The following is a 123,848-nucleotide window of genomic DNA, read 5'->3' on the forward strand; positions in this document are numbered from 1 at the left end:
TTTACGTCGTCATCATATTGCAATAATTTTGATCTAACCCAAATTATGAAATAACTATACTAGAAAGATGGGGAGCAAAAAAGAATGCATCTGATGGGCTGGGGTGTAGGTATGAGAACTCTTTTAAAGAAAAATGATTATTTTCGAAAATGGGATATATTAACAGATAATGACTGAAACCAAAAAGTCAAGAATGGAAATATTGGCATATTATTTAGAAACATGAAGATCATATACCTAAGAGAAAAAAAAAAACAAAACAAATAAAAGAGTTGAAAGTGGTTGCTTCTAGGTAAAGAGAAATGGATGAGAGAGACTAAGGTTTTTTTACACCATCTTGTTATTTTATTGTCTAAACTTTGTGCACCTCTAACTTTGATTTTTTTTTTTTTTTTTTAAATTGAGGGGAAAAAAGGTAGAGGGAAAAATCCAAACTGGCTGTCCAGACGTTATATGAATGGCCACTTGTGTCTCATGTAGCATGATACACAAATTCCCTTCACTGTTGCCATCTCTTCTAAGCTTCCACTAGGTTTTCTGTTTTATGGCATGATTCCTGCCTCCAAATTCTTCCATTCAATTTCCCTATGGCCTCTCCCATGTTTCACTTGCCTGCATTTCTGACTTAGAGATATGAACCTAGTACTTCTAGATAGTTCTATATATTTCAACTGCATCTCTAATCACAACAAAATTCTCGAGAACTAGAAGTATGTCTTGTGCTTCTTTGAAAATCTAGCACCTGATTCAATTCTTGTAACAGTATGGACACACACAAATATTTCCTGGTGATAATTTATTGAACACATATTATGTGATATACTCACTTTATAAACTGACTACCATATAAAGTGATATAGTCACTTTATACATGTTATCTAATTTAATGCTAAAACAACTCTGCAAGGTGAATTCAATAATCACCATTTTATAGATGAAGTGGAAGAAAGAGAAAAGGCAGTGAAAATTTCACCATTAACTCTGGGTGTAAGAAATATCACATTTCCTTATTTTGTTTAAATCAAATTGAGCTGCTCAGAGCAGCAATCGGCTGGCAGGAAATTCCATTTCAGTCATTTCCAGGAGATACAAAGGTCAGGGGTGGGGAGATCTTCTGCAGTCCAAAATATTGAAAGGAAGGCTTATGGTCCCCACTGGTCCCCACTGATACGATCATTGTCCAGGCCACATGATCATGTCCCCGAGGCAAGCTGTACTCACAGATAAGCTTTAACAAGGGTCTCTGTCATCTCAATTCCTGAGACCATGGCTCCTAGAGTCCTTCCTCCAGAGCGTCCTGTTGCAATCCACCCAATTGGGAGTTCACAAGCAGGACCTGGGCTACCTTCCTTGGAAACCACCCAAACCACCCTCTAAAAGCCCTCATCTTTCTTCTCTTCCACTCTAGGTGATGTGGCATAATCCCCTCAACAGGTCTAGTCTTCTAAAACAAAACCCAAAAAAAGGAACGAAGCATCCTCTGGCAACATCTGCTTTCCATTTAGCAACCCAAAGCCCCTAGGGCAGAGGAACACAATGGCTTGGCTACTTTCTTGGAATGAAAAGGGGAAAAATCCCTTCAGCAGTGAAAACAAAGCAAAAATTTTTTTTTATAGAGCAATAAAAAAAAAATCCTGCCTCCAATATAAATACACATAAACATATATAATATAAACACGGAGAAGCAGGTATTTATATAATTATATTTATAACATACACAGTTGAATGAATGCCTGTGTGAAAAGAAAATTTTCACTGTAAAAGCAGTAACTTTCATTACGATGACCTACCTGTCTCACTCTCTAGTCTTCTATGATTGCAAATGAACCACATTCCAAACCCAGGGAAAAAACATGTTTATAAAACTGCAAAGGTGAAGGCCAGTAATGGAAATTGATTTTACATGCTCAGCAGAGTGTTTTTAAATCCATGGAACAGTCTAAGGGAAAAGAAATCTATGTAATTATTCGACAGTCTTTTGTAGTCCATTAAAAAGGCTCCACAACTGTCTACCTCTCCTGAACCAACTTAACATAAATCCCTCCCATTAAAGAAGCATTTCTTAGAAATTGCACAGAGTGCACCCTTCTGAAGAGGTGAAAACTCGAGGATGAACTCAAACTGAGAATAATGATTCCTACATGAAGACAAGCTGCTTCCTTTAAGTGTTTTTAATGAGGCAGAAATTTTCACTCGAAGCTCCTGCCCAATACCTGAGTAGCTGGTCCCTTTGAACTTGTATTTTTCTCCCTTCACTTTCTGTTTGATGAGATGATGGGGCAGAAATCAATAGCCTCTGCTTCAGAGGCAATTATGGGGCATTTCTGCCTTTATTCTTTTTGAATTTCAGTCTATCGTGGTCAACACTAAAAATATTTTTCCCACATTTCAAAGCAAATGCATGATAATTTGAAATATGATTTCACTGTTATGGACAATTGACTATTTTTTAAATTCTTACCATTTTAGATAGGAAATAAAGAAGAAGAAAACGGTACACAAATTAGATTTAAGGAGCTATATATCTGAATGGCTACTTGACTATACAAGTAAGGTGCTTACCTTGATAGGTCAGCGCTCAAATGAGTCTCCTGGGACAATTGTTCTCCAGCTAGGCGAGGTCAGACTGCAAGTTCTTCTAAATATCAATATGTTCATTAGATCATTAATTCAATTAATTCCATTTAATTGAAGTTCTTGAATAAGTGTGTTGTCAAGCACTATTGTTGGGAATTTTAGTAGTCTTTCTATATAAACCATAATTAATTAATTATGTATTAACGATACAGTATCTATTCTAGGAAAGTAACTTGGAAACCATGACAAATGGTTTGTACTACCACTATTAGTTTGAAACAAATTGTATTTCAGATTGATTTATAGAGCTCTCTCCCCTATACAGACAAGACTTCACTACACCATAACTGTTCTGTCAAGGTAGGTACTCATCTAAGGCTACTTCTACCTTCTTGTCTTAACTGAAATTTACCTTTCTTCTGATTCCTTCCCTTGCAGCCCATTCTAGCAATAGCTGCTTCCTTCTACTAGTCCTAAACGTGCAAGAGAGTTGCCATTTTTCTTCTTCCAGACTGTAGTTTCCAGCCTTTTTTTTAAAACCAACCTCAATAATTTCAATTGCTCTTTTGAAATTCATGTTATTTGCTTATATTAGCTAGACCCATCTCAGCCAATTACCCATGACTTTCCATAACATTTTGAATTACTAGGTCAGTTTTCTTCTCCGATAGGCTAATAAATGGGACCATGAAATATATCCATGCTCTAATCCCTGGAACCTGTAAATGCTATCTTATTTGGAAAAGACTTTGATATGATTAAATAAAGGATCTTGAAATGTGATTGTCCTGGATTATCTGCGTGGGCCCTAAATGCTGTCACATGTGTCCTTATAAGAGAGAGGCAGATAGAGATTTGACACCCATACAAAGGAGAAGGCGATGTGAAGACAGAACAGAGAGATCTTAAGATGCTGGCCTTAAGGTTAGAGTGACGCAGCCACAAGCCAAGGAATACCAGTTGCCATCAGAAGCTGGAAGAGAAAAGAAACCGATTCTCCCTTAGAACCTCCAGAGGAAGCACAGGCCTGCTGACACCTTGATTTTAGCCCAGGGGTACTGATTTTGGACTTCCAGCCTCCAGAAGTGAGAGAGAATAAACTCCTATTGTTTTAAGCCACCAAGTGTGTGGTATTACAGAGCCATAGAAAACTAATATACTTTCCTATTCTTGACTTTCATTCTCTAAGACTTCACCGTCTATATAGTGCCAAGAAGTCATATAGAAAACTAGTAGAGAAGGATTCATAAAAGCCCAGGAATAGTCTCAAGAATAAGGGAGCAATCAATATTTTTAAATATTACCAAAAGGTTGAGGTAAAGATTTTAAAATGCCTGTTGGATTAGGCAATTAGGAAGTCTTTAATAACCACCAGAAGAATAGTCTCAATATGGTGGCAGGGATGGCAGTCCATATCCAGTATTCAGTAGACTGAACAGTGAATGGGAAGTCAAAAAGATAAAACCAATAAGATAGACTTAATTTTCAACAATTTTGCCTGTACATAGAAAGAGAAATATAAGGTAATTATCTGGAGTGGAATATAGAGCCAAAGACAAATTTATTACTCTTCAGGGGGCGACCTGAGGATATTCATAAGCAAACAACCAGTGGAGGGAGAAGATTGAACACACAAGAGGAGAGACACTTGACAAAATGAGGTCTCTGACGAGGTGGGCAAAGCTAAGAACAAGCTGCTATGTAAAAAGATAAGCTATGAACAGATATAGGGACACTACTTCCTCTGAGATGAGAACAAAGAAAGTAAAAATGGGCGTAGAGGCAAACAATTTTGTGTTACCATGTGACAGAATGCATTTTCCATCCATATGCTCTTCAGCAATGTAACTGTGCCACTCCTCTATCAAAAGATGGAGTCATTCTCCTACCCTTGAATCTAGACTGTTCTTAGTGACTTGCTTGATCAACAGAATGCAGTAGAACTGACACTCTGGGATTTCCACGGCTTATGACCTAGTTTTGAAATCCTTGCTCTTAGGCCACTCCTTTTCAGACCCAACCACCATGCCATGAGCAGCCACATAGAAAGGCCAACCACATGTAGGTGTTCTGGTCGACAGCCTCAGCCCAGCTCCTAGCTTACAACCAGCATCAATTGCCAGCTATGTGGGAGAGACCTTTTGGGCATCCAGCTCAGTCAAATCTTCAACTGTCTATAGGCCAAACTCACTGTCTACAGGTCAAGCTGCAATCACTCAAGAGACCCCAAATGAAAACTGCCCAGCTGTGGCTGCCAACGCACAGACTCTTAAGAGAAAAATAATTTTTGTTTTAAGCCACTAAATCTTTGGATGTCTTGTTACCCAGCCAAGGCTAATCAGAACATAGAAGAATGGGGCGTTAAGAGAGTTCACACTTTATTTTCTCTTAGTTGAACAGAATGCTAAGTGATTTGAAATAGCTAATATGAGAAATGAAACAGATAATTGATTAGGGACAGGTAGAAAAATTGTTAAACAGTGTTGAGGACCCGATTCACATCATAGAACATAATCCGTGATGGCACCAAGCCCCTTTATGATTTTTCCATAGTGGAGCTCAAAAGATTCTTATAGGTTTCAGGCGTGGCAGTACAAATACACAGAAAAACAAGGGGCCAAGAGAGCAGAGGGTGGTGTTGAGAAAGTGGTTAAAGCAGTAACTAAGTGCCAAGGAGCAAGGCCAACTGACGCATGAGGTACAGAGCCCAGGGCCCATGAAAACGTTTTAATTTCTTTTAGAAGTGGAAGAAAAAGTAAACTTTTAGGCCAAAGAAAATGTTTTAATACATAGTAATACTTTTATATAAGTTCAATTGTAAAACATAATAATTATTTTTTTTATCTAGGGGCCTATGAAGGCAAAAATGCATAGGGCTCATGAAAGTCATTATGTGGTCCTGCCTAGGAGAGGCAGACAATATGAAAAAAAAGGGAGATGGTAAGCGTCAGAGGACTTGATGAAACTATTATGAATTTGTAGTCAAATTAAGAGAGCAAGAGACCTAGAAGGAGAAGAGATTGTGATGAGGGAGTGAAATGTGAGAGTTTTAAGTTTTTGGAAATGAAGAAGGGTCTCACAGGTGATGAGAAGCTCCAGGATGTGCTGGTGAAAGACGGGAAGGGAGGTGGCTTTTGGAGCAAAGGAGATCAAGGATCATGGTAGGTAGGAGGTTGAGAAAGTGATTAAGGGGGAAGTGATCCACGATGGTGGCAGGAGTTAGAAAGACTAGGATTCTAGTTGGACCAAAGATTTATGTGTAAAAATAAACACACAAAAATTGAAGTACTAGAAGAAACAAAGGAAATTTTTTTCTTAGTTGACATTTTTTTGACAAAACTCACATTAAGGGGAATTTTGAGAAGGTCTTTAATCAAATTTTATAATAAGGAAATATATTTTAAGTATTTCTTTTCTACCAAAACAACTGTAAATTTGTTTTTATTGAGGTATAATTGACATATAATATTAGTTTCAGGTGTACGACATAGTGATTCGATATTTGTATATATTGCAAAATGATCACCACAATGTCTAGTTAAAATCTGTCACCATGCATAGTTACAACACTTTTTCTTCTTGTGATGAGAGCTTTTAATATCCACTCTCCTAGCAACTTTTAAATATGCAATACAGTTTAATTGACTGTAGTTACCATGCTGTATGGAAATTTTTTAAATTATCTCAAAATAGGAAAAGTATTATATAAAACATAGACAGCAAAATGGAGAGATTGATAAACTGGACAATATGTAAATAAAATTGTTCTACATGACAAAACACCAAAACCAAAATGGCAATTCAACAAACTAGGAAAAAATATATTGCAACTCACATTTTAGTAGAGGTCTCTTTTCCTTATTATATAAAGACCTGCAACAAAACAATAAGAAAATAGGTAAAGGTTCTGCATCCAATTCCACCATGTGAGGGCTTTCCCCACACCACCAAGCAATTTTCTGACACTAGCTGGGTGTTCTACAACTTGACTCAATTCTGACACTATCTAACTAGAGATAGCATCAGATCCCATCGGTTAAGGGTTCAGTCCCACGATACTGCCCTCCACTTCAGATGCCAATCACCAGTTCAGGTTGTTACCTGAGCTTCTGACTGACTGGCTATAAATCAGAGGTTCCCACAACTCCCTCCCTGGGTTTGATTAGTTTGCTAGAGCAGCTCATAGAACTCAGGAAACCCATTGACTCACTACATTACCCGTTTATGACAAAGGATATTAAAGGATACAACAACAGCCAGATGAAGAGATACATAGGACAAGGTCTCAAACAAAGGAGCTTCTGTCCTCATGGAGTTTGGAGCCTGGCACGGCAGCACATGGAACAGTTCTGTTTCACCAACCTGAACACTCTCCAAATCCCCTCCTTTTGGGTTTTTATGGAGGCTTGATTACATAGGCATGAGTGAGTAAATCACTGCTCACTGGTGATTGATTCAACCTCCAGCCCTTCTCCCCTTCCTGGAGGTCAGGGGGGTAGGACTGAAAGTTCCAACTCTCTAATTACACGGTTCTCCTGGCAACTAGCTGCCATTCTCAGAGGTTGGACTAAAAGTCACCTCATTAACACAACAAAGGACACCTTTATCGCTCTCATCACTTAGGAAATTCTAAGGGTTTTAGGAGCTCTGTGCCAGAAATGATGAAGACTAAAATACACATTTCTCATTATAATCACGATATCACAATAGGCAAAAGAGATGGTCAATAATTCACAGAAAAGGAAATACAGTATTAAACATTTGAAAAGATGTGCACCCTCACTCAAAGTAGAATTGCAAATTAAAACTTCAATGAAGTATTTTTCAATTATCAAATCGGCAAAGGTAAAAAAATCAATAAAATATTGTGTTGGCAAAGGTAATGGGAAACTGACTCTTGCAAATATTTCTGATGGGTGTATAAATCAGCATACAGGGTATGGAGAACAATTTTGTCAATATCTACCACAACTTTAAAAAAGCAAATAACTTTTGACCCAGCAATCTCAATTCTAGGAGCTCATGCCACAAATAACTCACAAATATAAAAGATGACATAGGTAAAATGTTATTTATAGCAGCCTCACTTGTAATGGCAGAACACTTTTTTTAAAAAGGAAAATTTGTATGTACTGATAAGAAAAGTTATTTAAAATGTTTTGTTAAGCAAAATAAAGAAAGGTTTCAGAGCAGTGTATATAATATCCTACCATTTGTGTATTCCCGAGAAACAATTTATATATCTACATATACATGTATATGATTATATATGCCTAAAATACCTCTGGAAGGATATCTAAAAATTAGTGATAATAGCTGCCTCCAGAAAGGGGTACTGGGGGATTAGAAGACATGGGGGGAAGATAATTTTCATTTCACATTCTTTCTGATGAGGAACCACTTGTCATAGTCCTTAGTGATCGTGAAAGTGACCAGATTAGTTGAGGCAAGGTAGTGGGTGTTAGAATTGGGTGTCATACAACTCAAAGAAAGAGGGCTTTTTTGGATATGATTGGAGTTCCAAGGTTTGGAAGTGACAATGAAGGTCTAAGTGAACATTACCTCCTGGCCCAGAGATACAGATGAAGAAAGAATGGCCAGCATCTTTAAAGAAAGCTGCCTGAGAAGTGATGACATCAAGGAAAAGCCAAGTTTACATTAGGACAAGAACATAGTGAGTTCCGAGAAGAGACTGAGGATGTTGTAGAGAAAAGAATGATTGCCAGAGAGCAGGAGAAAGGGTTGTGAGAGAGGTCAGCAGTGGGAAGCAATGGGAAGATGACTCAGAAAAAAAAACACAGAGCAAGATGGAGAAGAAGATAAGAAAGAGATGCCTGAGGAGCCTGCATTCTAGACCTGAGGGTGACAGCCATAACACGCATGAAAAGAATTAACAGCTAACAAGGTTCTGTGGTTTCATCAACGTCATCTTGGGCTCGAGCCCCAACTTATCCAATGGTATTAGCTGGTGGCCCAGTCGTAAGTGCTGAGATTGGCACTGACTAGAATCCATGTGTTGTCAACATTTGACTATGGCATTTATTCTACAGACTCTTGCCACAATGTCTCTAATAGAAATTCAGTCAAAAATGATTTCTGTGCCACCACAAAATTCAACTCTAGTTAGTATTGACTACCCACATGGAGGGCTTTTCTCCCAACCTCATCACAACCTAAAATTTCACTTTCTGACCTATTTTTCCAACATTCCCAATCACTCACTATAACTGAACTTGCCTTCGCCTTTGTGGACATCTCTAGTATTTCACCATTATCGTTATTTGAGACTCTTAAATGAGTAGAAAAGAAAAGAAACTTGAGAGATCCTCTACCCTAGTGGTTCTCAAGTCTGGCTGCTCAATAGAAATCACCTGGTATTGCAATAACATGGATAGACCTTGAAGGCATTATGCTGAGTGAAATACGTCAGACAGAGAAAGGCAAATATTGTATGATCTCACTTATATGTGGAATCTACAAAAAAAAATTGAACTCATAGAAACAGAGTAAACTGATGGTAGACGAATGGGTGAAGGTGGTCAAAGGGTACAAACTTCCAGTTATAAGATGAATAAGTTCTGGGGATCTAATGTGCAGCATGGTGACCACAGTTAACAATACTGTACCGTATACTTGAAAGTGTTTAAGAGAGTAGATCTTAAAAAGTTCTCATCATACACACACAAAAAGTAACTATGTGAGATGATGGATGTGTTAACTAACGCTATTGTGGTAAGCATCTTACAATATTTACGTACATCAAACCATCACATTGTATACCTTAAACTTACATAATGTTATTATATGTCAATTATATCTCAATAAAGCTGGGGGGCGGGGGGAGAAATCACTTTGCATGCTTTAAAAAAACAAAAGCCAAAAAGCAGATATCTAGGTCACACCTCCCAATCTGATTTAACTGTTATAAGATAGGGACAAGGAATAACATTTTTTAAAACTTTCTCAGGCAGTTCTATGTAAAGCCAAGTTTGAGAGCTGATTTATTTCAACATTTTATTATAAAGATGAAGGAACTAAGGGAGCTTATCCAAGGTCAACCATCTAGGAAGCGGAGGTAGGGTTGGAACCAGGTCTCCTTGCTCTCAGTCTAGTACTAGTTCCTCTGAATCACACGGCTTTGACCCATAATTCTGTCCTCACCTGGCTTCACTTGGCTCTTTACCCAACTTTAAGGCAATAATCAAAAATACCAAAATGTGACCACCATGACCTTCAGGTGGACCCACATGTCCAGCTCCCAACACCTCTGTAAGCCCAAACATCTATGTCCATTCCAGTAGAGGCTGCGGTGTACTGCTTGAGAAAGTCGCTTAATGGCGCCAATTAGCATCACTACATATTCATGATCTCCAACCTCAGCATGTCCTCATTCTGGTTGGCCATCTTTATTTCACCCTTCTTTGTTCCTTGTCGTGTCACCCAGAGAGGCTGCTCCAAATCTTTTCTATGCTCCTTGAATCACCTGCCTTAGCTCCATACCCCCTCAGCAGATTTAACCATCTGAAATTAATGCCATCTACTGCCCTAGCCTCTCCTCTGCCTGAAATCATCTCCGTATCTTCACCTATCCTCTTTTCAAGTCTACCTTTTGCCTGTGATTGGACTTAACTTCTCTTTCTCTCTAGTACATGTTCTATCCGTCTGTTCACTCTTTCTTCTCCAGTCAGTCATTTCTTCTCTACTGCCTCATCTTTCTCAGCTTACAAACTGAGGAGTTTTTCCCATCCTAAAAGCAATCCTTCCTTTACAATTACCTCCCTATTAAGCTACTAACCACCACCCATCTCTTTTCTTTGCTGAATTTTTCCATCGGATGGTTTACAATCACTACCTCAGTTTTTCTACCTTCTATATGTAATCCGACCTCCCATGATCCATCGACTGAAACTATTCTCTTATTTATATATTTTGGCTTAACTGACAAAAATCAACAGTATTATTCATTGTCCCTGCACTAAGGAGCCCTCCTTTTTTAAAAACTTTCTTCTCCTTTTTTTCATTACATTGCATCATTGCATTCTCAATTTTAATTCTCTCTCTCTCTCTCTCTCAGTCTCTCTCCTCTCTCTCTCTCTCTCTCTCTGCACCTCAGTCTCCTCTGGCTCTGAATTTTCTAGCCATACCTCAGCACCTCAGGGTGGAGGGCCTTGCTACTCAATATGCCCATGGACTAGCAAAACTGCTGTGACCTGGGAGCTTGTCAGAAATACAGCATCTCGCGTGCCTACAGGAGACCTACTGAATTGGAATCTGCATTTTTATTTATTTATTTTTGTGAGGAAGATCAGCCCTGAGCTAACATCTGCCAATCCTCCTCCTTTTTTGCTGAGGAAGACTGGCCCTGGGCTAACATCCATGCCCATCTTCCTCCACTTTATATGGGACTCAGCCACAGCATGGCTTGCCAAGCGGTGTGTTGGCGCGCGCCCGGGATCCGAACCGGCGAACCCCGGGCCGCCGCAGCGGAGCCCGTGCAGTTAACTGCTGCGCCACCGGGCCAGCCCCTGTAATCTGCATTTTAATAACATGTCCAGGTGATTCATATATGCGGTAAAGATTGAGAGACACACTCTAAGGTCCTGCCCTTGGCCATTTTCTCTAAACTTTGTTCGCTCTATTGTTGATCTGATCCAAAACTCCAACTAACAATTCTAACCAAAAAGCCCCAAATCTATTCTTCTGACCATGAGCTCCTTCCATCCTTTATACCATGTCCCCATTTTCAACGAGCTTTTGAACATTTGCTATGGGTTTTTTTTGTGTGTGTGTGAGGAAGATCAGCCATGAGCTAACATCCATGCCAATCCTCCTCTTTTTGCTGAAGAAGACTGGCCCTGGGCTAACATCTGTGCCTATCTTCCTCCACTTTACGTGGGATGCTGCCACAGCACGGCCTGACAAGCAGTGCATCCGTGCGCGCCCGGGATCCAAACCTGGGCCAGCAGCAGAGTGGGTGCACTTAACTGCTACGCCATGGGGCGGGCCCCTTGCTATGGGTTTTTAATGGACAACATACCACGTTCAAAGGAAGTCTTAATCTCTTCTTTCTAAAAATTGTTCTTTCTTCCCTATCTCAATTAATGAACAGTCTCCCAGGCATCTGGGCTTATAATTTTTTTGTTAATTTTGATTCCTTCCTCTCTGCAAATGACCTTCACACAATAAAGGATATAATCTTAATTAGTTCTCTCCCTTAAATGTCTTTTGCATTCCTATTACTTAACAAACAAAGATAGATGATAAATAAATAAATAGCAAATATGATAGGTAGATAAGATAGATAACTAGATAAACAACACAGATAATTTAGATAACTAGATAGACAACATAGATAGAAAGACAGATAGTAAACATGATAGATAACACAGATAGACAGATAACATAGATAAACGACATAGATAACATAGATATATAGATAACATAGATAAGATAGATAGGCAACATGATAGATAGATAGAGAGAGAGAGAGAGAGAGAGAGAGATAATCACTTATTTATGGGTTATGAGCCAGGTATTCTTCCAAGAACTTTACAAATATAAACTCATTTAAACTTGCCCTTGTTAGACAACAGTATCTCATTATCTTGCCCTCTTTTAGACTCTGCTCACCTTTTACCTGGATCTCTCTACTGCCCAACTGATCTGGTTACCTGCTTGCTTCTACACTCTCCTCAATCAAGGACCATATGATGAAAATACTAACTTTTGTGTAGTTTTTTTTCTTTTCTTTTGAGGAAGATCAGCCTTGAGCTAACATCCATGCCAATCCTCCTCTTTTTGCTGAGGAAGACTGGCCTTGGGCTAACATCTGTGCCTATCTTCCTCCACTTTATATGGGGCGCCACCACAGCATGGCCTGACAAGCGGTGCCTCGGTGCGCGCCCGGGATCGGAACCCGGGCCACCAGCAGTGGAGCACGCGCACTTAACCGCTATGTCAAGGGGCCGGCACCTTGTGTAGTTCTTTATAGCTTGCAAAGTACTTTCACAAGGATCATCTTATTTAACCCTCACATATAAAAAAACTATAAGCGTAGTCTTATTTATATTTCCATTTTATAAATAAGTAAAACAGGACTCAAAGTATTTATATGACTTGTTCAAGACAACAGCTGATTTCTTACTTATCCTGTGCAGCCTTATCTTCCTAAAGCACAGATGGAGCCTCCTCTTAACAAAACTGTTGATGTCTTCTAATCATCTACAGAATGATGCAGCCTACCTTTCCAGTTTTAACACCCCCACACCCTATTCTGTATTACTCACTATTCCCAGAATGTACCAGTGCTTTCCCGATTCTGCTTCTGTTCACACTGTTCCCACTACCTGCAATGCCCTTCTTCCCATCATCATCCAGCAAAGCTGTATGCATCACTCAAGGCCCCACTCAAATGGCCTTACCTCCATGAAGCCCTTTCCCTATCAGCCACGACAGGCCGAATTAACACATGCTTTCTCTCTTTCACCAAATCATTTAGAGGATGGTGAATCAGAGCATTGTTTCTGGAGCCTGAGTGCCTGGGTTCCAGGCCTGGCTGTGTCATTTACTACCTATGGGCCTTGGGCTTCGGTTTCTATCAGTAAAATGGGAGTAACAATACGTAGCTCATTGGATTATGATGAAATGCCAAGCACAGTACTAGACACAGGTATACAGCAGAGACCAAACTGATGAGGTTTCTGCAGCTGTGAAGCTTCATTTCAGAGGGGGAAATAAACAAATAAGTAAAAATAAAAGTTGATCTATAGTATCTTAGCCAATCACCTATTTAAAAGCCCTCTGAGAGGTGAAGAATGGAGCAGGGGCCAGTCCATTCAATGTGTTGAAAGAAGAGAGCCCCACGTGGAGCAAACAGCATGTGCAAAGGACTGGAAGAAAAAAAGAAGCTGAAATGTTTGCAGAACTGACATGTCCTGTAGCAGAAGCACAGCCAGTGAAGGGGAGAAGAAAATAACAGGAAATTGGAGAGAAAAACCAGGCTCATGAACCATGGTAAAAAGATTTTATTGTATCTGAGTTATAACGGGAAGAATTGAAACATTGTAAGTCGACAAACAACATGGTCCAGTTTTTGTTTTTAAAAGAATGCTCTGGGAAGGGTGGGAGGGATGGAGGCAGGAAGGAAGGGAGGGAGGAAAGGAAGGAACGGGGGAAGGAAAAAGGATGCTTTGGCTGATGTTTGCGGAAGTGAAATGGTGATCATGTTCAGACATCAGCGCAGGGGCAGGTAAGCACTTACTGGCAGATTCTATCTTCCAAAGGTGCCAGCACCAATATACCCCATCCCACATGCTCTTCTTTTATGGGTTTTTTTTGTGTGTGTGTGAGGAAGATGGGCCCTGAGCTAACATCTGTGCCAATCTTCCTCTACTTGTTTATGTGGGTCACCGCCACAGTATGGTTTGATGAGTGGTGTATGTCAGTATCTGGGATCCAAATCCACAAACTCTGTGCCGCGGAAGCGAGAGTGCCAAACTAAACCACTATGCCACCGGGCTGACCCACACACGCTCTTCTTGCAATGTGAAGATACTAGTCCCGAAATTGAGGTGGGCCTATGACTACAGCAGTAGTGATACCATGTGACTTCCAGGCTAAGGCATAAAAGGCAATACAGCTTTGTCATTAGAACTCAGCCACCATGCCGTGAGGAAGCCAAGCAACTACACAGAAGAGCCACATGAAGGTGTTCCAGCCACTGTCCAGTGGAGGTACCAGGTAACAACCAGAATCAACCACCAGACATGTGAGTGAGTGAGTGAGCCTTCAGATCATTCTAGCTTGAAAGCTAGCTTGAAAGCTAGAGTGGCCTTGAGCCACTCCAACTGATGCACAGTAGAGCAGAGAGAACCTTGCCAAAGCCTGCGAAGATGCAGATTTGTGAGCAATTAAATGTTGTCGTCGTGAGGCCACCCCGTGGCGTAGCGGTTAAGTGCACGCGCTGCTCCGCTGCTGGCGACCCAGGTTCAGATCCCTGGCGTGCACCGACACACCCCTTGTCAGGCCATGCTGTGGCGGCGTCCCATATAAAGTGGAGGAAGTTCGGCACAGATATTAGCCCAGGGCCAGTCTTCCTCAGCAAAAAGAGAAGGATTGGCATGGATGTTAGCTCAGGGCTGATCTTCCTCAAAAAGAAATAAAAAAATAAATGTTGTCATCGTTCTATGTCACTAGATTTTGGGGTGATTGGTTGCACAGCATTGGATAAATGGAGCAGTAAGTGTTAGTATTAATATCATGTCTGCTAATTGCCTATTTATTTGATAGCCTCTCTCCCTTCCCTCTTAAAAGAAGAAGCCCACTTTTCTTCGGAGCAGCAAAATAACCAGTTATAAAAACCTATTTCCATAGATACCTTGCCGCTAGGGGTTGACACGTGAATCATTTCCGGCTAATGAAATGTAAGTGGACGTTGACTATTCAGAGCTTCCAAGAAAGCTACTGCATTCCTAACAAAAAGGGACAGACTCAGTGAGTAGATGTCTTATGCCTCCACCTTTCCCATCTTAGTGCCCAGAACTTGACTACAATATCTGGAGCCATTTTGCAACAATGAAGATAAAGGTGCAGCTTCACGGTTGTGCAACCCATGCAGTCGCACAGGGCCCTGTGCTGTGGTTTAATGCTCTGCTGTCACCATCTTAATTCTTAATGTTTGAACAGGGGGCTTCCCTATTTTCATTTTGCGCTGGGCCCCACAAATTACATAGCCAGTCCTGGTGCCACTAACCAGAGCTGGAAGTTAGAAGGAACCAGTGTCCTTGAGCACTCACTGAAAGAGCAGCTGCACCAGCCCCAGATTTCTGCCCTCGGTGCTTCCTGTTATGTGAAAAACAACCCCTTTTCTTGTTGAAAATGCAGCAGAACTCAACGTTGACGAGACCCTTTCTCTAGCACTCACCCCTGCTTTTTTCAGATCAGACATAACTATACATCAACATTTCCCCTGTTAGACTGCAGTAATCTACAGAAGGGCTAAGACATTTCTCACTGGTCTGTGTGTTCTCCCTGGACTTCAGAACGGAGCTTTCATTCACGAGTCTATTAAGTCCAGGCACCATATTAAAGACAGGACTCTACCGCAGACACATAAAGAGGTTGCTCCACACAATGCATTAATTAAAATGACATAGCTAACACAGCCTTTAGGGAGCCCGGACGAAGGAAGTGAGTCAATAAATGCTTGATAAATGTAACTGTTGAACGATCGATTACTCACTGTCCCCTTACTCACTGCCATCAGCCCAAGAATGGCATCTTGGTATGTGGTTTTGTCCAGCAGTTTTATTATATCTCTCTATAGCTTGATTAGGAAACCAGATCTATGCATGCTTATTCTTTTTCCATGTTTGGGAACAGTATTTGCACTTGCCTTATTAATTTTTTGTTTTCTTCTGAACTCATAATTTAAAAAAAAACTATAACTATGGAGGCAGTAAAAAGATCAGAGATTGCCAGAGGCTAGAGGGTAAAGAAGGATGAATGGGCAGAGCACAGAGGATTTTTAGGGCAGTGAAACTACTCTGCGTGATGCTATAGAGATAGACACCTCATTATATCTTATCAAAACCTATAGAATGTAAAACACCAAGAGTGAACCCTAACGTAAATCATGGACTTTGAGTGATAATGATGTGTCACTGTAGGTTCATTGACTGTCCCAAATGTACCACTCTGGTGGGGGATGTTGATAGTGGAGGAGGCTGTGGGGGGGTGGCAAGAGGCATACAGGAAATATCTGTACTTTCTACCCAATTTTGCTGTGAACCTAAAACTTCTCTAAAAAATAAAGTCTATTTAAAAAAATAAAGTCGGCTGGCCCCGTGGCTTAGTGGTTAAGTGTGCGCGCTCTGCCGTTGGCGGCCCAGGTTCGGATCCCGGGCATGCACCGACGCACCGCATCTCTGGCCATGCTGAGGCTGCGTCCCACGTACAGCAACTAGAAGGATGTGCATCTATGACATACAACTATCTACTGGGGCTTTGGGGGAAAAAAATAAATAAAAATAAAAAAAATTTAAAAATAAATAAATAAAAAATAAAAAAATAAAGTCTATTAAAAAGAAAAACTATTAAAAGATATTTTCTATAATCATAATGTATCACCTTTAAATATATCTTACAAATATATTTCTTTCCCTTTGGGGGTTCTCTTGCTAGATTTGACTATCATGTTCTTTTATTTCTTGAGCATGGACAAATAACGTATTATCTGGCATGGGCCGGCCCCATGGCTTAGTGGTTAAGTGCGCGTGCCCCGCTGCTGGTGGCCCGGGTTCAGATCCCAGGCACGTACCGACGTACTGCTTCTTTGGCCATGCTGAGGCCGCGTCCCACATACAGCAACTAGAAGGCTGTGCAACTATGACATACAACTATCTACTGGGGCTTTGGGGGAAAAATAAATAAATAAAAATTAAACATATTATCTGGCAGTGAGTTAATTGAGAGGGTTTAATTGCTTGGCCTTCAAAGTCGGACAACCTGGCCATGTGAGTTTGAGTCTGTGTGACACCTCTGAATCTCAGTTTCCTCGTTTGGAAAATTGCAACAACAGTTCCTGTGTTATAGGGTTGTTTTGAGGAGGAATAAATGAGGAGATTTAAGGTGTCTTGTACATATCGTGTGCTGAATAAATATTAGTACAGTGGACTGTTATTGATTCTGGCTAGTCATAATCCACTCCCTCTAAGTTTGGTAGCCATATCCCTATTTCCCTTCAGGGCAATACCTCTGCCACTCTCAGACTGTGTGGTTTTGTTGGCTCTGGCCTCACTTCAAGTCCAGGTGGTACACTAGACACAGGCCTGAGCCAATCAACTCATCACACTCCCCAGGCCAGATTAATTCATTTAGGGATGGTAAGCAACCCAACCCAGGCCAAAGATGCAGCAAGACTTGCTGAGACTTCCAGGACAGAAGCAGACATTCTTTTCTGGTGGCCTTAAGGCTGAGAAAATCTAAGGTCTGGAACCAATATAGCCATTTTTACCATCACAAGAAGAGAGAATGTCTAAGAATGGTGCCAGAAAGGATAACAGCAGAGATCCTGGGAGAGAGAAACGGGCCCTAACAGCATAAGTCCCTGATGGCATCAAAGTATGACTTTCTATTATATGAGCAAATAATCTCCCCTTTTTACGTCACCCAATGTGGTTTCTTCTATCCAAAGCAAGATAAGAGTTCTAACTGACTCAGCTATTATTATTGATGAGCATTTTTTTGAAAAGATAACATACATCGAGACTGAAAAACATAATTGAGATATAATATTTTAATTACTCAAAATTATATCAAGCTGACAATTACTTTTGCAGTTTGCATATTACCTCAGAAAAACATGAATAGAAAGGCACTTCCTCAAACTGATAAGAGGCATATATGAAATTCCTATAGCTAGTGTCATATTAATGGTGAAAGACTCAACACAACCCTCCTAAAACAGAAAACGAGGCAAAGTTGTCCACTTCCACCATTTCTATTCAACATCCACTGGAGGTTCTAACACTATAATAAGGCGAGAGAAAGAAAGAAAAGCAAACAGATCAGGGGCTGGCCTGGTGGCGCAAGCAGTTAATTGTGCACACTCTGCTGCAGTGGCCCGGGGCTCGCCGGTTTGGATCCCGGGCCTACACCGACGCACCGCTTGTAGAGCCATGCTGTGGGGGCATCCCATATAAAAGTAGAGGAAGATGGGCACAGATGTTAGCTCAGGGCCAATCTTCCTCAGCAAAAAGAGGAGGATTGGCATCAGATGTTAGCTCAGGGCTGATCTTCCTCACAAAAAAAAAAAAAAAAGCAAACAGATCAGAAAGGAAGACATGAACCTCTGTTTATTCACAAATGATGTGATCATCTATGTAAAAATCCTAAAGAATCTGCAAATAAGCTACCAGAACTAAAACTGAGTTTAGTAAGATGGCAAAGTTCAAAGTCAATATACAAAAACCAACTGTATTTCTATATATTAGCAATGAACAATCAGAAATTGAAATTAAAATTTACCATTCGCAATAGCATGAAAAATACAAAATACTTAAACATATATTTGACAAAAGATGTTTATGACTCATACACTAAAAACTATAAAACATTGCTGAGAAAAATTAAAGAAGACCTAAATAAATGGAGAGCTATATCATGTTCACAGATTAGAAGACTCAATATTGTTAAGATGTCAGTTCTCTTCAAAATTATCTATAGATTCAAGGCATCCTAGTCAAAGTCTTAGCAGGCTACTTTGTAGAAGTCGCAAGCTGATTTTAAAATTTATATAAAAATGCAAAATATCCAGAATAGCCAAAACAACTTAAGGAATGAAGAACAAATTTGGAGGATATCTTAGGTTTTTAAAAGTATTTTTCTAGAAAGTCATTTCTAGGAGTATAATTATCGGATAAAAGGCTAGAAATATCTTTAAGAAAAAACTATCTTATTAAGGTAAATTTTACAGCTCAAATCATTTTAGATTTGAAATATTTTAGAAGTAAATTAGTAGTTGTCATGAGCTTGAGAAATGCCTGAGTGACTCCATTCTTCAGATACCAGGTGAGAATGAAATGGGATGGGGTGAGGGCGTGGCAGGGGATTACCTGCTAGTGAAGTATATGATGAACAGAAAGAAAAAAATCTAATTTACTAAATAAATTAATATAGTGGTAAATTTAGTAATAAACAAAAAGAAAAATATCCTATTATACAGAAGATACTTTATAAGTATTTGATGCTTATAATTATGCTTTAATAGAGCAAAGAGTAATAACATCAATTTTCAGAAGCTCCAGAAAATGCACTGAACTGAGAATCTGCAGACCTAAAACTTTTAGTACTGGGTCTGTCACTAACCAGCCTTTGGGCAGGTAACTTTATCTCTCCAGCTCTTAGCCTTGACATTTTCAAAAGGAGATTATTGAAGGAAATAATTTCTAAGGGCCCCTTCCAGATCTATACTAAAAATTCTATTTAGGCCTTCCTGTGTTTGTTTTTTTTCAAGTGTTACTACATTTTGAGATAACTTCTATTCATTTCTTCTCTGTAGAATCCAACTCCTTGTAATTTACATATCTTCATTAGAGAACATTACTATGGGATTGTTGTGGTTGTGTTCAAGGAGTCAAGGGCTATAAAATGGTGTTCCCTTCCACCATCCAGGACCAGTAAAGAAGGCATTTATCATTGTCTCTACCACTGATTATGGATACTTCTAATTTTTCTTCTTTCTGCAGTCCTCCAAAATATAATCTTTGACATATCACTCGCATGAAATACCACCGTTATTTCTGTCTACTGATTTCCAGAGCAAGCTAGAGTACTAGAGGATAAATAAGTAAACTAAAAAAGGTTCAGCATTCTAAATGGAAATAACTAGTTCAAGGTCACCAACTGACCTTTCTCTACCTACATCTGAAAACCTCCCTCCAATATTTTTGTAAGTCTGATTGCTGACTTACTGGAAGAGCTACTGTGCTTATAAGGATCTTAGTCTAAAAAGAGCCTTTTTTAGGATCTCTTTTTAGGGCATAAAGCCAGAATTCAAAAAGACAGGCAACACGAATGAAATTTTTCAAAGTCTTAAAAAGTACTTTGTCTTTTAGCTACAACAGAATGAGGTACTCCTACCTTATTCTGCCCTGTGGCAGGTCCCACATGGCAGATCCTCCCATATACGGTTCCACTATTACGTAGAGTTTAAGAGAGAGAAAATCTCTCCTCTGAAGATCATACTCCAGGGTTCTTGACCTTTTGAAATTTTCTTTCCTCTTCTCTTCACTTTATTCCAGAACACATCATTGGTCCAAAAGACCTGCTAATCTTTACTAGTGTGTGTGAGGCCATTCTGAGATATAAGCTTCATACAGTTAAAGAAAATTCCAGGTGTGAACCTCACGTTATGCAATTACCTTAGCACAGATTTAAAGAATTACACTTAAATCTTGGGACCATCTTGACCATAGCTCTAGCCAGAATCTAAGCTCCCTCCTTCAAATCCTTCATACATACAGACACAGGCTTTGACCCAACTCTATTTCCTTTAGTTTTAAGCAGAATTTATACCACTAATGACCACCTGAATTGCCTACTTGGCTTGTGTCTCCTAAATGTCACCCTTTGGAAATCTGAGCAGTTTGTCCTAATCCCCCTTTAGTTGAGCCTCCACATCAATATGCAACTCTGTTATTCTGTGTGTGCTTTTCTTATCTGTTCTTTTTATAGTTCTTCCCATCCTTGATCTTTCCTAAGGCTATTAACTCACATTGTATTCTCTTAAATTTCCCTCTGAACTCTTAAACTTTGTATTTCACAGACTTTTTAACTCGGGCCCCAATCTTAACCTACAGACTGTAAAATCCTTCACTCTTGGAGAGAAGTGTGAATTTTGTCAACTTCAAATGATCCACTCTGAATCTTTCACTATGTGGTACTGAAACTGGAAATAAATAAGTAAATAGGTTATTTCTACCCAAATTCTCAATCATGTTTGCTGCTTCCTGTTGAAATTTCCCAAATTCAGACATTTTTGAAGTAGTGTGAAAGAAATCTCATCTTCCCTTCACTGTCACCAGAATCAAGTGGTGTCTAGTCTACCAAACTTGGGGGTGGCTAGGCAGCACAAACAAATGTCTTTAGCTTACAATCTGTCTTAGACAGCAGTAATGTGGAGAAATGTGTAAAATGACAATCTGTAGAGAAATGCATAAACTGAAAAGGATATCAAGAGGGAATTTTTTTAAAAAAGCGAAAATCATTGATATTGTTATGTTGATCTCATCAGATCTCTATGAGAATGAATATTTGATTATCTGAGGTGTTGCTGGAGTCTGCACTGATTACTGTACACTAAATTTTCAAAGGTAATTCTGGCAATGTTTTAGTGTATTTGAAATTCATAAAAATTATTTCATTAAAAAAGAATACAAGCTGACAACTGTGAGCGCTACCTCACACTTAAGTAAAAACAAAGTCAGCTCTGCCTGGCTGCCGCAGTACTTCATGTGACACTTTCAAGTACTTGGCTTAAAATGAACTAGTGTGCTGGCCAACAAAAAGCAAAAAAGCATGGAAAGCAGTGGGGCGATGAAATTGGGTAAGAGCATGACATTTTCAGTTCAACTGTTTTATTTTATAGTCTAGACTATAAAAGCAACAAACTGTAAAACTATACTAAACCATTTACCACTGAATTCTACATGCTTCTATAATAAGTGTCATAATCTACCCTCTCCTCAAGAAAAATGTGTCAGTTCTATATTTCAGCTAAAGAACCTACAATGCCAATGTAACAATAATCTATTTAGCGGGTTTAATACATTTTACTATTCAGATTTCCATCATCTTCTTAATATAATACTGACTTTTCTGGAATTATCATAAAGCCTACATTTGCTGTCTCTATTTTCTTAAATTTGGTTTGCTTGCTTTGGTAGGTGTGAGGGAGCTGGGGAGAGGCCTTACGATTCTCCACATCATCTCTCTTTCTCTCCATTTCTGCTTCCTTTGTGTTCTTGATCTATGCCATGCATTTCATCTTCTGCACTTGGCATTCCCTTTTCCACAATCCACCATCCTCCTGTGGGAAGCATCTCCCCAATTATTTTGCTCGCATAAGAACTCCAGTTCTTAAAACGCCTTCTCCCTTACTCTTAGCCAGTCCAAATTCTCTCAAGAAATAGTGGAGAAAGCACTAGGTCTAGAATTAGGAAACCTTGGTTCTAGTCTTTTCCAATACCACCATATTGTGTGACTGCGGCAATTGAGTCAAATCACTTCTCTGGAACTCAGTTTCCTTATCTGTATGATAAAGAAGAAAGATAAGAGGATTCTAAGTTCTTTTTCAGTTAAAAAAATATTATGGTTTCTTCATCTTTCAGCACAGCTCTGTCATTAATTCAACAAACAGTTCCTGAGTCTCTCTTATGAGCAATGAACACCTGCTCTATAAAGCCAACCTGAACACTGCCCACCTCACCACTAACTGCTGGACTTGCTGACTCAAGTGCACTTATTGTCCACACCATTCATTTCAAATATATTATTTTTACACCTCATCATCTTAAATATAGTATTAGCTCCTTAAGAGCCAGGACTTATGCTTCTCTATGACAGATGAAGTTCTCAAACTTTGAAGAGTATAACCTGAGAAACTTGTTAAAAATGCTGATTCCCAAGGCTCCCATCCACCTCCTTCCAATTCTGATTCAGTAACTGGTAACCTACATTGTAATAAGTACCCCCGTCCCTGCCCCATGATACTAATTCAGGTGGTCCAGGGACCACACTGAGAAAAAAACTGCTGTATCTAGCACATTTTCTTGCTTGCACTTAGCATGGGCTCAAAAAAAATTTTTTTTAATCTGTTTTAATTCAGAAGAATAGGTATATTTGCATTGACAAAGATCTAAAATAGAAAATGGTTCAGGAGAAATGAGTAACTCTAAAATATTCTGCCCATAATATCAAAAATAATACCCAGGAGGAAAGAAAAGGGGAAAATGCATAGGCACCCAAGAGATGGATAAGCTACAAATAAAAAAGACATTGGCTCAAATCCTTACCAGTGGTGAAGGGAAGGCTAAATGTCTGGATGAGCTGACACTGCGCAAGGGGCTGTTTAACTAGGTTCAGAGAAAGTATTCAGATCCCTGCTCAGCACAGATGGAGAAAGAAAACAAAATCTTCAAAATCTCATTTTGCGTTCATTCTCTGCTCCAAGCAAAGCAACCTTAAACAAGAAAGAACAAAATAAACATCGTATGGAGAGGATTAAAGAAAAAAAAGGAATCGTAACTTTGAGGGGACTAACATCTTTGATTTGAGTCACTTACAGATTTAGGGTGCACTGTCAATAATCTTTGAGTAAATATTTAAAATAAGAGACATATCAAGAATTTTCAAATTAGATATATTCTGATTTTGAAAGAAGGAAAAAAGTGAATTCTAAACTACAGAGTTGAGCTCTTCCAGATTTTAGAACAGATTATGAAAAAGCTAGTTAGCACTTAGAGATGGAAGAGATGAGACCTTTGAGCTAGTTCAGGTATGCCGAGGACAGGAATACAAACTTCTTGTTTTCTTTTATGATAGATGGGAGATGCTACAGAAGTCGCAACTAATGACTTCAGCAAGGCATTTGACAAACTAATAATATGAATAAGATTTTTTAAAAAGTTGTTCTATTAGGTTAATTCAGAGTTAGCTGACTCATTTTTCTCAGATATAATTAATAGAGTGAGGCCTCTGGGGGTTTTTGGTGATTTATATTCATTCAACAAATAGTTATTGAACATTTTACCATGTGCCAGGAACTGCTGTAGATAGTGGGAATCCAACGATGAATAAATCGAAGTCCCTGATCTCAAGGGACTTAGTCTAGGGAGACAGATAATAGAAAAGTAAACAAATATAATCTATGTCAGGTAACAGTGAACGAAAAAAACAAAGACAAAAACAGATTAAAGGGAAATAAAGAGTAATGGGGGGGCCGTTTCTTTTAAAGACTGGTCAGAGAGGCTGATAGACCTGATGACAGCAGAAGAGACCTGAAGGCAGTGATGGAATGAGTTGCGTAATTATCCAGGGAAGAATATTCCAGGTAGCAGGACAGCAAGCACATGGGCCCTGAGATGGAAGCATGCTTGGCGAAGAGGCCCCATGATAAGCAGAACAATGGTCTCCCAAAGATGTCTACGTCCTAATTCCCGGAACTTTTGAATTTGCCATATTAGATGGCAAAGGAATTTTGCAAATGGAATTAAAATTCCAGACCTTAAGATAAAGAGATAATCCCGGATTATCCAGGTGGATTCCCTCTAATCACATGAATCCTTAAAGGCAGAGAACTTTCTCTGGCTGCATCAAGAGAGATTCTGCAGAAGGGGAAGTCAGAGAGATTCCAAGTGTGAGAAGAATATCATGGACTTTTGATGGCTCTGAGATGTAGGGTCCCTTGAGCAAGGACCTGAAGGAGGCCTCTGGGAGCTAAGGGCAGCCCCTAGCCAAAAGCCAGCAAGGAAACAGGGACCTCAATGCTACAAACAGAAGGCACGGGATTCTGCAAACAGCCAGAAGAAACAGCCAAGCCAATCCAACTTCTGACCTACAGAACCGTGAGATAATAAATTTGTATTGTTTTAAGCTGCTAAATTTGTGGTCACTTGTTGTGGCAGCAATAGAAAACTAATAGAGACCATGACACTGGATTGAAATGAGAGGTGGAGTGTAATAGGAGATGAAACGAGAGGCAGGGAGGATGGACTGGAGGAAGAAGGTAAACGAGAGGGCAGCTCCCGTGGGGCCTTGTAGACCATTGTAAGGCCTTTGTCTTTCACTGTGGGTGCAATAGGGAGCCAATGGGATTTTGGAGCAGGCATAATATAATCAAACTTACACTATAAAAGGATCACTCTAAACTACCCTGTATAGAATCCAGTTAGATGTTGCAATAGTTCACACAACAGCGTAAACTAGAGAAATTGTGAGGGAGATAAGATGGTCAGATTCTGGATACATTAGGTTGAACCAAATAAAATTGCAATTTTTTTTTTTTTTTTTGTGAGGAGGATCAGCCCTGAGCTAACATCTGCCAATCCTCCTCTTTTTGCTGAGGAAGACCGGCCCTGGGCTAACATCCGTGCCCATCTTCCTCCACTTTATATGGGACGCCGCCACAGCATGGCTTGCCAAGCGGTGCATCAGTGAGCGCCCGGGATCCGAACTGGTGAACCCCGGGCCGCCACAGCGGAGTGCGCACTTAACCGCTTGCGCCACCGGGCCGGCCCCTAAAATTGCAATTTGAGTGGGTCAAAAAGAGTTGAAAAATTAAAGGATGAATCAAGAGGATTTGCTCACAGGCGGTCTATGGGGTATTGGGGAGAAAGGAGTCATTGTTGACTCCAAAATCGTTGTCCCAAGCCGAGGGTCAAAGAGTTGTGGGATAACAAATGATGCAGGAGAAACAAGTTTAGTGGGGTCAAAGGGCAGGAGCAAAGAAGGGTTCGTCTTGGGACACATTATATATGAAATGCCCATCAGACATCCAAGTGGAGATGTTCATTAAGCTGTTAGATACACAAGTCTAGAGTTCAGAGGATTGTCTGGAGCTGGAACTATTAATTAAGGAGTCCTCACACATCAGCAGTGTTCAAAGCCATGAGATGCTGAGTGCAAACACCAAGGAAATGAGTGTAAAGAGAGAAGAGTGGTGCCTCCTGGCTTATCCCTTTTGAAAGTCTCTCCTCGATGATATTATTCTCCTGATTTGTAAATAAAAATATATAAATAATACCACAAACCAAAATATTTCTTAAATATTTAGTTATGTATTTAATAAATCACCTGCATTAAAAACAATAAAACAATAAAATCCGTACTATCACACAAAATCCAAAATGAGGAGTCATCACTTAATTTTAGGTCTTCCAAATTAAACACTGATCATATAGTTGAAAAAGCCCAGGGAAATTTGCATAGGCTACACTCATATCAAGAGACTAGTGAACTATATTCCTCCAATAGCTGTTGTTCCGAGACATTTTAATGTCCTAGAATTGTGTACATTTTTATATAACATTTATGCTGATCATCTGGTGAGGTGTATTATTCTCTCAATTCATTTCGGTTCCTCAACACTATGAAAATTCAGTATTTACATGTCTGCAATTAAAAACAAAAGCAAAACAAAACAGAAAATTACCAACCAAACAACTTTGTTCTACTCTCGTTTCCTTCCACGCATACTGCCCTGTGTTTCAGTTGTTGCTATGATATAGGTCATAGCTCGTTTATTACTCTCACTAACTTTCCTTCTGAAACAAAATGTATTTGTGAGCACTTTAGGCTAGTATAAACACACACACACAATCTGTCATAAATCTTTCTCTCTGTGTCATAAATCTCTTCCTCTCTCTCTTTCTCATTCCTTCTCTCAAAGAAATATATATGCATAACCACACAAAGAGTAAAAGAGTTGTTGAAACCTTACCTGCTGCAATTATCTCTCTAAAGCACTTTATAGGCACAATCACAAAATATTTTTGCCAACCACATCACAAACAATTATTAATGTACTAACTTTAGTTCCATTTTTTGAGCTTCTCTTGGGCTGGGTGTGGGGTGGGAACACGCTCTTTATGGTAACATCTCATTGGATCATCTGCTGACAGGGCAGCTTTTTAAAGCTTACCCACAATCACCCTAATTAGGCCATCAAATGTCAGGACTTGCTATGTGAATTTGATTCTTCTAGCCATCTCTGTGGGGCAACCGACATTGTCCGCATCAAAGGAGTGGCTCTGCCTTGGAAGCAATTTCCTTGTGCTCATGGCCTCTCCTCCTCCACCTGCCTCTATCGAAAAAGTAGTAAGGAAGGTTTGCAATGCTGCCCTCAGAAGTCTGTGAAGCTTCCTTTCAGCTGGGAGCTCCATCACATCCAAACCTTTTTATATACCTACAACACTGTTGCCTTTATACCTTTTTGTGGCACTTTAATTTATAATACAACTTGTAATATGTAAAGCAGATTGTTCACATGTCTCTGTCTTCTACTAGACTGTGAGCAGTTTATTTATCTTTTGATCCTCTCTAAGAGACACACTGTCCCCAGTGCACAAATATTTGACATGATTATGCAAAGGGGGCCCCTGAAAACCGACATCCAGTCCTTCCCTACCCCATCCCCCAAACCATACAACTGACTGAAAAGAGCAAAGAAAAGTAAAAACAAGAGGATAGCATGTTTTATGTCATTCACTAAGGGATTTATTTATTTATTTTTGGTGAGGAAGATCAGCCCTGAGCTAACACCTGTTGCCAATCCTCCTCTTTTTGCTTGAGGAAGATTGGCCTTAAGCTAACATCTGTGCCCATCTTCTCCTATTTTGTATGTGGGTTGCCGCCACAGCATGGCTTCATGAGTAGTATAGGTCCATGCCCAGGATCTGAACCCTTGAAACTGGGCCACCAAGTAGAGCATGCTGAACTTCACCACTACGCCACTGGGCTGGCCCCACGGATTTATATTTTAAACCTACTTATCAACGTGCCTTTGAGGAAATACTATTGAATGAAGGTTGTCGTGAAGGTTAATTTTATGTGTCAAGTTGGCTAGGCCATGGTGCCAAGTTGTTTGGCCAAACGCTAGATGTTGCTGTGATGGGTATCCTGTAGATGTGATTAACAGTTACAATCAGTGGACTTTAAGTAAAGAGATTACCCTCACTGATGTGGGTGAGCCTCCACCCGTTGAAGGCTTTACCAGCAAAAACTGAGGTTTCCCAGAGTAGAATGAATACTACTTCCTCAAAACCAGAACAGAACAAGATTGCAACTTCAGCTTGAGTTTCCAGCCTGCCAGCCTCCCCTACAGATTTTGGACTTGCCAGCTCCCATGATCAGATGAGCCAATTCCTTAAAATAAATCTCTCTCTCTCCATATATGCTGTTTCTCTGTGGAACCCTAACTAACGGTTGTATTTCAAAGCAATTCTTTCTTTTATAATATTTCTGAACCTTTCCCTAATTCAATATACCTATATTCTTAATTTTGTTACATGGAATAAGGGTAGGAGTCTGTACAGTAATAATACAAGTCAGTTTCTCTGCTGGTATGGAGAACAAGAGAGTACTGTCAAAGGAACCTGACAACAGTGGCACCTCTCCTGCCAAGCAGGGCAATTTTACACCAAGGGTTTCCAATATGAAGCTCTACTTGAGCCCAGAGCGGGCAGCCCACCTAAGTATTATAGCCTATACATTTTCCTAACCTAGTTCACACGTACTAACAAGTCCTAACCGATTACCAATAAAGAATCCGAGAAGCTGGATCAAAACATTTTCTTCTGAAAAAGATGTTTGGGGCATGGCTGGGGCAGGAGGAGGGTTCCACCAGCTAATGCAACTCAAAACAGGAGGCTGGTGTGTCCAGTTTCCATTGCCTCATTCATCAAGAGAGTTTGTGTTGTGACTTTTGGAAGTCAGTTTTATTGCATGATGTAATGGAGAAAATAATGAAGATTATAAATTATCTTTATGCTTATGTTTTTTTAACCACTGCCAGTTTATGGATATTTAAGAAGTTGAAGTTAAGATACTATATTTAGTTTATTTTAATTTAGCCAAATGGTTAAGTTCTGGAAAATTTTGAAGAAATATATTGAATTTTTAGTTTTTAGAATTAAAAAGTCTAAGATCCCACTTGCTAGACCTCCAATAGCCCCCAAAGGCTGAAAATTTTTCCCTGATATTATATAACAGAACTCTCTACATCCACTATAAAAGTGACGGCTTGGGGCTGGCCCTGTGGCCTAGTAGTTAAGTTCCACGTTAGTGGCCCGGGTTTGCAGGTTTGGATCCCAGGCACAGACCCACATCACTTGTCAGCCATGCTGTGGCAGCAACCCACATACAAAATAGAGGAAGACTGGCACAGATGTTAGCTCAGGGCTAATCTTCCTCAAGCAAAAAAAAGAGGAAAACTGGCAACAGATGCCAGCTCAGGAGGAATCTTCCTCAGCAAAAAAAAAAAATAATAATGGCTTTGTATTCAGATTCATACTTGACACATGGATTGAGAAGATGATACCTGAAACTGTTCTGTTTTCAATGCTGAACTTCTCTGAGCTCAAAGGCATAACAGATTTTAAAGAGTTATTTAGTGGAAAATAAGTCTCGATTTTGAAAGCTATTTACAGATTTTGGTGATTGCGTGTGAGTCGCGTTCTCTGTGACTTCTGGATACAAGCACAGGATATGTGTGATTATAAAGCCACTGCCCTGTTAAGGTGACTCATTTTCAAAAGAAACCACTGTGCTAAAAGCCAACTATACCTATTAACACACAATCTTAGTGAACATTTAGAGTTCACTGTGAAAAGGAATCAGTTGTGAAAGGAAAAAGACATATTAATGTGTAATTGTCTATATCAACTCTGCTCCCCTCTTCCAGCCTCCTAAAGAGGAGGATTCTACTTTGCTAGACTAATTATTTTGGGCTTTTGTGATTCTGACTCAGGAGGAAAGAGAGCTGGGGGGAAACTCTGAAGAACACAGCCAGGGCTGGAGAAGACTAGGGCAAGTTTTGAAAGACAGAGGCACACAAGCAGCTACCTTGTGTGAGAACAGTGGATGAGAGAGAAAAGAAAAGTGTTTAAGATATGCTGTTTGTTATTTATTTGCTTTACGGTGTTCAGGCTGTGAGAATTTTGTGTGAGTGTGTGAGGAAGATTAGCCCTGAGCTAACATTTATTGCCAATCTTCCTCTTTTTGCCGAGGAGGATTGGCTGTGGGCTAACACCCGTGCCCATCTTCCTCTACTCTATATGTGGGATGCCTGCTACAGCATGGCATGATAAGTGGTGCATAGGTCTGCACCCAGGACCCAAACCCGTAAACCCTGGGCTGCCAAGGAGGATCGTGGGAACCTAACCACTTTGCCACCGGGCAGGCAGGCTATGAGAATTTTTTTAAAGTTATTTTGAAATAAGGTTTCAAGTTCATGCCTGTGTTTTTTCAATACAGTACTGCTCTAAGACTGGACCATGTGGATCACAGATTTATAAACATTACACAAAATACCACTCTTGAGCTATAGAAATTTCTAAACAAAACTTAAGTAATGTTTGTGGCTATGTAGCTATCTTACGAAATTGCAGAGATAAAAACCTTCATCAGTAAAACAATCCCAATCAGACTAAGATTTTAGAATGAAAACATCCTCACATCTCCTAGAAGAGTCCAAAGTATAAATATCAGTATCCTCTTTAAACTGACCAGTACATAACCCTACACAGAAGAGTATAAATTTTACAAATAAAGTTTATTGTACCGGTCTTGGGATTGCATATTTTATTACTGCTAAAAAATAATCCTTTTGAATTGCTAATAGGCTATAATCACTAACATCAGTAATAAAAATTTAAAGTCTTCATAAAACTGAGCTGAAAACATGCATCCAGGCCGAGGGGGCCGTGAGGAATCTGGTCAACCTATAACTTGAACAATCAGTTCTTGAGTAATTTACAACATGTTTTAGTCAGAACGAATGAAAACTTGCTCTTTTAATAATAAAAAAAAAATTAGAAATATCTTGTATTTTCCTAACCTGTCTGATGTATATTAAAGTGCTTTCACAAAACTAATACCATGGTGCCAATCGAATATAAAAGATTGGAAAGTTGGTCCTCCTTTTCCTCAGAAAGTTAAAGCACCTTTTCCACATTTGTATTTGCTCAAAGATTAAGCTTTGCATCTTGAAGAGAAGCGGCTCAGAAATAGAAAGCCCGGACTCGCAGGGTCTCGTTCATTCGGCGAACCCCCCTGGGGCCCCTCCTTTGCGCAAGCCACTGTGCTCAGCGCCAGGCCGGGACACACCGGGCAACAGGAGGTAGTCTCCGCTCTGAGGGAGCCACCCGCCCGGCCAGGGAAGGGGCCAACTAGGACTTCCAAACAAACAACCTAACATTTAACAGGCTAGCTGCACGGCTGACGTGCCTGCAATTACTACAGCAAGAAGGACGGGGATCAGTCCATAAATGCAAGTCTCCCTTCCATGTGGTCTGTGTCGCCCCCAGGAGCCTTGGATCTAGAGAACCGAAGCTCTACAGAGCTGGGTCTAGAACTCGCCCTCCCGGCCGGAGGGTGTCAGGGCGCAGAGCGGCCAGGAGAGACCAGAGGGGAAGAGAGGCCCAGGCAGCCGAGGGGACGCGGCCCGCGCGACCCCCAAAGGCGCTGCAGCAGGTAGGGCGGGCAGCAAGGGTCCGCTCGGCCCTCAGCGCGGGTCTTCCCCGGGGAAGGCAGCTCGCGGCGCTGGGGCCTCGCCGTCGGACCGGAGGGTCTGCGCCCGGCTGCGCGGAGGATGCTCCCCGAGGCGCGCCGCGCGGCCCGGGTCTCGGAGGCGGGCCCTTGGCTAAGCCCCGCCCCCGGCTCCTCCCCCCCAGGGCGCGAGCCGGTCCCGCGCGGCGCCAACCCTTTCCCGGGTCATCGCCCCTCCCCTCTTCCGGGCCGCGAGCCCCCCGCGCGCCGCCTCAAGGCCGCGTTCACTCGCTCGCGCGCGCTCGGCCGCCAGCCCGCCTTCAGCGCGCGCTCGGCCGCCCGACGACGCGGGAGCCGCACGCGCCGGACGAGACTCGCCGCGCTCCCTGCCGCCGAGCGCCGGCCGGCTGAGGCGGCGCCCTCGGTTCCCGCTCGGAGACGGTCGGGGCCACCCAATCTGCGGCCCCAGAGCGGCGGCGGCGGCTGCGGTGAGGAGACCGGGCGGGGGGGAGGCGGCCATGGCGAGGCTGCGGGCAGCGGCGGGATGGTGGTCCGGGCGGCCCTGCGGCCACGTCGAAGGTTCGCGGGCGGGCGGCGCGCGGGAACGGGAGGAGTGCGGGATCGCGCCGGGTTGCTTGGGCTCCGGCTCGGCGCGAAGGAAGTGCTGGGGGCCGGGGGACGGCCCGCGAGGGCTTCCGCGGGACCCTCGGCGGGATCGGGACGGGGAGACGCCGCCTCGAGGCTCCTGCCACGTTTCCGGGGCGCGTTACCTTCCGCTCGGGGTGGGCGACAGCCCTGCGCCTCCACACCCCTGCCGCGTCCGTGCGTTTTCTGGAGCCGGGACAGGCTTGCTGTCCGAGGGGAGCCGCGTCCTCGAACCCAGGGCCCCCCAGAGACTGGCGCCTGCGTGCGGGCGGCGGCCCCCACGAGGCTGCTGGGGGAGGAGGGGCCTGGGGCTCGGGCCCTCCTCCTAACTCCGGGAAACCCGCGATTGCAAAAGTTGGACGCGCTTCCAGGCCGTTCCTTCCAGAGGGGGAGAGATGTTTGATGCCTTCAAAAGTCCACCTCCCGGCCCCGGCGACATCCCGTCCCTCCTCCCCATCCCGCTTTGTCACACCGCCGAGGCTGCTCGGGGGCTCCTCACCCTCACCCCCGGGATCCCCGCTCCCTCCACGTTGGGAACGTCAGCAGGAGAAATACTTGTTTCTAGAAACGATCGCGATTATCTTTTCGTGACCAGGGAGGGAACAGTACAAAGTTACCAGACCCTGGAAGGCAGGGCTTGGTTCTCCTCTGGTTTTATGCATCCTGGGAGCAGAGGAACCCGTGGAACAAAGTAGAACTTGAGGAGCCGCCGCGTTGAAGACATCCCAGGATGACGTCACCGTGCGATGTTTAAAATGGGAGCTTTTTGCTCCAAGCGTGGGTGGAGGGATTGCGGCTACTCTCTCTAGACGCCGAAGGTCTTAGTGGCCCTGCTTGCTTCTGGCTTCTCCCTCCCTGGCTTTAGAACTCTCCCTTTTCTAGCTTTTGATACTCCTAGAATGCTGACTAGTGGGGGTGGATTCATTTTTCAGCTATTTCAGGCGTCATTCCTTCAAACAAACAAAAAGTGATTCCATATGACTCATCTGTGTTACAACCAAGAGCAACCACTAAGTGGTTCTTTCCTTCCTTTCTTCCTTTTCTTTTTTGATAAGAAACAGAGCAACAGCAACAAAAAAAGAAAACCAAACCCAGAAGTGAGATATGTAGAACGTAGTTGGCAAATTTAATGAATGAGGAGAATGATCTAGTTAAGGATTCAGTACATTTGTTGAGTGTGCTTCCTGGTTTTCTTTGGTGAGGGGGAGGCTAATGTAGTTCCATCAGCAACTTTCATCCCAAACCATAAATTAAATTGCAGTGGGTTTTCTTTTCCATCATAACTCATAAGGTAGTGGGATGTAAATATAGCTTCATAAAATGAAAATGGCTTACATGTTTTCAGGAGGAGGCTGCAGAGCAGTTGTGGAGGGCTGGGGTTGTGTGTGCCTGCACACTCTTGTTTGCAGCCCAGTGCCTGGTGCCTGGTAGCTGGCTGTAGAAGGTGGATTTGGCATTCTAGGGTTCCAGGATGAAGGTTTGGGTGTCTTCCCATCCAGGATCAGAGTGGCTATAGCTGCCAGCACACCTCTCAGGTAACTAAATAGAATTTGTTTCACAGTGAGATCCCTTGTTGGAGTTTGCACAGGGCGTAAAGGAACTGTATTATGAAGAGAGACTTTAAGAGCAGATTTGAGAAAAGAAAAATGAAGCTAACAGAATCAGCTTTATTTTTTTGAATGTGTGAGAACACAGACTATCAGCTAGGTTGGTCTGTTGTTATACCAAACGTAGCAGAGGCTGTATGTCTTTGGCTCCAAAAAAGGTGATGTTGCTTAGTAAATGCAGCATCTCAATAACTCCAAGTTACTTACAGCAGCCAAGTGAATGAGCTCATTGAGTAAAGACAGAATATACATTGAAACAATCCCAGGATAAGGTTTTTCCCTTTATGGATTAATCAGTGATAAATCAGATCTGCCATTTAAAGAGAGTTCTTCTTGAGGCAATTCCAAAATGCAGCTAAATCTCTGATTATGTCTTTTAGTTTGATTTTCTGTGGATGACCCTGAATTTCCACTCTCTTAAATATTGTTTGATAGAGCTACTATTTTTTGTCATATCTTTTAGGTAAATGTATCTCTATTCCTGCAAGAATGCGTACAGAAACTTAATACTGTATTTTTTTTTCTGTATAACAGCTTTATTAAGATATAATTCACATACCATACAATTCACACATTTAAAATGTACAGTTGGTTGGTTTTAGTATATTCATAGAGTTGTACAACCATCACCACAGTCAATTTTAGGACATTTTCATCATGACAAAGGGAAACCCTGTACTCATTGACATCACTCCTCCTTTCTCCCATTCCTCCTAGGCCACTAATTTCCTTTCTGTCTATACAGATTTGCCTCTTCTGGACATTTCATATAAATGGAACCATACAATATTTGGTCTTTTGTGACTAGTTCTTTTCCTTAGCATAATATATTCAAGGTTCACCCATGTTGTAGTGTGTATCAATACTTCATTCCTTTTTGTTGCTGAATAATATTCCATGTAGGGGTTTCCCCCACTAACCAAAAGTAGTGTTCCTGTGAAACCTTTCTAAAGCCAAAATGGCATAAACTGAAGATTTCCCATTAATTTATATGGGAAAAATTTTCCAACATTCCCAGACACAAAAAATAACCACCAAATCATACCAAATAACACATAAAACCTAAAAGAACACTAACATATAGTAAAAGCAGGAGTTATATGATAAATATACAGCCTACATAAAGTAGAAATAATGGTATGTACAGTGTAGTTTCACTTACCAGAATCTGACAGACAGCCAGCACACTGGAAGGCTGAGAGGTGGTGGTGGTGGTGGTGATGATGATGTGCTAGGCTGAGTCATCGGTTGGGGTGGTAGAGAGTACAGGTAAGGGGTGCAGGAGAGAGAGGATCATCTATTAACTTCACATCATCGACTGAATCTATCAGGGCAGGCAGGTCACTAACGTCTACACCACCTTCTGTGTCTGCCTGCCTGGCTGTCGAAGGTTTGAGAAGTTTGTTGTTTGCTGAGGCTGATGTGAAAGGCTTGAAACACAACAGTATGCTTGACTGCTTAGCCTCTGTATGGCTTGCTGCAAAACAAACGCTGAACGCTATTTTCGGTTTTTGCCTCTTTTCATAAAAGCGAAAATCCTCTTTAGATTTCTTTGGTTAGCAAACCAGGTACTAATCCAGACCTTTTGTAAAAGTGAAGTGGCATAAAGTGAACTTTCAGATATTGGAGGAAACCTGTATATACCACACTTTATTGGTCCGTTCATCAGTTAATGGACATTTGGGTGGTTTCCACTTTGGGGCTATTATGAATAATGCTACTATGGACATTTGCGTACAAGTGTTTGTGTGGGCATATATTTTCATTTTTCTTGGGTATACTGCTAGGAGTAGAAATACTGGGTCATATAATTGTCTTTTTAGGAACTGCCAAACTATTTTCTATAATGGCTCTACAATACTGGGTTTTAAAGTGGACTTTTTATGTTTTAAAGTTCAAATTATTTTACAGAATTTTAAATTTAAATTATTGTGGCTAAGTATTGACACATTTAGTAAAACCTTTATTGTGATGTTTTTGTAGTGCTTCTCTTTGAGTGATATCTCTAATTTTATATTAGCCAACAGGAGCAGTTGGTGTGCTCTCTTTACTGAACTTCTTCATAAAGCTAAGTGTTAAGGTTCTTAAACAGTATTTTATAATAAGGTCTTTATGGCATAAATTAATGATTGTTTTTTCCCTACTCCAGATATGAGCCAATGAAACACAAGAGAAAATCAGAATGAGGCAGGGGAACTGTCAAGGAGAGATATTTTGCAGAGCTTTATCGTCCAGTTTTTATATTTTGGATTTTTGAGAAAAACTGTTTTATCTTTGCAGGGAAAGATGAAGAACGAAATTGCTGCCGTTGTCTTCTTTTTCACAAGGCTAGTTCGAAAACATGACAAGTTGAAGAAAGAGGCAGTTGAGAGGTTTGCTGAGAAATTGACTCTAATACTTCAAGAAAAATATAAAAATCACTGGTATCCGGAAAAACCATCAAAAGGACAGGCCTACAGGTAAAGGGTTAGGTTGGACAGTTGGATTGACTAAGTGAAGAGGCTGATCAACTCCTGAGATGAGTGCAAGGCCAGAGGACTGAAGTGTGTCCGGCCCGTGCCTATCACAGTTTATCTGCAAAATACAGAACTCTGAATTGTCGCAGCGTTTTTTCCTTACTCACTGTAAAATACAAGTGTTTGTTGTTGGAGTCCTACTGCCTGGACTTGGGAGGCCGATACTGTAGGCTCCTAGGAGTTAGTCGTCCTGTGGTTATAGTTTGGCTCCTGACTGAGTGCATTTCTCTATGTATCACAGGTACTTGGGGGTTTTCACAATTCTTGAGGACCCCTAAAACTATCACCCATAAATGGACTTGGTAGGAGTTGACTAAAGTGAGTGTCCTTGTATCTAAAAGTAAATTACATGTTACATGTTTTTTGAAAAAATGAAAGTTTGATAGCGAACGGGAACTAAGATTATTAGACACCTAATATGTTCTTGACACAAGAATAATTTCATTTATATTGTGCATAAATTCTTTATGGTAGAAGCCAGTGTAACTATTTTATAGGTGAAGATAACTTACATATGATCCACAACTGGTAAACATTAGCTCTGGAATTTGAAGTCAGGTCTAACTGACCCTAAATTCTTATGGGCTTTCCGCACACCACAATGCAGCCACTGCCTTGGCTCTGAGAGGGAAAGTAATTCTCACTTGCAGCTGTTTTTTGCAGTCTGATTTATAAGTTACATTTACAGCTTAAAGTAAAGAGCGGGCTCCTGTAGAACATGTCCTGGCATGCTCACTCCCTAGTATTTATGTGACCACTTGGGAACCTGGGTTGAGAATGTTCTGCTAAACTTATCTGTCAAACCTTGCCCATTTGTGGATGTGGCCACAAAAAATAAAAGTGGAATAGTTGTAGCTATCAGACTACAGAAATGCTTTTATTTACGCGGATCGCTGCCCCCAAAGTTTCCTCCACAAAATAGCACTTACGAGCTTTGATGTAATGGACTTCCTTTCCAGCACTGAGCTCTGGCAAGTGCGAGACTATTCCAGTAGTCTACAAGGGAGGTGAAAATATGATTTGTTTATTTCTCATTTGCTAAAAGCCAGGTGAGCATGTGTGGCTATTGAAAAGAAGTGAATTAAAGTCGTTGGTGTATTTTCTCCTTCATTTTTATCCAGAGAGGTTCCCTAGTTAATTGGAAAATGTGGTGAATTAAAGTAGGAATGTAGATGTTCTATATAAAGCAGACTCAAGTTATTATTCTTTATCTTCTCACTTGATTTTCTTAATTTTTTTCTGCACATCTTCATTTCTGATAGAGTGAACAGCTTTCGTGAGTTAGATTGAACGTTGAGGCTTTTTATACTGATATAATTGACATTGGACGAAGGCTTTTGGAAGTGCCAAGCCACTGTACTATTAGTGAAAAAGGAGACACTGTCAAGTAAATACTTAAAGGTCAGACAGTGTACAGTTTCATTTCCCTTAATTATAAAAACTTGAAAAAAAGTTAGCCAAACAGGATTAAACTGGCTTTTCATCAGAAGTATCATTATTGAGTCATTTTCTGTCAATTGAGTCATTATTGAGTCACTTTCTTCAAGCTGTCTTTGAAGTAGAAAACTATTAGACTTAATGGTGGGTCGTTACTATTATAAAAATGAATAGAATACAGGATTAACCAGAGTTAGTAGACTCTTCAATTCCATAGGGTAGGTTGGGAGTGTTCTGTTTCTTCTAAAGTGTTTATAAATTAAAATGATTTCTCCACGGTATATACAAATAACCTGCTTTTGGAGGGCAATTTAGCAGTGCTATCAAGATCTGTAACAATATTCATACTCTCTAAATAGTAAGTCTCCTAAAAATCTATTCTAGAAGCATAATCAAATACAGACAAATATATATGAATATGGATGTTTCTTACACTTTATAATTGCAAAAAATTGGAAAGAACACTAAATTGTCAACATTAAGTAAATGATAGATTATTTTTATGCAATGTTTAAAATCTTATTTTTGAAGAGTGGTTAATGGATGTCGTCGAAGTATATAGAGTGAAAAAACATCATAAAATATGCAAATTTTGTTGAAGCAGAGTTCCTATTTAAGCATCTATATTTACGTATACATTTTTTAAAATTAGAGCCGACATCACCCTCATTGTAGATAACAAAAACATCTAAGATCTGTCTCCTTACCCTTAACTGCTTTTGATCCTGGAGCAAATGGGACTTTTGCGTCAACCTACACAACATTAGAATCGTGACATAAGACCATCTTATTGAAAGGAACAGACAGCATCTTACATGCCGTAAAATAACTTTTTTCACTCCGAATTTGCTGAATTGTTAATGGTGGTGTTAAGATAGGTGCAGACGGAATAGAGTATTGTTTAGTAAAATAAACTTTGGAGTCTGGTGGTCTGGATTTGAACCCTGGATTCACCACTTTCTGGCTGTGTGATGTTGGACAAGTTACTCAAACTCTCTCTGCCTCCTGTCTTTCTTACAATGGGGAAAGTAGTATGTAACTTACAGGATAGTTGTGAAAATGAAAAGCATTAATACATACAAAGCATTTCAGAAACCATTGCATAGTAAGACTTCGAAAAGAGTTGTTATTATTTAAAAATATGTATTAGCTGTTACCTGAAGAGAACTTAGATAACAGAGAATAGAGAACCATCTCCACTGTTTTAAATGAAAATTGAAATCATCTAATAAAATGATTTAACTTGAAATAACAAATTATTCTACTGATGTCATTGTATTTAATTAAGGTATAATTACTATTTGTCAATTAACTTGTATTTTCCATACTTTAGAGCTTTAGATCTGAGGAAGGGGTGAAATGACTTAATCTAAATTCACCCAATAAATAAGTACTAGAACTAGTACTAAAACCTGAGTTCCCTTGATTGAGTTCTTAGTTGTAGGCAGTAAATACTTTCATTGTGGCTACCATTACTCTGAGTAAGCAGAATGTTTATTTTAACATGTATTTTTACATTCATACTAGGAGCTATCTTGGAACATTCTGTTAGGTAGATGTGATATTTCTTGGGTTAAAAAAATGGAAGAGAGGATCTATTGGTTTAGAAATTGTTTTCACTTATTTTGACGACTATTTAAAAAATAAAAAGAAAATCCTTGGGTAACAGAAGTTAAATAAGGCAGTAACACTTGGATATTTGAATCTTAAGTGTGTGATATGAATGGTCGTCTGTCCTTGATTAATTCTGTATTTATAGAGCAGTTATAAGTAAGGCAAAGGACATCCTTAACATTTATTTTTATTATCTGGGATGTGTAAGTAAGGTAATAATGACAGATCAAAACTTGTCACAAGAATTTTCTAATATTATTTGAAACATTGGAGGTCTTTTGTTAGTTGAGGATTTTATTATGTAGGAACTTGGCCTGTTAGAACTTTTACTTTCAGAGCTCTTAGTAATTTCACACAACTTTCATACTCCTGGCTCATTTCATGTACATGTGAGGTTGAGTAGTTTCTGGGTAAAATGAGGAAGAGCCAGTTCCGCTGATTTCCCTCTGTTCACGCCAGATGCCCTTTTCTTTCCACCAGACTGGGTAGTCTTGTTGATGCTGCCTCTTTGCCTTTAGTTTACGTTTATTATCTATTTAGGATAGATATGCTCCTGCGTTCTCTGCCAGGGTATTTTTTTTAATTCACTTTGGCAAATACATATAATGAGGTTTTTGATTAAGATTCAATTAAAGCTGTTAACATTACTCCACTTTGTTGTAGATGCATTCGTGTTAATAAATTTCAAAGAGTTGATCCTGATGTCCTGAAGGCTTGTGAGAACAGCTGCATCTTGTACAGCGACCTGGGCTTGCCAAAGGAACTCACTCTGTGGGTGGATCCATGTGAGGTGTGCTGTCGGTGAGTTCTTAAGTTTAGCCCCTGAACTGATTACCATGCTGGAACTGATCTTCTGAAGTTCTCTCAGGGACTGCCTGCCTATGTATCTTTATGGCCAGGAGCTGGTTGTTTGACTTTCTCAGATGTGAATTTTGTAAAGTGCTCTTCTGGAGGTGATAGTGAAGGACTGGTTACATTCCTGTTTTACAGCTAAAGAAACTCAAAAACTGATTTGGGCAGGGTTTTTCTAGAGCTTTGCCAAGAAGTTTATTGTAGACCAAGAAGTAGAATTTAGACACCTAGATTCCTCAAGGTCAATTATTGTCTTCTTTTGTTGGTAGTGTACTTGTCTTTCCCCTTTGCAAATTAGGACAGAAGCAAATCCCAGATAATTCTGGACAAGAACTTTTGGTTGTCTCTGTTTCTGTTTGTTTCTGCTCTTGCCTCCCTCCTCCTTTTTGGTTTTTAAGTGACTGAGTGATATTTTCTTGGTTTTGTTTTCATAGTAGAAATTATTTCTCGTCTTCTAATGAGCAGATTTGTAAAAGGCAAGTGTTAGGTATGGTATCTAATTGAACTTCATTCATTCTGAAAAACATTTGTTGTGGACCAGGCATTCTTAGTTGTGAGATTTTAAAAAATGAAAGTGACGTTGTGCTTTCGAGTAATTCAAAGTGTAATGAGGGAGAAGAAAGAATAAGCAGGTTACAACAGAGTGCGATTTGTGCTATAATAGAAATATGTACAAAATGCAGTGGCTGGTGGCACAAAGGAGAAAGTTACTGCTTCTGCCGGAAGTCAGGAAAGACTGAGTAGGTGATACTTGAGCTAATGGGGAAGGAAGAGTTGCAGTTGACTAGATGATAAGGTGGGAAGGACATTTCTAGGCGGGAGGAACAGGATGAACAGATGCATGGAACCCTCTGTGAGTGATTTCCTACAGCTATTTTAGGGTATTTCTCTGTGGTTTTGAGGGACAATTCACCTGTTGACCTTAGTATCAGTGCTTTTTGATACAACCCTAATACGTTCCAAAGGTGGTCATAGCCTTTGACCTGATCCCCACAATGAAAGTGGGGGTGAAGACATGTCATGCCAAAAATACATGGTTATTCTTCCACTGAATTTTTCTGGACCACCTTGGAGCAGCTTGGCATAAGCTGTTGGTATAACCTTATTGCTTTGGGAAACCGGCTTTAGGCAGTAGATTCTCCAACACTTCTTTCTTAGTTAGAAAAAGAAAGAGCAAGACATCCAAGTTTTGGTCTAAGAAGGTCCAACATTTTTAGATTCTGGGACTAATTAATGACTCACCTTAGGCCAGGGTCAGACTTTGCAGACTTCAGCCACTGAACCCTTGTGGAAGACCTCAGTAAAAAGAAATAGCTATCACGAAGTTACTATATTGAATTGTTTATTTTGTTATTAGGCCCGTACTTAGATCCTGATTGACTCTTGTGTAACACGCAGTTCTGTAAGTTGTGTAGTTTCTCAGCCTGTAAAAATTTTTTTTTTTTTTTTTTTGTGAGGAAGACCAGCCCTGAGCTAACATCTATTGCCAATCCTCCTCCCTTTTTTTTCCGCCAAAGCCCCAGTAGATAGTTGTATGTGATAGTTGCACATCCTTCTAGTTGCTGCATGTGGGACGCGGCCTCAGCATGGCCGGAGAAGCGGTGCGTCGGTGCGCGCCTGGGATCCGAACCCGGGCCGCCAGTAGCGGAGTGCGCGCACTTAACCGCTAAGCCACCGGGCTGGCCCAAGCCTGTAAAAATTCTAAGCAGTGTTTGAAAGGTGGTTGTTCATAGTAGGCATTAATGCTACAAAAAAATGTGATATAGTCTGACAGAGGCAGGAGTGAAAAAGCTAAAGAGCTGGCACAAATGTATCATCACACAGTCAAATAATGAATATTCAATACAATGATCTTAAATCATTAGGAAAAAATTTCTATTTCCAAGGATGTTTAAGAAGTCAGGTAATTGTATAAATTTGAAATGCATAAGCTAAATCTTGACATGTGAAGATACAAGCTTTAGTTATGTGGACATTCTACTTAAGTGGATGCTTCCTTACTTGATAATGCCAGATAATGAAAAATTACTGTGCTTTTATCTTGTTAATATAAGAAAATCTTTGTATTCAGTAGCCTTCTGATGATTTTGTATATAATTAAAGTTTTGTCAAAAATTGGCTGTGATGTGATATTTTTTCACAGCTAATAGAAGTCTTCTTCAGAAAGTGGGAGGGGCCGGCCCCATGGCTTAGCTGTTGGATGCCTGCGGTCTGCTACTGGTGGCCCGGGGTTTGGATCTCGGGCGCGCACCAGTGCACCGCTTGTCGGGCCATGCTGAGGCGGCATCCCACATACAGCAACTAGAAGGATGTGCAACTATCACGTACAACTATCTACTGGGGCTTTGGAGAGAAAAAGGGAAAAAGAAAAGGAGGATTGGCAATAGATGTTAGCTCAGGGCCCGTCTTCCTCACAAAAAAAAAAAAAAAAAGAATGTGGGGTATTCATTCAGTGATAACCCAAAAAAGAAAGACATGTTAAGTGATTGAGTCAAGATGATTGCTATAAGTTCGTATAGGAGATTGAGATACTGGTTAGTGCTTTTGGACCAAAACTGGAAAGATGAATATTCTGAAAAGTAAAACAAAGCTGATCTAGCAGTTACATAATTGAATAAATATCTGAGTCATTAAAAATAATAACTCATTGGTATACTAGAGACTAAGGGTATCAAAATATTGAAATGCACTCAAAGAACATTCTTCATCATCTGAGTTATTTCATCAGAATAAAATATTGGAAGGATGCAGAGTGTTATATAGTTAGAAAGGTTATCACTTAGTGAAATATTTAAAAGGATACAGAATAGTTAACACATCTTTCCTATAAGGAGAAGGCCAGAGAATAGCTGGCAGCTTTATTATCTACTCAACATATTCTACACCTTGCTTTTCTTCTTGTAATTTCCATAATTCTTTTCCTAATAAAGAGCATTAGATACTATTGATTTGTTTCAAATTAACTAAATTGGCCTTAACGTTTTAGCAGTGTGTCATTGAAAAATGGAAAGTTTAAAAATTGTCCATTACTGATTCTAAGGAATTAACTGCACATTCTAATGTTACAGTAATATAGTAAACAATTTTGCTTACCATGAAGAGAACCTTCATATCAAAACACTACAAAGGGAAAGATACAGAACACAATTGAACTTGCTGGTCAAAGAAATCTGAGTTAATAAAGCTGATCCTTCAGTCATTAAATGTCTGCTCTTGATTTAGGTTTCTGTTTCTACAAAGGCAGGGATTTTTCTCAAATTTCCTGCCTTTCTATTTTGGTTGAATTTTGACTTCAGTAAGGGCAAAACTGAAGGGAGGCCTAAGCCCATTGTTAATATTGCTTGTATTAACATACAAATTAACCTTTTGTTTGCATTGAAATTTGTTGAGTCTTTAAACCCTAGAGAGGACAGAGGGACAAATTTCCATTGCTAAAACCCTATGCTAAGTAAACTTGAAATTATAGTACATGAATTCTGTGCTGTGAGGAACTCACCCAACTGTTTAGTCATCTTGTATTAGGAAGAATCACCAGCTAAAGACCAACCAGTATCCAGCCAGCTCCAGCTTCCTCACCCAGCAAATAGAGGACTGAGGTCTGGAGAGATTAAATGACTTGCGCCTGGTCTCAGAGCTAGTTAATGGCAGAGCCAGAACAGAAATTTGTCCAGTGCTCTTTCCACCATCATGTAGCAACTCCTTTTATGAGTAAACTGAAAAAGAATAGGAAAGGGAGTTATGCACCATATTTAGGTAGTATTTATGGCCCCTTTCAGCCTATGAGAAGGGAAGACAGCACAGCTACATAAAGAAATAGAACTCCTCACCTATGAGACTGCTTGATTGCCATATAAACTGTCAAAGGCTTTATTGCAGTTAGGCCTTTTGCTTTATTGTAGATATCCTGATTCAGAAATAATTTGAGACAAGAGTTATCTCGGAATGAAATTAATTGACTTCATTGTCAATTATAGTTAACCCTACTTTTCTATTGAAGTTGTTTTTGTTTTTTAAGCTTAGAATCACTTTGTCTTTCTAACTTGAATTACATGTTGTGTAAGAACTGCTTAATTCATTTCTTTTGTCCTAATGCTTACTAGAAATTGTTTCAGTATTTATGTTGTGCAATCTATTTAAATAGATCTGTGGGTTTCTCCTTTTCGTTACGCTATTTTCCCTCATTGCAGAATTTATTCTCCCTTTTTTGTAGTAACCAACAGCCAAAGTACATATTCTAACAGTTATTTTTCTTAGTCAAGGCTTTAAAAGTGTCTTGGAATGGTAAAAAAGGCTTGCTCATTTTACTTTTTTAAAAAAATTAACATGAGAGTTGAGCAGTTATCCTAGGAATCTCTACGATTCCTAGTATAATTTAAGCAGTATAATTTAAGCAAACCCCTTTATTTTCCTCAAAATAGTTTTTTTTTTCCTTTAACTTCAACAGTTGCCTCAATTCTCCTTTTTTTTTGGTGTAGATATAGGAAACACAGGCACCTTTTTAATTTAATCGTGGTAAAAGTAAATCTCATAGGAAAGGTGTAATTATTTGTGACTTGAATACTAGAATCTACATTACAGGGGTCAGTTAAAAATACATTAGAAAATTTTACTGTACAGCCAATTTCAATGGTATGTACAAAAATGTAATTAAAACACTGAATTTCTCTTTGATGTTTTAAACAACTGTTTTTGTTAGAAAGCGGTAGAAAAGAAAATTGGGAAAGAGAATGGGGTCACTTTTATTTGTACTTACATAGACCAGAGCTAGACAGTTGTGGCCTGCCTGTTAGCATGGAGCTGGGTTAGAATACTATATATGTAGGATCGAGTTCTGGGAGGGGTCCTTCTTTGCCTTGGACTGATGGCATGTCCAGACCTGTTTACTTGTTTTTATGGACATTTCTTGTTTGTTGATGTGACTTCAAAGTTCATAAGTGTTTTTGTTTTTGTTTTTGTTTTTTTAGGTATGGAGAGAAAAACAATGCATTCATTGTTGCCAGCTTTGAAAATGAGGATGAGAACAAGGATGAGATCTCTAAGAAAGTTACCAGGGCTCTTGATAAAGTTACCTCTGATTATCATTCGGGATCCTCTTCTTCAGATGAAGAAACAAGTAAGGAAGTAGACGTGAAACCCAGTTCAGTGACTGCAACCCCAAGCCCCGTGTACCAGGTAACCATGAAACAGCTCTGTGTTGAAGGTCATGAGCAGGGCTTGCCAGGTCATTCCAGGTAGTCCTGCTCACGTTGCCCAAGGTTTCTAATTTGAGATTCTGGATCACAGTTCTTGCCTTTCCACACTAATGGGAAGCTGCTCCTCTGAGAGGTAAATAAGCATCCTGAGTCACTTTATCAAAGGTCTGCTGTACTACTCAATAAGTGGGGTAAATATATTTCAAAAAGTGAGGCAAAGAATAGAAAAAAATTATGGTGATAAAACATTCCTGATGTTTTAAAAATTCTTGTTGTATTCAAAAATAGTCACTCATTTTTTTGTAGTCTTCAACACTTCCAATTCATACCTTTCAGTTTAACTTTCTTTTTTTTTAATTTTTATTTATTTATTTTTTTCCCCCAAAGCCCCAGTAGATAGTTGTATGTCATAGTTGCACAGCCTTCTAGTTGCTGTATGGGGGACGCGGCCTCAGCATGGCCAGACAAGCGGTGCGTCAGTGCGCACCCAGGATCTGAACCCGGGCCACCAGCAGCGGAGCACGCGCACTTAACCGCTAAGCCACGGGGCCAGCCCTCGGTTTAACTTTCTTGTTCTTCTCTCCCTTTCCATAATTAAAGAGAAACCTCGCTAAATTATATTTCAGTTAATTTTTTATTCAAGCCACAACAATATCTCCTTTGCTTTAACAGTTGAAGAGTCATATAGCAACCATGCGTGCACTTATAGATTTTTTCACTTATTTATTATGTATATCCCACATACTAAATAACATTTAATATACATTAAAAAGGGCCGGCCCTGTGGCTTTGCAGAAAAGGTATTTTAAAGTCAAAAAAATTCAAAGAAATCTTCAGAGTTAAGCCTTATTCTGTACATGTATTTTTTTTTCTAATTTTGAGTGTATTTTAAAGTGTACCTATTTTGATTAATTTGGCCTTAGTTAGATATAATGAAACATACCAGATCTATGGTAGGGTTGGATTTGGACTAAAATGAGAATTTAGAGCTTACTGAGTAAGAAATCAGAGTTTTGAATATGAGAAACTAAACCTTTAAATTCAGCATATATTTGTATAATGAACATCCTTTCAGTATAACGTAATTTTTTGATTTATTTTTTTTTTTTTTTTCAGTTTTTGAATTATCCTTCCTAGGCTTGAGAGGGAGGTTAGTTCTGAAGATTATCATATTTTTAGGGATATATGTATATGTGTGTTGTTATAAGATAACATGCACCTACTTTAAAAAACAACTTCAAACAGTATATGAGAGTATAATAGTGATAAGCCCTCCCTTTCCCCCAACCACCAGTCCTGTGCCCTTCCATGGAAGTATTCATTACAAGTTACTTTTGTATTCTTCCCAAGAGATTCCCTATATAGATAAATAAACATAATATTTGTGTTTCAGGGATCATTTTTAAGACCTTTGCCATAAATACTTGGGGCATTTTTTTCTCTGCATGATGTATTATAATACTGCAAATTCCCGTTGTTAAATTGCCGGGAATTTATTCAGATGTGGCAGTTTTATTTCAGAATTTTATTTATTGTTACTCAACAAAGCAAAAATATAAGTCCCAAAATGTACTGATTACTGCTAATTTTTTACAAGTAAATTGACCTTTAATTTTTAGCTTTTCTTTTTAAATTAAATTGTATTTATGTTTTCCCATGTTGGAAGACTGTTGGGATAAAATTATAACAGAAAGGCATGAACATTGAAGTGTCTTTTATGTGCTTTTTAAATATAACATTTCTTTTTTGTGTGAGGAAGATCAGCCCTGAGCTAACATCTGCCAATCCTCCTCTTTTTGCTAAGGAAGACTAGCTCTGTGCCATCTTCCTCCACTTTATATGGGACGCCGCCACAGCATGGCTTGACAACCGGTGCGTCAGTGCGCACCCGGGATCCGAACCCCAGGCCGCCGCAGCAGAGCACGCACACTTAACTGTTGCGCCACCAGGCTGGCCTCAATAAAACATTTCTCGTTGACGTTATGTTCACTAACAAAACATTTCATGACAGAGAAGCATGGCTATTACAGGCCATTCTGTAGAAAGCTGGTGCAAGTGGCCCACTGTAAGCTTTTCTTCCTATCCACTTTTTCATCTTGAACCTGGCATTGCCGAGAGCTTTAATAAAGGGGTTATCTAAGTAAGGACAAAGAATTCCTAGGTTAGGTTCTTTGTTCTCTGAGAGGTCTATGTGTTTTCTGAAATGTACCCCCAGAAATAACTCTGCACTAATTAAGAAGTGAAGAGTATGTCATTTCTTCTCAAATTGATCTATAGATTCAATTCAGTATCAATCAAAATTCCAAAAGGCTTTTTCTAGAAAGTGAAAAATTGATTCTAAAATTTTAAAAAAGGAAAATCAAGTTGGAGGCTTCATACTAATATAAAGCCATTATGGTAGATCAAGACAGGGTGGTAATGGGTTTAAAGATAAATATATTAATGGAACAGAATAGAGTGTCTAGAAATGGACCTACATATATGTACAGTCTTTTTTTTTTTTTTTTTTTTAAATAAAAGTGCCAGCACAACTCAGTAGGGAAAGTCTTCAAGAACTGTTGCTGAGGGGCCAGCCCCGTGGCCTAGCGGTTAAGTGCACGTGCTCTGCTACTGGCAACCCGGGTTCGGATCCCGGGCGTGCACCGACACACCGCTTGTCTGGCCATGCTGAGGCCGCGTCCCACATACGGCAACTAGAAGGATGTGCAGCTATGACATACAACTATCTACTGGGGCTTTGGGGAGAAAAAGGAGGAGGATTGGCAATAGATGTTAGCTCAGAGCCGGTCTTCCTCAGCAAAAAGAGGAGGTTGGCATGGATGTTAGGTCAGGGCTGATCTTCCTTGGGGAAAAAAAAAAAAAAGAACTGGTGCTGTAACAATTGGATAATCTAATTGGAAAAAAAGAAAAGAACCTAACTGCTACCTGACACCATACACAAAAAAATTAATTTGAGATGGGTCCTGCTGCCAGCTCTGCCTGACCACCTCACATGGATCTCAAGGAAAGTCAGCTCAAAGGGAGGAAGACCATAGGAGGCCCAGAGAGAAGAAAGAGGGTTTTAGGTCATGGCTTCAGTCCCCTTGCCATCTGGCACCCAGCCAGGTACAAGGGAAAGACTGTGGGATTTGCAGTTGAACAGACTCAAGATTAGACCTAAACATAACAGCTAACTCTTTGACACTTTTGGAAGAAAACGTAAGGAGATACCTTTATTATTTGGGATAAGGCAAAGATTTTTTCCTGGGACAAAAAACACAAGAAAAAAAGTGGATAAATTTGACTTCATCGAAATTAAAAATCTTTGCTTATCAAAAGAAACCATTAAGAAAATGAATAGTCAAAGCGTAGACTGGGACAAAATATTCTCAATACATAAATCTGTCAAAGGACTTGTTTCAAGAATATGCTTTAAAAATGACTCCTATAAATCAATAATAAAAGACAAATGACCCAATTAAAAATAATGGGCAAAAGATGTGAATAAACACTGTACAAAAGAAGTTTATAAATGGCTAGTAAGCACATGAGAAAAAATGCTGAGCCTCATTTGTCATCAGAGAAGTGCAAATTAAAACCACGATGAAACACTGCTTCTTCCAGAATGGCTAAAATTAAAAAATCTGACAACACTAAATATTGGCAAGGATGTGAAGCAGCTGGATTCATAAACTGTTGGTGGGAGTGTAAAATGATGCACACCCACTTTGGAAAACTATTTGGCACTTATAAAGTTAAGTATGCATCTACTCTGTTACCCAGAAGTTCTACTCATGAGTATTTAACAAGAGAAATGAAAATAAATATCCACAAAGCCTTGTATTAGAATGTTCATAGCAAGTTTTTTCATGTTGTAAAAAAAACCCTGAAAACAACCCAAATGTCCATTAAGAAGTGAAGAGGGGGATTATGATGTATTCATACAGGAAAATAATAGCAATAAAACAAAACATTAATAATAGACATGATATGGAAGGACCTCAAAACATTTGATTGAGTAAAAGAATTTTGCCAGACACAAAAAAATACATGCTGGATGATTCTATTTATATGAAGTTCACAGAGAAAGCTCAGTCTGGTGGTAGAAATCACAAGAGTAGTTGCCTCTGGGGTGTGAGAATTAACTGGAAAGGGGTAATGTAAGCTCCAGAATTTTGTCTGCTTTCTGGCAGTTTTAAAAGCATATCAGCACCCCAATGTAGAAAGAAATGAAAATATTCCATTTTGCTCCTGGTTTGTAGTACAGGTCAATTATTTGAACTCTGAGTTCTTCCCTATTTTCCCATTATTGTAGATAATTAAGAGTTAACTATACTGAGGTTATTCACTGCAGCATTGTTTTGTTGTTGTGTATTGTTTTTTAATAGTAAAAGACTGAAAGCAGCCTAAATGTCTCATTAATAGGACACCAGTTAATTGAGTTATGGCATAGTCATTGCATTACTATCTAGCTGTAAAATAACAAAAAAGGTCTTTATGTGTTGATATGAATGTCTCTGAGATGTATTAAGTGCAAAAAGCACTATTAAAAATTGTACGAGTGTTTTTTTAATGTGTATAGATGTACACACAAGTATGTGCATAGAATATCTCTAAAGGTGTACACAAAAAATCGATATAGTGTCAGTTGCCTCTGAGAGGATAATTGGGTCGATGGTAATCAGAAAGAGACTTTTCACTGGATACACTTTTGTACTTTTTGAATTTACTATCATATGAATGCAATGCTATATAGAATATAAATTTTAAAATACCTATACTAAGAAGAGAAAATTAGAAACCAGAGAATTCTGAAACTCATAGTCACAGAGTATAGATAGCATTCTGAGCAGAGAGGTCCAAAACTGCTGAGAACATTTTGAATAATGGGAACTTGATGTCCCACGTGACTTAGGGGGTAATCTAAGACTGTTGCAAAACACTAAACTGGCTCCATCAGAATCACCTGCAGAGTGTGGTCAATATACCTTGGCCTCTATTCCCAAGATTTTGTTATTGTTCAGTAGACCAAGGCTGGGGCCTGAATGTTTTGTGTTTAAAATCTTCTTAGGTGACTCCTTTAACCAGCCAGCTCTGGAAACCACTGGTCTAAAATATGTGTCCTTACAATCTTCCATTCATTCTATGTTTTGATCTTTTCTGGTTGTTTTAGAGTGCTGTGTTTGAGTTTATTCATTTTCATTCATTCAGAAAACATGGATTGATCACCTATTGTATATGAGGTTTTTAACATATTTAGACTTGACCTTAGGAATGTCACTTTAGAACTACTCTTAGGGTTACGGGTGAGTGATTTTATTTTTCTTCAGTGAGGAATCTGGAAGGTCACCTAGTTTTTATGTAACACACGACTAATTTTTCCTTTGAATTAATTTATTGGTTTCTCTTCCCTACAGATTTCAGAACTGATATTTCCGCCTCTTCCAGTGTGGCATCCTTTGCCAAGAAAAAAGCCAGGAATATACCGAGGGAATGGCCATCAGAATCACTACCCTCCTCCTGTTCCATTTGGTTATCCAAATCAGGGAAGGAAGAATAAACCATATCGCCCAATTCCAGTAACATGGGTACCTCCTCCTGGAATGCATTGTGACCGGAATCACTGGCTTAATCCTCACATGTTAGCACCTCACTAGCTGCTTTTGATTCTGTTGGTGTCATGTTGAGAGAAGGTAGAATAAGCCTGACTACATATTAAAAGTTAAAAGTTCATACTCATAGTAGTAAAGTTAGATGGGCCAAACCATCAAACTTATTTTTATAGAGAAGTTATTGAGAATAATGTTTCTTAAAAAATATATATGCACTTTAGATATATTGATATAGTTTGAGAAACTTTATTAGTCAAGTGCCTGAGTTTTTAATACTGGACTTGAGTATTTATATATTGTGCATCAACTCTGTTGGATACAAGAACACTGTAGGAGAGGACGATCTGTTCTAGCACCTTTGTGCATTTACTTTATGGAGAGTATGTAAGTTATTTATACACATGGAAGTCTATTTTATGTCATTTTTGTTTAGAAGAATTGCGTGAAATCATGTAGTTGCAAATAAAAAGTAGTTTGAGGCATGACAATGTGTGCTTCTGTTCTGTGCATAAGAAAGAAGGGAGAAAGAGCAAAAGTGATATCTCACTTCAGTGTTTAAATATTTAGCAAAGAAAAAAGCAATGTAAGAATTCAAACTTTCTGTTAAAAAAATCAACTTTTTATTAACTATACCTTTCCCAATGGCTACAGTACCAAAATATGCATATAAAAAGTCTAAAATTTATTAGTAGTAGCTAATTGGAAATATAAATATAATAAAACATCTTTCAACCATCAGAGTCACTATACGTAGAATTTTCTTGACCAAGAATCTGGCCTGTACTAATTTTGATATGACATCTGACTTATATGCCTAATGCTTTGCATAAAGCAGAAATGTTCTTAACAGGCGCTCTAATCTCTTGACTGGTGCTTTTTTCCAACATGTCTTTACTAGAGGTCTAAAATAAAGCCAAATAGTACAGTGCTTCAGATTCTTCAGTAGTGCTTCATATTTATACCACTGTAACGCCATCAGTCTTGTGAGCATGCTTCAACTACAAAAAGAGAAAAAGAGATAGAAGAATTTGGAATTTTTTCAAAGTTAATTTTTAAAAAAGTAAGATCAGTACACTTTTTCCCATCACTCACATCTTTAGATTTCTAGTCTTAAATTATTTGACTTATCAGAAAAATCACAACTTGCTAATAAATCATGAGATGTCTTTGGCTATTCTAAATAATCCTGTTGTCATTTTTTATTGAAGTATAGAATACCAGAAAAGTGCACAAATAAGGATACATATAGCTCCAAGGTTTGTAGAATTTAAAGTATTTGCAACATCAACAGAAAACGTATTTCTAAACCTTAGAGACTTTCCTAGTTTTAATCTTCTACTCTTTGATAAGCCATACATGACTTTTAACATATTTCTAAACCATATTAATATCTACTTTTTTTCCTGGAATATATAGTGAATGCCTATTCACACTTGAGTGTATTTTCCTAGGGGTAACTGGCATCACAAGGGAGGTTAGTTTTATTTATTTAAGTTGGAACTTTTTTTATCTGTTACTGTTCCCTTACAGGTCCTAGAGAGTTTTGTGTGATAATGGCAGATTTGTGGGCAGTTGTAAAGGTGTCAAGTTTCAAGTATTTGTATCATGGAGTTAGCAGATAGCATTAGTTCTATTAATTTGCTCGTGTCATAGTTATAAGCTTGTTGGGAAAATCAGAAGCATGATAGCCATAGTGTCAAGAAGGGAAGTGTCTTTGGCACAGACCTCATAACCAGACCTTTCTTTCCACATTAGATTACTATAAAATCGCCTAAATCCCTTATTCATTCATGCTGACAACTAAATGGCAAGAGTGCCATGGAGAAAATGCTAATATTGAAGTTGACTGCATATTAGACGTACTACTTGTAGAAGATTCTGCCCTTTATTGACTATCCACCCCCTAATTTTATTCCAAAATTTCTTTAAAGCAAAAGAAAATACTCGTCAATATGGCTTTTCTAATCCATTCCTAGTAAAATAAAGCCATCTGTCTCTCAGCAGCTGGTCTTAAATTCAGTCTGGTAAGAATGGGGTCGAAGAGTTTGTCAAACTTTTTAATGGTAAGTAGGACTCGAGGAGTTGTAACATCTCTAAGTCTGTCTCCCTCAGATGGCTCCAGGACTGCTCTAATGAGGACAAGCATAGCCGTCTCATTTCAGCTTGAAAGCCTTATCAGTCTTTCTAGCAGGAGTGGTTTGTGACTGAATGTTGATAATTTGTCTTAATTCTCCATTTTATTTTACATTTGTAGGCATAACTGCAAAGCTCTAAATTTAGAGGTTAAACTTGGACATGGAAATTTTAAAAAGAAAAGAATATAAATTACTTTGGTAAGTTCTATTATATCAATACTAAAGTGCTTGTTTCTGTTTTTTTATTGTACTATTTATCTCAAAATATTTAACTTCTCAGCAAACTTCTATGATTTCAAGCTAAGATAAAACATTTATGTTGACTTCTACTCAGCTATCACTGTTAAAGTGATTTCTTATTTGATGATCAGGAAGAGGGGAAAAAAGCCTACAAACACCTATCGTGCACTTACCTTGCCAGAGTAGCCATTCTATCCATTTTACAGACAATAGTAAACAGTAAGTTTTTAAAATTTTTATTGCTGTGTGCCAACAACTTGTTTATTCCTCATAATAACCCCATGTGGTAAGTACTGTTATTATCCCAGTTTAGACAAGGACTCTCAGAGAAGTTAAAAGTGCTCAAGATCATAGAAAGCTAAGTGATGAAGCCCTGACTTTAAAAACAAGCTGGGCTTTGTAAAGCCCGTACTCCATGGTGCATTGGTTCAGTTTGTTACCTGTAAAATCTACCAACTCTTGAAACTTAGGAGAAGGTTTGGTATCAAGCAAAGATTTGAAAAAAAGGAACAGATGCAAAGGAACAGATGCAAAGATTAGATTGAGCGAGGGAGAATACAAGACATTAAAGTATCTACTGATTAATGACTAATAAAGCCTTGACAAAGTTCTTTTTTACAAACTCTTCAGATATTTCTGAAAGGGGGCAGGCTAATAACTTGATAGGCATTTGCTTGAACTCTAAGTCAAATTGCAATATAAAATACAGCCCAATCAACTGAGGGTTGAGATGACAAACCAACTGTACCAATGATTGGTCAAGGGGAAAGGTCACACAGAGAATTAGTGATATTAGTAAGGCCCAAGTTTATCACAGGCTTTAACTTTTTTTCCTTAGTCATCAAATATTTGTTGATTGAACACAGCTCACAATGTTATTATCTATTGTCTGGAGTTTGTATTCCAGTTGTGAGGCAGTAACACTCTGAGGCTCTAAGGGAGACATCACAGTATCCCTGCATTACAGATGGAGCTTTATGGCATCAGCTCATCCTGAGAAGTTGTCACACAAGCACTAGTTATAGAGAAGGCTCATGCAATTCTCCTTTAAAACGTGCACACCTTATTCTCTGCAGAAAGCATCCCTTGCCTCCCAATTTAATAGCACTAGGTACCGTCCAGGTTCGTTTGTTCTTTCACATATAATGTAAAGGATAACATAAGGAACAAAATGGAAACACATCTAACCGTTATTGAAGCAAATTCTCCCTTAGGACTTGTAGCAGATATACCACTGCAATTAGGGTGGTTTGATGTTTATTTCTTAAAGCACATGATCAGCACAAATAAAAGTACTGAATTTTATTGTTTCTACCTTCAAAAACGAAATAGCTTGCTACAGCGATGACCTGGAACTTAACACTCATGGGAGCCTTGCTTAAATTTTATAGGACTTGAAAATACCAAGTATTATGATATAGACATCCATAGATTGGCTTAAAAACTCTACCATTTTTTTAAATATATTTTAATATGTATAATATATATTAAATCTATAGGAAATATAGGTAGTAAGCATTTCTACCCAGGCTAGAGGTTTAATGGATAACTTCTGTACACAAATTTCAGTGTCATAACTGATAAATGTATGACCTTCACTAGTAATTAAAGCAGTTTATTTTGGCAGTCATAAGGTTTAAAATGCCCAATGTTGGTGAGCGTGTGGGGAAGCAGTCAGTCTTCATATAGTGTTAGTACAGGTTTAAAGGAATATTACCTTTTTGAAGGGCAATTAAAAATGTAAAGATGCATATCCTTTGATCAAGCAACTGTACTTACTTCTAGAAATTTATCTATAGAAATAAACAAGGGGGCCATTATCTATGTGAAAATGTTCATTGCAAAATTGTTGTGAATGGCAAAAATAACAAAAACTCAAGTAGCTACCAATAGATAAACAGTTAAATAAAATTTGAACATCTATTCAAAAAATACTATGGAAAACACTACACACACAAAAAGTGCATCAGTTTCTAATGATGTGGAATTAAATATTGCAAGTTGGGGAAATAGTGCAAGTGGAGAAAGAAAAATAATATATCTAGGATGGTGCCAGTATTGTGTGGAAAAATAAATACCAAACCGTTAACAGTAGTGTTCTCAGAGGCAGGGGAAGGGGCACAGATACAGAGAACTTTATTTTTCTAAATTGTACATTTCAGTCTTTAGAATTTCATACTGAGCATTATTCTTGGTAACTGGAGGGGTAAAAAGACAAACTTTTTTAGAATCGCTTAAGACAAGTTTGGCAGATTTATTTTTAGCAAATACAGATACTGTACATCACTGATAACCAGATTACATATATGTTTCATGGGCACTCTGTTACATTTCTAAATTAAATGATTGCAATGTGGTTACAAAATTTTTTTGTTGATCATATGGTGTCTAGAAGGAAATATTCCAAAATAATAAATGCTTTTAATAGAGTGGTAGTATTACATACTTTTCCTCCAGTGTTCCCAATTATATAAAATATAATATTAATTTCACGAGAAAAATTTAAAATATACTTTGTGGGAGAAAAATCCCTATTGTTAAGAAAGTATTAAATACCTGGAAATAAACTTTAACAATAACAGAAAGAAGTGAGTCCTATAGAGGAGAAAAATTTATAAAAATTTGCCTCAAGACACAAATAAAGAACTGACTAGAAGGATATACCATATTTCTAAATTGACTCAATGTTATAAAAACTTTTCAAATTAATATGTAAAATCAATATAAATCATAATTAAAATCCCAATGAAAAAAAATTTTTTTTTTTTTTTTGGTGAGGAAGATTAGCCCTGAGCTAACGTCTGTTGGCAATCCTCCTCTTTTTGCTGAGGAAGATTGGCCCTGGGTTAACACCTGTGCCTGTCTTCCTTTACTTTATATGTGGGACGCCTGCCACAGCATGGCTTGATAAGCGGTGCGTAGGTCCTTGCCTGGGATCCAAACATGTGGACGCTGGGCCGTCGAAGCGGAGCAGGTGTACTTAATTGCTATGCCACCAGGTCGGCCCCCCAATGAAATTTTAATGGAACTTGAAAACCTGATTTTAAGTTTACCATGGAAGAAGAATACTCAAGAATAACCAAGAATTTTCTTTAAAAGGACCATGGACAGGGATGTTCTTCCTTTTACGTGATTTATCAATACATACTCTAAAGTATAACATATGAGTGAACTAATACACCAATGAAACAGAATTACAAGTGTAGAACCAGAATCATTTATATACAAACATTTAATCTACAGTGAATGTGGTTTTCCAGATTGGAAATAATTCACCAATAAAAAATTAAGAGTGAACTGTTTGGCTATGCACTTTGTTTTTTTGTGTGTGTGTGTGTGAGGAGATCAGCCCTGTGCTAACATCTGCCAATCCTTCTCTTTTTTTTTGCTGAGGAAGACTGGCCCTGGGCTAACATCCGTGCCCATCTTCCTCCACTTTATATGGGACACCGCCACAGCATGGCTTGCCAAGCAGTGCGTCGGTGTGCGCTCGGGATCTGAACCGGCGAACCCCGGGCCGCAGCAGCAGAGCACGTGCACTTAACTGCCTGTGCCACCGTGCCAGCCCTTGGCTATGCATTTTTTAAGAGTTAAATTCGTACTTAAACTATAAAAATAAATTACAGATGGATTAAAGATAAAATGTAAATTATGAAAGTACTGAGAGGAAAAAAGGGAAGGAGATAATTACAAACCTTAGCTTAGGAAAATTTTCCTCATGATGACAGGAAGATTGGCAGTTTGGAATGGAAAAAAAAGTTTAAAACGCATATCAAAAGGTATCATAAAGTTAAAAGACTCCAAAGAGGGAGAAAATTTCCACAAAATGTTTAAAAGAAAGTGAATTAATATTCTTAATATACCAAAAGCTTCTACATATAATTAAATTATTTAGCAGAGCCAAATAAATATAAAGAAATACAAATGGCTAAAAACAAAAGATGTGCTAATGGGACACTAATGATAAGGGATGTATATAAGTTGAAACCATGAAATACCATTTTTCACCTAACAAATAGACAGACATTGACAAGATTGTGGTTTGCATTCTTTGTGGAAGACAATTTGATAATGTCAAAAAATTTTTTTAATATGTGTATTCTCTTACCCAGCAATTCAAATTCTATGTATCTAGAGGATAACTTATAAAAATACTTTGTATAAAAATTGATGTACAATTGATGCAGCATTATTTCCCACAATAAAAGATTACAATTCATTCATACTGTGTAAGATCATGAGGCCAATAAAATGATCTGTGTCTACTGATGTGGAAAGATGTCCACCATATTGTGAGGGGTGAAAATGGGTGCAAAAAGTGAGGACAATAATACAGCTTAATAGGTTTATCATAGAATGAAATAGATGATTAATGAAAAACACTCCAGTACCTGGCAAATATCAAATGCTCAATAAATTTTGTTATGTTTACATAAGGTGTACGAAGGGTGAAAACAGAAACAAAACATGAGAATAATAGAACCTACCCAGATTTATCACAGGATAATGTTAACCATTATAGTTCATATGTATGCATACATGTATAAAGCATTTTATTTAGCAAAATGGAATTTCGTTTGACAGGTACTATAAGTAAGTGCTTTGCTTTCTATGATAAACCTATGTATGTTTTGGTATTCTCATCTTACACATGAGGAAACCGAGTCTCAGAGTATTCTAGTAAGTTGCCCCAGGTGACGTAAACTAGCAGGGCTTCAAACTCAGGCAATATGACTCCAGGACACAAGATTTTAGGGCCTAGATAGAGGGTTGGAAACATAGACTAAACTGTTTAATAATAGTGTGTGAGCATTATTTTTTGTCATTTAGAAAGCAATAGAGATATTTTGGTATTATTCTCTTGGTTTAGACTGCATTTCAATGAAAAGGAATCAATCACCTTGCAAAATTACTGGCCACAAGAGGGCATTAGATATTCTTTTCCAACTTCCAAGCTAAAAAATGTATTTGCAAATAATCATTTCCCTTCTCCATGAAAAGCATTAGTGGTTATAGTTTAAATCACTGCTTCTTCTATAGAGCTACATGTAGAAATTGCCAGTAGTAATCAAGAATTTTAATTATGATGTCATAGTTATTATACACAACAAAACATTTCTTTATTAGATTTACTTTTCTGTTAATAAAAGTAATATTGTTCATTTAGGGGAAAAAATACCTAAAAGCACAGAGAAGGATCATTAAAATCACCTATAATCTCTATAGCAGAGATAAGCATTATTAATATTTTAGTGGATGGGGGATGTTTAAAAGAGGGAGCTTTTAGGGGACAGCCCTGTGGCTTATCGGTTAAGTGCTCGCGCTCCGCTACTGGTGGCCCGGGTTCGGATCCTGGGCTCGCACTGACGCACCGCTTGTCAGGCCATGCTGAGGGGGCTTCCCACATACAGCAACTAGAAGGATGTGGAACTATAATATACAACTATCTCCTGGGGCTTTGGGGGGAAAAAAGGAGGAGAATTGGCAATAGATGTTAGCTCAGGGCCGGTCTTCCTCAGCAAAAGGAGGATTGGCATGGATGTTAGGTCAGGACTGATCTTCCTGGAAAAAAGGAACAATACTCCTGTACCGTTGTGTTATGATATGAAATATATTCATTTTATAGTCATACAATTTGAAAACGTGGAACATTTCCTTATATCATTGATTTTTTTTTTCCTAAAACAAAATTTTTAGTAGTTTCATGGTATTCATATGTATGTGCCTTAATCGATCTTTATCATTTGATATTAAGCTACAGATCTCTTTTGGAAAACGTCTTTTAAGTTGTATATCTAAATATAAACCACCTTGGTTGGGGTGGGGGGATGAGACTATTCCTTTCAAATCCAGAAATAGACAAGTTGATCTTGTAACAGAACTGCCAACTTTTTAAATTCACACATAGAAAATATATATATAGACGATAAATTTTGGGGAGTTATATTAATAAGTAAAGCTGTAAAATTCAACAGAAAAACAGCCAGTGTGGTTAACTGGCTGTTTTACTAAACTCAATGGAAAAAAACACATTGTTTTTGCATCTTACAGATATCCATCAAACATTTCTAAAGAAGTGAAATAAAATTTATTGATTAAAATGAAAGTGTATTTAAAATTTTTGAACTTTGTCTAAAGTGGCTGGAACATGAAAAATGTAAAATTTCAGTTTTGTCATCTGAGTTATTACTAAGTGAAATCTGACGATTTCATGTTTCCTGATGTTGCCCAGTGATAAGACAGGCCGTATATAAAACCTGATATTGACAGTTAGCAAGATCCTTTGGTAAATAATTTTGAAAATACCATTTGCTTGATACTGTGAAATCCAGAAAGGAATACACAAAAAGTTAAAATACAGGATCTGACATAGGGATTTGGCATGCAGGTCTACAGTAAAATCCCTCTTCTGTGACACAATTAGGAGTGCCAATCAAAAAAGTTTAGGTGAGAAGCCATTTATCAATTCTAATTTAAAGTTTGGTTTCTTGCAGTCGAGTGAAACCAATATATTTGTGAAGCAGTGTGCCAACAGAATCATTTCCTCAGATACGTTGTTTTCACCGTATCTAGTACAGTTGATATGTACAATTTACTTAAATTATGTAATCAGCAATATAACAAGCATAAACAGGCTTAGTACCAAACAAAGCGGACACTTGTCAGTCATACACCTGCTGGGGCCACCATGGGCATCGAGAGAGTGCAGCTGTGGATGCTCAGCATGCCTTGGGCATCGGTGACCACGTTTAGGAGAGGGAACAGGGCACTGGTCAGGCCAGTCTGCCCTCCTTTCACTCGCCTTCTCCCTGGCTGATGTTGCTGGGAGGGGAGAAAGAGATGAGCGAGCCACACACTCTGACTCTTCCCTTCTTTCCTTTTATATACGTAGTTCTCTCAGCTGCGAATGCCAGGGACACAAGGTTCCTAGCAAAATACTAGAGCAGGAATCGGGAGACCTGGATTTTGTTCCTAACTATGTGGCCATTAAATCAAAACCTTTCTGGATCTTGATTTTTCCATAAAATGATATTGAACTAGATAACATAGCCTATGCATATTTTGCAGGGTTTTTTTGTTTTGTTTTTACAAAATTTGAACTGCTACATAAACTCCTCACTTAACTATATCACAAATCTTTTGCCCCTAATATCACAAAAAGTTTAAATCAAACCTACATAAACATGTTCATAAAGCCCTGTTGGCTACTATACAGTGCATATTTACCTTGTCCTAGACATAGCAGATAATATCTTTTAGTTGTCAGGGCAGAGATTACATTTCCTTTCATGTAATTATTTCATTTTGCTTTGTGTTCTGTTGTTTCTGTAAACACATAAAATGTCCCCTCCTTGTCAGTAGAGCAAAAGACTGGTGGAGGCTGAATGTTGGAGGACTGATTTTCCAACAAGTTCCAAGTCGCAGTCATTAGTATTTTCTCTATCACACTTTCTCCTCTCAGAACTGCAAGGTCATTCTACTGTTCCCTGGAAATGTTCTCACCGTTGACAGTTCTGGGACTACGTGAGAGGAAAAACGTCCTGCTTAGCAATACTAAAAGAGCACAGTGCCAGCAGCCAACATTCAACTTGGAATAGTGTGTGACAGCTGACCTAACATGTGACCTAGACACATCTTCTTTTCAAGTGCAAGATAACTCATTTTCTTCATTAGTTTAGTTTGTGCTGATTCCATAAAACTGCTCTGAGCAAAAACTCGAGAAACTTGAAGAAACCAAAGATAAATTAAGAAGAAACACTGTGATGGGGATACATGTGGCAATGCCTTGATATGAACATAGCCAGAGCTGCTACAATTATCATCAACAAAGAGTACTGAGAATCGATGTGCGTTGAGCACTTAGATGTAAAGATGCTCTGCCTTTGAGAAGTCCAACATCTGCTTAGGGAGAGGAGACAAACACGTGAAGACAGGTGACCCCCAGCTTCCTCTGAAGGTACAGTTTCAAGGAGCGAGAAGTGAGGTTGAACCAGGACAGTTTCAGAAGGATTAGGACTACATGGGCAGAGAAAAGTAAGACCATAAACAGAGTCAAAGAAAAAGGATAACCTGGCAAAAAACGTTGCATTTCATATCACAAAGGGCTAATTTTATTAATATTTATAAGCTCCTCCAAATGAGCAGAATAGTAATACAAAAGAAAAATGGGTTGGGCTGTCCCCGTGGCGCAGTGGTTAAGTGCACGCGCTCCGCTGTGGCGGCCTGGGGTTCGCAGGTTCGAATCCTGGGCGCACACCGACGCACTGCTTGGCAAACCATGCTGTGGCGGCATCCCATATAAAGTAGAGGAAGGTGGACACGGATGTTAGCCCAGGGCCAATCTTCCTCAGCAAAAAAGAGGAGGATTGGCATCAGATGTTAGCTGAGGGCTGATCTTCCTCACAAAAAAAAAAAAAAGAAAAATGGGCAACGCTATGAACACAATTCTCAAAAATACAAATGGTTTTTAAACATAGGAAAAGATGCTCAACTGAACAAATAGAATTTAAACCATGAGATAATTTTCTTCTCAGAGATTGGGAAAGATCAAAAAGTTGGATCAGTATTGGTGGGGATTTCAGGGGAGATAAGCACTCTCATCCACTGCCAGCAGGAGCTGCTACACCTTCTTAAGAAGGTATTTAATCATAGCTATCAAAATACTCTTTACTCAGCACCTCCCTTCTAGAAATTTACCTTAAAGATACATTTACCCATATGCAAAATGATGTATATGCAAACATACTGCTTGTCATTTTACTCATTATATCAATAAGATGAGATCAATTTAAATGGCCATCAACTGGACACTGGTTAAATGTAAGTTATACGGCGTCACTTTGATGTAGTTATATATACAGTTTTGAAAACAAATAAGGTTGTTTTAGATAGACCAATGCATAGATGATACATAATGGATACATAGATACAGAATGGTCTTAGAGGATTTATTTAATTTAAAAGTGTGTATAAAACCTTATTTTTTTGAAAAAAAATATACATGTATATGCAAGTGTAAGTAAGCTTAGAGTAAGTATGGTAGGTGGAGGGCCAGTTGTGAAAGTCTAAAGCCAGGCTCGAGTTTGGACTTTGTTAGAAATTGTCCAGGAAAGTTCTTCAGCAAGAGAGTGAACATAAGTGTTTTAAGAAAATTAACCTGGAAGTGGAGACCTTTAATCAACTCTTGCCTAGAAAATAGGTAATTGTAGAGCAATGGCCATCTATTTGCTTCCATAATCAGATGGATTCTTATTTCTTTCTAATGTGGTCTGTCACCTCTTCAGGGCTTCCTGAGGTTAGATGCTTCCAAGACTTCTATAAGCAGTAGTAAATGAATGGGAAAGGTTGTTTCCTTTTATAAAAGCAATAGAAATGAAACAAATCATAAATTCATACAAACACGCTTTTATTGAGCACTTATTCTTAGTTGCAGTACCAGACCCTAAACAGGCCCGGCGTAACACATTCATGGTCCAAACTTCATCTGCACTCTCAGGACCATTCAGTCGCTTTTCTGTGCGCTTAGCCTCTTCTCTCTCCCATTCTTCACCTGAAATTTCCTAAATGTCACCTCTTCCCTCAGTCCTCTTACCACCTAGCTACCCACCCCCAACTTCATGGAGAAAAGTCAGATCATCTGATTACATCCCATCCACACAGCCATGAACCTATTAAATCTGCTCCCAACTTCACTCACTTTCCCACCTCAGTCTCTGGAGAAAATGCTCTCCTTGCCCTCTTCTTCAAGTTTATCCCACCACATCCCCTTTTGGCTCCTTCCTTCTTTCCAGGCCCCTTCTCCACAGCTTACATTAATTATGCTCAAGTGTCTCCCATCCTCACAAGCTAACCTTTGCCAGACTCTAATTACTGTGCCCCTTGGCTTTCTCCTTCCCTTCATGGCCAAGAACACTGAAAGAATAGTCTAATATAGCTTTCAAATTGGGTCTTATGAACCAGACGTCTCAGGAGCCAGTGGGGATCTGGTGGAGGCGGGAGGTGGAGAGACAAGCAATAACCACTTCATCGTTTATATAATTTGGACTCTGTAGACGACTTTTATCTGAGCCAGCTGCCGTTTTAAATGCTACCTGTATTTCTACTCCCTTAGACCTCATTCATGCTTCAATACACTGAAGTAAGGGTTGGCCCTACCATTCCACCAGAACTGGTCTGTCAGCGTGAATGACTTCATTCCCCAAATTGTTTCTTTTTTGGTCTTTTGTGCCCCAGGGGACTGACCCCCGGGTCCTCTTCTCATTCTACACACTACCTGAGTGATCTCACCCTGTTTTGTAGAATTAACCTACATATGCCTTTGGCTTAAAAAGGCCAGAACTTCACTTTTTCCCCTTACCAGGTTCCTCAAGTTGTAGTCTAGAAATCACTGCATCCTCAAAAAACAGCTTGTGAAATGATCTGGTGTGTAAGAAACAACAGTGGTTTCACTTAAATCCCACAACTTAATTTGTCCTAACAACCCATTGTTTTAATATCTGTGCTCTAAATTCTTCAAAAGAATGGGAAAAAAATTCTAGGAATGCAATATTACATATAACAGAATATTGGAAATATACTCTAGATCCAAAAATAAGAAAATAATGAATCATGGAACATCAACTTAATGAAACCATGCAACTATTAAAATGGATATATATAAATACTTCTAACAACAGGTAAGATGTGTACCTTGATACAATATCAAGTAGGAAAAAAGAAACCAATGGAGTACATATACTTTAAAAATAATATATATACTTAAATACACTAGAAGAGAAATAGAACAGAAAAGTTTTGGTAGTGGTATCATTTGGGTGAAATATTTTTAAATTCATTTATTGTTGTTACAATGCTGTCCTAACAAGGAAACAGTTTTTTTCAAAATATTCCACCATTGAGGCAGATGAAAATCAAATTTTGAATATGCAATGAGTTATAAACACATCCTGGCTTATAGAGATGGAAATTTCTTCACTGTTTCCCATTACTGGTAAGTTATTTCTAAATAACTCATGGAACGATCCCACACATTACAGTTGTAGTGGTGCATGTTCTAGACTTTTGGGGACAATCTAAACATAAAGGAAATTTAATTATATGTAAATTTAAAATATAACTATATTAGTGCTGCTTGTGATTCAACAGTGACAGAGGCGAGTAGGGCCATTTCCTTTTTTCATGCTGAGTAACATATCACCAAGACTCTCCTTCCAAACTTCTCTACAAACCCCAAAGGTAGGGTAAGCATAGATCTTATTGGCCAATCTGAGACATTTTTGAGAGCTAAAGGTTTATTGCTGTTAGTAATTACAGTGAGATAACAGGCATAGGAGAGAACTGTCTTGGGAAAACTGGGATATAGTTACCTTATCCTATATTAATAAGAAATGAGGCAAATATTACTATTATAATACAACGATGATGATGAGAGCAACCAACGCTTACAGAGCACTCACCAGGTGCCAGCCCAACTGCTTGACATGTATTAACTTATCAATCCCAGAACAATTCTACGAGGTAGGTACTATTATCCCCATTTTATTGGTAAGAAAAAGGAGTCTAGAGGTTGAGTGGTGTGTTTAAGGTCATCCAAATAGAACCTGGCAGGCTATCTCCCAAAATCATTTTATGGTGTTACCCTGTCGGGAGTACTGATGAAGGGTGCCCCCACACTACACTTATTGCATTTAATATCAAAATAAAATTTGTTCAATCAACGGATCCCTGATGGGCATTTTTCTCCTCTCCCAAAGCAGCAATCCCCTACAAAATAAAAATCCAAATTTGAGAAATAGGAACTCTTCAAAATACTAGAAAAACTTCCAACAGGAGGAGTAGCAGATGGAGTCAAGCAGCTCTTCCAAAGTTTCCAGGAATACTCGCTCCACTGGCTGGCAGCATTGGACCCCCACAACATCAACCATGTATATAAATATATTTCCCCCCCTTCATTTTCCTACTTCCTATTTAAGTGAAGTGCCCAGAGTTTGGTGACTTGTCTTTAATAATCTTTAACATTTACATGCTCTTGACTCCCAACCTTCAATCTCCAGCCCAGCCCTCTCTCACACGCTAGGTGCATATATCCATGTATCTGTTCAACATCTCCCTTTAGGTATCTCATAAACTTCCCAAATTCCACATGTTCAAAACTGAACCCCAACATTCAAAGAATCAGGGCTCCCACTTCCACCTTTATTTCTCGCTGCATTCTCTGCCATGATTTCATCTATTCTTATCTTTAAAATCTATTTTTGTGCTTATGATGGCCAAATTTTTATCTCCAGCCCAGAGTTTTCTACTTAGGTCCGGGTTTGTGATTCACCTGCCTGCTATCATCTTGCCTAGATTCTAATAGAAACAGACACTCTACTTTCAAGTTAGCTTCTCCCTCCATCTTTCCCAGTCCAACATCATAATTTTTCAGTTGCTCCAATCAAAAACTTAATATTCCCTCACCCTCCATGACCAATCCATTCACTGTCAACTTTTCAGTATAAATATCCAGGATAAACTCATACACATACAAGTGCCTGTATATGTCTAGAGCATTTCTAGAAGGATAAATAAGAAACTGATCATACTTCTCACTATATACTCTTATACCTTATGAATTTTGTGCCCTGTGAATAGATTACCCATTCAAAAAACTAACAAAATTTAAAACACAGCTATGCCTCTTGAAGAGAACTGGGGACAGAAATTGAGAAACATGATTGTGATTTACATTTTACTCTATATCATGCATTATATTTGAAATATTAAAAAAAACATTCAGATCCATAAAAACTATAAGTAACTTAAAATACAGAACTTATTTTAAAACTATTTCCCTGGAAAAATATAGTTTCATCTTGTCAGCAAGATTCATAAGACAAATCCATAACCATTTCATCAACTACTTCTTTTTCACTTGAGAAGCACATGTGAGGTTAACAGTGTATTATGGTCACACATATTTGAAATAAAGATAGTACACTCCTGGGGGTGGGGATGGGGGAGACTGAGAACCATGAAATAACTACGTTGGCATAGTTATTTAGGTGCTGATATTTTTATTATACCACTAAAAGTTAAACAAAAATTTCTGGGCATCACATGCTCCACATCAACTTTCACTATTAGTCTTTTTTCATAATTTCCAATCATCATTATGGCTATGGGTTGAATTCTGTGCCCCAAAATTCCTATGTTGCAGTCATAATCCCCAGTAGCTCAGAATGTGACCTTTTTCGGAAAAAGGTCATTGAAGTTACAGTTAGTTAAAATGAGGTCATTAGCGTGGGCCCTAATCCAATATGACTGGTGTCCTCATAAAAAGAGAAAATTAGGACACAAGGACAGACACACAGAGAGGGAAGGTGATGTGAAGAGACACACAGAGCAGACTGCCATCCACAAACCAAGGAATAAGACCTGGAGCAGATCCTTCCCTCACAGCCCTCAGAAGGAACCAACTCTGCGAACACCTTGATCTCAGACTTCTACCCTCCAGTACTGTGAGACAGTAAATTTTTGTCGTTTAAGCCACCCAGTCTGTAGCACTTTGTTATGGCAGCCCTAGCAAACTAATGCAATTACACATAGAAATGAATTGTAAATGCCTAGTCATTTCTGAACACTAATCATGTAAGACAAAAATAACTCACATAATACTGTTCGTTTCTTTAATTCACCCCAACCTACTCAGTTAGCATCTCTGAGGAAGGTTTTAGAAATTTATTTCTAAAAGGCTTCTCCACTTCTCCAGGTTTTTATAATAATTAGGTTTGTTTTGTGTTGGCTCCTATTGAGTCAGGTCTTCTCATTCTGTATTTGTACAAGTTAACTTTCTAAGCCGTGGGCAGACTTTCCCCTCACCTCATGCACACACTCACCCTTTTTCTGTTGACACTGCCTTTTTAGAAGAGACGAGGCCAGTTGTCTTGCAGAACACCTGACCCGTACTTAAAGAATGCATACTTGCCCTTAGTGCCCGTAGTTTCCATTCTAAAAATTCATTCAGCATCATGCAAGTCCGAGTTAGACACTGAGGATAAGGGCGAATAAATCAGCTTCAAACTTGTAACGAGGGCATGTTAAATAGAATGAAAAAGGTTTTGGGCCACAAAAAACCTATACTGGCAACGTTGAGGGCCCAGACACACCCTCAATTTAGCTTGTCAATAAAGGGCAGGGGTGTGAATCAGGAAAAATGACTCAAAGGAAATAGTGTTTGTAGTTACACTTGGCAGGGCATGTAAACAAGGAGGGCCTGTTCTCTGGTTGAGGAAACTGCCTGTTCACAAAGGTATGGAACCACAGCCTCCTGCTGTCACATAAAGGTGTACCTGGAGGTGTGGAGAAAATAAACCTCAGATAAAGGAATGGACCATGAGAGACCTTTTCTACCAGATTAAGATGATCTGGTTTTTAATATGATCATATTCACATTTTAAGACAACCAATCCACTAGAACTGGGGACAACGACTTAGGAAGAGAGAAGTCAAGATCCTGATGGCGTGTTGTACTTTGTCGGCGACTGACATCAGGCTTTACCTCGGTAATTTCCTGTATCTCCTCCCACCTCCCTCATTCTCCATTAGAGCTCGAATTTTCACAGCTCAGCAGTGAAACGAGAAGCAAACTGATCAAGGACCTAGTCCTTGGTTAACTAGATGGAAATTTACTTCTTGGATCTTCATTAACTCGAGAAATTCTTCTTTTTCTGCAGTTACCATTAGGACAACTTTTTTTTGTACAGTTATCAAACTTTAAAAAATCATTTAAGTAACAAAACAACCAATCACATTTGATTTATACCTCAGAAACATGGGGCAAGAAAAACTAAGCTGAGTTCCCAGGACTGGCTTCCTGATCTTTTCACTGTTGCCTTTATTGCATTTAGAAATTACATTTGATTGTGCCTTAGACTTAAAACTAGACCATTTTGATTTAATACGAATTACTTTATATTCAATTGTCTCAATTTCATCAGTGTTGCCATTTGGTATTTAATTAACCAGAAATATGATCCAGCCTTTAGAGCCACAAGATTAAAATATGGTCTAAATTAAAGGCATTAAATTATACTCAGCAGTTTCACTTAGCATATTTTATTATAATCTTGATTCTTTGAAAATCTGTGTATCACTCTCAGCATCCCAGCTACCGGGGACAAATGAAAAGAATTTTCATTACTATATCAATTCTGTTTCTTTAAAACCTTCCAACATCCCCTGTGATGTGGATATTTTTATCCCCATTTTAAGTACCAGGAAACTAAAGCTAAGGAAAGCATCTAGTAATAAGTGGTATTCAAACATGTCTGACTCCAAGGCCTACGCTCCTCTCCTTTCAACCTGAGTAGAAAATTTCACATTAGTATAAAACAAAGGTTCTCAATGGGGGCGATTTTGCCCCCACCCCAATGTTTGGAGACGTTTCTGGTTGTCACATCTGGGGCAGGGAGGGAAAGTGCTACTGGCCAGAGAAGCTACTAAACATCTACAATGCACAGGAGGGTCCCCATGACAAAGGATTATCCAGCCGGAAAGTGCCAAGGTTGAGGAATTATCGTATAAACAAAACATTCCTCAAAATGTCTTCTTACAGAAGCATTATTACCCCATCCTGTTTTTTTCTGAAATCAATGTTTAGAGTCAATGAAAATAGCTTTAAACCATAACTAGATGCGTATGTATTTAATACATATATGCGTGCACATTTTTAATGCATCTGAAAAACTCTTTGAGTTTGTACTGGAAATTGTGAAATGATCACAGGACTTTGGAGGTTTCAACCCCAAATATTATGTTATATACTGTCATATAAATGCACAGGAGTGGGGAAATATATATGTATGTCTGACATGTTTTCACTGATGTGTAATCGATCTTCATTCTGTGTAACAAAAGATGCGAGGAGGAGGGAAAGGAAACCCTGACTCAGGAAAGCAGGGAGGAACAGCCGAGTGAAGCCTTATAAAGGAGACACTTTTTAAAAAGGCACAATGAAGCCACACCATGAGGCAGGAAACTGCTTTCTTGATTTTATTTTAAAAGTACACAAGGTCACAAAACTAGAGCAAGTTTTTGTTTTTTTAAACAAATTTTGTTCTTACAAACTTAAAAATCTGCACCATTGGATACCTAAGCCAGAAACTTTAAATACAAAATCATTTTTGAAACTGACACTATCAGTTCTCTACTTGTATATGTGAAGTGTCAAAATATTTTTTCTCAGTAGTACAAGTGTATTTATCACAAAAATTCACAGTTAGGGACGAGAATAAGTGAATCAATGAGCTGTGGTTCTCTTAACACATGTGTCAATAAATAAGTTAGCAGAAATCAGAGAGTTCTTCCTGGATTAAAGCTTTTAGTCTTCATGACCAAAACCAAACCCAACTGATATTCACCATGCTCTTAAATTACAAAACAGAGTATTTTGTAAAATTTGATTTTAATTAATAGTAAGAGGCTAGATGAAGCAAATTATTTGCTGGTGTTACCATCCATAAGATAAACAGAACCACAATTCATAGATTTATTTATTATTCTTCCCTGCTTCTATAATATTTATGAGTAAAACTTGTGCTCAGTTATGAACCATTTTAGTGTCAAAATAGGCAAACAAGTAAAAAATCCAACCGCAGAACATGTTGCCTTTATTGCAAGAATATCCAAAGGCATTTGAAATATTAAAACTTGCCCAGAACATTTACACTACTAAACACAGGAATATTATAAAGATATATGTACATATATATAATATGTAATGTCACAAGCCACTAAGAAGTTAAAATTGTGCCAACATTTTCTACAAACTACTCCTTACATGACACATCAAAGCATTAACCACATAAAATATGGACTTTTTCTGTTCACGCTAGAGTAAGGCATGTGAAAGCCCTAAACACTGTGGAGATGAAGAGAGATTAGAAAAAAACTTTAAACATTCACATAACTTCAAATTTACATGCTGCACACACATAAAAAGACAGAGAATAGTTATTTCAAGAAGCCATGCATTACAGAATTTGATATCCAACTTCATGCAATGGGTTCTCTTTATATTTAATCAAAATGTTTACTGCCCCCTTCACTTTCTTTGAATTTCCAGAACTCAATCTTAAAAATTATCTTTGTAATGAAAATCAGGTATTTCTTCATATCCATAATCTAATTGTGTTTCTTGAATTAACCTCCCCTAAGACACACTCAGGCTGTGTTTCCACTGTAACAACTCCACGGCAGATAACCCAAATTTAAAGGAAGTTATTTGCCCTGGAATAACTGGTCAGTGTAATCAATAAAGAGATTTTTTTTTTGGCCTTCTAACGGGAATATTAGTAAGACTGCTAATAAGAAAAAGAACACCTATAAACTACTATATTCAAAGCAGAGAACTACATCCTCTACAGCATTTCTTTTCAAGTTATCTTGCATAACTCAAAAAGACGGTGTCAAGTCTCACAGGTGTAAAGTGGAATCAAATGGTTTTGCTTCGAAGATGCAGTTCCATCCTTGACTGATGCTGTTCGGCTTGCTAAGGGAAATGCCTGAATAACAATTTTTTGTTGAATTGTTTGATCGTTACCAATAGTAATTCTAGTACAAATATTTGATCTCTGGCTCAACTGAAATGATGACTGAGAATTACTGGGGAAGTTAGTACTATCTGACCTTTGGATTAACTGAAGCTTACAATGGAGTCACAAGAAAAATAGGCCTAAAATTGAATTCTGTCCTCTAAACTCAATCACACCCTGTAGGTCTCCGAAGGTCACATAACCCATTCTAACAATCTCCCATCTCAGGCTGTGGTTGGTATGGACCTGAACTCAAAGTGCTTCTAGGAGAGATTCTGATTTACTTATAGCCAACCTAGACTAGAAAATCTCACGGATGTCCACCTTTTCTAGTAATTCCTACTTAGACTGATAGCATAATCTTCATTTTATGGAAATCAGGAATAGGCAAGACCAAAAATTTTTTATCATTAAAGTTTGTGATCTGTTATTTACTCTTATAATATCTTATAAATGTTATTCATATAAAACAGGCCAGACATCCAGCATTCAAAAACAGCTACTGTTATAAAATCAGAAACACAAAGAGTGTCGGGGATGTTGAAATTTTAAAATCTTTATGAAGACCACAAACAGTTAAGTTGCATCCAAAAAGAACAGAGAAGAGGAGGCAAGACTGGAAGTGTGAGGACAGAAGGGAGTCACAGTGATGCGTTGTCAGGAACAGTACCTTCACCTCTAAGCACCTTTCAGGCGATAGCTAGCTCATAGGCACCAGAACTTCGTAATACAAACTAAATTATCCAAAAGGCACAGATGAAAATGTTAACACAGTAGAAAAGCAATATTATGTAAGGTTAAAACTTACTTTAAAAAATGCTTCCAAATATGTAAAACGATACACTAATCCATTACACATTCAGCTTAAATTTACCATTAGAAGTGCACACAATACTCTGCCTAGTCATAAATTCATGCCAACATTACTTTATAATGTAGCATTTACCACCACAGCACCCAAAAAGATCAAGAGAAACCAAGTCCCTACTAAAATCTAGGGAAAAGGTTTTAGAGCTACTAAAATATTTATTGCAGACCTCATTTACTATAAAGAAACTGTTGGCTCATTCTACTATATCCACACTCCCTCAGTCTTAAGGGAAACACAATAAACTCACTTTCTTCCACTAAAACAGTATTTAACACATTTGGCAGTTAGGAGTATTCCTTTAACTCCATTTGCTTTCATTTCTTTCTTTTTATTTTTAAAGAATAAATCACTTTCACAAAACTAAGACTCAAACTTCTCAAAGCTCAACTTGATTTTCTGCAACTATACAAAGACATGTTGGCCATACAACAGCAACTGCACATCCTCCCAAGTCTGAAATACAGAAGCAATGGAGGACACTTACTAGTTTAAACTCTGTTTCATCATTCTGAGTCTATGAAGAAAACATCCTCCAGGAACTGCATTCAGGAGAGTAAATTTAGGAACTACGTTTTGAGAATACATAATTTGCAACACTATCCAAAAAAAAAAAAAAAAAAAACATTTAAAATTTGGAATCAATAATTAGGGAATTTCCATCTGTAATTGTCAAATAATAAATGAGTTATAATTTTTTCTTATTAGAAAAATATCACCTAAAGTGGAGGGGCAGTATTTAGCTGGGAACTGTACAATACTCTATATTTGATCTGGCGGGTCATGGTTCGGAAGACCACCAGAGGCCCCGAGGCATCAGCTCACTTATCAACAAAATCCACCCTCGCTACCTCACCACTAGTGTCATCACTGGAGGTAGCTGATAGCAAACTTTCTAAATAAATCTGATAGATGCTCATTTATTTTAGCATATAAAAGAGCTATGTCCCTGTTGCCTGTAGCAGTCTATCAATTAAATACTTAAATCATTTCATAGACAAGGTTTATGAATGACTCCGAAGTAAAACTAATAATTTCTAGAACACTGTAGTGTTTTCTATGTTATTAGAGCTATTCTCAACACATTTAGAGTTTTCAAAGAAGCTATAAAAACAAGAACAAACATAAATGTATATAAGTATTTTGCCATGAATGTTTCTGTGCCAGTTTTGGGGGGACTACCGGGTCATAAATTAATTGACAAAGGCATCCTAAAAATAACGGCAGAAATTATAAAGTACCACTTTCAGATGCTTCAAGTATCAACTTGGTGTGCATGTGAGTTCACCAATTTCCTCACCTATGATTTCATATTCAAAGTGCTACATCTTACTTAAGTATTGATATTTAGAAACCTATAAAATTGACCTCTTAAAGGAAATCTTTTTCAGATGGTGAATTTCTCTTTAGTAACTTTAATGCCTTTACTATTCAATATAACCAAACAAAACTTCTGAAGTATAGTTCTTACAGTTTCTGCTTAACGTCTTTTTGATACATTATGAGGCTGGTAACAAAATTTAGAACAGAACAGGTTTTCATGTTTCAAGAGAAGAGAGGAAACTCGGAGAGCAGAGATGAAAGGTGCAGAGGCTCTATACTATAGACCCGTCCTTGCTCTGTGCTGGAATCATCACCGGCACCGCTCCCATCCTACTCAGATTAGGGGCAGCTACCTTAGCAGGTGGGAGAGTTGGACTCTGAGGAGCGCGTTCAAAGTCTTCGCTTGGTACTTGGTTGTATTGAGTCTTGGAATATCCTTCCATGTTGGAAGGGGACATGGACCCCAGGGATGAGTGATTGCTGCCGATGTAGCTCCTGGCAGTGGACGTACGGCTCTTTGGCGGCGGCACGTCTTCCCTAGAAAGCAAAGATCCCAATACAAATTTAAAGAACAAGTTTCTTTTTTTTTTTTGGTGAGGAAGATTAGCCCTGAGCTAATATCCATGCTAATCCTCCTCTTTTTGCTGAGGAAGACCGAGTCTGAGCTAACACCTATTGCCAATCCTCCTCCTTTTTTTTCCCCAAAGCCCCAGTAGATAGTTGTATGTCATAATTGCACATCCTTCTAGTCGCTGTATGTGGGACATGGCCTCAGCATGGCTGGAGAAGCGGTGCCTTGGTGCGCGCCCGGGATCCGAACCCAGGCTGCCAGTAGTGGAGTGCGCGCACTTAACCACTAAGCCACGGGGCTGGCCCCCAAAGAACAAGTTTCTAAAAACCTACAATCATCTAAGCTATGAATCATGGGTGGCAGTGAGGGAAGATCCTCTATTTAAGCATTAAGTACATAAAAGTGTGTGTGACAAAAAAAGCAAGCACGATAAAGCACAATATCGTGAACTGTGTATCTGTCCCAAATTTATCACTTATAGAGTGTGTATCTTCACACATGATGAATGTGGTTTTCACAAAAATTTGTGATTCTATAAATGTCTTACAAGGAATAAATCTCAAATATCTTCATATTCTAGTATCACTGATCAGGATAATCTAGTTATAGTCATGTAACACCTTATAGTTGATAAAGCGTTAACACCTACAGATATATTTCCACCAAAAAAAAAAAAAGAAAGAAAAAGAAAAAAATCTTTTTTGTTATGAAAGTTACTTATCTAAGACCTTAGCTGAAAACTTAGCCGATTTAAGTTTGCAAAAACTGGGAATTTTGGCATAAGAATTTTCACACCAAGCATTAACAAAAAATATATATCTCAGTTACCTTTGGTGGATTTTAAAAATACAAGTGCCCAGATCCCATCTTAGATCTACCAAATGTCAATTTCCTGGGTGTTATTTAAGTCATTTGTTATTATTTTTGAAAGTTCTATAATCCAATGTACAATTCTAGTTAAGATATACTGGTTTAGAAAATTCTAAAAAATAAAATCACATTACCAATAGTTCCATCAACTACCTATGTCACTTAAAACAATCAGGTCTTTTATTTTAAACCTTAACATCTGCTCCATTTTTTGAAAACTTCATGCCTGGACTTTATTGGGACAAGGCATAGTCCTGAGATAAGCATTTTGCAGTGGTTTTCAAAATGGGGTGCAAAATGGCGTGGCGGGGGGAGGGCATGATGGAGGTTGGCTGGATCTGCACACTTGAAATTGAAAGTAGAAGCTTTCAAACGTCTTGAGAAGAGCTATAGCCTTATCCAGTTCTCATGGGGGTAAATGCTGCAGATGGTTAAGAGATTAATGCTCTAGAGACATAACAAATTTAGTATACATCAGTCAACTCTTATGTCACTTAGTTACCTGATATCATGCTGAACTTCCTTTTCATATTTTTCTTCTCTGCGCTTTTTGTGACAGCAAAACATGATAAGACCAATGAGCACTAGAGCAAGCAAAGTTCCTATAACAGCCCCAGCAATTGTTCCAGCTCTGTTTGAAGCTAGAATAAGATGTTAATAAGAAAATAATTAATAGTAAAAAAAATTCTGTATTTACTCATATTGAAGGTAAGGACACACATTGACAAGACTGATTTCATTGCATATATTAACTTTAAGAGACAAATTAACTAGCTTTTTTTGGTTCAGGGGAAAATCCACTAAAAGAACTTTCTTCTGAACTTCGTAATTTCAAGCATAAAAATGATAAAACCAGACTAAAAAATTTTAACATTCACAGCCATCTTGGTTGGCCTATAAGAATGTTCTAAACAGCTTGTACTTATAATGGCTAAATATGGTGCAAGAGTTGATTTGATAACTCTCACCTTCTTAATGTTGCTAGAATAATAAAGAAGGTTTTATGAATAAAATGTAGTGTTCTTTTCCTTTCCATGACTTATGCAAGCTAATAACCAAGCCACAGAGCGCTCTGCTCAAAGTTAGCATCCCCTTCCCTCAACATGCACTTGCTGCCTGAACCAAAGGAGGTTGTACAAAAGCAAGGAAAACAACAGGATCATAATAGACAGACAGAAGACACTTACGAGGCACGACGTCCAGGCGCAGCAGGCACTGATCAGAGCCCACTCTGTTTTGGACTGTACAGCTGTATGTCCCAGAATACTCAGTACTGGCATTTTTTACAGTTATAACAGGTGAAGTCATTTCTATGGGAAGAAAAGGAGGGGAAAGAGCAAAGCCCAGTTTTACAGTATTGTATTGCTGGGTTTTTAGTTAAGGCAAACCCTACTAAGTTTGACAATCCAGGTAAAAGTGAGACAGAATGAAGCTGGGTGCAGAACAAACTGCCAGGGAGACACATGCGTGTCTCCAGAAGGCAAACAACTGTGCCTCCAGTTCATCTGTATCCATGCGAAAGTAACCATGGCTGCCTTAGTCAGGCAGGGTCTCAGCCGAAGCAGAGCCACAGTGATCACGGACAATATCCCATGCCACAAATGCTCTTTGGTGCAGCAGGAAGACTTGTAAAACCTATTTCATCCCCCCAGATGGAAGAAACATACAAAAGCAAGTCAGAAGGGGTTATATAGCCTGGCCTCTTAGTATAAAAAAAGAAAGAGAAGTGGAGAGAAATCCTACTTAAGACCTGGGTAGGCAGCGTGGAGCTTGGTAATCAGTTTGAATAACAAGACAATTATAACAAAAGGTAAGTGATCAGATTTAACCAATGTGTAACTTTCTAGTTAGTGTCACACAGGTGTTTTTTTGTTTTACAGACACACCATGGGTAAATCACCAAATCTTCAACATGAATCTCAGCAAAGCACTCAAGATCCAGCTGTTGGTATAACTTAGCCACTACTAATTTATGATCATGAACATTTTCCATCAGTATTATCATAAATTAAAAAGTATATACCAGGGCCAGCCCCGGTGGCCTAGTGGTTAAGTTCAGCTCGTTCCGCTTTGGGGGCCCAGGTTCGGTTCCCAGGCACAGATCTACACCACTCGTCTGTCAGTGGCCAAGCTCTGGTGGCGGCTCACGAACAAAAACCAGAAGATTGGCAGTGGATGTTAGCTCAGGGCGAACCTTCCTCAGCAAAAATACCAAAGAAACAAATTATAATATCCTAAACAGTGACATCGTTATAAAAATATCTCTTCATGTATACTACATGACACTAAGTTGTCATTATAAAATGCTGAATAATTCCCATGGAATCCTGACTGTTCTGTATAAAAAAGGGAAGGTATTTGGGAATTAAATACATGTACATACACACAACCCTACTAGATTTAACCCCAAATCAACAGCACATGGTACAAATTGTATAATCAGCAGTACCTGGTAACCACGAGGTGGGCAGCTTCCGTGAGTCAGACAGTTTTTGCCATTCATAGCGTAATGGAAGTGAACCTTCTTTGGATTCACATTTTAGTTTAAAGTCACTTCCAATTTCTTCTGATCCATCAATGTAACATTTTGTGCTCGAAGGCTTAACTGAGAAAAGAAAATAAATTATAACGTTATAAAGAGAATAGAATTTGTTTACGATGATTACTGAAACACACAGCATGCTGCACTTGGGTCCAGAGTTGACAAGACTGAAAGACTACAATAGGTTGCCAAAACCAGTTGACTCAGCTTTATCCAACACAAAACAGGCAAGAATAAGCTCAGGCAAGCAGCCATTCATAAGGAGGTCTGGCAGCATCTCAGGTGCAGCTCTGTGCCCCTCCACTCCAAGGAAAAGAGAGGATGATGCAGGCTGGGCCACTTCAGACTCAAGGAAGCTTTCCTCCCTCCATTCATTACCTATCCTTCTCAGTGCTTGACATGAAGCCCTCTGGGAGTATGTGCGATGTCACATCCCTCTGGGTGCTGTAACCCTGCCAATCAGGCGGTTTATAATAAATAATGCTGATAACAGGGACAATTTGCTTACTGCAGCAAGGACCAATTAACCTTCTGCATTTACATTAACCCAAAACCATCCACAGAGCACTGTTATAAAAAGGTCAATCTAAGGTTATATTCTAGGTTCCTGTGGGGAACTATTTAGAGCAGCTGCTAACCCCATTACTTGCAACTCACCCCAACAATGGATTAACACCATGGCGTTTCATACTCTTCTGCTGAACTTCATTAAGGCATAATATACATACAATTAACATATTTTAATCGAAGGTTGATCATTTTAACAAATGTGTATATACACACACTCGGTGAGCACCACTCCAATCTTCTCCCAAGCAAGTCCCCTAAGGGGATGTGGTCATCTGAGGCCACAACCCTGGCCCCATGCAGCCACTGATCAGATTTCTATCACTATAGAATAGTTCTGCTTCCTAAAGTCATATAAATCGATTAATATAGTATGTACTTTTTTGTCTTGCTTCTTTTATTCATTGTAAGGCTTCTGAGATGGGTCCATGTTGTTGGATAGATCAATAGTTCATTCTTTTTTATTGCTGAATTGTAGTCCATGGACTGACTATAACATAAACTTGCTTATCCATTCATCTGTTGATGAACACTGTTTCCAGTTTTTGGGCTACTGTTAAAGCCTAATTAGCTAAACTGAACAGGAGCAAGTGTGGAGTCTGTCAAAATCAGACTGACTGAGCAGTGAGGAAGACACTGTGAGGAGCTGTGGAATGGCACTGGACAAGAGAGTAGGGATTCTGAAGGATTCTTTTTTTTTAAATTATTTTATTGAGGTCATATTGGTTTACAACATTGTGTAATTTCAGATATACATTGTTATATATCAGTCTTTGTATAGACTGCATCATGTTTATCACCAGGTCTAGTTTTTATCCATCACCACACATATGTGCCCCTTTCCCCCTCCCCCACCCCCTTCCTCTCTGGTAACCACTAATCTGTTCTGCTTATCCATGTGTTTGATTATCTTCCACATATGAGTGAAATCATATGGTATTTGTCTTTCTCTGTTTGGCTTATTTCGCTTAGCATAATACCCTCAAGGTCCATCCATGTTGCAAATGGCACAATTTTGTTGTTTTTATGGCTGAGTAGTATTCCATTGTGTATATATACCACATCTTCTTCATCCATTCATCCATTGATGGGCACTTGGGCTGCTTCCACATCTTGGCTATTGTGAATAATGCGATGAACACATGGATGCAGAAATCTCTCTGAATTGTTGATTTCATGTTGAAGGATTCTGAGGAGAGTCTAAGAGAAACGGAGACCAGTTCTGAATTGGATGCTGTTTCTGAGGCAGGACTAGGAGAAGCAAGGATTAAACTGGAGCTGAGGGCCGTTTAGCAACTGAGTCTCCTCTGCAAAGGAGAGTAACGCAGAGTGGGGGCAACACTGGGGAGACAGCAGCAGTCTCTAGTTCCTGCTGCTCCAGGACCTTGGGAGAAGCAGCGCTTCCTGTAAACCCTGCAGCTGGCTTCATATCATATGTCCTCTCAGCCTGAGAAACAGCAGGACTCCTTTTTTCTTTTTTAGTCTGAGCTGATTTTCATTCTTTCAGTCCTGGATGGGCTTTTATTCTTTCACTACTACAAATACATGTGAATGGATTTTACAGTTTTGTGTTATTATGAACAGCACTGCTTGAACACTCATGTAAACTGGTATATGTTTTCCTTTTGCGTGGTAATTGCTGGGTCATACATGATTAAGTGTACATTTACCTCTATAAAAAACTGTCAAACTGTTTTCCTAAATTGGCCAACAGGATCTGTGATATCCAGGGGCCATCTTTAACTAAGGTTGTCAATCATGATTTCACTTCTTCACACGTTTCTTGATAATACTAAAGATTGATTGTATTTCTCCCCTTCATCTGTTACTACTTGTGCTTTTTAGTAAGAATCAACAGATGCATTTAAATGCATTGTTTATTTTCCTAAGTGAACCTGTTTCTTTTTCAGATTGATCGACTGCCCCAGAGACTACAGCAATTGGACTTGTAAATCAGTTTTGCAAATTATTTCATCCTGTCAGTCTTCAACAAAATGAGGCTGTTCTTCATTTCTTCAAACTACCAACAAATCTTTTATTACATCAATTAGCACTAAGTGAGATAGTAAAGCAGTGCTTTGTACATCAAACATCTACTGAACACTGTATTCTAATGCTCATCTTTTCTACTGAAAATGTCCCCTTCCCATATTCCAAACATATCTAATAATGGGCACTTACTTAAAGTGGCTACTCAGGAAATTCAGGGCCCCACTGAGTTTGAGATCTCAACATACTCCATCCACCCACAATAGAACAAGATTTTACCAACACTGGTTTCTTAGTGTCACTTTGGAGTGGCCTTCTACCAGGAGAAGAAAATGCAAGTCTTTTACATGCCAACCCCCAACCATTATACCACAGGAAGAGTAACTCTTAATCCATGGCACTCTTGCTGGTTTGAAAGAAAGATAAAACCACAAAGGGAACACAGATAAAGTCTTGTCCTCTACTGTTTCTCTGGTCTGAGGTTCCAGGATACTTGGCCACTGTCCTCGGAACATTTACCTCCATGATCATTAACAAGTCAACAGTCCTTCCCAGGTAAGGTACATGACCATCAACTTGTACTTGGCCAACGCCCCAACATTTAGTAATGCTGTGCTCCATTCACGTATTGCATCATCATCCCTCCATGCTAGTAGCCTACCTCAGTCTATAGGAAACACACTCTAAATCCCTATTTGGGACAGGATATACTTTTATCATCATGTCATCCATTAAGGAATGCTATTTCTACTTGGTTCAAAATACCCTGACTCCAGGCAAAATCCATCCATAGATGCTAAAAATCAATGGGCAAAAGTTTGAGGAGACACAAAATATTTGCATAGTCTCAAAGTGGCTCCCCCAAGACATTTTTTAATTACAGAAAGAAAAATTGTAATTTTATAGGGGAAAAACCCATCAAATAAAACTTAAACCAAGTGATCATGATTCACAATGAGACATGACATCATGTGCCCCTTGACACGACTGGAGGAAACCACGGAGATGTAAATGCACTGTGGATCTTAGACTAGATCCTAGCACAAAAGGACATTAGTGGAAAATTGTGCAATTCGAAATAGGTCTATAGTTTAGTTAATAGTATTGCCCAACACTAATTTCTTGGTTTTGATAACTGTACTATGATTTTGTAAAATGTTAACAATATTACAAAGTTGATGATGTGTATACTCTCGGGAACTCTCTAGTATTTTTGCACCTTTTCTGTAAAACTAAAATTATTTCAAAATAAAAAGTGAAAAAGAAAAAGGAAAAGCTCTGCTCTGTACCAACGGCTTGCAAATCCTTCAGGCCCCGAGCTGAGTGAGCGATCACACATGCTGCTCCCACCATGTTCTAGTGGTATGGGTGAACTGTGAGTGCACCACATCATCCAGGAAACTTTTAATGGTGCTTGTGCAACTCTTCAAGACAACCCGGTCTGTTTATACCAAAAGGTCTCAATAATAGGCCCTTTCAGAGTTCCGGGGGAAGGGGCTGGTGATAGGTGGCCACCATATTAACCCTCTATCAATTCCCTTTGTTAGCATCCCTTGCTTTCAGCTTCTTTATTGAGCTGCATCCACATGCACTTTGGGTGCATCTGATGGAATGGGGCAGGTGCCGGCAATGCGGCAAGCTATGGTATCACATCACCCCTCACACCCAGGCAACTAACAGCGTCATCCCAGTTCATGTCCACACAGCACAAGGGGCTCAATGAATGAACTCTCACTACTCTATGAACACCATGCTGGCATCTTCTCCAGATTTCCCACCAACAAATCAAGGTATTAGGCAGGCAGAGCCTCTAAGAGTGAACCAAGTGAGAGCTCCACTGGACCATCACTCATTCGGGTCCCTAAAGGGCACTTCATTACATCTTTCCTACAGATTCTCCAAGCAGAATTTTCAGACAAAGCTAACAGATACACTTCCATCCAACACTCACTTTCAAGAGAAAATTCTAGTGGTTTCTCCCAGCAGCAGTCATGACTCATCCGAAAACAGGGAAGAAAGAGCTACAAGAAATTCTCCTCTGGCTCTGAGACAGCCTTGCCGATTAGAGTATTAGTCATCCCCACTTCCCTTCAGCAATCACTTCCCCCTTTCTCCTCCTACTCCCTATTAAGGCCCTCGCTCTCTCCCTGGTTTGAATTCACAGCTAGCTTGGCCATGGTGATCCCCCACAGAGCTAACAAAAGGAGTTACTGTGTCAGTACTTCTCACTCCTCAATCCTGAGCAATGAGAAGTTGGGGTTGTGAGGTTTAATGTCAAAGGGACATTCCTCCCACCTGGCAGTCATGGCTTCTGCCATGAGTGTGCTTAGCCACATTATGTGCCAACACTACTGGCCAACTCAAGTTCCTTCTGGGATATATGCTGCTGTTTGCTATAATGCTCCCTTCAGTCAGGACCTGCAAATTCAATCCAGAACCTGGTCCTATGGGATCACTCACTCACTCACTCACACACACACTCTCAAAGTGTGCTTGTCTACACCTCTTCTGGGAATACACACCAACTGCATTCTTCCCAGCATACCTGCCCCCATCAGGGATTTCACAACAAATAATTCTGATAACCAGGTATAATCTGGTTGGTACCTCACTTCACTCAATGCTTACTGGAGTGCAGTGTTAAAAGAAGATATATAGGCAGAGTTATAATTCCAGGTATGCCTGAGTCTGGGATAAGAGTTCAGACAAGTTATTAAACTTTTGCCTGTGCTGGGGCCCAGGACAGGCCGCCTCAAGACGTCCCACAATGGCATATTGACTATTTTGAGTTCAAGTTACTTAAAAAGCAAAAAGGGCTTTCTGACCCTCCTGTCTCTGTTCCCCCTGAAAGCAGGAAATAAATCTCCCATGCGAAAGGTGCTCTCCCTGCCTCTGTATTGCCAGAGCTAGGGAATTCAAGGCTAAGAAGCCTGCATAGACAAACCTTGATAATTACGTACCCCAGACCTAAGTTTCCTTGTCCTGTCAATTCTTCACAAATTTATTGTTTCCCTGTGTCAAAGATATATACACTGCCTGTTCTGTTCACTCTCGGAGCATCATTTCTTTATGGGCTCCAATGCGTACGTATTAAACTGGGTTTTTTTCTCCTGTTAATCTGGTCTTGTGTCAATTTTACTATTAGTCCAGCCACAGGAACACAAGGGAAGGGGATTTCCCTCACCCCGACAGTTTTGGCGAGCCAGCCAGGAGACCCACCGGCTGGAAAACTGCTTTCTCCCTGAGGCTGCTGCAGCTCAGAGATCCTGGGACATCGACACAGAAGCCGGTGAGAAGGTGAGCTTTCTTACCACACCAGCCTGCCAGATCTCTGTCTGCAGAGTCCAATGGGTACAAAAGTGGTGCAAGTTTCTTTTTCTCTCTCTAAATTTAGATTAGCAGGAGAAAATATTTGTGAAACTAGTTTCTTGGACTTTAGCAACTTTGGCATTTGGTAAAGGAGTACTCTTGGTTTTGTTGATCCCTTCCTCCCAGAGGAGGTCTTTGTTTTCCTTTGTCTCCATCTGTTGTGTCGTTTGTCATAAGGAGGAAGAAGCAGAGGGCAGGACAGCAGCTACAGGCCCTTGATAAGCCTGCTGTTGGAGCCAGCCTCACAGACTGGGCAGTTTTACGGTTCTCACCAGGCCGGCATCTATCTCCCCTCTGCAAAAACCGGATAAGGTTTTTCCTGCCGCCTTGTTCTGTGTCCTGAGAGCTTGGCTTTGTGACCAATGAAAATGTTTTCTCTGGTCTCCGCCATCGGAAGGTGTATTTACTGAGGTACACCTGGCTGCCAGTCGAAAGACTGGGGTTCCAAGACATGCGGTCACAAGCAGCACTCTCTTCGTCTGGCTGTGCCAGCTCTCAGGGCAGTCTGTCATCAAGGGTCCATAAGGGCTCTTGTCGTCTCAAACTTCGTTGCTTGTGAATGCTGGAAAAATCCCATTCCTGCCTGGTGTCACAGATTAGCAGGTCTGTGACTGGAGGCGTCCCACGCTCTCGTGGGAGACCGGAGACACCGTTTACACTACACGATCGTTACTGCCTATGCGACGAAGGTCTTTCCTTTCCAGACTATTTTTGGGAGTGAACTTTTGGATCTTGTGAGGACTGTATCCTTTTGCACTCTCTTTTGGGGATGCCCCTTGCACCCATCTGTTAAGCCACAAAAAGGCTTATTGGTTTGAGTCACTATTAAGATCCCACTCATCAATGGCCAGACAATGGATCCTTTAAATTGGAAAAACTTCTAAACTGAAAAAAAATTTTTTTAAAGAGCTCTCATATTAGTATAACAGCTAGCCATTAAAGACTCCCTTAATAAGATGAAAAGACAGAAAGTAGAACAAAAATCAAGTCCACTCAGACTCCTTCTTATTTGCCTTCAGACATTCGCAGATATTATTTAAAAAAGAAAATCAGGACATTGGAAGTACAATTGTCTGGCACTTAAGAAGGAAAAGGTTAGGGGTTCCCTAATAAGACAAGAGAACAAAAATTTAGACTTAACACTAAGATCCAATGTAAACCCCGTTTTTAAAATCTGGCTCCATCTGCCTGTTTTAGCTTCCTTTTCCTACAAGATTTAAAGAGAACACTCCAGCCTAATCTCTAAGAGTATACAGGCTACTCACGTAAATGTTGAAAGCTTAAAGATAAAGCGGCACCTGGGACAGGCAATGAAGCTCGCTCTGCTGGGCTGTATAATCAGGCTCTGCCAATTCCAGGCCTTCCTATGCAATATCCTTTGCAGATTTATCCTAGAACCCCCTTCCCAGGGAATTTAGTCCCCTGGACAACAGCTCTTTTACCTCTAGTCAATGGCCATTCCATAACACTGGGTCAAAAAAATTGTTTTTTCATATTGTCCCTTCCTTTCCAAATCCAGACCCACTGATTATTGACCCTTTCTCTCCCAGGGACAGCTATTAACCTTCTTACTTGCCTCGCTTAGTGCCCTAAGGGCTTGGCTTAACTTTCTGCCTGCCTGTCACTTCCTTCTTTTGTCTATCTTTGGGAATGACTCTGGATCTTGGGAAGATAATAATCTTTGAGGACACCTCTTGGGTCCACAGAGTTGTTTAATACTGCCAAAAATATTTACTGTTTGTCTCAGCTGAAAACTGACAAGATATTTAGAAGGATTTGTTTAGTAGCTCTATGGTCAAAGCTTGGCCAAATTAAAAACTGATATTCAGGCCTTGATAAGAATTTTTTTTAATAGGCCTTCTTCCCTAAGTTAAAATAAACTATGCACCCAGGGAAAAGAAGCAAACTAAGAATAATAGAATTGGACAGGTAAATCAACCTATAATGTCATTTAAGTTACAACTCAATTTCTAAGAAATTAAGAGAAACTGTCCTTACCTTACCAATCTTTGCAAAACTAAAAATGCAGCTCTAAAGACAGTTCAGATTCTACCCATTCCTTTTTTTTTTTTTGAGGAAGATCAGCCCTGAGCTAACATCCATGCTAATCCTCCTCTTTTTGCTGAAGAAGACCGACTCTGAGCTAACATCTATTGCCAATCCTCCTCCTTTTTTTTCCCCAAAGCCCCAGTAGACAGTTGTATGTCATAGTTGCACATCCTTCTAGTTGCTGTATGTGGGACGCGGCCTCAGCATGGCCGGAGAAGCGGTGCATCGGTGCGCGCCTGAGATCCGAACCGGGCTGCCAGTAGCGGAGCGTGCACATTTAACCGCTAAGCCACGGGGCCGGCCCTCTACCCATTCCCTTTCACCAGTCCCAAAACCTCCCCTATTTTTCTCAAAAGACATGTAACCTCTCCTTATTTAGATCATTCCCAATTCCTAAGACTGCAGGAAAATTTTAAATCACAATTATCCTGAAACTCCTATAAAAAAACTTGCATTTTGCTCTCTGTCACTACAAGTTATAAATTTTACCATGTCTTTAAAATGTAAACACCCCAAAAGATAACAGCCCATAATTGCCTGAGACTAAACCTGGCTAACTCAATCAGTAAAGCCTAAGATTAAAAAAAAAAGTTTTGTTTTAAATACAGGCTGCTGAAGAGACTCTGTTGCCCCAAATCTAATTTACGGCTTCCTTGTCTAAGGCAAACATATCTTAAAAGTCTTCCCCCAAACTATTAACAACAACAAAAAAACTTTTAAGTAGGTAATCTTAACTTGTCCCATCTTGTAGTGACACAATTATTTATAAATTAGTTTTATATTATACCTGATTCATGGCTGAAATTTTTAAAATAAAAGCTGTAAGATCTCTGTTTGTGTCTGTCTATGTATACGTATGTATATTATAGATGTTTTCTACCTGCAGATGGTATTAACAAAATTCATTTCAGTAGAGCTCTATTTAACAAACTAAGCACTTACATAAATTATTGCTAAATATAATAAAAACCAATCCAAATGTTTTTCAAGTTAATAAAATAGAACATCATCTTTGATAAATAAAAGCTTGTGTAAGTTTGTTGGCTTAATTGAAACAGGCATGCCTTCAGAGTTATCAACGTTGGATATAATGCAAACATGCAACTTTTGTTCTACCTGGGTTATTAATCAAATAAACTCACGTTATCTCTGCTATAAAATTGGTTAGCAAAAAAATAGTAATAATAAAATAATGGCTAACTGCTTTAATGTCTTATAAAATTTTCATACATAATCTAAGTATAATTGTTAAGAACAAATAAATTATACAGATGTTAATAAAATAAAGATTTTTTGGTACAATAACTGTGTTTTATGGTGTATGTACTTAAAAATAACTTCCCCCAGTCTTTTTGATGGCTTAAAATGTTAAAGTTTTACTAGGTAAGGTTAAATAATAAAATGTTCATTAAATATCTATATCATGTCCAGATAAGATAAATTAATAAAATATTAATTACTGTACAGGGGTTTATCTACTTTTGGCTCCTTATTATAGAAAAATTAAAAGATAACTTTGAGTCTATTAATAAACATGTTTTGTGCTTTGTTACAAAATTACACTACGAAAAAATTTTTCTAAAAATTATAAAACATCTTCATAAATTTGCCAATCTGAAGAATATGGATATAACATACAGTTCACAATTGCTTCCTTCTTAGTTTTCACTAGCAATTAAGGTTTCTAAGGGTTAAAAATTCTAATGAATGTATACCTAAACTACTAAAATTAATAAGGGAGAAATCTCTGTCTAAAAAAAGATGTATGTTTTTCATAAAAGGTATAAAAAATGAAAATACATTTTGTTAAAAAATAATAATTTTGTCTGAAAATAAAACTGGTTATTTCTGGAAAAAAAAGAGGTAGCAAGTGAGAGAAGAAAATCTTATGTTGTGTGATCAAGCTAGCAAAATTTTAAAAATTTTTAAAATAAGCTTTAGTATCAATAGTATATTTATATAAAACTGGAACTTAATTTTCGTCTCTTAAAAGAACAAAATTTTCTTGGAATATTGGTCTGCTCCTGATAACAGATTATGAAAGATTTTGCCTTACTTTTTTGTGTTTTATCAGAACTACTTCCTGTGCCTTATGTTAAAAGCTGAGTCTTTTCTATTAAAAGAGCTACGATTTTGCAACTATGTCACCTTATTTGTCTTTAAAATATTTTTGTCACTTTGGTTAAAGAGATAATTAAATATTGTTTCATAATGATCTGTGATCATATTTAGGCAAGCGTTTTAAAACCTCTGATACTTTTGATAAACTTCCCAAAATCAAATTCTAGATGAAGTCATTTTGACCTCTAGCTAACTTTGGGATTTTTCAGACGATCCCTGAAACATCTCAAAGGATTTGTTCGCTCTCTTTATAAAAAGAGGGATATTAAACTAATTAGACTTATTTGATATGTTAAATTACATGGAAAACATTATCAAATAAGAAATAACATTAAGTCTTCTTGACGTTGTATCTATATAATTATTGTATGTTAGAAGAGATCCAGAAATTATGTGAAATTCCTGGAAGTCCAATGTGTCCTGGTATAAAATGTTGTCTGTCATCAAAAGTGGGGCTCACACTAGATATCAGGAAAACGTTTGAGCTGACTTGCATGCAAAGGCAGCAATAACAGAATCTGTAAGGGTTATGACACAAGTGGATGAAGTCCATTCTGCTTCTGCCAAAGGAAAAAACTGACCCCTCGTTGCCAGACTTTTGCCATCCTGATGTCCTTGTAATATGGCAACCGTCTGCTCCTGAATCAGAGAAATTAAGATGGGTAAACAATGCCTATAAATTAAACAAACAGCCAGGGCTATGGGAAACCCAAGACAGTCGATTGGTTCTTCTCAGCTCCCCGGCAAACTCCATTTGTCAGTTTTCACATTCCTTCATCCAACAGGAAAAACTATTTCTGTCCCCAGAAGCCTCAGAACTCCTCCCTCTGGCTCCTTTGAGCACCTCCAGTTGGACTTCATTCAACTGCCACTTAGGATGGGTTGTCAACATGTTCTTGTTATTATATGTATGTTTTCTGGACGGCTTAAAGCCTTCCTTTGCCACAAGACTGATGCCCTCACAGTGGCAATTAAAACTGTTAGAAAATTGTTTCTCACTTGCCGTATAGCTTCCACAATCTTCAGTGACTGAGGCACCTACTTCACTGGGCAAATTATATAAGCTATAACAAAAAACACAAACTTCTTGGAATTATCACTGTTCCTCTCACCCTCAATCATCAGACAAAGTTGAGAGAACTAATAGAAAAACCGAATTCAAGCAGAACAAGAATTAATTACACGGGACTGAATGAACTGATGAGGATGATTATAATTTTTTATGACTTTTTGTCTAAAATATTACTGTTTTTTTTTAATCTTTCATTTTTCCAGATTTAAGGAAACCTTTTTGTCCTTTTCTCCTATCTATGACTTACAACAATTTGGTGAATTATGCTTTTATAGACAGAATTAAAATATTTATCTTTTTCTAACTGATCCCTCCAGAATTTGGAAACTCTTAGTAAGTGAATATTATCTCATGGCAATGTATTTATTTGCATAAGTTCAATAAGAATCTGTTCTCCTTATAACAGGACACAATTGGAAACACTGGTTACATTACCAAAGCTTTGGCTGGAACGTCATATTTGAGAAAAACATACAAACTCAGATATGACCAGACAGCTTTTGAGAGACAAAGATTGGACTTTATGGAATAGAGCCACTTGGAAATAATGGCCTGGTACCTTGTTTATAGCATACCAACAACCTTACTGAGTAAGTAAGGAAGGTCACTTATCTGGCAGGTGCCTGGAACCTCAATATTTTGTGGAACTTCAAAAAAGAGAAGAATTCACCCAAATCTGTAGATATTACAGGCTTTGTCTGATCAGTCCTTGGCTTTCCTGGCCTTGAGAAGCCTTTAAAGTTCAATCTGAGATTCGGTATAAAAAGTTCCAGCTAGGCAGGTTTAAAAGAGCCTATATGATCAATTGCTATTCTTGCTGTACTTATGTAAATAATTGGGCCAAATTTATTTATAAATTTACTTATTTATTTACCTACTTTGCTTATTTACCTTTACTTACTTATTTATGGTGAGGAAGATTAGCCCTGAGCTAACATCTGTTGCCAATCCTCCTCTTTTTGCTGAGGAAGACTGGCCCTGGGCTAACATCCGTGCCCATCTTCCTCCACTTTATATGTGGGATGCCTGCCACAACATGGCTTGATGAGCAGTGCATAGGTCCGCACCCGGGATCTGAACCTGCAAACCCCGGGCCGAAGAAGCAGAGTGTGCAAACTCAACCACTATGCCACTGGGCCTGCCCCGGGCCAAATTTATTAAAACTAGACTTAGTTTACAAACCAGTTAGTCTTAATTTACAAACCAGTTAGTCTTAATTTGGCTATCTTTGGTAAAAGTAAGGGTGGTTTTAGAGAGAAAAATTGTTTCAGTAAAAACTATAATACACACTTGTAAATATTAAATTTTAGTGCTGTTAATTTTCCTTGAAGTTTGTTATTCACCTAAAAACTGGACTAGATCTTAAATGCTTCTAATTTCCTCAAATATTTGGCTATAAATCTCCAAACTAATGTTTTCAATTTTTTCCATCATTTATATTCGGAATCATTGAAAACTGAACCTGCCCTTTTCCTAAAGCCCTGCAACCTAAAGCTGGACAACTTGATATAAACTTAAGAGAGATTCACATCTGCTGCTGTGTAAGCCACTCAGAAAGATACCTGAACACCTGATGACATCATCAGAGACATTTCAAACCGCAAAAGACACTCTGATTCTGACATCCAGAGACCTTTTTGACTGGCTGCCCCCTTGGCTCAGAAACTGGTTTATAATTTGCTCTAACCAGTAACCACTGTTTTCCTTTGTTTCTGTAGAAATGCCTCTTATTAAATACCTGATTGCTTGCACCGCAGACCTAACTTTGGGAGCCCACCTGCATCACTGCCTCCTGAAATGAAACATAACTGTTTAACTGAACTGACCTATTTTCAAGACTAAAAGATTAATTCAATGAAAAAATGAAACAATCTACCAGTTCAACCTTTACTATGTGACACTTCCAGGGAAGTTTCAGAGGAGGGAACTGTTGGGGCCCAGGACAGGCCACCTCGAGATGTTCCACAATGGCATACTGACTATTTTGAGTTCAAGTTCCTTAAAAAGCAAAAAGTGCCTTCTGACCCTCCTGTCTGTGTTCCCCCTGAAAGCAGGAAATAAATCTCCTCTGTGAAAGGTGCTCTCCTTGCATCCTTATCACCAGAGCTAGGGAATTCAAGGCCGAGAAATCTTTTTTTTTTTTTCATTTTTTGTTTATTGCAGTAACATTGGTTTATAACATTGTATAAGTTTCAGGTGTATATCATTATACTTCTATTTCTGCATAGATTACACCATGTTCACCACCCGAATACTAACTACAACCCATCACCACACACTTGTGTCGAATTATCCCTTTTGCCCTCCTCCCTCCCCCCTTCCCCTCTGGTAACCACCAATCCAATCTCTGTCTCTATGTGTGTGTTTGTTGTTGTTATTATCTACTACTTAATGAGGGAAATCATACAGTATTTGACCTTCTCCCTCTGATTTATTTCACTTTGCACAATACCCTCAATGTCCATCCATGTTGTCACAAATGGCTGGATTTCATCGTTTCTTATGGCTGAGTAGTATTCCATTGTGTATATATACCATTGTGTATATATTCCATTGTGTATATATATATATATATATATATATATATATATATCTTCTTTATCCATTCATCCCTTGATGGGCACTTAGGTTGCTTCCAAGTCTTGGCTATTGTGAATAACGCTGCAACGAACACAGAGGTGCACGTATCTTTACGCATTGGTGTTTTCAAGTTCTTTGGATAAATACCCAGCAGTGGAATACCTGGATCATATGGTAGTTCTATCCTTGATTTTTTGAGGAATCTCCATACTGTTTTCCACAGTGGCTGCACCAGTTTGCACTCCCACCAGCAGGGTATGAGAGTTCCCTTCTCTCCACATCCTCTCCAACACGTGTCGTTTCCTGTGTTGTTAATTATAGCCATTCTGACGGGCGTGAGGTGATATCTCATTGCAGTTTTGATTTGCATTTCCCTGATAGTTAATGATTTTGAACATCTTTTCATGTGTCTGTTGGCCATCTATATATCTTCTTTGGAGAAATGTCTGTTCAGGTCTTTTGCCCATTTTTTAATTGGGTTGTTAGTTTTTTGTTGTTGAGATGCATGAGTTCTTTATATATTTTGGAGATTAACCCCTTATCCGATGTATGGTTTGCAAATATCTTCTCCCAACTGTTAGGTTGTCTTTTCGTTTTGTTGATGGTTTCCTTTGCTGTGCAGAAGCTTTTTAGTTTGATGTAGTCCCACTTGTTTATTTTTTCTATTGTTTCTCTAGCCCCATCAGACATCGTGCTTGAAAAGATGTTGCTTCGACCGATGTCGAAGAGCGTACTTCCTATGTTTTCTTCTAGAAGTTTCATAGTTTCAGGTCTTACATTCAAGTCTTTAATCCATTTTGAGTTAATTTTTGTGTATGGTGTAAGGTAAGGGTCTACTTTCATTTGTTTGCATGTGGCTGTCCAGTTTTCCCAACACCATTTGTTGAAGAGACTTTCTTTTCTCCATTGTATGTTCTTGAAGGCCGAGAAATCTGAATAGGCAAACCTTGATAATTACGTACCCCAGACCTAAGTTTCCTTGTCCTGTCAATTCTTCACAAATTTATTGTTTGCTTGTGTCAAAGATATATATACTGCCTGTTCTGTTCGCTCTCGGAGCATCATTTCTTTCTGGTCTCCAATGCGTATGTATTAAACTGGGTTTTTCTCCTGTTAACCTTGGTCTTGTGTCAATTTTACTATCAATCCAGCCACAAGAACACAAGAAGGGAAGAAGGGGATTTTCCCCACCCCGACACCTGCTTTCATATTTATAAAAAAGAAAGGTAACTCCATGTTTACTGAACGCAGACACAGAAAGCTAGAATTCCCAACATGATGATATTCCTTTTCTTGATGCCTTGCTCAGGTTCACTTGCTTTTATACCATAGGAAACATTCTGAACTAGTGCCATTTAGAAATGGAGTGCCTTTTACCAGGACTCTCTTGTGAGCCCACTCAACAACGCTGCCAGTGGAAGACTGCCTTACCAACCAAGACAACCCCTGAAGTTGCCATTGGGATGCACAAAAATCCACACTCTTGTTCCTAGTCTATACCTGCTGTGATATTCATTCTTTAGAAAAGAGTGATGTTCAAAATGAGTCTGGAAACCAACACATTTAATTACTTCTCCATCCTCCCCTTCTAAACCAAAAGGAATGAGGTAGAAGTTGATGTGGGGGAGACCTGCCTTGATTAGTTATTTCCAGGGGTACAGGCAGTACTAGCAATCTGAATTTCCTACACAAAGTGGGTCCCCAAATGTCCCCCAAAACAGGAGACCTTAAGTCACAAAACAGGGGAATTTCTTATCATAAAACAGAGCCAGATAGTTGTTTTTTTCTACATGGCAGCCATTTCTGTGTAACATCTACCACAATAAGATTTAAAAGTATATTTATGAACAATGACCTTTCAGAGTTTCCTGCTTTGAAGCGGTTAAGACTGCTTGTGCACGACCACAGAATCTCGAGAAGGATAATGAACTTTTCGGTCTTTGACAGCTTACAAAGCCATTTACACTTATCTCCTTCTTAATTACCATAGAGAGAGCAAGACAATATCCCAGTGACCATCTGTCTAATCCCCTCAACTTTAAGGACGAAAAACAGTGAAGCTCAGGGAAGGATTACCTGACATTTCATGGCCTTATCCCAATTCAACATCCCTTCTACCATATTCCATCTTCTCTGTTCCAAATACTCCAATCATTCATCATAGAAACCTCATTTACTCTGAGTAACACAGTTTGAAAAAGCTTGAAGCGCCCATAACAAACAACTTTGAACTGAATGAGATCAGGTAGAGATTTAACGATAATTAAATCTTTTTATGTTTCAAAAAGATAGGCTGAGGCCCAGGAAATGAAGAGGTTCTACTGAATTCTCAGGGCAAATCTACAGACAATGCAAAAAACCTGGATCTCCTAACTCCTGGCCTAGGGTTCTTCTCCCATATCACAAAACTCCTTCGTTTACCTTCAAATTCTTTTATGAATTTCACAAAGCAGCTGGTCACTTCTTATTTTTTAAAAAAGTGTGCCAGCTTTCTGTTTTATGTTGTTTGAGGATGTTAAAATTACTTCAAATGTTTAAAATTAGTACTCTAAAACACTAAGCTTAGTCTCATATAAATGCCGCTACTGTAGTACTATGACTAATCACCCAATAATAAGCAACATTAATACAAATAACTTACCAAGAACTGTCAGCTGAATCTTCTTATTTGCCACACCAGGAGCTTTTTTCACTTTGCACTGATATGTGCCAATATCCGACAACTGTAAATTGGTGACATTTATTGACGCATCACCAGCCTGGAGATCACTACTTGTAAAATGTACTCGTCCTTTCAGATCTTGGTAGTAGTCATCATAAATTTTGTCTCCAGAATATAAAATAATCTAAAAGAAAACCAAAATGAGGCAGGGAAAAAACAGACAAACAAGTGAACCCTCTGTCTCATTCAAGGAGCTCTGGATATTCCACGGTACTGTGGGATCCAAAAAAAGAGTTAAGAACACAGTATTATGAGAAAACCTACAGTTATTCAAATCACAGATTAAGAAAACGGAAAGAGATCAATATGATCCTTGGTTATGGTCATACATTCTCATTTTAAATGGACAAACAAGACCCAAGATGATTAAGTAATATAGCACTATATTAGACAGTGAGTGAGTGAGACTGGACAACAACACAGATTTGTGAATTCCTATACACTCTGTTATGCCAATCAAATGTATAAAATCATTTTATACATTTGTACATACCACCACCACCACTCCCCCAAAAAGGCCTATGATAACTTACCTGTGGAATCTAACAAAAAAGACAACATTTTTGTCTTAATACTAACTTGGAGGCACTTTCGAGTTCTACACTCTAATACAGTCATGTGTCAATTAACGATGGGGATATAGTCTGAGAAATGCATCGTTAAGGTGATTTGGTTGTTATGTGAACATCATAGAGTGTACTTACACAAACCTAGACGGTATAGCCTACTACACACCTAGGCTCTACGGTACTAATCTTATGGGACCACTGTCATATGTGCACTCTAATGCTGACCGAAACGCTGCTATGCAGTGCATGACTGTAGATAAAATAAACCTCTTAAGATACATGTGCCCAGGTTAACATAACCTTTCAATTAATTTTCTGTGACTAAGAGTAAAGACCTCTTCCTAATTCCACTAAGTTTTCTGAGCCACTGTTACAGGCTTTGATGGAAATAATTAAAGGCTAGATTTAGAGAGAAAATAAATTCTGTGTTAAACTTGACTTGGAAGAGAATTATAGTAGTCATCTCTATCACTAAAATAATTGAACATATTTCATAATTTTTCACATTTGCTAATGAAATCCTTCATTCTGGTCATCTGAGACCCAGAGGCCAAAGAGAAGTGGTGCCAAACTCAAATAATAATCAGAAAACACGACTAGAATCTAAATCCTGCAGGTAATTATCTATCTGTGATGTTAATTATGGACAGCAAATCAGAATAAGTGTGTCATCTGCAGGAATTTCTCGACAGCAGAGACTTGGGTTCTTTTCTGTGTTATCACCTCTCCTTCCATGCTGACCCCACTCCTAATCCACTAAACACTTTTTATTTATACAGTAAACGTCTGCCTCTAGGATGCACTCAATATAAGTTTGCTAAGTAAATAAAAGAAGCAGTTGAAGGTCCACAGCTGACTTACTCTGTAAACACAAGCCATTACTTTATTTGCTACATCTTCTTGCCACACCCACTTGTCAACAGCAACACTGAGAACTCCTCAAATGAGGCTGCCATATCTTCCTCTGCATTTAACTACTGACTCCCTTGTTGCGAAAAGCCAAAAAAATGAAACATGGAGGCAGTACAGGAGAGTGCAAAAGATAATCAAGTGCAGGAGGGCAGTCAGAGAGCCCTGGGTTCAAACCCCAGCTGTGTGACCCCGGGCATGTTTCTTCAAATCTCTGGGCCTCCATTTCCTCTTCTTCACGTGTATAATAATTCTCAAGTTAAGGTGTTGTTTTAAGGCTTAAATAAGCATATATAATTAAAGTATATAAAACACTGCCCAGCACATAGAAAGTATGTAGTATATTGTAACTGTTTGCTGACTAAACAGATCACAGAGAATAAGGATGGAAATTTCTCCAGCCAGCTGGAGACCACACCAGCTGCTAGCTTAAATATATTAAAATAAGGGCTCAGCTAACATAGAATGTAGCTGAAATTCTATACAAGCATCCTCTTCTGACCAATTTCTCTCTAACACTTCTTTCTTTTGGTCTGATTTTACTGTGTGTTAAGTCAGAGGCTAGGTTTTTAATCCAGAAATGGACACTTCACCCAGTCCCTGCTTTCACACTTGTCTCACAAGTCCTGGAGGCAGCAAGGCTGTGCCTCTCACTCAGCACAGAAGACTCTGGGCCCTCTTCCATGAACAGACACACAAGGCTACAGCACACGCTGTGCTTCTTGGTCTCCAGACGCACCTTGTCACAGGGCTTCACTCACGAGTCTAAGGCAGAAGCATTTAAGACCCGTGCTCTCCATTCATTCATCTCAACCATGGGAGCAGAGTCCTGGACTCTGAGGGGAGAGGGCAGTGCACTGGCAGGGGCATGAGGGGTATGCAGGACTCAGGCAGAGCCGTGTTCAGGGTGCCAGCACTGCCATGGAGAGAGAGGGGGAAGGAGAGCAGGGCATGGAGGGAACGGGGTATCTGGGCTGAGCAAACAGAATGAGTCAGGCTCAATTTATCCGGCTTAGGGAGACAGAACCAAGTTCCAGTAGCAGAATCAGGGCAGTGGCATGTCCTTGGAGGGGGTGGCCTTAGTCATTCAACTTGGGAAAGCACCTTAGTTATTTCCTTTAACAGATATATCATGGGAAAACTGCCCAGATTTAGCAAAAATAGTAATTACCTAACTGCAATGATTCAGCCATTAACCCCTTCTTTTATATGGACCATAAGTAAAATTAAAATTTCTCTTCCTAATATATATATTACCATATTCTTCTAAATATTTGGACTTTTCTTTCTCTGGTCTAATATAATTTATTAACATTGATTTTTTAAAAATTAAATGTGTCAGATGAAGCTAGTATGCAACACTGTAAATTAAGCGAAATATTCTGGTACCATTAAAAGGCAAAGTGTAATATATGTATTTAGAGATGAGATTACCGGGCAACTTTTCTTCTTCGTGCTACTTTTGGCTTTCTAGTTTTCTACATTAGGCTCTTATTATTTTGTAATTAGAAAAAAATCTTATAACAATATTTCGATAATTTTTTAAAATTTAAGATTGAACGTTTTATAAATTGTTGTTTTGCTATAAAGACTGTTTTGCTTTTTAAGAAATTCACTGTACAAGATATTTAACTTGAAGAAATATGGAAAATAGACTCTAATAATATGTACCCACGTTACATTATGTTACACTTGATGACCTTTACACTGATAACAGAATCCTTGGTTGTGTAAAACTTAAAAATTCAATTCGATCTAACTTTTCACCAAGTCAACTCACCATCCCCTAACACACTGTACACATTCCTGTCACACAACCGTGCCTGCTCCACATACCCCTCCACTACTCCCTGTCTTGAATATACTTCCAAATCCAGATTTTCGGAACGTTCACAAGTTCTTCCTCCTTGCAGCCTTCTCTAAGTCTAGTGACCTTCTCTTCCTCTGAAATCTTAGGTCACTTATTATCCATTTCATTCCATTACACATGTGTCCTCACTTTCCACCAGAGCGACTGCCTCCCTCACCTAGACCATAAGCTGGAGGAGTCTGCGGCTTTCTTCACAGCTCCCTCTGCTCCCCCAGCAGTGTGATCAGCACAGGGACGGACACCTAAGACAGGTTCCACAGACACTTGCTGAGTGAGCAAGTACTTAGCAAACTTACCACTTGATCCACCTTCTGATTATCAGCTGGGGATAGTAGCCACTCGATGTCCAGCGGTCCCTGGTCTTCTGAACCAACAGTAAATTTGCACGGCAAATAGGCAGTTTCCCCTTTGGCCTTCTCAATCATCTGGTCAGGAGTAGTAATACTCAAACTTCTGGTGAAATCTGGAGAAAGAAACATGTACACGGACTGAGCATCTGCTGTTAGGGTGCAGCACGGTCAGCGCATCCAGCCATTCAGAGAAGGTGCACAGGATGCAATGGAAACAGGATGTGATTTGGGACCAAGGTAATGCAGTTCCAACTCAATCATGCCCAGTTTTTAGTTTGTGCTCTGTAAAAATGGAATAACAATATTAATATCTATCTTATTTGATACAATTTCCTTTAAGAGCACTGTGAACCTCCCAACTTTATGTAAGTTTCTATTAGCAGAGGGTGTTTTTATATCCAAGCAGATGTTTAAAAGTGAATTTAGCTTGGGGCCGGCCCCATGGTGTAGCGGTTAAGTGCGCATGCTCCGCTGCTGGCGGCCCGGGTTCGGCTCCTGGGCGCTTACCAATGCACCGCTTGTCAGGCCATGCTGTGGCGGCGTCCCACGTAAAGTGGAGGAAGATGGGCACAGATGTTAGCCCAGCGCCAGTCTTCTTCAGCAAAAAGAGGAAGGATTGGCATGGATGTTAGCTCAGGGCTGATCTTACACACACACACACACACACACAAAACTGAATTTAGCTAGAGTCTCTGTAAGGTCAGCTGGCATACTAGTTCAAGGCTATATTAATTCATGCTTGCCACGGTGCCACAAACACAGGGGGAATTCTTTGTCGCTGGGGCACATGCTGATGAATTCTGACACGTTTTCTGCCAAAACTTCCTCAATTCTAAATCTTTATTAAAAATCTGATTCTGGGAGTTTCATTGAATGCTTAAAAATATTTCTAAGCTAAGAAAGTACATCCAAAGAGTTCTCATCACAAGGGAAAACAATTTTTTTTCTTTTTCTTTTGTGCCCATATGAGATAATGGATGTTAACTAAACTTATGGTGGTGATTATTTCACAATATATGTAAGTCAAATCATTACGCTGTTCACCCGAAACTTTATACAGTGCTGTATGTCAATTATATCTCAGTAAAACTGGGGGGAAAAAGAAGAAATTGTTTAAAAAAATATTTCTAAGCAATAAATTTTGATGACAATTCAAAAACAAAGGCAACTCTGTCAATTCATATATTTTTAAATTTATCAAATAGTTACCTCAATAGTATCTTTAAGACATTTCTTACTATTCATCCCATCCTATTTCCCTTCTGAAAAAGTCAGTCATATTTATTATTTTTAAAAGACATCTTAAAATTCCATAACTTATTCTCAAATTCATATTCTATAAAACTTCCATTTATATCACACTTAAAGAGAGAATTAATGCTGAATGGCAATATTTGAAAAATACGTAAAAGCCAAAATAAGATGTCCTAAGCCCCAAACAAACAAAATTCCAAGAGACTCTTCGGATGGAGTTTGTTAACGAGAGGTGGCTTAAACCCACTACAACTCTATAAGAACTGAAAAAAAGTCTCCTCTTTGCTGCTAATGGTTTACACAAAACTATTATCTTTTATATGCATAAAAGGTGGAAATAAACTATGAGCAAAATGGCATGATTTCTTGATCTATATAAAGAGAAAAAATACCAAGTTTAGTCAATTCACATCTTGTTTTTCTTTAAAAAAAAAAAAAGCAATTTTATTCATTTCAATTCACATATAAAATAGATCTGTTCACTACGTATGTCTTATAATAAGATTGAAGTTTGAACAAGCCAGTTAATTACTCAATAGAAAATGCAAATTTAGTCTGCAAATGAACCATCACACAAAACTTAATTTTTTTACTATTTACACTATAAAAGTTTGCAAGGCACTAGTTTGTCACATCTATGTTTTCCTTATGACAACCCAACATTTTCTTACATACAAATTCAAATACCTAACGTATGCAGAACCCCAGTTTCAAATAAACAGCAAATTTCAGCAGCTCTACCACTTGGACCTCTACATCACCCAACACTGACTTGCAGGGCTGGAGGATGATCCGGCAGAGGCCCTGAGCACGAAGATTATGGTACATGGGGCCTGCTTCCCTCCCCTTCCCTGCCCCTGCTTCCACCATAAAAACAAACACACTAGGGCAAAATTAAGAGTCAGTAAATCCAAGTCCTAATTCTCCATAATGACTACTTTGATGCTGTTTTTCCTATAATACATTCCAACAGAACAAAACAAAACAAAGAATTAATTATCAGCCATCCCATGACCCTTTCCAGGAACCCTAAAACAAGTTTACACACATGGACTATCATTTGTCATAAAATGTTAACCAAGTTGAAGCCAACAATCGAGAAGGAAAGAAAAGCCAGATTACATTCAAGACCATTGATATTCAGGCACCATCCTGAGCTTTTATCACATTTAAGTGCACTCCTCAAACAGCAAATTAAAACTGGACACGGGTTCTCTGCACCTCTCCCCTTAAAAGTGAGACTGTCCCTGCCTTAACAAGAGAATGTAGCACGAGTGCTGCCGCGCGAGTTCCGAGGTCAGGCCTCAAGGGGCCTTGCTGCTCCCTCGCTCCCTCTCACCCTCTCCAACCCCTGCCACCTGCCACCATGTGGACAAACGACATAAGAGAGAACTGAGGTGTATGACCCACAGCTGCAACTGCCCAGCATGCAGCCACCCTAGAACACCCGCCCCAGTCCAGACCAGCGGTCTGCAGCCCCATGAGTGAGCCAAGAACTTCCCACCTCCGCCTGGCCCAAAGTGACAACCCACAGGATCATGAACTAACACATGATTTTTGTTTAACACCTCTAAAGTTTCGGTTGGTTTGTTACACAGCAAAGATTTATGATCCACCATGCAAACCCACTGATCCAGCCGAAACAGATCACTTAAACTCCCCAAAAAAGTCCATACTACTCCAGTCTCCATTTCATGTCCACATTTCTATTTAAAATTATATGATTTGATATTTATGTGTACAATCTCAAGTGCTTCTCCTGAATTAACAGTCAATCCTCCAAATAAACACTCGCTCTCATTTCTAATAAACTCAGGCCCATTCCTACCTCATTCCCTGAGGCATTCTTCTACCTCTCTAGCCTGCAGGGACTTTGCTTTCCATCCTCCCAGGAATGCTGACAGTACTTCACTGTCTGCTATCCCTATCAGCATTTGGCACTTAGCATATACTAGCTTGGGTCTTTTTTCCTTCATAAACTTTACTGGGAAGTTACTTAGGCAGGCTCCATGGTTTTGTCATGTCTTCTAGATGTTGACAAGCTTACTTCCCTACTACCTTGTATTTTTAAGTGAATTTTTAAACTACATGTCCTGATTTCCCATTCTATTGTTACCACCACCAGGGCTGCGAGAAATTGTCGGTCCCTCTATCTCCTGTTGTGGTTCCTTGCACAGTAGTAGAAAAGAACTGGTGACTGGATTATAACTTTGATCAATTTTAGAAATGTTGAGAAAGAGCATTCATCTGCCAGAAGAAGTTCCTGCTACTTAAAGATCTCCTTTCTATAGCTACTACAATTTGTTGCCTGCATTTAATTTGTTTGGGTATTAATACTTTATGTATGAAGTAAGATAAGAACAATCTAAGCACACTCCAGAATGAAAATTTCACTTCAAAATGAATCAAGACACAGCACCAAAATATGGAGGCAAGAATATATAAGTGAGAGGAAAAATTTGTCATAAAAAACAGTTAAAACTTCCTGGATGCTCTGTGCTTCTAGAATTTTTATTTTATAAAAATCAAATAAAAATGTTAAATGACATCCATTAGATATCTAAATGGGTAGAAATTCAAATCCTCCTAATTCATGCTCTCAGTACTTATACTACACAAACTCAGAATAAAACGCAACTTAGTCTTTATGAGAGTATCCTTCATTCTTTCTTGTTTGATATATAAAAATTACTTTTCTCTTAAAAGAGTACCATAGAAAACATTTAAATGTGTATAAAATCTGGAAAGTTATATATCAAATTGTTAGCAGTTATTTTTAAGAACTGAGATTTTAAGAAAGGTGATTGCCCATTTCTGCTTTATACTGAGATTTTCTTAATACGTATACTAAAGAAATTTTAAACAGACTTTTAAATGGCTGTCAGTATTTCTCTTCCAAAAAGTGTTTAAAACATTCAACTGCTCTTCATTGTGTTGCACTAGAAATGAATTAAAATCTCAAGATCACACAAAACAGTTACTGGGTTTCCTAGCAACACGGAAGGGGCCTCTTTTGCAGAGACATAGTTTTTCAAGTGTTGATGTGTGCAACAGTCACAAATTGCAGAAGACAAAAGGCAGACACGTGGTCTCATGCAGTGTCTCAGGATTCTTTCCTAACACTGCCCAATTCTGTTTATGCAGCAAATCGAGTGATAATTGAACTTGCAAACTACTTGCAAGTTCAAACATGGTCTCAAAACTAAAGCAAATAACAAATCTTATAATAATTTTATTCAAACTTATATCCAAAGTGTAATGAAATACGTGGCACAAGTATATGCAGAGTCCAATGAATACTCACTCAGCACTGAATTAGATAAACAAACTGAATCACGTCCCATTTTAGCAGTGACTGCAATAACACCTCTCAGTTTTCTGCTTGCCTTTTTTAACCCCCAAATTCCAAATCACCTGGATCTTTATGGTGCTCCTCTTCTGCCCAGTCTGACTTCTATCTGAGCATCAAAACGACATGAGTTCACCAGAGCATTTTTTAGCCCTTGATGGATGTTGTTCTCTCCTACTAAGGCCTTAGATCTGTTCCTACCCTAAGAATGGGGCAGAACTAGAGACGAAGGAAGGAGCTACTCCTCTAGAAGGAAGGCAACCTTTGGAACTGATGACCTGCCTTGACTTAATTTTTTTTTCAAGTTTAAGCTACACATTAACCTGGATGGTCTTCAGCTCTCCTTTTTTTCCTTCTGGCAATCTTCAAGTCATAGGAAGATGGAAGGTGCTCATGAAACTTTATGGTTGGTTAAAAAAAAAAAGAGAGAGAAGTAAACATGTGAGAATTTTTAACAGTGTCTTGAGTGTGGAAAGCCTTAGAGAAAAACAGAGAAGAAACACAAAAGCTATGAAGAGAAAGACAATTTAACTAGATTAAATATTTTAGGTTAGAAAATCATCAGCTAGCATTCAATAAACACTTGCTGAATGAAGGAAGGTTTTCTGTTGTTCTATCACTGAGGAAACAAAACAAAAGGCACGGTTAGAAACATTTTCCATGAATTTACCTATACTAGTAAGACAGTAAATGTGAAGTCTGTCCAGGGATGGCATAAGCACAGCGATTTTAAAGATCATGTCTGAGGCAGAATTCAAGCAGTGACAGGTGAGGTCTTTTCACCTGGGTGCAGAGAAAGGGGTATGAATTACGAAACAGGCAACTACATAAACTGTCTAGAGATCTAAGCCATCAGCAAAGAGCTTCATCACAACAGAATAAAGCAGCAGTCAAGAATTCTGGACGCCTAGAGGTAAGCCGGTCACAATTCTGGGATACGCTGAGGGAAGAGGAGGCCAAGCAAAGCTCACAGGCACAAGTACCCTTGCGTGAGAACGGAACCAGAAAAGGCCAAGCGTGGCCAAAGTGCTGAAGACTGATGATGGCCTACATGGAGAGTAACTGAGCAAAACTTACTGTCCACACAACAGCAGGCCTGTGAAACATAAACGTGCAACCACAAGAGGAGACTTGTGAAATATAAGTGTGAAAATCCACTTCTGGGAATTGCAGCTGAACTCACAAGAGCTACTATGTGCAAGAATACTATTCACTGAAGTGCTGTGTGATACAAAAACATCTGAAAACAACCTAAATGCCCAACAACAGGTAGCATCTGAGAACAACCTAAATTCTTTAATAACAGGCAGGAAAATTAGGGTAAGAAATCCAAGCTCATCTACATGAGACAAAGAGCTAGGACAAATACACAAAGCTAGAACCAGTCCCCCAGCAAAAAGACCTTACTAAAATATGGCTCTGGGGTGGTAAAATCGACTTCCATTCATATTAATAGACGTTTGACTAAATATTGCCGCCTCCAGGTTTAATTCCATTTACCTGATAGCAAAGATAATCATCTAATCATTAGATCTTTCAAAAAGACCATGACTTTAAATATATGTTTAATAATAAATATACAAATATAATACTACTGTTCTTTGGACTGTGCTACAGACTAAATTGTGTCCCACCAAAATTCATGTTGAAGCCCTAACCTGCCCCTTTCCCCCATGTGACTGTATTGGAGATACAGCCCATTACAGAGGTGATTACAGTTAAATGAAGTCATAAAGGTGGAGCCTTAATCCAAGACAACTGCTGTCTCTTAATATATCTGCAATATGATGATTTATAATAAGAAATATATATCTGTTCTTAGTCCCAGTTCCTGGCACAGAGCTCCTAAGAGCGATAAAGGTGTCTTTTGTTATGTTAATGAGGTGACTTTTGGAAAACCCCTAGGTAACCTAAGGATGGGCTGGTTGCCAGGGGAACCAACCCTGTGAGTAGAGGATAGGAACTTTCAGTACCACCCCACCTCCCACCTCTGGGAAGGGAGAGGGGATGGAGGTTGAGCTCCAGTGAGGTCAACTGAGATTGGCTCAATCACCAATGGCCAATATTTAATCAATCATGCCCATGTGATGAAACCTCTATAAAACCCAAAAGGACAGTGTCCAGAGAGCTTCCGGGTTGGTGAACACGTGAGGACGCAGGGAAATTGGCGTGCTCGGCATAAGCGGGAAAGCTCTGCACCCCCTCCCCATACCTTGCCCTATGCGTCTCTGCCACCTGGCTGTTCAAGTTACATCCTTTTATAATAAACGGGTGATCTAGTAAGCAAAATTTTTCTCTGAGTTCTGTGAGCCACTCTAGCAAATTAATTGAACCCAAGAAGTGGGTTATGGGAACCTTAGATCTGTAGCCAGTAGGTCGGAAAGAGAGGTGACAACCTGGACTTGCAATTGGCATCTGAAGTGTGTGTGGGGAGGGGGCAGTCTTGTGGGACCGAGGTCTCCCTTAACCTGTGGGATCTGATGCTACTTCCAGGCAGACAGTGTCAGAATCAGGTTGAATTGTAGGACACCCAGCTGGTATTGGAGAATTGCTTGGTGGTGTGGGGAAAAAACGCACATCAGAAATGGTGTCAGATTCAGAATACCCCAAATCCAACCATTTCTATCTAAGCTCAGGCCACTATTATCTCACAGTTTGATAACTGGCTCCCTTGCACCATCCACTCTTCCCCATTCTAACCCATCTCCATATTTCACCCAGAGTGTTCTCTACACAATTGTTTTTTAAATTACGTCACTGCCATGTGTGAAAACCTCTGGTGGCTCCACATTGATTCAGACACCTTAATTCCCCTACAAGGCCCTCTGATCAGGCACTTCCCCACCTCCAGTTTCCTAGCAGCGCCCGCGCCCACTGTAAGCTTCAGCCAGTTCTTCCTCCACTCTTCCCGCTCCACTGAGCACCGCACACTCTAGATACCGCCTTCCCGCTCCATCCCACCTTCTCAACAACTCCTACTACTTTGGTCTCAGTTCAGGGGCTTCTTCCAGAAAGCATTCCTTGTGCCCAAACACAGGTGGAATCAGATGTCCCCCAGGTACTCCTAGGGCAGCTGATAAGGCCTCCACCATAAGCACTGCTCCTGCTTTACTGAAGTTGCTTCTTGACTGTGTCCTTCCTGCACCCCCAGGGAATATTTCACATTTGATTTTGAAGCCAAAGACTATGCTTCTGGATTGTCACTGGTTTCCTTCAGCACAGCAAAATTTCAGGTACTCAGCTGGGGAAGAAAAAAAAAAAGCTCACAGGCACAAGTACCTTCACCTAAGAGAAAGGTAATAAAGGATCTACCAGAGATCAAAGACAGTCCTTTCAAAATAGTGGAGAAAAATTAACAAGTTGTAATGTGGCTAAAAGTAGGTGAAAATAAGTTACGACCTTTCTCTATTACAGATGGAACTACAACAGTACAAGTGTCACGGTCTGGGCCCAATCATAGAAGGACATCAAAGAAATCAGAGGAAGCCCCAATGGGAAAAAGATGAGTAAGTCCGTATTTGTGTAGCACTTGTGTTTGCGCACACTTTCCCTTGATGCAATGCCCACTCTCCCCCTTGCCCCACCCTCTCCCAGTGAGAGCGCCTCCAGCCATTTCTCAAGAACCTCTGACCTCATCTCCTCTCTGAAGTTTTTCCTGTTCCCCACAGGCAGTATTAATTGCTTCCTCCTCCTATTACACAATGTGTTCCTCTACTGGAGGTAACTGTTTACATGCCCCTACCCTTAAGCACACACTTTCACTCACATTAACAGGGTCTCAGGGCTTCACCCCTGGCGGGTATGTCCCAAGCCCTATTTAATAAGCCCCCAGACCTGCGTTGGACAAAACAGATAAACTGCAAATGGAGGGTGGGAGTACAGGGAAGGTGAAGGAACTATTTGAAGAGGAGTGGTAATGGGAGACAAGAGCAACAGACCTTGTGGGGAAGTCATGGAAAGACCACGTATCCAGGGAAGCAAAGAAATGGAACAATGAAGCCGAGACAGGAAATACAGCTCAAAGGGGGCTGAGCAAGCCCGGTCATATGCTGATGGGAGCGAAGACTAATGCTTATTACTTTAATAGCCATACTATAATAAATGTCTGCAAATCTGGTAAGAAATTAACATGTATGCAACTTTATATATAGTTATTTAATCTGAGAAATATGACACTAAGAAAAACTTTTGCGAATATTCTAAAATCACAACTACGGATAAAGAATCTTTCAACTATCTCTAGAACAACATGAAGCAAAAAGAGAAAAATATTACACACTGATGTGTGGTTTCTCAAAATATCTGGAGTCATTCCAAAGATATTAACAATAACAAAAAAAAACTAGAAATAAAAATAAGAATTTAAATTTACATTCCAAAAGTTTTGCATATTTCTTTGGTTTCTTGGAAAGGGTTATGATGACAAACGTCAATTGTGATACAGAATTTCTTTGATATTGACTTTTTTGAGAAATGTCAAAGAAGGTCGTAAGAGTTACTATTTTAAATACAGAGGACACATTCAATCATATTCCTGAGTTCAGATCACAGAATTCAGGTATCTTATATAAACAACACAATATTAGTCAAAATGATTTACTAGAGCTTTCAATGTTATGAAACAAACTGGACAAATCAGAAAGTGGTGTGTTTACAGGATTGATCGGGACAAGTATAATCTTGTTGGGTGTGTTTGATAACAAATACTACAGGTGTCTGTCACCAAGATATTACAAACCTCGTGCAAAAATGCAACCACCACACTATTTAGAGCATTTCCTTGACCCTAACTCCAACCTGTGCCAACTTTCCTCACCAGAAGTTGCTTTGGGATTAGCAATATTTAAAAGTCACCTAAACAGTGTTTCCAGAAAGGAAAAGGAAAAACATTTTAAATATGTGAATACTAGTTAACTACTCCAACCAGGCCTTTAAATATTGCTGGCGGAGAGAAGAAAACACCCACAGGAAGGTAGAAACTATGCTCCTTGCTGTCTAGGAGTTTTAGTTGTTCAACTCCCACGTGCACTACTCAGTACAGTACATTAATACAACTTACAGCTAAGAAAGTAATACTTACAGTTAGATAAGCTAATAACAATGAGAATGACATTAAGTCCACTTCTTTAATTTTCTCTGTAGTTTTTCTAATATAAATTCCCAGTTCCCCACCCACCACAACAAATCAAAAAGCAGGCACCCAGCAAATAAACTGAGATGCAAATGTGGGAATCATCATCTTCACAACAAACAGTAACAGTGACTGAGGACTTATTACGTGCCGAGCACTTCTCAAAACATTTTATACGTATTAACTCTTTCAATTCTCAGAACAACTCGGAGGGAGGCAGTACTATTATGCCCACTTGACAATGAAGAGTCAGACACTGAGAGGGAGCTAAACCACAAAGGGAGCAAGACACACATCTAGGCAGACCGGCTCCCAACCCCACACGTCCTGTAAGTAGAAGTCCACCAGTAAACACCCCTGGATGTAGAGATTTCATTGTAAAAATCACTATAAAACACAGTGAGGAGGTTATTAGACCCCATTCCAAACACTGTGGTGGAGCAGGGTTTGGAATTTACACTATTCCTCTCCTATACTAAATTTCCGAGACAGCATTTTAGGTAGCACATGGTTCAAGAGCTTGGGTAAACCTTTTTTTTTTTTTTTTAACAGGGAAATAAAAAGCAGCCTAGGAATCTGTTGTCAAGTCTGTCACAAAAAAAAACTATCATTTTGGACACGTTGCTTCTCTAGGGCTCAAACATAAATTAAAGATGTTGAACTTAATTATCTATTTCAGATCTAAACATGTCCTAATTCTAGACCATCCATCAATCAATCAACAAGACGCCTTCCCCTGACATCCATCTCCTCCCCTCCTCCCACAACTCCAAGGCAGCACAGTTCTCTGAGTTGGCCTCACAACAACTGCAGACACTTCTGACACATCAGCCTCTTGAATTACGGAAGCCGTTCTGCCCAGTAATAGCATGGGCTCTGAAGTCAGATCTGCGTTCAAATTCAAACTGAGCTTACTAAACGCTTGGCCACAGGCAAGTTTCTAGCCTTTTTAAATCTTACCATTTTTCTTCTTTAACGTGGGAATTAATAGTAATAATGCCTACTTCACTGTAGGGATTACATAAAATAATGCACGTAAAGCTCTTAACAATTCCAGCACAACATGGTATCATTCTTTCAATAAATGGCAGCTAGTATGACAATTCTTCACCTTATAAGCCTGTCACTCCCTAGTAGGATATAAATTCCTGTAGTGTCGGGAAGGTGTCTTTTAATCTTTTATCCCTAACACCTAGCAGTGCCTTCTGTATCGGACGAACTCAAAATTTGATATGTAAATAAATGATACTGAAATATATCTACTAGGTTTGGCAATCAGAATATCATTGGTGACCTAAGCCGAATCTGGTTTAGTGAAGCCTTCGGGGACATGCACATATCTAACTACAGAGGTTTAGATTATGTGAGTAGAGACAGAAGTGACTATTGTTTTGAGGAACTTGGTTTTCAAGGGTAGGAGAAAAAGAGCAGAGCGTGATGCTTAGTTAAGGAAAGGCTGTTTTGAAACGAGAAATGTAGAGCATGTTTATAGGTCAAAAAGGGGCAAATAAAATAAGAGAGGTTAAACATACATATAGTAGAACACATAGAGACTGAAGGATCAAGTCCCCAGAAAAGAATGATACCTAGAAAATAGGGGATAAGACACCTTTAAATATGAATGGAGGGAAGGACATAAGAGGACCAGTACAATTACGGATAAGTTTAAACACTGGGGTCAAGGAAATGAAGGGAATTTGTACCTGAGAGCCTCTTATTTCCTCTGTGACAAAGGAGGAATACAGCATTTACTTAGAATAAAAGAGGCAGCAAATATGGGTAGAGGGTTTTTGGAGACTGGGTCAAGTCTGAAACACCTGTGAAGAGGAACGGGAAAAGAAATGAAGGACTCCAGAACGGTATCAAAGGTCCAACTGAAATGAGCTGATAGGTGACGAAGCCAAGCAAAGATATGCTGTGGGTTTATCACATCATTTTTTCTAGTTTTATATATACTTGAAATTTCCCATAATAAAAATGTTAAAAAAAAAGAAAGAAAACCATAATGATGTGGCACTACACACCCAACAGAACAGCTGAAATGAGAACAGGCTCTGAGGAGGATGGGGTGCAACTGGAACTTTCACACTTTATTGGTGGGAGTGTCAACCGGGACAATTAACTTTGGAAAACTGTTGGGCAGTACAACTAAAGCTAAACATACGTATAACTTATGGGAACCAGAAATTCCACTCATGGGGAGAGAAATGTATGCACATGTGCACTAAAACAAATGTATGAGAATGTCATAGCAGCATCTTTCACAATGGCAAAAACTAGAGAAAAATGTCCATCAACAGTAGAATGGGCAAATCAGTGGTGGTATAGTCACACAATAGCATACCATATAGCAACGCAAATGAATAAACTCAAGCTACACAACATGAATAATCTTACAAACATGGTAACAAGTGAAAGTGAGACAAGGAACATACACTGTGTAATTACATTTAAATAAAGTGTTAACACTCATGTCTATTGTCAGAAATCGGAAGAGAGTGAAGTGACTGGAGGGGGCACAGGGGGACCTCTGAGATGCAGGTTATGTTCTATTGATCTGGGTGATAATTACACAGATGTGTCTCCTCTGTGATAATGCTCTGACCTGTACTCTTATAAACAATGCTCTAACCTGTGCTTTTCTATGTATGAATGTCATACTTCAAATAAAAGGTTTATTTAAAAACAAATTTTAAAAGAGCTGAAGGAGTTAGAGACAGAAAAGTTATTTTTATTTTGTTTTTATTAAAAATATAATGTTCTGATGCTTTATAAATGTACTTTTAAAAAAGTCTAGCCAAATTGCACAATGAACAGGCTCCCCCGTGCACCCAGCTGTGCATTCGCACTTTTTCTCCGTCTGTGCACCACAGGCCACGAGCAGGAGCAAGGCAATCAGCCTGTAGGACTGATCCATATCAGGAAGGGGAGCTGGAGTCTGACCCCGGGACCCTGGTTTAGAGAAGAAATTCTGGTTTTAAAGTAACCAGAAGACCAGAGCAGGGAGGAAGGGGGTAAAGCCTGAAGCTCTCAATGATAGCAAGAAGGTGTGATGGAAGTTTGAGAAAGCTGCGAGACAGTGAATAGAGTTCAAGATTTCAGAGCTGAAGAACTAAGTATAAGATGAGCTGCCGAAGTAAAATGGATAGAAAATCACTGTATTTGAGAAGTCAAGGAACTGTGGTGTAAGGATGTTAAAAAAGCGAATTGTGAAATGTAAATACTAAAATGCCAAGGTAATGCTATACTGGGGGGCAGGGGAGTGCAGAGGAGGGGACGGGAGGATGAGACAGGGAATTTCTTGGTCCATGTGGAGAAGCAATCAGAAGTTTGGTGTAAGCAGAGGGCAGGAGTTTTAAAGGCTGAAGGGTTGGTACACAAGGTGGAAGGGAAATAGTCTGGAGAAGCCAGTAAGGTCTCAAGAGAAAAATCAGAAAGCCACGAGTTTTTACATCACAGAGCACATCAGCTCTGATCCCCATCCTGCTCTGCTTGGAATCACAGCTGGGGAGTAAGGGCCTGACTCCCTCCTCCGGGTTGAAGCTTGCGGCGAGTACTGGAACGGTAACTTCCTCGTTTGTTTGTATCTCCTGAAGCACCTAATAAAACGCCTTGCCCATATGGACACATGATATTACTTATTTACACCCAACTTCTTCCACAGGGATTGAGGTTCTTCATAAGAAATATTTAATATATAATTTATAAATCAGGAACAGAGAAAATGTAAATTATACTGGAAAGCCAGACAGGGGGAGTTAAGAATGTGAACATGCAGATAGATTTTCCACAAGTATTTGTTGAGTCGGATTGTGATCCACTCCTTTCCCACTCTCCTCACACACAAAGACACACTCATCTCAGGAAGGCATTCAAATTTTAATTCCAATGGAAATTAAGGCTCGGCGTTTTTCCAATCCATGTAGTATATTAACTTCTCCCTGTTCTCTAACACACACACACTAATTTCAGAATTCTCTGGCAAAACAAATGCAAATAGGATATTTTGCATTATGGGTAAAGCAGATCCGTTGCCATGGTGAATATTTTCATCACCTTCATAGAATACTATGTATCGCTCCATTTTAAGAAATCTGCCTTTGCCTCCTTGCTCATAAAAACCTCAGGCTCTCTTCTCTTCCTTTAATTAACATGAAACAGGAAAAGAGACTGAGTACTCGGCAAAAATAAAAAAACCCAAAGAACAAAAAACTCAGGTGAAGTGTCTTATAAAGATGAGATCACAGAAAATAAGAAAGCAAAGAAATAGACATAACAACAAAACGAGTAATAACGTTATCTCCTCATGGAAAATCCTAAAGTTAATAAAGGCAGGGTTAATTATAAGAAAATCATTCCTGTTGTAAGCATGTCTAACTTGATTGCCTCTATCTTGGCATTAATTCCTTTCTAATATCCCAAAGTGAATTGAAATTTCCCTAGCAACCATCACCAGGGGCCATTCTATTCTTATTTGCTATCTCTCCATAAATACATTTATTTCCCCCATAGGCAGGTTAAAAACATTATTTTGGTGCATATATTTGTTTTTGCTGCCTTATATCTAAAACGTAAATGAATATAACTATCGAATAAGGACAGCTGATATGATTTTGTGTGTGTAACAAATGTTCTGATGATTACAAGAAACTAAATAAGAAACAAGAGACTTTATTTAGCTTGTTGCCAACAGGAATGCTATGTGACACAAATAATTATTTTAGACGTAAAATCTCATGAGAGCAACTCCAAAGGCATGTTCCATTTGACAAAGCTGTTCTGATGGCACACCACACCCACGCTATTTTAGTTAGTAGGATGTTCTGAAACTAGATATGGTAGAAGGTGATGGAAACTAAAGCTCAGAGTCTGGACGTGTGCTGATCAATAGGGCAGCTGCCAGCCACATATGGCTACTGAACACTTGAAATGTGGCTAGTGCAAACTGAGACATGCTGTAGGTCAAATACTGACTAGATTTTGAAGACTCAATATGAAAAAAATTTTTATATCTCTTTAATGCTCAATTAGATCACAGATGGAATTAATACTTTGTATATATTGGGTTAAAGAAAATATATTCAAATTAATTTCACCTTTTTCTTTTTAGTTTTAAGTGTGGCTACCAGAAAATTTAAATTACATATGTGGTTTGCATTATATTTCTATTGGACAGTACTGTTTGGACCAATGCCATAATTTATTGGTCTTAGGCCTTGGATTTACAACTTGATTCCTGAAAATAAAAATATAATGTGTTCTTCCTACCCCAAAGTGATCAGGAGAGTAGATTCAAATGAGATGCATGTGAAATTGTCTTAAAAAAATAAAGGGCAATCACTTTTCTAGCCCAGATTTACCAGTTCATTCTAAAAGTATCAGATTTTACATTGCACAGCCAAGTAGGTTAAAGAACCTTCTCAATTCTTACTGTAGAAATACTCTACACAAATACAAAACACTCACAAGTTTTTGTCTGGTCCATTACAGAAAACCCCCATAGGAATCTTCCGGTATTCAAGAGTTCAAAGCACTCTTCACTGGAGAATCTGAGAGAGACCGAGGGGGGTCAGCAAGAGTCACTCTAACAACTCAACAAAGATGTGGCTCAACATTTGGTTCACTGTATCTGCAGTTCTTTGAGATTCCTTGAGAGCATTTTAACTGTGCAGCCAAACCATCCTTCCTTCGGAGAAACCTGTAAAACTCACACAGAACATACATCCACACCACGGGAAGGTGGAAAAAGTAACCACAATTAGTTATGTTGTTTCTTCTTGAAATCTAAACACATTTTTATTTCTTAGAAGTAAATGAAATCAAAGTCATTCCCACTGCAACTTGTAAAATATCTCTGAAAGAATGAAAGTATTTTAATAGTTTCTAAAGAAATCTGCATGGATAAACGTTGGTTAATTTGACGGTTACCAAACGACCAAGAGAAGCGTCCCACTGATCTCACACCTACCCTAAAAATAGACTGTCATTATCTCCCTCCCTTATCCTATCTCCCTTTTGTGCACAGGGCAGGCAACAGTCTTTTCTTCTAAGAGCACTCTGCCAATTAAAATAAATTGCAAATACTGCTGAGTCAAGTTAAGGCCTTTAAGGCTTAAACTCTAATTGGCTAACTCTTTATTAGAAACCAGAATGGGTGAACCAATGAGATGAGGGAAGAAAGGCTACAGAAAATACTAGTGGGAAAGCACAGAAGAGATAAAATGTCTCTTTAAGTCACCATTTTGCCACTGAACGCAGAAACATTTTCAACTTCCTTCCCTTTTTCTTTTATGTGGAGACAGTAATGGATTCAACAAAGTGAACAAATTACAAAGAAATACTGATAATAGATCCCCAAGAGATCACCAAACCATGAACTCTACTGGCTTCCTGAAGAGATCACTTCACCACGCCAAGGTGAGCTCTCCCATCCCCGCCACACTCCGCCATTGCCAGAAAACGTCACTGCTCCTTACTCCTACTTAGTGCCACACTCTTAACAGAAACCAATCTAATTCCAACACCAATCTAACAATTATTCTAGAATATTAGACTTATTTTCTTAAAAAACACAAGATAGATGAAAGAGTACGATAAAGCCATAAGCTCATTTTAGTTAGATCATTTTTAATTACTTTCTAGGTTACGTTAATAATTATTGTAAAGTTCACATCCATTGCCTGCTAGCCACCAAATGAACCAAATCAAAAGTTCTCAGTCTCAATTCTAGCCTTTATTTAATTATACCTGATAATGATTGGTGTATGATAAAGGAAAGGTAGAAACAAGGGGAGGGAGAAAACAGGCTGCAAACAGGAGATTAAAATGGGATTGGAGTGGAAACATTAAGTTCACTTCACTAGCGAACATTGGCAAAGCTGACCTGTGCAGCATACCCAGCCCAGCCCTGTCTGCCTCTTCCATGATGTATCTATTTTTGTTCTTCAAAATGCTCTTTCCCCTCTGGGTCTTTTTCTCAAGCCAACAAACATGAATTCCTGTCTAGCACACCTTTCCCCACTACTCAATTAACACACTGTGCCACATACTGGGAATGAAATGAAAAACAGACAACCCCTGAGCTCATGAAAGGTATGGTCTGGTCAGGGAAAACAATTACAATAATGGCACACTTGGTAAGTGTTAGAACCTGTTCCAGTAACGGGATGTGCCGGGAGCACAAGGAAAAGCTCACTTAATCAGATGCCAGTTATGAAGCCATTTCAATCATCTTAAGAGATGCTGGTATAACCTGGACTATGCATAGTGGCTGGAGGGATTCAAGTGACTTAGAAACTGACTGGATGTAAACAGGTGAGAGAATGGGAAGTCAACTAAGGTACCCAGATTTGTGCCTGAGCGTTTTGGTGGCTGAAAATGCCATTTAATATGAGAGGGAACAGGGCCGGCCCCGTGGCTTAGCGGTTAAGTGTGTGCACTCCACTGCTGGCGGCCTGGGTTCGGATCCAGGGCGCGCACCGACGCACCACTTCTCCGGCCATGGTGAGGCCGCGTCCCACATATAGCAACTGGAAGGAGGTGCAGCTATGACATACAACTATCTACTGGGGCTTTGGGGGAAAATAAATAAATAAATAAATAAAATTATAAAAAAAAAAAAATATGAGAGGGAACAGTGGTATGTAGACAGGTTCAACTGGAGGTGCCTGTGGGAAGTCTCAGCAGAGATAGTAAGTGGGTGGCTTGAAATTATGGGCAAAGCTTGGGAGATAGACTAGAAATAGACTGGAGGCTGTAAGGACATAAACGGTAACTCAAGCCATAAACTGAGGAATCCCAACACTTAATGTACAAAGAGGAAACTGGGCCCATAAAGGAAAATGAGGAAAAGGTTCTAGGTCTGAGTGGCTGGAAGCTAAGGGAGTCCTTATCCGCTGGCTCTACCTTCTCCCCTGCGTCTGCTACTGTCCCCTAGAATCAAGGCCCTATGTGCAACTCCTCACTGCCAAACCAACTGCAAGTGCTCCATACATTTCTCATTTTCCACTTACCTGAGGCCCACTCCTCAATCTATTAAAATCGAGCTTTACTCTCACCACTACAGAAACCACCCTCCCTGTGGAACCGACAACTTCCTGAACGTTCTCAATAATCTCCTAATGGTAAAACCCACTGGCCTCATCTCTGGGACACCCTATCCTCTAGTTCTCCTACATTCCCCATCACTCCTTATTGTTCACCTTCTGTCCACCTATTAGATGTTGATGGTCCCCAGCGTCACATTTCACCTTCTCTTCTAGTCCTACCTGCTCTTCCTGGTTAACCTTACACGGATGCCACCTGTCAGCGGTGATTCTCAATTCTGCATCACCTATCCTCGCCTCTCCCCTGAGATCAGTCCTTTGTTTAAATCTTCCTACTGGATATTTTTTACCTCCATTTCCCTCAGGTACCTCAAATACAACCTGTCCAAACTTAAGCTCATTGTCGCCCTCTCTGAAATTTGCTCCTCTTGTCTTTATCCCCTGTAGGTTAGTGACTTCACCATTCACTCGAGCCAGAAATCTTACTGCTTCTCTCCAACTTTCTTGCCTTTCATTCAACCAACCAGATGTCAGGTTCCACTGCATCTCCCTCAAAAGAACTTTCCAGATCAAGGAGGAAGCCCAATTCCACTCTGCTGTGTTTCAACAGGGACTGCTTATGTCCAGATCATCCCAGATAGATGATCTATCAGTTCTCCCTGCCTCCAGAACCTCTGCAGAGTTCTGCATCATTCAAGAGAATCATCTCAGTGTATAACCTCACTTCTTTAATGCCTTCGCAAGCTTCTTAATGCCACTGTGGGGGGTGGTATAACTCGAGAGATGTCTATCATCTCTCCTCTCCTACTAAGTTCTTGGCATAGCCTTCACATCTTTGCCCGCCCAAAGTGTGGTCTGCAGTGACATCAACGGGAATTTGTTAAAATGCAAAATCTCCGGCTCCACCTCACACTTTCTTATAAGAATGACTCAGTTCTTCTTATCACATAAAAAGTTTGAGAAGTGCTGATTATATGCGTTTATTTTTATTTATTTATATTTTGTGAGGAAGATGGGCCCTGAGCTAACATCTGCCAATCCTCCTCTTTTTTGCTGAGGAAGACCGGCCCTGGGCTAACATCCATGCCCATCTTCCTCCACTTTATGTGGGACGCCGCCACAGCATGGCCCGACAAACGGTGCGTCAGTGCGTGCCTGGGATCCAAACCAGCGAAGCCCGGGCCGCCCCAGGGGAGCGCGCGCACTTAACCGCTTGCGCCACCGGGCTGGCCCCCTAGATGCTTTTATGCACTGAATTTCTCAATTCCCGAGCCACATCACACCCTTTCAGATCTCCAGGTCTTTGCAAAAGCCGTACGATCTGCTGGGGATGTCCTAGCAAACCTTTTGCACCTAGCACAAGCACAGTACATAGTAGGACATAAAATTTGAATGACTTGACCATTTAATCAATTAATTAAAGGATGAGTTCAGCTCCAGACTTGCCGAGTCTGCCGTACTAAAGTGCATTCAGGCGGAAGCTGAATGTCAGGCAGCTGGAAATAGTGGCCCAGAATTCAAAGGAGAGGTGGGCTGAGCTGGCAATATTTTTAAGTCACTAGCAACTATTTGGAGGTTACAGTAATGGAAAGATAAGGTCACCCAGATTTAAGATGGAGACTGAGGACTATGGGCCAACTCACTGGGAAGGCTGACATTTAAGGGACCTATTGTGCAAGGCAGTGAACAGCAGGTTAATAGAAAGAACCAAAATAGGTGTCAAGAAGCTCCAAAAAGATAAATGGATTTGGCACACAGCTACTGTTACCTTTGGCACTGAAACGGGGGGTGGAACAGAACCATAATGTCAGAGATAAAGCAGAAGCTTAACTTTAGACTAACAACCGAATGAGACAAGGCTAGTGGAATGATCCCTACAACGACCATCTTTATTGGATGAGAAGGGAGGGAAAGAGAGATGGAACTGATAAGAGTTGTATCATATACACAGGCCCAGTGGTCAAGAGGTTGAAAACTTTCAGTTACACAACATTTACTGAACACGTGCTCTCTGCCAGGTGCCACAAGCTAACACCGGGACTATAACCATGAACAACACAGGTAATGTCCCTGCCCCCTGACCTGGTGCAATGAGACAAATGAGTAATTGATGGACACCCCACAAGAGATAGGGTAAGGAGCGAATATAGGGTGGCTTGCCTTGTAAGACAGGCAACTTTTGCTCTGGTGGTTGGTACAACGGCAGGAATGTAAATAGCAAGAGAGAGGTATATGGAGCGGAGAGAGTCCACATCTAATAATCTTCTTTTTGTTTTTTTTTGCCGAGAAAGATTAGCCCTGAGCTAACATCTGTGCCCATCTTCCTCTATTTCATATGTGAGTCACCACCACAGTATGGCTGACAAGTGGTGTAGGTCCCTGCCCAGGATCCGAACCCTCGAAGCCGGAGTGTGAAAACTTAACCACTAGGCCACAGGGCCAGCCCCATAATCCCTTTTTCTTATGTAAAGGAAAAGACTCCAGGAAAGCAAATCGATAAACACTTCACTTTGCTCCTCAACAACTCTGAAACAGGAGGATCCCCATTCTTTTTTTGTGTGTGTGAGGAGGATCAGCCCTGAGCTAACATCTGCCAAGCCTTCTCTTTTTTTTGCTGAGGAAGACTGTCCCTGACCTAACATCCGTGCCCATCTCCCTCCACTTTATATGGGATGCTGCCACAGCATGGCTTGCCAAGCAGTGTGTCGGTGCATGTCCAGGATACGAACCGGCGAACCCCGGGCCGCCGCAGCGGAGCCCGCGCACTTAACCGCTTGCGCCACCGGGCCAGCCCCAGGATCCCCATTCTTGACACATAAAGCAACTGATGCACACAGAGAAGACAGGTGCCTACCGCCATTAAATGGCTAACAGGTGGTTGGGAGACCAGAATCCTTGGCCAGTACTTTTTTAGTTCCGCTCATGTTGACAGCATGAAAAACAGCAGCATCACAAACTTTAACAAGATTCCCAGGTGATGCTGATGCTTCTGGTACACGGGCCACATTAGTTTACAACACCAGTCTAAGCCCTGGATCCTCGTGTTCTCACAGTAGTGCTCGAAAGTATTCAACTAAGATCAAGAAATTAAAGGGATAATAATAAAAGCCTCCAGTACCTGGCACACAGTCAAACCAACAGGTGGTTTTTAATAAATGACAGATAACCAGTGAGAGAAATTTAGGATGTCAATTAGAGGTAATCAAAGAGGAAAGTGGCTGTGTAAGAGGCAGAATAATATAGTGGTAAGAGCAAGGATGAAGGAGGAAATTTGTGACCTTGTCAAGTTAAGTTATATAACCACTCTGTGCCTCAGTTTCCCCACTTGTACAACAGGGATCATTATAATACACACCCTCTAGGGTGCTGGGTAGACTGAGTCAGTAGAAATAAAGCCCTTAGAGCAGTGCCTGGTATTTAATAACTGCTCAAGCAAGGCTTTAATTTTACTACCATTGCTACTGCTCTACTACTACTGCCACTACTATTTCTAGTAGTATGAGTTGCTACTAAGTAGGCAAGAAAAACGCACCAAAATGAGTTCCACCAGCAACCAGAGTATAACACAGAACTCTTTACAATCCACATAAAGAGAGATCTAGAGGAAGATCTATCACTGATAACACTGATTTTTATTTTTTATTTTTTTTTTGCTGAGGAAGACTGGCCCTGAGCTAACATCTGTTGCCAATCTTCTTTTTTTGCTTGAGGAAGATTAGCCCTGAGCTAACATCTGTGCCAATCTTCCTCTATTTTGTATGGGGGTTGCTGCCACAGCATGGCTAACGAGTGGTGTAGGTCCACGCCTGGGATCCGAACCCCTGCCAGCGAAGTAGAGCATGCTGACCTCAACTACTACGCACCCGAGCCAGCCCCCACTGCAATTTTTAATATGCAAGCCTCCACCTTGTTCTGCCAACTTGTAGGAGCCACTCATGTCAGCACTCAACCTGAGTTCACAGCAATAAATTTCTAAAATGACGAGAAGTATCTGAAGAAATACTCAAAGCTGTACATCAATTACATGGTTTTTGAGTTGTGTCCTAAGCTGGAAAACTGGAATTAAAAATAGCTGTCTTGTTTACCTGAAGACAAGACAATCGTCCTTTAACAAGACGCCCACTGTAACCTCGTGTACACTTTATGAGCAGAATGACTCTATATGTATCAAAATATCCTTGATTGAGGGGCCGGCCCCGTGGCTTAGCTGTTAAGTGCGCGCGCTCCGCTACTGGCAGCCCGGGTTCGGATCCCGGGCGCGCACCGACGCACTGCTTCTCCCGCCACGCTGAGGCCGCGTCCCACATACAGCAACTAGAAGGATGTGCAACTATGACATACAACTATCTACCCGGGCTTTGGGGGGAGAAAAAAAAAGGAGGAGGATTGGCAATAGATGTTAGCTCAGAGCCGGTCTTCCTCAGCAAAAAGAGGAGGATTAGCATGGATGTTAGCTCAGGGCTGATCTTCCTCACAAAAAAAAAAATAAATAAATAAATAAAACTGTTAAAGAAAAAAAAAATCCTTGATTGAAATTGTGCCTACCAAAGTGAGGCATCCAGAAAAAATGAAATCCAGACAATTATCTGGATATCCCAGAAAAAAAATTCGTCTACCTGGTTTATGTTCTTCCACTCTTCTGCCTTAGATGTAGGCTAACATCTTTTTCCATAGAGAACACAAACGCTGCGTTCTAAGCTGCAACTCCAGTTCAGTCCTTGACAAAACAAAGGTGGGAACCTACCATGTAAACGGGTTACTGACCCTTCACCTTTGCCGGAAGCTCTACTTCGGAAATTTCAGCCAAGTCTAAGTGATATGTATCAAAAAGGTGGAGATAGTGCTCTAGACTCAGATTGAACTTAGACTTGTTAATAGAATGTAGATCCCATGAGTAATGCTCACAGCTGTGGCATCCAACAATGGAATTAACATTTCAACAGGAAGCAGAGAGCCGTCCCAACAGAAAGGGCCACTCGATCCTGCTTCAAAGCACTTAAAAAAAAAATTATCCTTCCGGAGGCTACAGCAAGTGTGCCTCCTAGGGTCCCACCTATGGATTTTTTTTTAATGAGTCATTTGGTTCTAAAATGCGACAAGTGCTTACTCTGACGAACAAGATCAGCTGGCTGAAACACTGACATGAAAACAGATCAGTTTTTCTAAGTGTCAAACGATTATACCTTCTAATGGTCCACGCATTTTTTAAATGCTGTTTCTTCCCTCCCGAGAAAGGCGCAGTGGAAAAATGTACTTAGCGAATCCTTTGGGAATTACCCTGTACATGTCATCCCATCTTATCTTCAAAATGAACCAACTCATTACGAACTCAAAACCGAGATTACTAATTACTCCTTTGCACTCTGCCCCGGGACTGCGGCAATCAATACTGCATTTTTGCAGGAACCTACTTTTGATTTTTCACGGTCTACTTCGCCGAGTTACCATCTCGTTAACAGCTCGTGCCTGGGCTCGCCTCTCCGACCAGATCAAGAAGGCTCACAGGCTCCCGTGCGTTCAGCGCCTCTTTCCTAGAGGAAGCTTGGACGATCCGAGGCACTGAAAAGCTCAGTGTCCATTTAATCATGGCGTTTGTAATTCAGCCTCCCTGCTTGGACCGCTCGATACCTGAAAACTTGCCGCCCCAGGCATTTGAAATGGGGTAACCCTGCACGGACTCTACACGGCGGCGAACAAGGGAAAGGGCAAGGAAATAAAGCAGAGCCCGCACCCGCGGCAAAGAACAGTCCGGGAGGGACGCCAGGCACACCCGGCACGCCGCGCCCACCCACACGCGCCCGGGAGCCCCTGCACCGCCGCTCCGTATCCCCGGGCTCGGTCTCCCGCGCCGCCAACGCCCCCCGGACACCCCACGTCCCCGCAGGGCTCCCTCCCGAGCCGCTCCACCTTCCCGGCTGGCGCGCCCGGCCCGGCAAACCAGCCCCGCGCAAAGCCCCCCGCACCGCCGCCCCCTCCCCCACGCTCATTGTTCCCGGGTGGCCGCGGGCAACCCGCGCCCCAGGGCTGCGCCGGCAGTGGAGACCCAAGGGACCGAATTGCCCCCACTCACCCGCGACTCCGCACAGGAGCACGAAGCGCAGCAGAAGCACCATGGTGGCGGCCCGGCCGTGGGCGGCGACGGCAGGTAGGCGGCTCTCACCCGGGGTCTCAGTCACCCGGCTCCTCGCGCGCTCCCGACTGGCTGGCGGCGGCGGCACCTCCGCACCCCCGTCCCACCCCGCCCTCGCTCGGCAGGTGAAGCACGTCACTTCCGGTAGCGGCGAGCCCCGGGGCGCGGGCCGGCTCCGCCGGGGCGCGTGGGGTTGCCGTGGCAACCGGGCGCAGTGCGCTGGCTGCCCAGGGAACCCTCCCCGGGAGGGACCTGCCCGGCCGGCCGCGCTCGGCGTTAGCGTGCGCCGCAGCCGCTCGCCCCCAGCCTGAGCCTGGCTCCCCGCCTCAGTGCCTTCAGTTAAATCAGGGTTTGTGCACGAGGGTCGGGCCAGCCCTCTCTCCAGACAACCGCAACTGCGGTTGCGCCCTTCCTTAAGGGCGCGGCACCGGACAATACTCGCCCGCCTGCCGGGGACCCTGAAGAGCGCTAATGCAGGGATCCCGCCTGCGCTCACCCCGCCCTCCCCTCGAGGCAGTAGGGGGTGCCTCGAGGCAGTAGGGGGTGGGGGCCCCGGGGGCCCCCAGCCACGCGTCCCACCTCTGGCGATTTGCTACAGGGGTGGGGTCTCCCACCTAAGGCTCTGGGGAAAGCCAACCGGGCAGCCCCCAGCATTTGTTCCCATGTCATTGAGTCGGATGGGCTGATGTAGAAGAAGGCTCGAGAAGGCTTTTCTCCATCTCCAGTAATGACTGAAACCCTAAACTGCAGCTACGGGTTTGGGAAATATCCAGACTGGGTTTTTTTCCCCCCTTTGTATTGAAGGTTATTCTAGCCCTGAAATTGACCAATAAGGACCAGTGAGATTGAAAAGTAGGGCTAAGCAGGGGTGGTTAATGGCTTGGGGAGGGAGAGGTGCTGGAGGGCCGGGGAATTAGATCTGTTGAATCGCCGGATCAACCCTGCCATGTCGCTTCTGCCTCCTGGTGCCCTCCATACTTGTTCTTGTGTTATTTTGCCGCTTGTTCTCCGTTGCTCTTTTAAGATAACGTTTATTTATAACTGCTGAGAGACGAGTGTTCCCAACAGTTCCGTATCGGGAGTGAATTAGAAGACAGAAGCAGTGTAGCGCAGTGGGTACGTTCTTGGGCTCCAGATGGGGCAGGAACTGGGCAAGTAACTTAGAAATAGCACCTACCTCAGGGGTAGCCATGAAAATTAGATGAGATAATGCACACAAAAAAATTCTTGGCACCGTGCCTGGCGCATAGTGAGTACTTAGTAAAGTGGAAGCTAATGAAAAATAATATTGGAAAATTCTTATTATTTCTTGAGCCAGCAAAGAAAATAAATCAGTTACCAGGAAGACCAAAATTGCCCAACTGCAATCTAGCCTGGTGGCTTGCAACCCTGGCTGCACGTTAAAATTATCTGGAGAACTTATACACAATACTAATACCTGAGCCCCCACCAGCGATCCTGACTTAACTTGTCTCCAGTGGAATCCTGGCTGATGTAAGGAGAGTCCAGAGTTACCCCTAGGGGCTTCCTGTTAATTGAGGAAACAGGAATTCTACTGGATGTAATTGAAGATATGAAATATTTGAAACTTAAATTTTTACTCACCACATTATGCTTTCTAAAATTAGAAAAGATTAAGCGCTAAAGTTGTTCGTATCGATTTCAGACTGTTTTATGAGAATTTTTCTAGTATTAATCACTTTGAAGTAGCACACACTTGTTATAAAGTTGCTACCCTGTCTCCTCCAGTAGAATGCAAGTCACCCTTGAGGAGTCCTCTCAACCACTTACTAGAGGAAATCTTTAGAAATTACCCGAAAGGATTTTCATCTTAATCCCTTCCCTTCTGGTACTTTTTCTTTTTACAGTCCCTACCTTTTGCCTCCTTCTGTGGTAGGCATTTTCATACCTATCAATCACTTCTCTTACTCTGAATATTTCTAGAGGGCCAAAAAGGCCCATTATTCATCTTTGTCACTCTTGGAAGCACAGCCCATAGTAGGTTCTCTAGTATTTGTTGAATTGAATATACTCCATTCATATGTTAATTAATATATTGACTATATTAATAAAAAGTATTTAAATATCCATGCAATAACTCAACAATCATTATATCTTAACATGTCTTTTTAGAATGTACTTTTAAAAATGTATATTTTACGAAATTAATGTTTTATACTTCTTTAGATTACTGAACACAAATTTTTCCAAATGTATCTAAGATTTAAGTAACTTTGAAAGGATCAGTTTATCTTATTTAGGGAACTATTGTTATTTAAAAAATTATATTAAAGATGAGGAAAAAAGGAAAAAAAGTTGTATGAAGTCGTCTTTAGACTTTGGTTTGTGACTACATTATTTCATATAAGCAGTAAGCTAAAATTACTCAATTATGTGAAACTTCTTAATGAACCTTAAAAAGCCTTTGTGGCTGTTGTCAGCTTTGAAATTATGTCTCCTGGAAGCTATCATGAGATAATCTCATTAATTCTGGAATGTACAAATTATTAATTGTTTGATGTCCTCAAACCTAGCTAACAAATAGTGCACAGCCATTAAATGAATTGCCCTGTCTTAGTAAATCAAGCCCTCCACATTGTATAACCTCTAAACCAGTAGAAAGGTGGTTCCTGGTCCATCAAGAAGGTGATAATTAGAGAGACATAAATAACTCTGGTTAATATAGCATCGGTCCTTACAAAGACTTCTCAGCAGTAATGGATTTGTCAACACACCCACAGATTATTAAAATTCTATGATCACATTCAGAGGTTAACTTACACTTAAGAATTAAAGGATTTTCACCTCTCTCCAGCTTGGAATATGAAGGCATGTGAAGCAAGAAACTTTCTTTC

At 39.6% G+C, this 123,848-nt stretch overlaps 2 protein-coding genes and 1 long non-coding RNA gene across 5 annotated transcripts; 1 reads left to right on the forward strand and 2 right to left on the reverse strand.

Annotated features, from left to right (window-relative positions):
• Nucleotides 1–18,608: 18,608 nt before the first annotated feature.
• Nucleotides 18,609–32,261, reverse strand: LOC147913456 (uncharacterized). The gene is made up of 4 exons (XR_015548725.1): nucleotides 32,112–32,261; nucleotides 23,888–23,964; nucleotides 23,151–23,317; nucleotides 18,609–22,386 (listed from the first exon to the last, which is right to left on the reverse strand). It is a non-coding gene; the product is annotated as an uncharacterized LOC147913456 (long non-coding RNA).
• On the forward strand, nucleotides 31,667–51,277 carry BTG3 (BTG anti-proliferation factor 3). Its single transcript, XM_004440742.3, has 5 exons — nucleotides 31,667–31,829; nucleotides 35,874–36,052; nucleotides 39,824–39,961; nucleotides 44,977–45,184; nucleotides 50,601–51,277. Exons 2-5 carry the CDS (start codon nucleotides 35,880–35,882, stop codon nucleotides 50,838–50,840), a joined length of 759 nt encoding a protein of 252 aa, XP_004440799.1. The 5' UTR covers nucleotides 31,667–31,829; nucleotides 35,874–35,879; the 3' UTR covers nucleotides 50,841–51,277.
• A 198-nt stretch (nucleotides 51,278–51,475) lies between these two features.
• CXADR (CXADR cell adhesion molecule) lies at nucleotides 51,476–121,086 on the reverse strand. 3 transcript variants are annotated; one of them, XM_004440738.3, is made up of 8 exons: nucleotides 120,934–121,086; nucleotides 97,031–97,197; nucleotides 93,306–93,510; nucleotides 76,825–76,980; nucleotides 75,563–75,685; nucleotides 74,878–75,016; nucleotides 73,288–73,471; nucleotides 51,476–51,793 (listed from the first exon to the last, which is right to left on the reverse strand). In XM_004440738.3, exons 1-8 carry the CDS (start codon nucleotides 120,974–120,976, stop codon nucleotides 51,752–51,754), a joined length of 1,059 nt encoding a protein of 352 aa, XP_004440795.1. In that variant the 5' UTR covers nucleotides 120,977–121,086; the 3' UTR covers nucleotides 51,476–51,751. The 3 variants fall into 3 exon arrangements, with proteins under 3 accessions (XP_004440795.1, XP_087274317.1, XP_014650987.1); XM_087418191.1 differs by lacking the exon at nucleotides 51,476–51,793 and adding an exon at nucleotides 69,188–72,210; XM_014795501.2 differs by lacking the exon at nucleotides 51,476–51,793 and having other exon boundaries at nucleotides 73,007–73,471.
• Between the last annotated feature and the right edge of the window lie 2,762 nt (nucleotides 121,087–123,848).

Source organism: Ceratotherium simum, chromosome 27 (genome assembly GCF_057802395.1).
Source record: "Ceratotherium simum simum isolate JZ-2026a chromosome 27, ASM5780239v1, whole genome shotgun sequence".
Classification (NCBI taxonomy): Eukaryota; Metazoa; Chordata; class Mammalia; order Perissodactyla; family Rhinocerotidae; genus Ceratotherium; species Ceratotherium simum.

Excerpts from the sequence above, each read along its gene's own strand:
- CXADR (XM_014795501.2), bottom strand. The coding sequence starts at position 120,976 with ATGGTGCTTCTGCTGCGCTTCGTGCTCCTGTGCGGAGTCGCGG. Across the intron at positions 75,017-75,562 it reads GCGCCTGGACGTCGTGCCTC|CTTCAAACAGAGCTGGAACA; the intron begins GTAAGTGTCTTC and ends ATCTTATTCTAG. Across the intron at positions 73,472-74,877 it reads GAAGTTCAGCATGATATCAG|GGAAGACGTGCCGCCGCCAA; the intron begins GTAACTAAGTGA and ends TTTGCTTTCTAG.
- BTG3 (XM_004440742.3), top strand. The coding sequence starts at position 35,880 with ATGAAGAACGAAATTGCTGCCGTTGTCTTCTTTTTCACAAGGCTAGTT. Across the intron at positions 36,053-39,823 it reads TCAAAAGGACAGGCCTACAG|ATGCATTCGTGTTAATAAAT; the intron begins GTAAAGGGTTAG and ends ACTTTGTTGTAG. Across the intron at positions 39,962-44,976 it reads CCATGTGAGGTGTGCTGTCG|GTATGGAGAGAAAAACAATG; the intron begins GTGAGTTCTTAA and ends TTGTTTTTTTAG.